The following is a 144,179-nucleotide window of genomic DNA, read 5'->3' on the forward strand; positions in this document are numbered from 1 at the left end:
AGGCCACATCCACTTCCTCGTTAATAGGACCACTGTCAAACAGGGGCACACACGGGTCAGATACACACACACACACACACACACACACACACACACACAAAAACAGCTCCATCGGATCTTATTACAGGAGAAGCCGAGTGCTTACTAGCTCAGTGGCAAATCAGGGTGTAGCACTCACACACACACACACTCACACACACACACACACACACACACACACACACACTCACGCACACACACACACACACACACACACACACACACTCACACACACACACACACACACACACACACACACACACACACACACACACACACACACACACACACACACACACTCACACACACACACACACACACACACACACACACACACTCACGCACACACACACACACACACACACACACACACTCACTCACACACACACACACACACACACACACACACACACACACACACACACACTCACACACACACACACACACACACACACACACACACACACACACACACACACACACACACACACACACACACACACACACACACACACACACACACACACACACACACACACTCATGTTTGTTTTGCTGTCTTGGTGAGGACATTGCATTGACTTCCACTGACTTTCTATCAGGTTAACAGTGTTTCCTCTCCCCTAACCCTAAACCTACCCATCACAGAAACATCTGCACAACACTAGATCTACAGCAAAACTACTTTTGGCTGATTTATAAGCCTTTGTGACGAGTGAGGACCACTAGTGAGGTCTTTTACTATACACACACACACACACACACACATGAATGAATGTATGGCTGGCTCAGAGGAAGTGGAAAAATATGGCGAGAGCTTAAGATTTTCCCACACATGTTGTGAACAGTAACAACACAACAGCTGTCACTCACTCACTCACTCACTCTCTCTCTCACACACACACACACACACACACACACACTTTCTCTGCACTCATCTTTTCTCTTTCTCTGTGAATAGCTCATTCTTTTGTCTTTCTCTGTGTCCGGCTGACAAAAGCAGTTGGTCAGTGTAAACACGTTTAACAAAGCGGCATGCTGAAACACGCACACACACTCTTTCGAGAGAGGTACTCGAGAAAACAAGAAACTGAAAACACCTGAACAGACACAGACAAAGGCATTCCTGCGTGCTGCTCCGTGCGCGTTTGTAAAAGCTCCAGCAGATCCACAAGCGTTTTCCACCAGATTTCAGGTAAAATGCATTGCAGCTAATGTTCAGGTGTTGCGGTTGCCAGGTCACCGCTGTGCGGTTGCTAAGGCATTCTGGCTCAATGTTCAAAGGTTACTTACTGGCTTAATTCAAAAAAGTGCCAAAATCTGGTGCGCAAATGGTGCGGAGCGAGTTACGCGTCAGAATTTAATTCTTAGCCTAAAAAGCTCGAGCGCTTTAGAAATAAGAGCAATTTTAATAATAATAGCCATTCTTGACTAAGCAAGAAGTGTGTGTGAGAAAGAGGTTCGAGCATGTGGGGTTCATTTGTGCAGCACAGAAAGAATTTGGGCTATACACTTCTGTCTTTGTGTCCAAGTGTGTGTGTGTGTGTGTGTGTGTGTGTGTGTGTGATGTAACATACATGTGTTTTCAATAAGTGGTATATGATATGCGTCTCTGAGTTTGTGTTTGTGTGTGTGTGTGTGTGTTTTAAAGTTAATGCACAGTGAATCCCGCACGGATGAGTGTGTGTTAAACAAGATTAGTCAAACAGAGAGAAGACTGGGATCAGCTGTAAAGCAGTGGGTCTTCACAAACCCGACTTTAAGAGAATAAACGAGGAATAAACGTGAACGTTACAGGCCTCCCTCGAGAGAACATCTCAGGAAAATATCCATTACAAACAAACACGACAATTATTCTGAAACTCTGGTTTATCTAGCATTGTGTGAAAAGCGAGTCGTTCTCGGCCGCCGGTTTGCCCAGGTGATGGACAGCTGTCCGATCTCAGTCCCAGCGGACACTTGAGCTCATTTCCTGACAAATTCCTCATATATTGTCCCATATCAGCATCATGGCCTAAATTCTTCAAATCCCCACAAAGGAAACTCTTTCCAACTCTTTAAAACGGAGGAATTTAGCAGCATCTGCAATGTATTTCAATTTGAAAACACTGCGTTCGGCACGAGGACACTGATTGGACAGGGAGGAGTCACATCAAACCAAGCCTCCGGTCGTATTCGGGAGGGATGCACCGAAATGAAAATTCTTGGCCGAAAGCGGAACAAAAAGAAACACTGCACCAAAGGCAGAATACCGAACACGGCTTTTCACATTTCTTTCCATGTATTTAGCTTTCTACCACCAATGAAATAATTAAATAGCCAAAACGTGCTTTTTATTGTTTTGTCTAGCTTTAAAAAATAAATAAATAAATAAATAAATAAATATAATTCCTGAAAATGAAGTCATTTTTGGAAAAATGTTTTATCAAATAATATTATTTAACCAAAAATATTTAGCTATTTTTAAAATATACCTATAACTATAACAACAAGTATGATTTAACTTAAAATAAATAAGTTAGAAGTTTTGAGACCTCCTTCTTAAATCAGGCATGTTTTTATTTTGAAATGCAAATAAATGCAGGCTTGCTGAGCATAGTTCTTTTGAAAACATTGAAAAATCTCTATCTGATTGTTATAATAAATGTATTAATAGAGGTGTTGTAATCCTATTTATTATTATTTTATTTTATAAATGCATGAAAATGTTATCGAGCAGCTGACGAGTAACACTGTTTCAGCCCAAATTTGAACTTTGACCCTGGCTAAATGCTGTTTGAATAGTCTACATGCACACGTTTAAAAGAATGTTGATGTTGCTTTTTTTAACAAAATCTGTCTCTGCATCAGTGTCTCAGCAATGGATGTGAATGGGTGCCGTCAGAACCAGAGTCTGATAAAAACCTAAATAAAATCCAGCCACGTATCTGTTTTTTCTAGCTTTTAAAAGGTGCTTGCTGTGCACATTTCTCTCCTGATTCAGATCAGACCACCGTTACACTGAAAGCAGCATTATTCTGTATTATGGATCACTGTGTTTTAGTTAAAAAAGCCTTGATGAAGGATTAGTTTCATCTTTGGTCTTCTCAGATGTTATCTGATGGCCCGGAGCGGTGTGTATTTTTGTGATGTTTTTATCAGCTGTTTGGACTCTCATTCTGGCGGGCACCCATTCACATCCATTGGCAGATATACTGATGCAGAGACGCATTTCTCAAAACCTGATGAAACCATGCTTTTTAATTCATGTTTTTCAGTCCCAGCATGCATCGAATTTCACGAGCCAAGCGCATTTCAGTTTTTTTATATATTATGTAAATTGGCGTGCACGATGCAGTTTATCGTGACAGTTTACGCAGAAATGTGTTCTGCTTGTGTTTCAAGAAAATGAGGAAAAACAGTCGTCATATTCTTTACGCAGCAGAAAGTCGTGCGGATTTGTGCTGACATTTGATTTCCAAAGTAAGACACGAAGTTTCACATCAGGACGACGCTGGTCTGTTTGTTCTTGCGTGATAGTGATCACACATTTCCACGTGTTCGTATATAGCTCCGTTTTCTCAGTCGGCGTTTTGAATCATATGCTAAAGTCGAAATGAATTCTCTCTTTTGTTTCTGAAAGGCCATTGTGAAGAGATTTAGCCTTTGACACGTCAATGTAAACGTTTATTTAGCGCGGGCCGAGCCCACTCTCCATGACTTCACACAGAAAGGCCTTTCACCGCCCGGCTCTTTCTTTCCTTAGCTTCTTTCTGCTTCTCTCTTCTCTCTTTCTTTCCATTCCCTCTCCCGGCAAAACTCTTCCTTCCTTCCTCATCTCTGCTTTATTGCTTCACTCCAGGCCTCTCATTCCCTCTATCTGTTTTTCTGCCCTCTCTATTTCTGGTGTGTGTGTGTGTGTGTGTGTGTGTGTGTGTTTTAAACAGTGGCGTCTTTCAGTGAGCTACAGCGTAACTGTGTCACACCCCAGAAAGCCCCTTCGCTCCACTCCTCTATTTCACTTCCTCTCCTCCTCTACTGAGTTCCCGCTGCTCACACACACACACACACACAAAATAAAGTACACATAACTACAGTTTATCATTCCTCCAAATAGAATGTTGTACACCCAATAACATTCCTGAGATATCTAACCCATAATAAAACACACGCTCTCTAGTTTAGACATCCAGAACAAGATATCACGCAGCATAGCGCTGATCACGGACAGCAAAAGCGCTCGCAGAATGAAAGAAATCGACATTTATGCACAAATAAATAGTAGCTCACTCTCTCCATGTTAATCTCAAGGTTTTCACCTTCTTTGTATTAGATGGAAAGATGGAGAAAGCACACGTTCATCAGGCGTTCAGAAGCTCCACTTCCAGTCAAAACATCGTCTTTCTGTGCCCAGTAATCTCACCTTCCCTTCAACACACACTCAAAGTACAGAGATAAACACACACACACACACACACACACACACACACTCTGCTATGTATAGCCAAACGGCTCTCAGAGTGGCCTCTTTTCCTGGGTTCCAGCTCTATCTGTGGCATTTTACAGCTCGGTTTCGAACCAAAAGCACTCGGTTATGTGTTGCTTAAAAACTCTTAGCAACCAATTCCCCATAAAAACGACGGATTTAACCTATAGGCCCCTCGGAATTAGTGGGAAGCTAAGGCAATGGCTGGACGTGTCACGAGAGCGAGGACTCGTGATTCACATATTGCTCGGAAAAGGGCTTATGCACAGCAATTATAATCTAGCTCCATCGTGTCGCGTCGCACATCTCACTTGCAGCGAACGCCGTGAGCGGGAGATGTTGTAACTACAGCAAAACATGCTGTGTTATGACGAAACTATTGCGAAATGTTTAGCATAAACGCTTAGGTAAGGATGATAGATAAGATGTTGTAATGCATCACAAGGAATCCCTTTGCCTCAGGGATTTCTGGCTCTCAGATACAACTGCTTCAATTCGAGTTCCCTTGTGTGTTGCCAGATATTTCATTGCGTGGTAATTGCAAATAAATGAAAATATATTCAAAATCAAAATAAGTGTAGCCTACTTCTTTAAAACATGACTAAAGTTTATTAAAACATAATGATTTAAAAGGTAGACTTTTATTTTAACATAGTCATAAAAGTCTCTTTACACTGCAAAAAAATATTTTCTAGCCTATATTTTTTTGTCTTGTTTCTAGCCAAAATATTAAAAAAACTTAAATAAAGAAGGATTTTCTAGTAAAAAATATTGTCGTTTTCATAAAAATTAGTCAAAATTAAGTGACTTTTTGTTTAGAAAAAAAATTTGCCAAAACATGATTAATTTGCTTGATTTTGACTTGATTTTTCAAGTCAAAGGCAATAATTGTCTCTTGTCTCGAAAATCTTTCTTGATTAAAGAATTTCTAGATATCTTAGCTAGATTTTTTTTTTTGCCAGCCTAAGTAAAGTTAAGTGGCCTTTTATTTCATTAACATTATTTTATCTGCAAGTATAGATTTTAAAAACTACGATTGCACATGCAATAAAATAAAGCACACTTATTTTTCCCAAAGGATCATTTGAAATGACAATTTTGTGTGTCTTTCTTTCCTCGGTGAAACACAGAATGTAGCTGTTGAACAGTATGTCACACATGCTCCTTTCCTATCTGGATGGGAACCAAAAAGCGTGCCCATATGTGAATAATAGTGGCTTGGAATGACACGAGGGTGGGTAAATTGACAAAGATGTCACACTGAGTCAATTATTCAAAGCCAGGACAATCACAGCCTGAGTAAAACCGCACCAGAGCCTTCGCTCAGATTTCAGCACTTGTTCTCGACCCGCAAGACCGGCACAAGCGCTGCAGCGTGTTTGGATGTGTCTGAAGTAATCCCTCTCGAAGAGAGTCGCTGTGTGTGTGTATCACGCAGGAAACGGCTTCACCACATCAACTTGACCGCCGTTCAAAAATGACTAACTCTGGTTTCGAGAGCTCGCATGCTGCCCTGAGCCGCTGGAACGACTCGGAGATGTATAATATAACTACCGCCCAGGCTGATCCTGGAAAGTTGGATTAAAGGGAACTGGGTGATTTATGATTCGCAAAGAATCTGGCTCTAGTCAGCGTTCGACAGGGGAGTGAGAACGAGGCTCAGCTCAAATGAACCAAGTCGATCTGGAAGGAGAGTTGAAGGAAAAGACTGTTGTGGAGTTTCTGAGAGACGGATGGAGAACCGGCTCCTGGAATAGGGGGAAATCCATCCCTTTGACATGAAGAACATGCTTTGGGATGAAAGTGTTTGATGAAATCTTTCATAAAATCAGCAGTAATTACTAGTGGCTGGGATGAAGCACTTTCACCGAACTGTGGTTGAATCTGGGAGCTCGGTGTTGAGTTAAAGAGCTTCTTGAGTGATGCAACATGGGACTTTCCGATGGGTTCATTTAGCCATAATCAAACATTGTCACTCGAGACCAACCAGCATATTTACATGGACGGTTCTCCCGAAAAAGACTCTCCATAAGGCCATCCAAGATGTAGGTGACTTTTTTCTTGGGCTCCTTGGTGATTCATAAACTACCATCAATGTAGCCAAAACAGCATATACAGGCGAGAAATATATCCCAGACGTGGCTCCTGATGATATATTGAGGTCTTACGGGCGAAACAATCAAGAAATTGAACATTATTTACAACATTATCCAGACCTCATTTGGAATGATTCGCGAATGAATGTTTCTTTTGAACTGATTCTTTAGATGAACGTCTGAAACAGATCACGACTCGAGCAGCAGACCAACAAGTTTCTCAGACAAAACTCACTTTCAGATGCATGACGGTCACTACGAATCGATATGTGTGGAAATAGCGGCGTGTCTGATCCTGTGATGAATGAACTGATTCAGCGCTCTGGTTCCTCCAGCAGTCACTGATCTCTGCAAACAGTTCGACTCGGACCCAAGAGCCGCTGATGTGCTTTCATCATGTAAAAGATCCACGTTTCACATCTTTATAACATAATGTATCAATATAATTGCTTATAAAAGACATGGTTATGTAAACTGCCGAGTGGGTTGCTCAAACCAGTTCATTTATAGAAATGGTCCAAAAGAACCAGCTCGTGGAAAGAATCGTGGGAAAGAGGATCTGTAGTACAGCTAATAATTTCATAAAAGCATCTAGTTTCTTGTACAGATTAATAGTTTTGTGTTGAAAAACCTGCATGTGCTGGTTAAGTAGGTTTTAAAGCTGGGATGCTGGCTTAAACTGGTCCTTGGCTGGTTTATGCTGGTCTTAAACTGGTCAGACCATCTGAGCACCAGCTTAATCCAGCATCCCTGCTTCAAAACCTACCGAACCAGCATATGCAGAGAAGAGAAGACTTCAATATACTGTCAGGATGAAAAAATCTTCAGGTGAAAAAAATCTTCTTTTCTGTTGAAGTAAACAGCCATCCATATCCTGAATGGCCTGAAGGTGGAAGTTTTCATTTCATGTGTGAACTATCCCTTTAAAGCTAAAGCATATAGTTTCAGCAAACAGAAATCATGAGATTTCCGAGTCCTCTCGTCATCCACCACTGTTCGGTTAGTCCTGCCCTGGCCGAGCGGATCGTCTGAGATCATTCCCAAACACATGCAAACTCCATTTTAGAAGTTGAGGTCATTATATGAATGGTAAATATTTGGTATTAGAAAGTCTAAAGCAGGCTGAATGAGATTAAACTCTGATTAGCCCATTTACAAAACCAGTTAAAGGGGCCACATTTCACATTCGTAGCATTTCATTTTCGCAAAAACAGTCACAATGCAGTTTTTTCATGAGAACTTTCCACCCCCTCTCTGACCCGTAAAATTAATCATGCTGTTTTTGTCGCATTTGACAAATGACCTCTGTTATAACTGGCTAACCTCCGTGTCCCGGCTCTCGGTCATTAGAGAGAGCAAAGTGAAAAATAATGAAAGAGACTGATATGTAAATATGACTATCATTTGTTAATCATTGCGTCACGACCATGATGATTTATGAACGTTTATGTAGTTTAGTTTCAACAAAGACTATGAGTATTGAAAATTATGATTTTCTACATCAAAATTATGAATTTCTACATCAAGCTGTTTTATTTGCCTTGTGAAAAGAAGTACACTTAATTGTACTGAATCTTGAAAGTATGTTTCCAATCAATGTACTTAAAGAATATATTACTTAAATAAAAGATCACTTAACGTGCACTTAAAGAGACATTTGTAATAAAGAAATAATTTAATAATACACTTTGTCATAACGTCTAATTAAAAGTTTTACACTTTAAAATATTATGTTTAAATAGTCTTCTCTTGTGCTTTAAAGACGTTCATGTATTTTCATTTGACTAACAAAAGCAAATCTAATATACTTCATTATAATTTCAACTGCAGTGTGTTACTTAAAATTACATTTAATATCAAAGTAGTTCTTTTTAATCGCAATTAATTGCACAGAAAATAAGTTTTAGTTTAGTATAGTATACGCATAGTTAATTGCAATTAACATGCAACTGAATGTCTACAAATATTATATTTAGTTCCGGACTTCAGTAAAGTTTTCTTTTAAAGTATATTATTTCTATAGTAAGTATTCTTTTTTAAAGTATGGTTTAAAAGAAAATATTTCTACCTGGACTCATGGCATAAGCGTACCCCGGTGCACATTTTAACGAGACAAAATACGTATCAATGCAGCTTTCAAAAGAAATGAAGTGAAGAAGTGAAACTCTGACTTTTGAAGATTATCACAGCTTTATATCTATGTGTTTTCATAGATGCTAGATGGCATAGTTGCATCATGGTTGCGTCAACAAATGTGTTTTTATGAATTTTGCATTTGTTAACACTATCTGTAGGTTTAGGGTTGCATTTGGTGTAGGGCATATTTCCAACATAAAAGCTTTAACTTTGCACGGATATTTCAATTCATAACCGACTCAATACATACCTGCATCAACATAATAAAAAGTGCCAGGGTGTACATATTGAAGCTGGTACATATTTTCATGAAACCAGGTTAGAACATTTTCCATGACTTTAGTCAAATCTAAAGCTTAATGTAAAAAAAGAAACCCCCCTAGCAGAAATCCGAAGCCCAGATCTTGTTCTTCTGTATTGGACTCACCTGTAGGCTGCACCTGCGGTACTCTCTGTCCTGTCCAGAGCATCTGTAGTTGTGTGCGGCCGCTGGATGCCTCCAGTCCCTCTCTGCTTGGTTTCTGGAGGGCTGCAGGACCCAGGGCTCGGGGTTGGGGTTGGCGGGCGTCTGGAGGCCGTGGGGAGGAGGCTCTCTGGGAGTGTGCGATCTCTGGATGGTGTGTGCGTAGGAGTGTGGGACTTGGCGAGAAGCTCGTCCGTCGAGGCGTCTGTCCCGGGCCCCGTGTCTCTGGGTCAGGGGCCGTGAATGTGGGATGCGCTCGTGTTCCCGCACTCTCTCCACGCGTCTGTGAGGCTCTCCATCACCTGTTTTCTTGGCTGCAGCGTCATTTTCCACGTCTGCTGCCTCCGTCTCCTTTTCCTTCTCCTTTGGTTCTCTGTTAACAGTGTCTGTGGTCATTTGTTCTTCTTCTCCTGGTGTTTCATCCACAGGAGAGCTGGAGTTCACGCTGAGAGCGTCGAGGCCGTCTGTGGCGGCGGTGGTGTTGTGGCGCCGTGTGTGTCGAGCGTGACGGTTTTGTCTGTGTAAGGGAAGAGAGAACGGCACCCTGCCATACCCAAACTGTCCCGGACGAATTGAAGAACTAGACCTGGTGTGGAAATAGTATATATGAGTATGCTAGAAAAGACAAACACGGTAAAAATCAGAATATCGAAGGTAAAAGCGTAACATAAAAATCCTGCAGATTGGCCTTGCATTCTCACTTCAAGTCTTTTAAAGAATTCACACTGATTTTCTTTAAAAGGTTCACCTTATTCAGTGATTCAGCATGCTCTTTGTAACTCAACTTATTTTTTCTGCAATACTGCAATAAATACCATGCAACTACACCGGAAGGTCTTTCTTCTCACCTTCTTATAGATGCTGGATCTCTATTGGAGGAAACTGATCTCCTGCTTCCAGTGTTTACCGCTCTGTCGTGATTGGGCGACCGTGCAGGACCTCTTCCAAAGGGAAGTGAAGCGGATGAGGAAGGTGCGCGGTACACTGAAACCGGCTCCTGATTGGGCGGGCCGAACTGCACTGGCCCGGCGCCACCGGCTTCGTTTCGGTAGAGAGGTAATCCAGGATTGGGATTGGCTGGGAGAGGCGGGGAAAAATAAGGAGGCCTCTCTGCGCCTTCTGCTCCGTAAGGAGGGGGTTCGTTGACGGGATACAAGGAGTTGTAGTACGGTCTGACCGCAGAGATCACGGGGGTGTTGTTCGGGACACCCGGTGGAAGGTAAACCGGTCGGTTCCACGTGAAGGGCGGAGTTTGGGGAGGCGGCATACAATGTCTCCGCCTCTCAGACACGCCCACTCCGCAGCTCTGAGAACACTCCACCCACTCGCTCCATGGACCCCAAACTCCTTCAGGAGGCTCCTCTTCTGTCTGACGAGACTTGCGTCCGGCCGCCTGTCGGAGGAAGACCTCAGGATTAGTAAGGATTGACACTGTATGTATACAGTGGGGTCCAAATGTGACCCCTCAAAACCAGGCATAAGGCTTCAATTTCTGAAATTGTGACTTATACATCATCAGAAAGCCGAATAAATTATATTTCCATTGATGCATGGTTTTTTATGATAGATCTGGAGTTTTTTATGATAGATCTGGAAACATCCAAATATTGAGAAAATTGTCTTTAAGACTGTTCAAATGAAGTTGTTAGCAATGCATATTACAAGTTTTTATATATTTTTACGGTAGGAAATTGACTAAATATCTTCATTGAACATGATCGTTACTGAATATCCTATTGATTTTTGGCATAAAAGAAAAAATTCTCATTTTGACCCATTAATTGCTATTGCTACAAATACACTCGCTACTTACATACTTACGAGTCACAAATATCTGAATCATCAGATTTAGTTCCTAAAGCTCCAGTGCTGTGGTCCTGCATGTGGTACAGCATGACATTCTCAAAGTAATGTTCAGTTTTGAATTTACCTTAAAATGATTTTTGCATTAAAAATCATAATAATTTAGAAAAGTTTCAGACTCAGACCTTGCCATCCACACGCACAGCTGTAAAAACAAACATCTGAGACAACTGCACAACCACAAAACCAGCCCGGGTGCATGAGCTGAAACCTAATAGAAGTCGTAATCAGAATTATGTAAAAAGAAGTCTGATCAATATCAAATTTCATAGTGCAAGTCGCAAGATTAAACAAGCAAAGCACGAACAATTGTTTTGAAAAAAGCACTGAATAATTCCCCAAACCACACCTGACAACATACAGGTCGAAACACGTGTCCTGTTCTATCGTGCTCGGTGATGAATGACATTATGACTAAGACAGAGGCATTATTAAACTAATGGTGTGTGCTGCGTTCAGGAAGAGGCCGGACTCTGGAGTTCAGCCCAGTGCAATGACATTCTTTACAGCGCTGGACGCAGATTTGATCTAATTCCAGTTACTTATATAACCTCGTTTCATCAATCAGGAGGGAAGAATTCGAGCGTCTGCAGGGCATGCAGAGGTGGAAGGGAAGAAAGCCACAAACAAAAGAATCCATTCAGTTCTGCAGAAATGAGAGAAAAAATGGACGAGAGAACAAGGCCTGTAATGCACCTCTGATCCTGTCTAAACTGCCATCAAGGTCACACAACGCCAGCCTGTGTGTGTGTGTGTGTGTGTGTGTGTGTGTGTGTGTGTTAGACAGACCTCAACCTATTTTGGGTTCATTTTCAACCAGCTTTGAAATCATTTTTAAGCAATAGCTGAGTTCAATAAAACTACCTGAAAGGATGGGCTTCATGTTTAACCCAGCTTTGGGTTGTTTTTAACCCAGTTTTTATAGATAGATAGTTTTTGGAGCCACACTGGCCGCAGAAGCCAGTATAATCTGTGCATGTGTGTGATTTCCTGCCTGTTATAACATCTAGCACGCAGCGCTGTTTGAAATGCAAGGAAAGACAACAAACTAATTCTATGGCGTTTGTCTCGGAGTATTTGCACGATAAAACGTTGTTGAAATAGAGCGTATCGGTGCGGGGTACAAACTACACAAGCACATCAAACTCTCAGCAAGAGTCTGCCACTGCAGCTCCTCCTGAAGCTCTGGTGGTCCTCACCCGTGTGTGTGTGTGTGTGTGTGTGTGTGTGTGAGCGTTTACTCTGAACATGTGCGTAACTGCTCACTTGCTTACATGTGAGTGTGATTGTTTCACACCAACGCCCAATCACAGCCACATCTCACACGCTCCCAAAGGACAGCCCCGCGTCAGAGGCCAAGCAGATGACCAAACAACGGAAAGATCAGCTCAGTTCCAGCAGTGCGTCTGCTCTCAGAGACGCAGGAGACATCTCTCTAACAGCAGAGCGTGCGAATGTAAAATGGTCGTCACTCACCGGCTTCTCTGCTTCCTCAGCTGTTGTTAGGGACAGGACGGCAGACGCACAACACCAAAACGCACACAATCTGCGAGGAAGAGGGGAAACACGAGTATTTAGAAGATCATCATTTGAGTTTAATCATGCTGTGATATTAAACAGCACTGAGATGATTAACACGTGGTGAGCGCTGTAAATTATAACATCCATGGCCTACAAGAGGCCGATTAGATTAATCTCTTGACAATTAGGAAAATGTGTTAATGTCCGATGAATGCAAATTATTTCCAATAGCTTTCCCAGAATTCCTCCTGAGTCCCCCACCCTGCCCGGCTCCTATTGGCAGCTGCTCTGGATATGACTTATCCTCCAAACATTCCCGTATCAACCACATTCATAATGCAACGCCTATAACCCACATTTTAAGGTTCTGGTTGGCGGCTTTTCATAGTAAAAATACTTCACGTTGTGTCGCGTTGTTATGTCTTTTTCCTAATTTAAGGAAAACGGCATTCCGAGTCGGTTCACGCTAACATGTTTCGGGTGATAAATGCTAGGTTTCTTCTGTGTGAAACACACCTGGGTTAGCAGTTCACATTTCCACATCCTTACGCCAAGGATGATAACTATAATGACATTTTTATTATCGAGAATTCTGAGAATAGAGAAGTCCACATCAAAAGTGTAGCAGGAGCTTATAATAAACTAGCACTAGCGTGAACGCTAATTATGGTTACAGCTAACTATATCTTTATCTTTCTTGGTATGAGAGTGCCTTTAACTTGGGGTAACCCCGGTTTATGAAGCCAAGGGATATAAAGCACAGTGTGACGCTGTTTAGCAGCAGACAACTCATTAATAAGTGTCTCAGCGGTTAACCCATTAAATCCCCATTAGTGGATCGGGTCGGTAGCGACAGCAAACGCATCAATCACGGCATTAAAGAGACAGCGTTTGTATTAGCAGATTAATATGATGCAGTTAATTGTGGCGCTCACAGGCACGTCGTTTTTGCATATTCAGAATATTTTACTGCGTTTTATTAACTACTACGATTGTAACGGTCTCGATAAACCATTTCAAAATGCTGCATTAACTAACGTGTGAACAATCTAAAGCACTGTATCTAATTATATCGACTTAGTTTTGAAGGAAAAAACTGCTTTAGAAATATCAAGTGTACTCATAATACTAAGGGCCGAATCAGCCCCGAACAGAAACGGCTTTAAGCCACTCTCTTGGACAACAGCCATCAAGTTTCTGAAAGTGCATGACCGCTTCCAGCAACATCTGTATGTTCTGTATTAATGAAGTTGTTGATATTTGCCTGCTCTACAGTACAGCGCCGGGGTCCCTGGGACCACAGACACTTAAGCAATCTGTCTCAAGAGAACGCGAGGCTTGTTTGTACCAATAATGTTTATCTGTCTGATAGGTTTCCACATCATCTGCGGTTCACTATTAGTATTTGAGAGCAGTGTAAAATGATGCATGACATTTTGAGTGCAGCCGCAGACCCGTAATCACAGGCGTGGGTTAAAGCGGCGCACCACGGAAACCAGAAGGACAGCATCAGGCCAGATCCAGAGCCCCAGCGCGCTCGGGACCCCCCGCCTCCGGCCACGTTTTTCACCAACTACCGGAGGAACCCGCCACACCGACCCCGCGTCCCCGAACAAGGGCTCAAACGCGCCGAAGAATCCGGAAGGGACGTTCGGAGCGCAATTCATTCAAATCAAATCGAAAACATTTCAAAGCGGCCTCAAACTCGGTGCAAAACAAGCCAGTCGCAACCTGCTGCGAAGTGCTTCTTCCTTGCACTGGTAATGACTTGGGCTGAAAGTATAAACCGTGCTTTCAAATCGTTTCGATGATTATATAGACATCTTCTAATCAAGACTTACTTCATACGTTTGGGAAGATATCAACTTTCGTAAACATACCCTAATTAAGAAATGCGCCGCAACCTTTGAGCCCATTAGGATCCATTCGATATTTTGATATATAGGCTACATAGCATTAGTGTTCCTTTAGGATCTTTGACTTCTAGCGCATATGAACCATGCATGCGCGACCGCATTTTTCTGTATTTATGAATCTGTATATGTATGTCCAGCGGTCTACTGTCCGAGCCGGACTCGGACCCGGGGCCAGCCGCAGGAGGCTCTCCATCCGCCGCAACGATGCGCTAAAGTCACAAACGTGCCCGAAGCCGCGCGTTACCTGCTCAGAGACGCGCGCGTCATCCTCCGCTCGCGGTGCGTTCTTCTGCGTCAGGCTCGTGAGAGAAACAGAAACAAACACCAGATCCGCGGAGCCCCAGGAGCAGCTTGGAGAACTTTTCCTCGTTTCTTCAGACTCGTTCTCTACTCTCTCTCTCTCTCTCTCTCTCTCTCTCTCTCTCTCACACACACACACACTGGAGTAAGAGAGGGAGGGGTGTAGGTTTTTTCCCTGTCGTTCAACCAACTTTTTTTGTCCTTGTGTAAATCTGGTGTGACGCTGGACACCACTCAGACTCTCTCTCTCTCTCTCTCTCTCTCTCTCTCTCTCTCTCTCTCTCTGTCTCTCTCTCTCTCTCTCTCTCTCTCTCTCTCTCTCTCTCTCTCTCTCTCTCTCTCTCTCTCTCTCTCTCTCTCTCTCTCTCTCTCTCTCTCTCTCTCTCTCTCTCTCTCTCTCTCTCTCTCTCTCTCTCTCTCTCTCTCTCTCTCTCTCTCTCTCTCTCTCTCTCTCTCTCTCTCTCTCTCTCTCTCTCTCTCTCTCTCTCTCTCTCTCTCTCTCTCTCTCTCTCTCTCTCTCTGTCTCTCTCTCTCTCTCTCTCTCTCTCTCTCTCTCTCTCTCTCTCTCTCTCTCTCTCTCTCTCTCTCTCTCTCTCTCTCTCTCTCTCTCTCTCTCTCTCTCTCTCTCTCTCTCTCTCTCTCTCTCTCTCTCTCTCTCTCTCTCTCTCTCTCTCTCTCTCTCTCTGTCTCTCTCTCTCTCTCTCTCTCTCTCTCTCTCTCTCTCTCTCTCTCTCTCTCTCTCTCTCTCTCTCTCTCTCTCTCTCTCTCTCTCTCTCTCTCTCTCTGTCTCTCTCTCTCTCTCTCTCTCTCTCTCTCTCTCTCTCTCTCTCTCTCTCTCTCTCTCTCTCTCTCTCTCTCTCTCTCTCTCTCTCTCTCTCTCTCTCTCTCTCTCTCTCTCTCTCTCTCTCTCTCTCTCTCTCTCTCTCTCTCTCTCTCTCTCTCTCTCTCTCTCTCTCTCTCTCTGTCTCTCTCTCTCTCTCTCTCTCTCTCTCTCTCTCTCTCTCTCTCTCTCTCTCTCTCTCTCTCTCTCTCTCTCTCTCTCTCTCTCTCTCTCTCTGTCTCTCTCTCTCTCTCTCTCTCTCTCTCTCTCTCTCTCTCTCTCTCTCTCTCTCTCTCTCTCTCTCTCTCTTCTCTCTCTCTCTCTCTCTCTCTCTCTCTCTCTCTCTCTCTGTCTCTCTGTCTCTCTCTCTCTCTCTCTCTCTCTCTCTCTCTCTCTCTCTCTCTGTCTAATAATGTAAGGGTTTGAGTTAATTGTTAATGTTAATGAAGGGGCTTTAAAACAAAACAAAACAAAAAACAAAACAATCCGTCTCTCAATTCAATTGATACATTATAAAAAAATATGTGATATATGGAGATATCATATATGCATGCAATAATGATCATGCAGGGGTCATGCAGCAACTACTGGAGCTTTATGTCTAACAGCACTGTTTGGCTTCTTTCGGTTGCACTACAAATGTTAAATTAGTAATGAGGAAATATTTGATAAATTGTAGTGTAAAGTTTTAATATTCTCTCTCTTTCCATCTGTTTTTCCTCTCTTTGTCTCCTTCTCGCAGACCTTCATTCCTCCCGCTGGTTTCTCTCCAGGTCTTCTGCTGGCTCTGACACACACCTGTACATCATGTGTCATCATCCTCGGCACAGACGCCACGTGAGTTCAGAATCACACCGATATCACACTATTAATAGTTCATAATATTTACCTTCGGTATCACCACACAGAGGACACGGCAGGGTTCGTTTCCGCTCCTTACGCCCCGATTGTCTCAGGATTATTAATTAAAAAACATATATGAAAACTTCCCGACTGCATTGAAGGTTATCGTTCAGGAAACGTGAGCACACACTGACCTTCTGAACAGTAATGGGGCATGTTGTCACAACATATATTGGAACAATGGAACCTGCAGCCAAATATAATCAGCAAAATAAATACAAAAATATAGATAAATATGAATATTTTCATCCATCTATCTTTGAGCGACACACACACAATATATATATATATATATATATATATATATATATATATATATATATATATATATATATATATATGTGAACAATACATCTGAAAGGGACATACACACACAGCTACAGAAAACACTTATTTGTGTGTGAGTCACAAATCACAGTGATTTGTTTCTTTTCTTTGCCACCAGCAGTGAAAGAGACAGTGGTGTGGAAACAATCCACAATTCTTCTTTTAATATTCGCTATATCTTTAAATCCAGATTTTGACTGGTTTATTACATTTGACCCCTGTTTATGGAAGTTAGGACTACAAAAATGCTCGAGAGAGAGCCGTATAATGACTGGGAATATTTTTAATCAGACCTTAGAATGAAAAGATATATATCAACGGGACTTCAACGGGAACAAATGACTCTGAGGGAGTTTTCCCGTCTGATCGGGTCGCTGAGACGTCTTTAAGCGAAGATAATAGTCTTGAAATTGCACTGAAAAACATGGTGGCGTGAAACTGGCTGTATTTGTTTACCGTGAAGGGAGGGGTGCTGAGAACGAGGCCTGTGAAGCATGTCCAGATACACGACTGAATATTTCTGGTCGACTGAATCTGTGATCTGTGAGAGGTGAAAGGAAACCAAGTTCAAAGCAATAGCGCTAATATAGATGACGTGCATCTAACAAACAAGATATCATATCGTGATCACATGGAGAGAAATGTTGTGTGACGGCTGCGCTTTAGTGCTTGCTCGCAGAGTTCATGCGTGTTTCTGTGATGTTTCCTGACCTAGTTTCAATATAATATAACCTCTGGATATAAAGGCAGTTCTGAGTAAAGTCGCCGGGGACAGAATGATTAACGAGATGCACAGAAGTTGAACGCTGGACAAAATGCAATGTTCAAATACTATGCCAAAGTCTATAAAAACAATAAATAAAATGCCAAAGAAAAAAAACCCCCAAAGTTTTGAACAGTGTTGTGCTTACAGTGAAATGAGTATTTATTGACAGGGATGTATCGATTGTTCTGGAACATGCATTATCAGTGTTTCAGTATCTGTAACTTAATCCTAAATTAGTTTGGTGTCTACTAGAGTTCAGTGACCCTAAGACTTCTGACCCACTTCATCTGTGACATGAAGCGCTCCTCGTGTTACAGCAACAAAACATCGGAGATATCTGCTTTCTAACCTTATTTCCCCTCTTACATCTTCACTAACTGCACATACACACCGGAGTCGTAGTACATCAGTATTCTACAAAGAGAAGTACTCTTTAGCATACTAGTTTTTATTAAATAGAACAAAACAATTGGTGCAAACTGTCTTATACTGAGCTTATATGCAATTTCATAACTCTTTTGTCTTTGATATATGCTTAAAGTGTTTCACCTGAATGTACTGACAAGCATTTACGAAACGCTAAAATACACTTTGTTGTCATTTCTGTTTAAACAATTTAATAGGTTTAATACATTTCAAGAGTTCGAATGCACTATTAAGGTGCATACTAGAGTTAACATGATAATCAAGTAGTGTGTTAGTTCATCATAACAAGTGTACTTCATGACAAAAGATGCACTTTGTAAGAAACCTTACATTTCCATTGCAATTAAGCTCACTTATTTTTGCTTCATCAAAGAACTGGCTCTTTTTATAAAGTGTCATATGCGAGATACATGCCAGGCTTTAGTTTTCTCACATCAGCATAAACAATATTAACAGTAAGAGAGAGAATAAAGTGTGTTAAGTTTAGGGCACTGGCAAAAAAGGGACTCAAGAAAGCAAATAAGGAAGAAAGAGAGAAGAGAAGAAACTCTTTTCTGGAAAGAAAAAAAAACAACAACTTGCAGTAAAACATCTACGTTCAGCAAACAGACGGCGAGCGAGAGAGAGACTGAGACAGAATGATTGGTCAGATGGAGTCAATATTTGCCTCATTCCAGTGATATTATGGCCGTGGAGATCAAAGAACAGACTGTGTGCTTTTGCATCTGTGTAAAACCAGAGAGAGAACGAAGGAAACACGCAGTCTACTAATTTCCATCCTAGATGCACAAGGGGCCTGTTTAGGGGACACCCGCCGGGGCCAGGGGCCTTCAGGGTCATCGAGGCCAGGACCAGCGCATGTTAAGCGGCGGACAAAGACGTCCAGTGATGTGATTTCAATTATCGGCACAGAAAGAGCGTCACCTTATGAACATGGGCACATGTCTGGTGACCCGTCTGACCACGCAGTGACCTAAAGAGCCCTAAAGCAGATCAAATCTACAGCAAAGACCTGATGCTGACATAATTGACTTTCCATCTGGGTGTCATTCTGCATCTGAGAGCTTCAGGCCTGGACCAGAGTCTGTGTGATGGGAGAGCTGTACTTAAAGACGAGTGAACGCTCTGAACAAGCAATATATATATATATATATATATATATATATATATATATATATATAGTTACACTTAAGTTGCCTAGTTTAGGTACCAATTCTCATTGTTAATTAGCACGCATATTAGAAGCATATATATATATATATATATATATATATATATATATATATATATATATATATATATATATATGTGTGTGTTATTCTGCATGACCATGTAATCCTTAATAATTAAACTCTGTTACAATATATCTTACATTTATCTTAAGAAGTACTAAATAACCATTTTTAATAAATTAAATAGACAATTACTGCTTGAAAATAGAGCAGTTTACGAACATTATTGTTATATAATTGATTTTTTTAGCTTGGTAAAATATTTGAAATGTGCTACATTACAGCTTTATCATTACAAATGTGTACTGTACTAAATATTTTCCTGCGTAGTTACAAATACATTTAAATACAGCAAATAAAAGTTTTTAGAAATTACATTAACGTAAATTCTAGTTTACTATAAGTCAATATCCATCTGTAACACTTTAACCATATTTCGAAGACAACTGCGTCCCCTGTGTTCTCAAATCTCTGGCCTCTAGATAATACCTAGAATATCAAAATCCACTGCAGGTGGCAGATCCTTTTCCTGTCTAGCACCTAAACTCTGGAAAAATCTCCCTAACACCGTTCGGGAGGCAGACACACTCTGTCAGTTTAAATCTAGAATAAAGATAAATCTTTTTAACCTACCCCACAAATAACACACTAATACACTTTTATTATTCAAATTTGTTAAAGGATTTTTAGGCTGCATTAATTAGATTTGCTGGAACCGGGAAAACAACACCTAAAACACAATGTACTTGTGACATTGTAAAAAGAACGGCATCTATGCTATTATTAGTCTGTGCCTTTCTTATTCTGTTTCAGATCAGATGGTGGATCAGCAGAGATGATGTTCATCAGAGACACCCAGAACACCTAGATCTCCTTACACTGTCTGACATAGCTGTGTTTAATATTGAACAGGAAATGAAGTGCTGGGCGTCCAGTCAGAGGAGAACTGGCCCCGACTGAGTCTGGTTTCTCCTAAAGTTTTTTTTCTCCATTCTGTATGGATGGGTTTTGGTTCCTTGCCGCTGTCGCCTCTGGCTTGCTTTGTTGGGGACACTTAACTTCTAGTGATTATCGTTAATTTGATTACGGAGACTGTCTCTGCATTTAATAACAAATTGTTCAATCTCGTCATTACACATCCCTATCATTGTATTCTCCTATCTGATACTGTTCAGTGCTTTGATACAATCTATGTTGTTAAAAGCGCTATATAAATAAAAGTGATTGATTGATTGATTGATTGATTGACTTATTTTGGTCAAAAATTCAATACACATTTAAGTGTCTTAACGTTAAATGAACACGAATGTATGCTGAAGTGAACTTCTTTGTTTCTCACCATTCTTCATCTTTTGGACTTGACAGAATTGAGGAGTTCTTGTCATATTTACAGATGATTTGGGAACAATGCTCTACAGCGTCTCCGCATCTATTTGACTGAAGCTCAAACATGACACTCACGGTGGCGGGTCACGTTAGTCAATGATAGATGGCTTAACACCGGCAGCCCAAATGCCTCATGCTGGTGTAATGTCTTCAACAGAGTCACTCATCCTGAAGAGGAAATGCTTAGCACACATCCATAATGCAGAATGTGGCTGGGAAAGTTTGAAAACGGAAACGAACAGCAATTGAAACAGCAATAAAGACCTCATAAGGGTTTTAGCTCATAATCATCACTCACGACAGCTTAATGCCATTGAAATGTTGATTTGTAGACGCTTACAGGGACGGTCGCACTGCTGGATTCCAGGCAATGTTGTTTTGTTGGAACCGGGGTCTAGAATGATTCAACACATTGACTCTTGGAGCACATGCAGTCCATGCAAGCTCAGATCTCGCTTGAGACATTTCCCCATCATTTCCTGTCCTCTCTCCACTAGACTGGGAATAAAAGCAAAGAACTGAAAACAGTCTACGTACTGAACAGTGTATATTAATTTTTTTTATTTTGTTATGTTCTAACCAAGTACACCTTTTATTATGTTGACTAACACACTACAGCACAACAACTATTTTTCAATGTTACATTTGAAATATTACAAGTTCACATATTTTAAATGTACAAAAAATGATACCTTCATTATTATATATAAACACATCATATACAAGTTTCAAGCAGTAACACTTCATAACCATATTCACATACATTTCACATGCAAGCCTACCCTTTCAAAATGAACAATACTTCTGTGATAAGGACTCTTTGAGTATACATTCAGCCATACCGTTGGGTAGTACGGTATTACTGAATCAGACGTGTCCTCTGCACAATCTGACTTTGCTGCAGCATTGAACAAACCTCTGGTTTAGAAGAACGGCCCCCGACCCATCCTGCTGTCTCCCAAGGATTTTTTTCTCCATTTCTTCACCAATTGAGTTTCGCTTCCTCTGGCTTGCCTGGCTGGGGACTCTTCATTTCCAGCGACACCGTCGACTCGATTACACAGATGTTATTCAAACTGAACTGCGCTGGAAGATGACATCACTGAATTTAATACCGTGAAGCTGCTTTGACGCAATCTGTACTGTTAAAAGCTCAGTATAAATAAAGGTAACTTGGCTTGACTATTTCAAACGTAAAGCTCGTGACGAGCTCCAGAGGGACTGTCCTGTCTTTGTAGTAAGTATACTGCACTTTGGACAAAAAGCATCTGCTGAATGACGAATATCTGTGTCACTTCACTGACACGGGCTGCATCACATATCAAACATTTTTGGCTTCAGAAAGAGCCAACTGTTAATCCCGCCGTCCTAATCCTCCAGCTGTTCCTCATCACCTCACAGCGTACGGCCCGAGACGCCGCTCACATCATCGGATCTCTTCTAACCGTCTTTGTATGAAACTGCGATCACAATCGATGCGCTTTTAACCGAAGCCCTCAGCGTAACCGTATCTAATTGTGATCTTACAGACCATAATACGACTGGTCAAGAGCGGTCATTTGCGGTGTCTGAGTATCGCTTCTGTAAAGAACTTTCTCACGGGTAAGAAACTGAACAGGGGGCTGTGTTTGAGAGCTCATGGCGCTCAAGCGCTCTGCTCTACTGATTATAATTGGGAGATGATTCCATGACTGCACACATCTTCGTCGAGCACACTGGGGTGAAGTGACCCGGCGCTGGAGACGTGTTTTTCTCGGGCAGTGCTGTGGAATCAGAGCATGTCACCATCATAAACACAGACCCTCGGGGAAGTTCCTCGTCCAAGCAACAGCAGGAGTTCTGTGAACATATTTAAACAGCAAGAAGCAACTTTTGAGGCGAGCGCTCACGCCGCCTCCTGCTTTTCTAAATAACCTAGAAATGATTTAAAGAGGGTCTTTAAAAATGAGCCTGAAGCAGTGGGCAAAAGAGACTCTTCCAGATCACCACAAAGGACTTTCAGAACTTTGTTTCGTTTTATTCTTTCTTACATAAACATTAATTCCTTATTTTACCAAGATACTGCTTCGGTTACAACGTTTTTCCTTTTCTGCGTCAGCACTGAACAGAAATGAAACATTGAGCATTTTTGTTATGACCTCTGTATCACTCGTTACATTTGTTGTAATGATACAATCCTCTGCTCCTCAAACTTGCTATCGATAGAGCACATACTTTTCCTTTTTTAAAAGATCTACTACGTTTTTGTGCCAATGCAAACCAGAATTTACTAAAGGCACGCAGTGAGGAATTAGCATTGTAAATGTGTGGACAGTTATTTGTGGGGTTAACCATATGGCATTTGCATTTGTAGGATTCTCTTTCAGAAGAAACATTACGGTAGGAGAATGTTTAAAGGTGCAAGGTGGTTCAATAAGCTAAGCGCTAATTAGTTTACTGGTATTTGCAACATAATTGAATTTAATGCCCCAAAAAGCATGTCTTAGCCCAAATTGTGCCTGAAATTGACGTAGTTGCTCATTTGAGCTGATCTTGTTGCATTAGTTTGCATTAAAATAAGCAGCATGTTTGTTCTTTAATTCGTGCATGTCAGTAGATGGACTTTACATTCCCATCTGTAATTTTATGAAATGCCGTTTGGGAAATAATGGCCCTTATACTAGTCCTGCATTGTTTGTTCAGCAGCAGTGCTGTTACTGTATTAAATTAGATGCTTGATTTTTACTAGGTCAACAATAAAGTACTGGGCATTAAGAAATAAAAAATCTTCTGGGTGCACATTTTAGGCCAAGTTCTGAAGGTTTTCAGAGCTCTGCAGGCATCTGTGCACTTGATTATGAAGTATTTATTTGCAAGCACAAGCACACTATAAATGCAAATATGTGCACTGGCAATATTAAATAGTGAATTATATATTAAAAACAAAAAGGTTTACTAGGACAACTAGTATAGTACTATATAAGGAATAGTGAGTGTTTCTGTTCTGGTAGTGTATATGCTAACTCTGTCTGTCAGGAGAGAACCGAATCTTTTAACTGTCTGTCTCAGCATCTTTTGATTGTCAAGAAACGAAACCTCAGTGTTTTCCCACTGTCTGACGGTCTGTGTTTGTACCTGTTCATGCGGAGTTAATATTTGTCTGGAAGTCTCTCTGTGATGAAACATAAACTATGCGGTGCCAGCTTCCACTGTGTAGAAATGAAAAGGGTTTGGATTGAGGTCATCTTATGTGCGTGGAGTTGCATGAATGGTTTACAGTGGACGGCCGCCAGGAGCTGAACTGAGCCGCTCTGTTAGGGACTGTTATGCATTACGGCCAACCGCGGGGTCAGAATCAGCGTCCGAGCAAGAGCTGTAATGGTCCTGCAAATATATATATATATATATATATATATATATATATATATATATATATATATATATATATATATATATATAAAATGATAGAGCCTGAGCTTGGTTCCGGAGCATAAGACGCTCTGAATTGGCTTCAGATGGATCGCTGGAACGTTCTGGGTATAAGCGAGGATGTTGAGCGGACTGGCACGCACATGCCGAGCGATTAAGCTGATGCCTGCCTGGTCTGTCATGGTTTCTCTCACCTCTACATCAACATGAATGAATTTATTTAAGCCCAAGACTGAGAAAACAGTCTACTGAGGTGGGCAGTTCATGGATGTTAGCCAAACGTGTTGAAGAGTACTCCAGAGAAACATACCGCCTTTTCACCCCTCTCTAAAAACACTATAGTTAAGCCAGTCTTAAAAGGCTTCAAAGTGGTATTGCGTTGCATAAAGTCCACAGTCTATTCCCCGGGTGTCCAAACTTGCTCCAATGCTCCTGCCTGGAAGTTTCCAGCGATTCTTGATTAGCTGAATGGTTCAGGTGTGTTTGACTTGGCTGGAAATAAACTCTACCCACCAGAAGCAGAATTGGACATCCCTGGCCTGTCCCAACAAAGAATGTCCCACTTTCAATGGGAACTGGACATCTGACAAATGCCAAGTCACCAATTACTGACCATCTGATGCATGCTGTAAACAATACTGGCAGGTGCTAGCAGTACTGTCTGGCTGGAGTCATTGGGTACACTGGTCCACTCTGCACTGACCAAGGTCTGTCCAGTTAGGGGCAATCAATCACTGAAAGCTATTTAGTTTTATTAAAAGCCAACGCATTCGCATTTCCGACTCGTCACATACTAATGCTTGGTCAGGACTCTCTGGCATCAGTTTTTGAAAATAAGAAACCCTTGCTGATGCAAAAATACTGGGAATTTTATAATTGTGATCAAATGATATGTTGGGCAACAATATTGTCATTATTGCGTATATGTTGGGGTGTGATTTTTTTCATGTAAACAGCATTTTTTACACATTTATCAACCCCTGACCCTAAACCTACTATCTGTCAATAAAACACAAGATATAACAGGCAGACACAACTATAGTCAATTTCTTCAAAAAAAAAATATTCTAAAGCAAATAAATTGATTGGTAGGAGGAATGATTGCTATTCTGTGCAGTCTGTGAACAAAAAAGAAGTAGTCCTGCATCAGTCTTGCTTGTTAAATACAATGGCTCTTGTGTGTCTTGTGACCGAGTGCATCTGAACGAGATGTGAGTGAGTTAATGGAGCAGGATCATTTTCTGTGATTAAAACCTTATGTTTACCCTTCTTTGCATAAAGTCATTGTACGGCTTCAGAAGACTTGGAATGCGACATGACTATTTGTTATGCTTTTACTTTTAATGCTTGTTTATGGTCAGCTTTTGCAATAAATACCCATGACTGTACAGTTTTTTGCCTACTACATGTTTCATATTGTTCAGATGTGGGTAGGTTTATGGTAATGTTAGGGGTGGGTTTAAGTGCTCTATTGGAAGTATAGGCAAACAACTGAAAATAATGGAGAACCCTGCACATTGAAAAGTGATGCTAAAGAGGTGCCTTGAGCAACACCAAAGGGTCCTGACCAAGCGTTGGCGTTTAACGAGTCGAGGATGACGTGTTTTTGTTTAGGTCTTCCTGTTAAAGTCAGTGGTGCAAAATAAGCTGCAATGTAGAGCAGTGGTTACAAACGCAGAAGAGAAGGATAACATTGTTTTCAGGAAAAATGCTAAACGCCTGTGCAGCCAAAACTGGAACTTTCAGTTGGTTCCTTTTGTGTACAAAATGCATAACATGCAAATGAAAAGAGTGTCTTCCGGGTGGAGAACGGCAGCAAGATAAACCTAACCTTAAGACCCTAAGCAGGGGTGTCCGGCCCTGTTCCTCGAGGGCCAGTGTCCTGCAGCGTTTAGCTCCAAGCACAATTAAATGCATGAAGAAACTTCATGTCTTCAGGAGCCCTGAAATGACGCTATATAAATAAAACATAGTATTATTATTATTATTATTATTACTTAAGACTTCCAGGCAGGTGTGTTGGGGTAATTTGAAACTTAACTCTACCGGACATTGACCCTTAAGGAGCAGGTTTGGACACCCAGCCCAGAAGATTTTAGCTCCAACCCTAATTAAGCACACCTGATCCAGCTAATCACGTCCTTCAGGCTTATTTGAAAACTACGTGGCTTAGCTAAACTGCAGGGCTGTGGCCCTCCAGGAACGGAGTTTGACACCCCTGCCCTAATCCCTAAAATTTTACTAGTTGATAGGAATGTTGTTCAAGTACCAACAAGGATGTTGATACAGGAACATGTACATATCCTAGGGTGGTGTAGTCCAGAGGTGAAAGCTCTGGGCTGCTAACCAAAGGGACGTAGGTCCAAACCAAGGTGATCCATGTGCTCTTAAAACAAGACGCTTATCGTGAGGTTACTTCAGGAGGATGGGAATACTGAACCAATGTACTGTAAGTCAAATTAGGAAAATACCTCCTGTTTTTGTTTGAGTGGCCGTGAACCAGACCGGAGTATTTTTATCAGGGAGAGGGAGCTCACGGCGGGTTATTTTAAGCATGTCCTTTAATCATTCCTGCTTGACATGCTCTCACTGATAGTCAGACCTTCTCAGAGCAACACAGGAAGGCCTGCCGTTTCCGTCCCTTCATGTCAACGTCGCCGCTCTTTCATGGAAGGGTTTTACACGTCTATATGCAGCCCTGACACCTCTAGCAGACCCGTGCCCGTACTTATATACTATCAAACCCGCCGCCTCATGCGCACGGAGCTGTAAACACTCCCAAACCGCTGCAGGTCTAAAATAACCCGCGGTGAACTTCTGCAACACTGAATGATGAATGACCTTGTGAAGGGGAGTGTTTATGTGTGTGTGGGACAACGGAGCAAGATATGCCATCCACAGCATTAAGGAGCTCTAGAGAACAACTTCAAGTTTCTGTTTTTGGCTCTTAGACTCCGAGAGAAAGTAAATTATTTAAAGGGGTCATGAACTGCCTCATGAACTGTTTTTTATTGTGTGCTGTTCCCTGAGGTCTCCTTATAACGTTGTCAAGATTTAAGTACTTCACTTTGTGTGTGTGTGTGTGTGTGTCACAGCCTTATTTCAAATTCACTATTGTCCTCAAATTTCTGTAAATACTTCATAAATGACAAAAAAATCGTTTTGAAATCTCATGTACTCACAGACTTTGGTATCTATTATAGCTGCAAATCTTCTTGGGTATGATACGACAAGCTTTGATCGTCTTCATTCATGATCATCATCATAGGATCAGTGGGCGGAGCTACGTAGAAGCAGGCGTTGATCATCTTCTGTGGAGGCGGTGCTTATCCACACACTATTACATCATAGAGTAACATTCTACTACAGTGTTGGGGAAAGTTACTTTTAAAAGCAATGCATTAAAATTACGTTCTAAAACTGGGCAGGTTTGCTTTTAATACAAAAAGTTAGTTTACGTATGTAAAAGACTTTTCACACCAAACGTGAATACACCCCATGCTGAAGGAACTGTAAAATCATGTCTGTACGGTAGAGAGTGCTGCTCAAACCAATCACAGGAAGAATATGACGCAGTAAAGAAAGTTAACAATAACTACTATCTTCTACAAACTACAATTTTTACTTTGCATGATTGAACTGGATCAAAGGTCAGTAGCAAAGACATTTATAATTAAAATGTGATTAATACATAACTTATTTATTCAAGGTTTGTATAATATTCTGAGTTTGCATTGTTTTTATTGTAAGATCATGTTACAATAAAACATCTCCTGATTTCTCTCAACATGAGAGCTGACATAAGAAACAAAATAACTGGTGCTACTTATTAGAAAAGTACATATAAAAAGCAATACTCTTCTTTACTAGTTACTAAGTAATCTGATTATGTAACTTGTAATGCATTTCCCTCAGATCTATTCTGTTAGCTGTTGCTTGGCAGACTGGCTTCAAGCTGTTTTTAGACTATCAATAAAGTTTTGAGTTCTGAAACTTTCACTGCGTTTTTATTTTTTAGCACAATGACCTCATCAAGAGAATTTAGTTCTCTCCGTTTGTGAAGAAATGAGACCTTCGTATGCAGTTAAGTTAAATACTTCTATTGCACATACGTACTGTGACCGAAACACTTAACGTTAAATACTAAACTCAAGCGTGCATTGTTTTGGTAGCATAGGTCTTCTCTCAGGTCCAGTGGAAGCTTAAACGCTGCAGTAAAGGACCCCTGAGCACTTCAGCGAGAACACGGCACGAACGTGCCTGCTCAGATCTCCATGTGTTTTTCTCTTTCTGGCTTGGTTTCGGTCTGCAGAGAGTGTCCCAGAGTCCCATAACCCCTTCACACACCCCAGCACGTCACCCGCTTTCATACGTGCATCAGATAAGTCTTTTTTGGTGCCCTTTATAGATCCGGTCTACATTTGTTGGGGTGTGAGCGTATTTCGGCCATGACCTTTCCGTTCTGACGCTTTCTTCTAATAAGGCAAAAAACATCAGCAGTCCCTGACCTGTGCCGCTTTATCCTGTTTCATCAACAGCACACACCCCTTCTATGAATTACTGCTATTTTAGTCAAACACTCAGCTCTGCTCTCCATTGAAGCATATCGGTTATTTTCATACGCCGATGATGCCGCTGCTATTTATGCTTCAACACAAATGGATAACTGTTTGTTTGGAGGCCTTGTAACGCATACGAGGTCAACGAACATGAATTAATAATAATACACACTATAAATGGAACTTGACTGATGGTCATAGCAACCGTGTGTTTCACAAAGCATCCGTGGCTAATTATTGCTTGCTTTTGGATAAAAACCCCCTGAGAATAACCTAGTAATGCCTTGGTGACCAACCTAAAGCATTTGAATATAATTCTAACAATACTGTGCTTAATTCATTTGATATGACTATATGATGCATGTTTACAGGGAAACAGAGACTGAATAGTAAAAGTTATTTATTATGTTATTATACACGAAATAACATCAGGCTGAGAGGAAATGAAGGAGTCAGTGTGTTTATCTCGTGGTGGTGGTCCTAAAACTCCTCCAAATTGCTGCGTGTCTGTCTGAGCTCGTTCAGCGAGCGCATCACTTCCTGCAGGGATTTCTGTCCGAGCTGCTTCCCCGTCCTCGTCCTCACGCTCACCGTGCCGCTCACGCACTCCTTCTCTCCCACCACTGCACGACAAACACAGGGAGGGCCTCGTTTATCTGACCTTTTCCTAACAGGCCCCAGAACGATGTGCACCGGCGGCAGGGAACGATTAAAGCATTAACGGCCGCCGCAAGAAAGCGTTTCTGTGAGAGAACGTACCGAACATGTAATTGTAGCGCTCTAGCTGCGCGGAGAGGATTTTCTTTTTTAAGGTGTTTCCGTCATCATTGTCGATATCAGCCACGAAGCCAGCTTCCCTCAGCCTGCAGACCACCTGAGAGCACAGAACGCATCTCGTGAGCGGTGTGTGAGGATGAGAAGTGTGTGCAGAGTGCTGTGTTTGCTCTGACCTCCCGCCCGTACGCCTCGCTGCTGACCCCCACAGGCAGCACCATCACCTGCGCCGGAGACAGCCAGAAAGGCCTGGGGGAGACAGAGGACCACATTTTACTGATTCAGCGCTCACTCACACACACACACACACACACACACACACACACACACACACACACACACACACACACACACACACACACACACACACACACACTCACACACACACACTCACACACACACTCACACTGAATGGTGGGAATGGTTTAATATTTTAAGTCATGATACAAAAAAAAAAAAAAAAATAGTAAATATCCTTATACATTTGTTCCTTAAAATGTAGCATAAAGAAATATACACACACCATTTCCCTCCAAAGTTTTCGGCCAGGATAGCGATCATCCTCTCCAGGGACCCCAGCACTGCCCGGTGGATCATGATCGGCCTGTGCATCTGTCCATCAGCCCTGTGAAACACACACACACACACACACACACACACACACACACAGAGGTTAATCACATGACACTGACTTACAGCTCACTTTCTCATATTATATTTGCTGTACTGCCTCTGATTTATGCATTTTCCCCAAAGTATTTTTTTTTATCATCTATAATATGCTGTGGCTTTTAAAATGCAATTTACCGGCATGTTGCTCAATGAGAGACGTTTATTTGCTGGTAGTTTTGCTTTAAACTCATTTGTTCAGACCATTTTAATAAACATTATTTATAAAACAAACACTAACTACAGTGGCATTTATTATATTTTATATTGTACTATAATAGGCATAATATATATTTTATATATATATATATATATATATATATATATATATATATATATATATATATATATATATATATATATAAAATAAAAATATCAAAATCTAATAAAAATGAAAAAAAATAAAAAATAGTTTTGTAGTAAAGTACCAAAAACGGATAAAAAAATGTTTTGTTGTAGAATAACTGAACTAAAATACATGTTCATGGTTCTAAAAGTTGTCTTTTTATTGCCTTCACATTGACACCGACGCAACTATCTGCGTTTTGGATTTCCTTGAACAATGAGATTTAATGTGGTGCGGCTCATTCTCTCAACTGTAATTTATTTCTCAGAAAATACAGTAAGCTGATTTAAATATTACCCATTTTAGTGGGTAGAAACACTTAGTGTTACTGTAATGTCTTGGTGAATAATATTAGCTTTGAGAACAAGACAAATTAGAAGAACCTCAAGTAAAATAAGATGCATTTAATCAGAACCGTGTGGAAATGCTTTCTTTTCACACCATTAAAACGCCAGTGAGGGTGATCTTACCCGACGTACTGCAGGTTGAACCTGATGGGCAGCTGGAAGTCCAGCTGGATCGTGGCACACTGGTGCTGTCGGCCGAGAGCGTCACGGATCTGGACGTCTATCTGAACAGATGGAGAAAGACCACAGTGAAACACCAGACGTCTCTTTAGACACCTAAGAATAAAAAAAAGCTCCTGAGATACCCGACCGAGTGCAAACTTTGGAGAAACTTGAAAAGTTCTTTCCCCGTTTCTGAATGGTCACCACTGGCACATAATTCAACCGAGATTATACTAACAGTCCTACTAATCTTCAACGTTATATGACGCTGCCGTCTTTCTTTGGCTCTGAATCACCTGACCACCCTCTACAAAAGAGTGGAATACTCTGTATATATTCATGCGTGACATTTAATATTTTGGAGTTCATCACTAAACACGTTCATCCTTTTTCAGAAAAATATTAACAAAATCCAAAATATTTTAATTGAGCCGGGGACCTTCAGTTGAGTTGAGACCGAACGACCCAGCAGACACCGTTTAGAGGAACAGAGAGAAGCCCAGAAATCATTTCAGTCTGACTGAAGGTCACCCATGAATCTCACACAGCTCATAGAATTAGTTTAAAAATAGAAATCAGTATTTTTATACACCAAGCATGCACTCATCAAAGTGATATTTATGTTACAAAAGATTTTTCGGTTTCAAATAAATGCCGTTCTTTTAAGCGTCCATGTTTACACAAACTTTTTTCCACATTGATAATCAGAGATGTTTCTGAAGGATCTGGAGCAGCTCTCACTGAACGGCGTCTATTACTCCAACTGGAGCTGATCCAAATGATCGAAATAATTACAGGCCTGTTTCTAATCTCCTTTTCATTTCAAAAACACACAGAACAGATCACAAAGTATTTATGAGCCCTTTTAGTCAGGCTTTAGACCCGAACCCAGTACAGAAGCAGCTCCCGTGAACGTTATAAATGATCTCCTAGCTGTTCTTATTCTTTTATATATTAGTGCTTCCTCTGATACTATTAGTCGTTCAGCGTCACAGGCACGGCTGGACTGCAGAGGAACAGCTGATAATGCTCTTCTCTGGTTTTCATCTTATTTAAGTGACAGTAAACAGTTCAGATCGGGTCTCAGATACTCAAGACGTTCCACAGGGCTCGGCGTTGGGACCGCTTTTATATTCCACCTCTCATATTTTTCATTGCTATGGGTTTATTTGACACTATTATGCCGACAACACACGTGTATTTTTCTCATGCCCTTGCTGAAAGCCGTACTAAATGTTTGCAGGACATTAATACTTTCTTAAAACCGAATACCAATCAAACAGAAGCCCTCTTTTAGGTTCTAGGCCTGTTTTATCTAAAACTCAGTCCTTTACCTTGTTTAGTGATAATCGCTCAAGGAAAAGTCAAGGAGTTGCACTGGACGGGTTGCTTTCTTTTGGTTCACATCTTAGTAATATATCAAATTTTACATTTTCTTTTAAATTACGTAACATTGCTAGACTTCGTTCTTCTCAACATAGCACTGAAACGCTTATTCATGCTTTGGTTACATCTTTTTCTCTTCATTCCTGAAAAACAACTTCTATTACACTTCATTCAGAATTCAGCAGCTAGTATTGTTTCCCGTACTTTAGATTTTGGCTAAAGTTTAGAATAAAATACATTTGTTTGGATAGCTTTTAATTATTTGTTTGTTTAAAGCGTGCTTGTAATGCTTGCTTTTTTTACTTTCTTCCTTGTCCTTCAGTGTCTTAAAAGGCGCTTATAAATAAAAGGTATTATTAAGATTAAATATTAACAGAAAGTGCATTTCACAAGTTTACTTTGAATAAACATGTAGAGTGAGAAATGAATTTTTCGCGCGGTGTCTGGCCTCACCTTGGGTCCGTAAAACGCTCCGTCTCCGGGATTCAGCTCCCAGTGCTCCTCAAACAGCTTGAGACTGCTCTCTAACTGCTGCTCCGGGACAAACACAAGAGAGAGACACGTTACAGGAAACCTGGATCGTGTCGCTGTATGTCTCTGGCCCTGGAAACACTAATAAAAGAATCTGCTGTAAACATCTAATTCGATAATCCCAAAACACGGGCAGCTGAAAGCAGCATTAGTTTGAAGGAGAGATATTACTGTATCCCTGTTTAACCCAAAGAGACCGGCCTGGAAACACATCCATCGTCGTAAAACAAAGACCTTGGGCATGTTATACATTTAAGAAATAGTTCACCCGAAAACTGACAGTAGCTACGGACTCCATACCAATATTTCCTTCAGGTTTATATTTGTTGGCCAAAGAGCTCGTGCCGCTTTATACAGAGCATACTGTTCATCTCCCCCTCTCCTCATTCCACAGCGTGACCCTGATCAACATTAATAAATCTCTGACACGCTACCTGTCTGTTCGGACCTGCCCTACGCTTACGCCGCGCGTCTCCTATATTGTCTCGCTGCATACTGTATATCATCACAAGTACAGACAAGACCTTACAATCCCCACAGCACCGCAGGAACACAAACATCCTCCGACACGGTTGTTGTTGAGTACGAGCAGCGGAAAATACTATTTATCTAAATAGAAATGTTGCAACCAAAAACAAAAATAAATAAAATGACTAAAGCAGAAATATATATATATATATATATATATATATATATATATATATATATATATACATACACACACACACACACACACATACACACTTACACACAAAAATAAAAAATAATTATAAATATTATATATAAAAAAAAAACGGAATAATTTTAAACTGGATTTTTAAAAAAATCTGAAATGAAAATAAATTACAACTGAAATAAAAAAACTGAAATGAAAATAAATTACAACTAAAATTAAAAAAATCTGAAATTAAAATAAATTACAACTGAAATAAAAAAAAATCTGAAATGAAATGAAAAATAAAAAAACAACTGAAATTAAAAAAAAAAAAAAAAAAAAAAAATGATTAAAGCACAACATGACAATAAAATGACACTAAACAGGGGAGATATAGAAGCTATCTGACAATATTGAGTAAAACGTTTATTGTTATATACTGCGCCGGTGGCTGTGATTGACAGGTGCACCTGCTCTGCAGCGTCCCAGAGGGCGGGCTCTCCCAGAAAGTGCTCGGGCCGCGTGGAGAGCAGACAGTGAAAGGAGAACCCGAAGACACGGTACACGCTCCTCAAGAAGTCCAAACACGCCGTGATCTCCTCCTCCAGCTGAAGACACAGAAAAAGAGGAGCAGCGGAGCATAAACAACTGAAGGGTGTGTATGAGACACAGTATAAACACTGACATTACCACAGATAAATCATACATCAGCCCAAACACAGAACCAGAGAGACGCATTCCTTCACACTGAAGACCGAAGCGAGAGCTTCGTGACGAACAAAGAGCTTTTGTGTGGCTCCTCGAGGGAGAGGACAACTGGAAACTAAAGGCAGACGGGGTCGGGAATGATGTTCCTGTTAACGGCATTAGAAAACACACGGCTGGCACTGAGCTTTAATTTAGTAGTTTGTGTGTGTTTAATTGGATTATGGCAGTGAGGGTCACACTGCTCATCTTATTTTGTGATTTGAAGCATTGGTTATGTTGAAACTCAACACTATCAGAGCACTCTGTCCTAATCAAGTTTAGCTAACTAGAACAACTCCGACCGTCAGGAGAATGATTACGACGAAACATCTGATGCTTACAAGACACAAGGAACTCAATCAGATCCAGTGCAAACATTACAGCAATTCTAAGACAAATCATGGATTTTGATTCATATTTAACATTTTTAATTCTTCATGTATTCACCTACAACTAACTGTATTGTACATTTAAAAAGATTTCTCTCATTTTTACTTTCATTCTACAATACGACGTCGGCCAGTAACTGAAAGTCAGCTCTAAAAAGCAGCCCGAGGCCGTACCTGTTCAGGCGCGCAGAAGATGTGTGCGTCGTCCTGGCAGAAGCGGCGGACTCGGGTCAGGCCGCCCAGCGCTCCCGAGTGTTCGTTGCGGTGCAGCGCGCCGAAGTCCGCCCAGCGGATGGGGAGCTCTCGCCACGAACGGGGCCGCTGCTCGAACATCACGCTGCACAGATTCATCACGTCACAACATTCATGTGCATTAAATAACACTTCATACCATACGCTGTCCAAGTATTTGGGGTGACTGACTTTTTTTCTAGGCTTGATTGTGTTTTTAAGAGTACGTCTAATGTTTCTCTGTTTTTAATGAAGCCCCGCCCTCAGAGATAGGAGATGGGCTCTGATTGGTCAGCAAGTCAAGTAGTGTGTTGTGATTGGCTAAACTGCCTGTAGCGTGTGTTCTAATATTCAGTTTCATCTGCTTTATCGAAGTAGAAAACTAAATTGCATTGTAGCATTTTTGTAACGGCGAGCCAGCGAGTGTTGGAACCTCATACATGTTTATGTTTAACGCTTCCTGTAGCTATGTGAAAAATATCTGCGTACAAACGAAGCGCCGCTTTAAAACTCGTTACAAGACAGAATCATGATTCATTTCTGAACAGATTTCTCCCTGCAGCCCTAGTTTTGATGCCATGGCATTAACTCTGATCAAGCCGCACATCATGGCCCCGCCCTCTTTGTGGCATGTTCCCGGGGGCGTGGTTTATGTAAATGCACGGCTTTGTGATGTCACTAACACTAAGACGTTTTTGTAGGCATTAAACTGCCTTCATTTTCTTCAAAACGACCTCCGTTTGCATTGAAACGTGCAGATATCGTTTGTGCTCAAACAGCAACATTAAACAATAACTAGCATGAAAAAAGTTTCATGTTTTTAATAATTTCTTGAGTGCACTTATCTTGGATCGTAAATACATTAAAAACACTAATATTGTAAAATATAATTACAGTTTAATATGACCGTATATGACTGTATAAATGTATTTCTGTGAAGCGCAGCGTCATTACTTCAGAAATCCTAATAATATACCAATTTACTGCTGGAGAAACATTTCTGATTATCATCAATGTTGATGCATAACCTCAAACCTTTGACCAGCGGTGTATGAATATATCATGTTTATATTACGCTCAAGCAAGCATTTTACTATGAAAGCGCTCACTCCTGCGATCTCCCTCAAGCCCACCGAGTTTTCCCGGTTTAGAGAGCGGGTCGAAGGTCGTTTCTCAGAGAGCGAGTGGTGTGTGTGGCTCTCACTGACCAGTGTGCGGGGCAGTTCATGGGCTTGAGAGCGAAGGTGTGCGGCTCACAGGTCACCGTGAACATGTTCTCGCTGTAGTGCTCCCAGTGACCCGAGCGCTTCCACAGAGACGTGCTGTACAGCGTCGGGGTCACAACCTCGCTGAAGCCCCGCCTCCTGTACTCACCCTGACAGGAAGAGGAAGTGGCTACGTTAGTTAAAGCAACGCTTCACAACAAGGATTCATCTTTGTTAATGTTAGCTCACAGGGCATTAACTACTAAATGTTAACAAACTTGGGGTTCTAATAATGCATTATTAATATAAATTAGCATCAACTAAGAATGATAAATGCTGCTGCAGAAGTATTGTTCAGTCTTCTGTTGAACCTTATTGTAAAGCGTTACCTAATATTAGTATGCATGTACGCATCTGCAGAAATGTGGCTTTAAAACAAGGTTTTTTAACAATGTAAAGCCTAAAATATGAATTAAGAGTAAATATTTTTTTGTGAATCCATTTATTAATACTTAAAGTATGTTTTAAAAGATTTCTGAGTATAATAAGTCTAATATTTGTGGCTCATATAGTGAAAATCTGGAGAAAAAACAGCTACTTTTTATTTGGAGATGCAAACTGAGCAAAAAAAGCAATTCGATGCTGATTTATATGACTACCAAGTAAGATGAAATCCTGTTTGTAACGTAGATCTTCATGACGGTGAAGTCTTAGTAAGATGAGATTTAATGATGAAGAAATAAACGCTCCTCAAAAGCCTGACAATCTGATTTTTCGAACACTACTAAAAAGCTATTCTTACGTTTACTTGATAAAAATCTGACGACATTTGATAACAGACAGACACACGAAGTTTGATGTTTTTACGACGATTACACTAAAAGAGCTTTTACTGGATTAAAAAAACTCTAAACCATCAACCAGATGACAAGACGTGTGTGACGTTTGATCATGTCCATCATTTAAAGGACTTAAAATCAAATAAACTAGTTTTATAGGGTTAAGATTATTAGAAACATGATGCAAAGTTTTAATTCTATAAAGTGTATCTGACACCCTACACCCTTCTGAGTGCTCACTTGACACGTTCACTCAATAGCACACAGTATGAGCGGCTTGTTCTCTTCCTCTGTTGAAGCACGCAGTGTTTGAGTTGAAAGCGCTGGCGTGGAGCGAGCGTGTACCTTTATGAAGTCGGTGAGCGTGTTGTATATATGAGCTCCTTTAGGCAAGAAGAAGCAGCTGCCGGGACTGACATCGTGAAAGAAGAAGAGCTCCTGCTCCTGAGACAAGAAGAGCATCATACAAACACTGTTGTGTGAAGCCGTCCTTCGAGGGGTCTGTAGGAGGATGTGGGTTACCTTCCCATTCTCCTGTGGTCTCTCTTTCTGGCCTCCTCCTGCTCTCTCTCCCATTCCTCTCGCTCCTTCTCTCCGGGAAACGCCGTGCCGATCATCCTGAGGATGCCTGACTCCTCTGTTGAACCGGATAGAGTGACAGAAGACACCTGAGAGAACGGTACAGACTTACAGTGAGATTACAGCAGAGATGAGAAGCACGGCTTTTGATTCTGATATGGACACAATTCAACAAGGATGCATAAAAAGGTAATATCACAGACATTTACTATGTCGTACTTCAAAAACAAAAAGTTTTTAAACATTGCTAATAAACAGAAATGTTTCTTGAGAAGAATTCAGCACATTAGAAAGATTTCTGAAGATCATGTGACGCTGAAGACTGGAGTTATGATGCTGAAAATACAGCTGCGCTTCACAGAAATAAATTACATTTTAAAATATATTCATGTAGAAAACAGCTCTTTTACATCGTAATAATATTTCACTGTTTTTACTGTATTTTTTTATTATATAAATGCAACCTCGAGGGGCAGACAAAGAATATTAACAACAACAATTATAATAATAATAATAATAATAATAATATGTAAAAAGTTCCAACGCAGAAGCTTTTAAAAGCCATCAGAAATGAGATAATTCTACTGAGTGAATATTCTCCACACCGACATTACATAAAAACCTCAAAAAGAAAAACGTCAGCTGTATTTAGACGCTTCTTCAACAGACATGTAATATAAGAATACATATATAAATCTTACAGAGTCTAAAAATATTACAATCTTTAATAGTATGTAAATGGAAGTAAAACAGCACTGGTCACAAGAAAATGTCTTCATGTAGAAAGAAGCAGCTTGAAGATTCTTCATTATAGTTTAGAAAGTATCACGGCATATAAACAAAGACATGAATCATTACAATACCACCAGAACACACACACACACACACACACACACACACACACAGAGCAGTCTGAACTCATTTCAACTGAAAATAAAATGTTCCATGAGAAAACTGAACTAAGTGTGGTGTCACGACCCTGAAGAGAGAACGACAGAGTGAGGAAAGAGAGGAAGAGCGAGAGATATTACTGCCATCAACGGGAAGCTGCTATGGAAACCACGCAACAACAACAACAACACAAACACTGTTATGACGACAGAACAACAGGACTTCACACACACACACACACACACTAACAGAGGAGAAGAGTGAGTTACCTGCAGCATGTTAAAGGCCTTCAGGAAACCTGTGTGTGGGAGAAGAACACCTGAACACACCCCCACAGTGTCTCCACACCTGACAGAGACACACACACACACACACTCCATCAGACACAGAACACACTCCACCTTCTCCAGCAGGACACTGAGAGACTTCAGACCTGTACACACTGAGTGTGTTCCCCGTCATCTGCTCTTCAGCCAGCTGCAGCCTGACAGCATCATCCTACACACACACACACACACACACTTAAATCTGACCCTCTCTGAGAAATCCAGGATAAAGTCTCAAAATACAGCATCACAGTTCAACCATTTAATTCACTATAACTTCAATCTCTGACATGACCTTACTTACATTTTCACAGAACCTTCTTTACCTTATGAAAGTTTTTTTTTTGTAGAAAATCGCAGTAAAAAATGCTTTAGCTGGGTGTTCAGAGAACTTTTTGCCCCCAAGATGCATTAAAATGATAAAATAATGACTAGTCACAGCATTGTTTTAAAGCCCTTTATGAATACATCACGTTTGGCTTCATCTCATTCTTTCAGGAGCACTTCTCTTCAGGCAATAACACAAATTCACCAAAGACCCAACTACAAGACCTGTATTCTAACATACATCATTACTGTCATTATTTACAGCTGACATTTGGACTATTTTTGATTCATTACATATTACAAAAATACAACCAATGTCATGAAATAGCTCAGAAACCAAATCAAAAAAAGTCATGACGGTTGTATTTGCAAAATAAAATAAAATATTAGCTATAATAATAATATTATTTGCCCTAAATGATTTAGTTACTTTTGCTATTGTCATGCATGTTTTTTTTATTGTAATAAGAACAATGTAATAAAAATACACTGCATAGCAATTAGATTTTTCCCCAAATCGTGCATCTCTAGATTTTAGTTCTTGTTTTTTACGCTCTACAAAAAGGAAAGCATGGGCACAAGAACACTGGCAGAGGAAAGGCTGACCTGGAAGATCTCTTTCAGGTCCTGTAGCGTGACCTCGAGCTTGACGATGGGAGTCTTCCCAGCTGCCATCTGCTTACAGCTCCGCTCCACGTCCGACAGAGACGGAGCGCTGCGACACACAGCACGGCGGCTCAGTTTCACTCACGGCTCGAACGCGTTTAAAAGAAACACCAGAAGCGTTTACTTGTTTTGGAGCCGATAATCACAGTAGAGGCCCGCGTCAGAGACCCCCTCTCGACACACACGAGCGCTGAAGAGATTCTCCATCACGCTCGCTAACACACACGCTCCGGTCCGCCACACCGCCTACAGCACACACACACACACACATCAATGCCCAGGCCACGTCTCAAATCAATAGAGTAAAAATTAAATCAAAGTAAACAATTCAAAATTAAATATATGGTCTTATTTGACGGGTTTTTTGTGGTGCTCGTACCTGCCTGCCCTCCAGCGAGTCAAAGCCCAGCAGATGCAGTTCACAGTCCTCCAGAAGAGGGCGCCCCAGGTCCCACAGACCTCCGTTCACTCTGCCCAGCAGCGCACCTTTAACACTGCCAACACACACAGGCACACACTTCACGGAGGAAATAACAATTAAGTAAACATAATAGTGACACACCATTTTCCTTTTTAAAAATAGGCTATTTTTCTAACTCCTCTAGAGTGAAAAGGTTGAGTTTTAATGCTTTCAGAAGCCCCTCTCTCTGTAACATCACTGCTGCAGCCACGGTACGAGACGACAGGTCCTGCTCCTATCAGCCTGGAAAAACTTATCTTCCATCGTTACAGTACAGAAAGTAACTAGAGAAAAGGCGAGTTTAAAACAGTAATTCTGAGAGTGATGCTAATATTATAACCAGATTCAATGATGAAAATGACATGATTTTCAAAAAAGTGGCACGTTCCTTCAACTATCTGTGAAACTTCTAAGTAAAAAAAGACAAAAACTCTCATCACAGAGCTTTATATATATATATATATATATATATATATATATATATATAGATATGTATATGTATGTGTGTGTATGCAGTGTACAATTATTATGCATATATAAACACAATTAAGATATTAAATGTATGAATACTAATATAGACGTAAATATATACTACATGTAATATATAAAATGAATAGATTTTCCTGAGGCTTGTATTTACCGTTCACTCCTGGCGATCTGTAGCGGTGAGGTCACACCGGCTGACCCTTTGACCGTTCGGCCGTCAGCCAATCGGATGGTGAGATCCTGTCCCGACGCCGCGAGGTCCTCATCAGCTCCAGTCACACGCCGGTCACAGAGAGACTGGAAGATCCGCAAGCGTTCGGTCTGACTGCCGGACGGATGAAGCTGGGAGAGAGAGAGAGAGAGATCCACAGACGAGCCTTCAGTCGCCGAGCAAACACCACTACAGGAAATATATGAGGACAAATAAAACTAGAAACCTATATTTAACTCAAATACACACAAAGGTGGGAGCACTGATGAAAATATCCCTTGTTTTTAATTTCAAATATTGATATAAAATATATATTTATATATACTGTAACGATTGAAAATAATAATAATAATATATATATATATATATATATATATATATATATATATATATATATATATATATATATATATAATTTATTTAAATTTATAAATATGACAATGCATCAATCTTTGGTGTGTCTTTTGCTCTAATGAAGCTACATGGAAAAATAAAAAACTGATGATCATGTTCTCTATCATGGTCTGAGATGATGCAGAAGAGCATCTTAAGCTTCAATATAAGATCAGTCACATTTCTTGTTTATTACACAAACATTACTTTGAATCCTAGATTTAAAACAAACATTTTGAACTTGAATTTTAATCCTCTTTACACTAGACCTTTTTGAACCTTCAGTAATGAGCAAATGCGAAGCATAATAAATGAAAATAAAATAATAACAATAGCACACACACACAAATGTAAAAGCATACAACCAAAACAGTGCATAAATAGTGCATGCATGCCCACATAATAAAAAACGTAAATAAATAAAATGATATTTAAACCTTCCTCTGTATACAAGAACACACATGAACACTCTCAAAGCTACACTAACACGAGTCAGAGAGATGCCCTGACACCGGTCCCAGAACACACACACACACATCCCTGCACACCTTCCCATAGCGTCTCCTTCCGCGCAACGCTGCTCTCACTGCCGCCTGACAGACGGGCCAGCTCCAGAACCCGACTACCACCATTTTACACCACACACACTTCAACTACGGCTCCATTATTTCTCCTCCAAACAGCAAACGTCGCCCTCTCTTAGCGGGCCGCCATTTTACCGGAACCGTTACATCGTCACAGAGACAGAAACCCGATTCGCCGAACAATTCGATGGAGGGCGGGCTCTGCGTGAGAAACAACCAATGAGAAGCGAAGCCAGGCGTGCGTCACCAGCGTCCACTCTGCGCGCAAGTAAACACATTCACTGACAGCTAAACGCACGCCACATTCAAACAAACGGATGCTACGGAGGACTGAAAGAAAGAATAGAGCGGATACTACATGCTTCGAACCAAAGCAACACGATATATTTAAGAGATACACTGCTCCATCACTTCTGCCTGCGTCTTTGTACGAGGTAAAAAAATAAAAAATAAATCAATAAAAACCTGCATGCACTCACAACACCACCCTACTTCCACAGGACCCTAGAGACGAAATGCAAAACGGATAATTTTATCATTAACAAACTAGCGCACAGAGTGCCATCTCCTTTATAAAAGGTAAACCATTTTTGATTTAAGCGAAAAATGTGTTACAACAACTTGTTAAATAGTCCGGAGCGTTAGAAATGCTTACTATGCAGATCAGAGCAAAAGGTGACATTTACATTTCAATCAGCTCCGAGTAAGCAAACGTGTAAATATGCTTTTAGTGTGTGTTTGCATTATATTAAACCACACTCCTCGGGCACCAGCTTTCAAGCGCTTGGGTTCAGTGCAGAGACGCTTTAAACCTGAATGTAAAGCGAGTGTTTTGTGTTTGCACGATCTACTCGTCACTGAAAAGGTTAACGCTGCAGAAATGAATGAGCCCTCACTGCCATAGAGAGTTTACAAGGCTGAGCCAAATTCAACAAGTGCACAATGTTTCAGATATGAACACACAATCAAATCAATCACCATCAGTGACATTAAATATTCTGCACAGTACTGTGACAATGTTTGGTTGCACACACAATATCAGTGATCATCAGGGACCTCACGAGGATCTCCTCCAAATGACACCACATCTAATCTGGTGATGTTTAGCTGGATGTGTGCAGACATCTGACACATTCCTATTAAATGAGTACGAATCCACTTTAACAACACAACATGCTGTTAAAGGCAGGGTGCGGGGATGATATTAGTCTGTTGTCCCAAATATTTGCAAGGACGAGAGTCGGGAAGATAGCCTAAATGCAAAATAATAAAAAGAGGTAGAACTTTACATTTTTAAATTTGCTTTTTGTTTAGTTTCTTACCCTCGGTTATTAATATCATTACTGTAGGCCCACGAAAATCAATACAGAACAAACTCTGTATTTGCAAAGAAAAAGTGATTGAATTCTGAGAGAAGTCATTATGGTGGCTGTTGTGAGGAACATCTGAAGGTTGCTGAAGAACAGTTATTAGTTTAACGTATCCACCCTGACAGCGATTTGTACCTTTAATATTCCTGAACGAGACAAGGTTTTAATCAAGATTGTGAAGTAAACCTGGGGTGCAGCTGGTGTATAGGAACACACAGAAGTACAGTTCTTTCGCGACATTTACAGATTCATCCTTCATTATTTGAGCGCAACATGCTGATGTGCATCAAGGCTGCCGTTACTAATATGGTCATGTATAAATGTGTAGGTTTTCCGATTAAGCTCCTTGCGTTAAATACAAAAGTTGTCCAAATGAAGACACCAAACCACACCGTTCGAATATTCAACGCCAGCACTTGGAAGATTTTTTTCTTCGTACACAATGAACCACAACAATGTACATGTTATATTCACATTTAAGTTGTCAGACATTTTGTTGAAAAGCAGTGCATCGACATTGCTGTGAAGAGATGTACTGTTTGCTTTCGTTTTACGAACAGTGCATGTGATATCACATTCTGTAAATGCAACTCATGAAAGTGTGGCTTGAGTAGCACACAAAAGACAGGAACTCGCACATTTCAATCGTGTGTACATGATAAAGGGTTAAACTAACTGTGATTATCTTACATCCCGGGGACGAAGAACTGACTTGAAAGATTAACAGACACAGTGGGACACTGAAAGTAATGAAAGCAAACTATTTCCTCAACTCGTAACATGTTGGACATCATGAAGTTAGAAGACTTGCAAGAAAGAACAGAATTGCTCTTAATTGAAAACAAAACGACAAAATAATCCTGGTACATTTGTTCTTGAACAAAGTATGAGACCACCTGTAAAGAAAAGTCCCCTTCCTTTCAATAATATTTCTTGTCACAATGCTTTTATTAATCAGAATACATGTAAGAACTCTATCAAGAAAAAAAAGCGCAAAGGAACTCTTGAAAAGCACTGCAAAACTACCAAGTAGTTGTGCCTTGAACACTTGGTTAGCTTATACTGTACGCAGCGTGAGCCTAAATCTTCACATCTTGGTGAAGGTTGATAAGTGGCTATTTTTTTTTTTAATCACTACAAGCCATTATGGTTGCCCAGCATTACATCTTTGTCAATAATTTAATCACTCAGGAATAAAAGTTGAAATCCACTGGCTTTGCACACAATTTGAAAGAGTAACAGGTTAACAGACAAAAAAACAAATCTGTCACTCCTCAACAGCATAAACAAGTATTTTACATCAAAAAAAGAAAAGAAAAAAGAAAAGCAAGTGTTATAAGGTGGAGAAGTGAAGGAACAGTTACTGGAAGGAAAGAGATCTACTCTCAACTTATCTACTTACAAGTCATCCATACACCACTCACACACACTCCACAACCACCCTCTCACATTACACCAAATGAACAGGATAACCACCTTTTGCCTTCCTTCATATTCCACGGATGTTTCTGGATCTCCATATTCTCCTCCTCCTAGTTCATCTTTAGGGTATCTGAAAACTTCTTTTACTGAGTAAAGTAGTGCTGTAACATGGGGCAAGGCGTGTCGGTGCATGTGTATTTACATGCAGTATAACTCTCACGCTGAGATTAGCAGGAGATGCATCTTGCTACATTTCTTATTTTAGGTCGTACAGAGAGCATTTAGCACTCATTTTGAGATGCTAATATCGAGGGGGCAGGAACGGTCTTTTGGGAGGGTTGAAAGGCCCGCTGCCGAAACCAGCAGCAGGACGCTTTGTCCCAGGTAGAAGGGGTTCACGGTTAAGGGGCAAGGAACCTCTGGGAAACTGTGGGGAACGACGTGTGTGATGCTGGTTTGGTAACTGGAGGAGGGGCAGAGGGGAGGAAGGGCGGTGGGGTCTCTGATTTGGGTTGTGGAGGGGTGGGCGGTTGGGGACTGACAAATGGGAATGGGGTTCCCCAGCAGGGGAGGAAGGAGTAGGTGTGGTTGGGGTAGAGGGTGATGGTGGTGTGGGACTGGGGCCCTCTCGAATTCTGCCCAGGAGGGGTGGAGGAACACCTGGGGTGCCAGGCCGGTGAAGAGGTGGGGTATGGCGCAAGACAAACTGCTCTTTCACCGTGCCTGTGCGAGGGGGGTCTCCTAACAAGGAAGGGAGTTGAGGTTTGCCGCTTCTCGGAGGGGCATTACCACCGCTACCTCCATGCCCCGCTCCATCAGGATGGAAGTTGGCAGGCGGGTAGGGTAGGACTCTGTCTATAGGTACAAGGACACCACCAACCATAACAGTGGAGTTTGAGGAAAGGGGAAAGTCTCTGGAAGGAGGTGGGGTTTGAGGAATGGGAGGAAGGGGTGGAGGGACTGGGGGAATGGAAGAGGGGAAAAACGGAGGGGGAGGATGGTGCGGAGGAATGGCATGAGAAGGTCGTATGGGGTCTTCGTTTGGATAAGGTGGAGGTGGATATTGCAAAGGGGGTGGAAGGTGAGCAGGAGGAGGAGGTGGAGGAAGTGGAAGAGGAGGGACCAATCCCAACTCCTCTGAACTCTCATGGCTGCGACTTGCAGGGTGATGTGGAGGCGGGGCTTCCATAAACTCCTCCTCTTCATACCAGGCACCACCCACTCTAGAACCCGCACTGCTCCCTCTTCTCAGGCCTCTTCCAACCACGCGGATGCTTTCCACAGTTTGGATGCGGTTGCCGTAATCAAGGGTTTCGATTGGTGCTCCCTCACTGGAGGATGAAGAAACAAGAGTCTCAATGCGATGGTAGTGGTCTCCATTGTCAGCTGAAGCTTTCCTTTCCTTGTCTTTCATCCCATTGTCGGATCCTCCACTTGCCTTGCGGGATGATAAATTTTTCTCTCCATCCATCTTTGCCTTTATTTTCGAATCCTGCACCATGGCAGCTGATGGAACAACTTTTCTCTTGAGTCCGTCTTCCTCTTTGGTTTTAGCCGTGGCCTTGACCGGTTTAGTCGCACTTGGGCTAAAGGCGGCAAGTCGTGAGGGTGGTGGTGTGCGATAATCCCGGTCTTTCCGCTCATTTTCTCCCAGAGCCTCTCGTGGAGTGATCACGGCATCCCAGGGGTCACTGTGATAGGCTGTAGGTGAAAGGTTATGACCTCCAGACAAACCTGCGCTCTGGGGCTCACTGAGTACATGGGGTGAGTCCATAATTTCATCTTGGGTGGGCGTGCTACCACTCTCATCTCGGACAGGGGTGCCATCCAGGTTATCCCCACCGACGAGGAGAGGGCTATTGCTGCCCACATCATCCAAGCCAAGTCCGAGAGCGCTGAAACCAGGATTGCCCTGGAGGAAACTGTTGATCTTAGACTCCAGGCTGGGCAATACCACAGCCTCTGTCTCACATTCTTTCTTTCTTTCTTTATCTCGTTCCCTTTCTTTTTCTCTTTCCCTCTCTTTTACTTTTTCCCACTCTCTCCCTTTCTCTCGCTCTGACTCTCGCTTGAAATTGTTGCCTGTGGGCTTTAGGGCCTTCGGAGTTGTCGGGGTTGTTGTGGTGGAGGTTGCTGCAGCTGTGGTGACAGCTGAAGATGAAGAGGAGACAGATGAAGATGGAACAGGGTCTGGAGTGGTGAGAGCGCCTGAACGAGCTGATGAAAGGAGAGAAGACAAACCTGCAAGATAGAGATTTAGTAAGTATCAAAATAAGCCACTGGTTCAAACAGGCTTCCCCCATCTTCCATTTTGACTACCAGATTATTAATGAATAGTGCACAAGTAACGTGTCCTACCCTGCAGGTTGGGGCTGTGAGTCTGTGTTTTTGTGAGAACATTCAGGATGTTTTCGGGGGAGAAATCCACTTTAGACAAGATGCTAGCCAGAGGGTTTGATGAGGCAATGTTGCCAGGGGTCAAAGGAGGGGCTTTGGAGGAGGAGGCAAGGCTGGAGGGTGTAGTAGGTGTGCCAGGGGAACGACGGGACACAGGACTGACACCTGGGTATCGAGATAGAAGAAAATGCTGTAATGAGCTACAGTGATCAAACTCCCCTCAAACTCTTTCAGTGACCTTGGGTTGTAGAATATGTCCACTAAACCACTAAATAAGCCTAAACATTTAAACCACATACGTTTGGAACTTGTCTGCTGTGGTCAACATATTGGAGAACTCACCGGTGGTCTTCATCGCATTGGAGAGCGAGCTCAAAATGGAGCTGATCTTGCCCAGATCCACATTGGCCAAGTTCACCTGTAGGGGGGAGGGGCTAACGACCGGGGCAGGTACAGGTGTGGTCGTAATGGGTGTGGTGTTTGCAGTAGGCGTTTGATTGGTCGATGACACAGACACCATCTTTGTTGGAGTTGCTAAAATCTGAGATGGTTTAGAAGCGGTGATCTGAGCGCTTTTTGTTGCTGTAGCATTTGTAATCTTGGACGCAGATGGAAGACTTGACTTCTCTTTCCTCTCGTCAACTGGAGGACAAGGAAAAACTGTTAACAGTTAAATGTTACATATTTGACTCATGTAAATTTCTGCTCGTCTCTGATTTCTCTTACCAACAATTCCAGCATTTGCAGGGGTTTCATCTTCCTCAGACATGTCCATGTCCTCTATATCTCTGTTGTCCTTCTGTTGCTCCAAACTTCTCCCTCCGTTTCCATCCCCACCACCCAAACCGCTCCTGGAGTTCAAGCCATGGAAGGGCGACTCTGAGCCGGTGGGGGATGGGGCGTCTTCAGAGGGGGAGGGGATGGGAGATTCATCCAGACTGGGCAATGTGGCCTTCAGAGCGTCCAGCTTTCGCTTCAAGCTACTGACACGATTGGCGAAAGCTTTATACGCCTATAAGAAAGTGATGCAGGGTTTGACAGAAGCAAAATATGAGGTTAAAAGGCCAGTAATTGGCTAGGACACTACCATTAAGCTACTAACCATGCCCACTTGGTTGACAAAAGCCTAACCTCAGAATTTTTATTTTATTATTATTAAGTCAGTGGTATTTACCAAAGCAAGCATGTTCACAATTTTTTTAGTCTAGCATCAAGATATCCACTCACATTGGCAACAATTTTGACCTCTTTGTACTGCATCTCGTAAAAGATGTCTGCATTTCCCAGTGCCTCCAGCAGCGGGGGTCCTGCTTTTTTCTGGCCCTCCAGGAACGTCACGAATTCTTGCAGCTTTGTGCTTCCCTCCTCAAAGTCCTTTGAGAACTTATTCCCACCTGCTTTATCTATGGAGGTAAGTTGAGAAACAGTTTGAAATGCCTCCAAGCAGTAATATAGTGCTGCTTTTGGTAAATTTTACATTACCTTTTAACCTTTTGAGGGCCTCTGTGCTGCAGACGTCCACTCTGAGAGCAGCTAACTGCTTCTCTCTTAAATCACTCTCATCCAGAGAGTTCTTGTAAGACATTAAACGCTCTACAAAATCATGCGGCTGAAAAAAAAAGACAATAATTATTAGTGTAATAATAATAATAATAATAATAATAATAATAATAATAGGGAAAAATCCAATTAGATCTAAAGGCAATAATGACTTACAACAAACTCTGCAACAATTTTAGACTTTAAAGCAGTTTTGGGGTTAACTGGGGCTGCAGAAATGGAAAAAAGAAAACATGGTCAAGTTATTTTTTGAAATATACATTACATTAGTAATCTTTTAGCACGTGCTCTGGCGTCCCCACACACACATTGAAAACCCCTGAAGTTATTAATACATTTATAAACACTTAAATTCTGATTTTCATTTTACAAGGTAACAATGACAAATACTGGAAGATTATAGATCACAAACTAACCAGGAGAAGGCTGATGCTCCTTCACTTTCTCTTTCTCTTTTTCTTTTTCCTTTTCTTTCTCTTTCTCCTTCTCCTTCTCTTTCTTCTGCAGACTGGTCTTCAGCTCAGAGATCAGCTCCTCAGGATAAACGTTCCTCTCCTGCCAAATACTGAAGATCCTCTCCACGGACTTACACACTTTTGGATCCCTAAAACACACACACACACACACACACACACACACACACACAGAGTCAGCCCGGCGTGCCACTGCTTGTGCACGGATCACACTCTTCCACAGACGTGTATGTGATTGACTGACTTGACCAGCAGGGCGGCGTCTGGCAGCACCTCGGCGAAGGTGGTTCGGTAAACGATAGCGTTCTTCCTTTTGCAGTTCTGAATAACATCATTAGCGAGGTAGAAGAGATTGAGCCTGTGGTTGGCATCAGCTGCACCAAGAACAAACGGAAAACAGGAAAGAGTTATTAGACTGCATCAATAACATAATGCACACGCTATTATATTCCAATATCATTATGCCTCAATTAGCTATATATAGATCAAGAATTTTTCCCAGATGCTCTCTGCTGATTAATATTTATTATAAACACATAACTTTTATTAATACCAATGTTCTGTAAATGCACTGTCTGTTAAGACTTTGAATATTAAGTGCAAATATCACCTGAGCAGGCTTGAAAGTTTACAAAAAAATTCAATAAAAAAAAAAAAATAAAAAAAATAAAAAAATAAATCACAGAAGAGTAAAAACATACAATTTCTACCATTGTTAGCCTGGTATGATGTAAGCAACATTACAACAAACACAGCCGATCACGGATGTGTTAGATTTGTGAAAAAGCTTTTGTCATATTAAAAGGACAAGGTTTGATACAACAGTAAGCGTATGAATACTAATGCTGCTGGTCGATTAAAAAAAAAAGAAAAAAAAAAATGCACTTTTTCTGTAATTAATCCCACCTTATATTAAAGTTTTTAAATATATATATATATATATATATATATATATATATTTTTTTAATATCTGTTTAATGGCATGTTATTAATGACTGAAAGCCAGCATCACATATCAAGTAATACTGATTTCCCTAATATTTAACCCCTGACTGTAGCCATTAAACAGAATTAAGAACCATCAATTTTAACATTTATTAGATTTATTAGCCAATGGTTGATATAATTATTTCATTTGAATTAAAAAACATTTGCACAAGGATTGAAAAAATAAACACACTTTACATAATGATGATGTATTTAACAAAATAATATTTAATAAAAATCTAATTAAAAAGAAACACTAAAAACAGAGCAGTCTGAGAAATATGTGCACTCTGGGAATCATATATAAGCTAAGGTAACACTTCTATCGAACGATCGATTCAAATATTTATCCTCTGGTTCTTTAAAACAGACATAAGCATCATCATCATCATCATCATCATCATCAAAAGCTAAACTTCACATTTTCTTAAACCTTTTGTCCAACAAAAGAGAACAGTATAACCTTTTTACTCCACAACACCAGTAAAATGCATCTTTTAGTGATCTGATGTAACTCTTTCTTACAGAACGACGCAGAAAATATGTTTCATGAGCTACTATAAAAAGAATACGGCGATTAACGGTGGATTAGAAATATACTTCATTATGAAAACACCAGATATGGCTTGAATAATACAGAAACTATACATCGTCTGTTTTCTCACTAAAAAGGTTTACTGGGTTTTAGAGATGGCGCCCTCTGACGTCCAGTCCATCCTTCTTTGGGGAATTTATTTATTTAGATACATAGTTGTTTTTTTAAATTTAAGTATAGGTTCAGACACTGTTTTAAAAGTATTGATTTGGCAACGGTATCTAAAAAGCCCCAAGCAATACCCTTCCCATACAGTGAAAATGACAAACATGGTGGAGGAAGAACGGATAAAGAACAGCGTCGTTTCAAATCTAAAGTTTGTCGTTTCCAGAGATAGATCAGGTCTCCAGAATATTTAGGATCCAGCCCCGGGCGCCAGATCCTGCCACAAAATATGAGTTAGTCCAGAACAGAACAACTAGTCAGCAGAGCAGAGGTTCTTCTTCACTAAAAACACGCCATCGATGTTTCTCATGACAGCAGGTGAAGCAAAAATATGAATATATAAAAAATATGAATGTGCAATGTATGTATTGTTATGTGGCGTTGTTTTTAAGTTTTCCAACATTAGAAATTTTGAGTGATTTCATTCAATTGTATTGATACCATTTGATGTCCATTAAAATGTTTATTTCAATGCAAAAAAATCAGATGCACATTTTTTAATTTAAACAATAAAAAGTGCATAAAAATTCAAACGATAAAACACATTACCAAGAGATCACAATCCTGTTATTATGTAAGTTATCTAGAAGCAAACCATCGAGTGACCTCTGCTAACGAATGATGCCAGAGCGCTTTTTATGATTTTTAGAGCTCGGTAAAACTTGACAATTCAAATAAAACGTTTAAAAACCGGATGACGTATATGTGGGATCATTGTGAGGAAACAGCAGTCAGGGGAAGCGTACAGAAGTACACAGAGAGAGAGAGAAAGCTGTCAGCGATAACCTCAAACACAAGTGATCTAGACAAGTGGGGAAAAGTTTTCAGTTTAAATGAATGCAAGAGGCCTTTCTTTTTTTCTTATTCACAAAAAGTAGGACTAGCAGGTCCACAGTTTTGCTTAATAAAGCCTAATTTTCGTATTATTACGTGAGCAATATTACGTTATGAATTTTTGGAGTTTACCTCCACGAAGAGCTCTGGTCGTGAAACTACGGTTCAACAAAACAGCTTCAATCTACGCAAGGAAGTGAAAACAGCACAAATCTGTTTTTAAATTATTTCTGTAGGTTTATGGGAATATTTCCAACATGACAGAGCATTGACTTTCTCAACAACCTCCATACGTGCCTATAAAGAGCTGTAATAAACTAGGGCTGCGCTATTAATTGAAATTAAATTGCAAAGATGCTAAAAATCACGATTAGGCTGAAGACGTGACCGTCGTGTTCATATCGAGTTAATAACTTCTACTTTTAAGATGACGGTACTCACACACAGATATTTCAACTATAAACCAAAAACACAGAAACTCCAACGTTGTTGAAGATGTAATGTTGTAAAGATGCATTTCCACTGAAGATTAATTAAATGGGAAAAAAAAAAAAAGTAGATCCAGAATGGTTTTGGAATGGGATGGTGACTCTCAGAATCTGATTGGATCGTTCACACGGTACTACAGATGATAAATGCCAGTCTAATTAACATCATTTAACATTTGCTGGTTAACAAACAGGAAGTTGTATGATATGTAATGGACATATTTTAATGCACAACGCATCAGTTTAATAAAATGCCGTTTAATTTTCCAACAGCGCTGATACATTTTTACATAACTTTTTTAATTCACTGCTACTTTTTTTTTTTACATAAAAACTCAGACGAGCTTGAGAGCCGTGTGACACGGGTGACTCTGAAGAGGTGCAGCCCATTTTATTTATGAGCGGTTAGTCTGAAAGTTCATGATAAAGTGCACACAGTCGGTGTGAAGGGTGCAGTCCTCTTAAAACAGAGCCATGTGCAGTAATACAGATTAAAATGCTCTGATGTACCTTAAAATATGAGTCATTGTTCTGTGTGAAGATGCGCACAAAGCTTTCTTCTAAAGCATTTCTGAAGTTGCTGAAATAGCTTAACTCCAAACTAGGCCTTCGTTAAATTAAGATAAGCCACGTTTGTGAAAGAGGGCCATTGAGTTGATAATGATAATCATAATTCGTGAAACCAAGAAGGGGTTGGGGTAGATTAAGAATCGTTTTGGAATGGGATCATGACTCCTAGAATTGGATTGAATCCTGAAGTGCCTGAAGATTCCCACCGTAATATCACTGTAGTCTAGGGCTGGGTGATGTTGACCAATCTGGCATCCTACGATGTCTAACGTGAACCACTGCGATGGACGATGGCATCAGGAAATGGGGGTTAATTAACTCTGTTGTATCTACGATCAGCTTGGTCTTTGTTTTAACCGTAATTAAACCAGTAAATGAAGTTAAGTCACACACAAATGACCACCCGTCAATCACTTTTCCCATGGGTATGAAACGGGCACTGATCTGCGTCATAACGACGCCAACAAACAATAACAATAAAAAGGTACCACTTTGTCTATCTGGCAATGCTTTGGCTCAAGACCTAATGAAAGACGAGAGCCACTTCTGAAATGGTGTCTTGTAATCAGAGCGAAAGATGTGCAGACAACAAATTTAAACGCTGCGTGTGCACCATCCCGCAGAACACAGTTCGTCACCAGTGTCCTCACGCAAAACAACAACCAACCACATCTGAGGTTTTTCGCTAAAAGTACGCGAGTGACAGCGAAAGATGGAAGCAGTGTACCGACGCTGTAACCGCTACCCATCAAGAGAGATGGTTTCATTTAATACGGTAGAGAAGAGCGCACTCAAGGCCATGCTGCACACGCTTGACTAGAGCTGCCAGGTCAGAAGTTCTTCTCCAAGATCACCGTCGTGCAACGACCTCAGACTGACACGTGGTCCAGCCGCAATACGAAGCCCTGCACGTCAGTGACCGCACATTATGTCAGCAAAGAGTAGACACTAAAACCGAAATGACTTCAAACAAGTTTCGTGCCAGAAAGCCGACAACCTGGAAGAGTTACAAAACTAAAAGTTGAAACAAATGACGACTTGACACTTATTTGATTCTATGCATGAATTAAAAATGGGGAATAAGAAATATTATCAAAAACATTCCGTAACCATTATTCTTTTTCCCAATTCTTAACTTGTGCATAGAAACGAAACGAAACTATGAACATCAAGACGTCATTTGTATTTCGTTTGGGCTTTGTAAAGAAGTGGCTTCTCTCTTCTCAGATCTGTGGATCCGTAATTGACGAACTAGCACTCTAGAGCAGGTGCAAGCCATCACACGGGTGTTTCCTCAGCTTTCACGGCAGGGCATGCGGTTCTGGAAGCCGTTGACAGTTTACAGATATTCTTTCTGTTACCGTTTCCTCACTTTTTGCAATGTTAGCTCCCTGGACGGTGTACTAGAGAACTCACAGACGGCCTGAAGCGTGAAGGCAAATAAGGCCATGATGCCACCCTCAGCATGACCCAACAAACAGAGAAGATCGCATGAGCCACAAAAACCGAACCACAACGAACGGCTCGTTTGTGCTGCACAGTTGCTTTCTGGTCTATTAATCAGTCTATTAAAATATTATTAACATAATTCCCGCCTGTTGGGAAATTCGAATGTTTGGGGGCGGAGAGAGGCGAGTCGATGATGATGATGATGATGATGAAGTGCTGCTAGGTTTCTGCACGTTATCGCATGTTCTAGACTCACAAAACAAAACCCAAGACTTTGTAAAAGAGCTTAACAGCCCTTTAACTAACATCTACACAAACAGACACCAGCGTACAAATGATCTTGAGCTTTGAATTTACTCTTTAAGTGAAACTCACTGACACTCAACGCTAACAAACTCTTGAAATAATGTTCCCAGTGTAATAGTACGTATACGGCACATCAGCACAGCGCTTCTTGCATTTAACTGTACTTCTATTATTAAACTGCTGATGCCTTTTGTTCTACACACTTAGAGTTGTTGCATCTATAAAGACTGTAGTGACGTCAAAATATAAGCTGCAGAATAAACTTGATTTTGAAATGTGCAGCGCTCATGTTTATTGAAAAACATATTTGTGGCGGTCAGTTTTGTGTTGTCAATATTGTGTTGGAAATAAATCAATGTAAAGGATTTTATTCCTTGCTCTGGCTACTGTGTACAGACCACCAGTGCCTTTTACAGATTCCCTAAAAACTGTTGCATTGGCGGCAAAATTATTATTTAAAACATTAAGATGAGGATGAGAGATACAGGACAAGCGTCACCAAAAACACGGACTACTGCTGCTAGCATATTTAACAAAGCTACTGGGAAAACAGCTCCTAATAACATCTTTAATTTCCATAAGCAAAGCACAGCCATCCATCCTCAACACAGAAAAGTGTCTCCATCCCCCCAGAAACTCACATTAATAATGTTAATGAACTAGAAGAGCTTTTCAAAGAGTAGTTTTTTTTGTAAAGACATCCCACAACAGTCCTTGTGTGAAGATGTCAGGAAAGCTTGATCGTAAAGTACAGAAACCGATACGTCCTCGCGTCGTTCATCTTTCCACTAATGGTGCTTATTAACATCAAAACGAATATATACTGAATAAATCTATTCACATGTCCAAACAAACTGAATATTCTGCCAGGGTTCTCATAAACATCATTAAAACATATATATAAGCGCAAATAACTATTTAGTCACCAAAACGTAAGTAGCACCGATTTATTACATTTACAGTAAGTGGCAAGTAATAGATTTAGCTAATAAATGTATTGACAGTTTAAGGCTCACACAGACTCTTTGAGGAGAAGTCAAAACACAGCTCTCAGCATAGAGGCAAAAAAAAGAGAAAAGATTGGCAAAAAAATCAATCACACTGCATTTTTACCATTACGACAACTCTTTAAACCGTTCAAAAGGACAATTTTACATTTTAGGTGGAACCAGATGACAACTAACAGTAGAGTCAGTGTTAAAGATTCATTAGCCTTTGAATAAACGACTCGACTCACTCGTTAAACAATCACTGCTGGGGTCCTAATTTATTTGAAAAAGTATTATTTCCATGATCACTTCTTGTGCATTTATAAAAAAAAAAAAAAAGACTTTTCAGACTAAATTATTAAATTTAATAATGTAGGCTAATTACATTATAATATTTGTATTTACAGATCAAATGTAATAATCTGAAATGCAATTACTGATCGGATAAGAAAATGGCTTCTATAAAAAGATAAAAATAATGCCCTTGGATTAAATATGAAAACATGCAGATTTATGTCACAGCTGATAGAAAGCTGATGAGAATATCCCTTTAGATTAAATCATATTTGCAAAAAAACAACAATATAATGTACACACACACACACAAAATGCACGCAATTTTGAGCAATGTAAACAAATTAGTAATAAAAAAATAAATAATAATTTTTAAAAAATCATGCCGTATGAGAGAGAGAGAGAGGTCTCATCTCCAGCACCACTTCCAGACCCTTTTGGTGGCCTTTTCTTCAAATACACAAACTGACTAACCTAGGCACTTTTCCTGGATGAAGCTCAGCTATGGTTGAGTTAGTCTCCGGTACGGTCCGGCGAGAGTGAGCTCTGACTCTGCTGTCTGTTCTGTGCAGTGAGAAAATTTGCCGTTTCCATAACAACAAGAAGAAGAAGAAGAAAAAAAAAAAATCTTCCGACAGAAAGTCATCGTACTAGTCTCGGAGCACAAGGATTCCTCTTATAATGCTGGACATCCCTGCAGCACATCACGCTAGAATACTGCTGCAGCTGTCGCTATAGCAACAAAAAGATGCTCTCTGATGCTTTTTTTGTAATGCTTTCATTTTTCGGAAAAAGCAATGGTCAACTTTTTCTTTTCAGAAAGACGCCAAGTGCGAACACGACCTAAATCTATCTACTGCAGTATCTCTCTCAGTCAGGAGATCATGTGGTTAACACCCGGTCATGCATTGGTTAAAAACAAACAAACAAACTGTTGTATAGCATGAAACGATTCATTTTGAAAAATACAGCGATACAATTTTTTTTATCATACCACCCAGCACTAACTCATCACATGTAATCATCTGTGTAACCATGGCAACAACTGATGCATTTGAATTGCTTTCCAAAGAGAAATCCAAAAACGTGACTTCACAACACATTTCAGCGCGAACACTTGTTTTCATGATCATACGTTTTAGGGCTTATTTAACGTTAGAGCGCTACCGCCGGTTGTCACGGCGACCGCCACAGGCCGAAGACCGACGCGTTACATTATCATAAGAGATGGACTGAATTAGTGAATCATTTCAGTCGTCACGGGCACCTTATAAAGTTTCAGGAGTGATAACGGCATTTAAAAACAAGAGTGCATCCCCAAACATTACAGCTTCGTGAGTGTGTGTGAAACAGCACCGTCCACAGAGCAGAGAGTCCACAGAGAGTCCACAGAGAGTGTTTATGTCTGGAAGGTCGCGGGGTTGCCACGTCCACTCAGAACCACCCCCTTTTAAGCATCTTTGAGCTTCTCGTTCAGGCTCGATCCTTTTGATGGATAAAGCAGGCAGGTACGGGTGCAGGTCGTGCGTCTTATTTCAAAGACATTATTTTAAGCGTGTTCAGTTTGTTTTAAACAGCACGTTCTGGCTATCTGGTTCTCTGACTCCTCGAAGAAGACACGCGTTTAAATACGCCGTTAACAAGTAGCCGTTTAATTCGATTATATGCACACGGTGCGGAATTAAACCAAAAATGTTAAATGTTTCATAAATACTGCCTGCGGTGTCATGAACAAACACGGCCTATTAAAGAAATCCAAAATAAACCAGATTTAATTCTATGTGCATAAACGAACCAATCAGTCTTTGAATGCTCTCGTCTCTGATGAATTATGATTCAAGTTCTTTTTGTAACGAAACGGTGTCCTTTTATTATTGCTTGGCAAAATGCTGCATATTTGTGAAATTTTGTGTCAAATAATAAATCTAAACTTAACTTTTATATGAAAAAATATCTTCGTATAGACCAAAATAGAGCCTGATGATATAGTTTTTCTTAAGTAACAGTTCTCTGTTTAATACCTTGCCTCCGTTACTCATGTGTTACATCGCTTTAAGAGCTTTTAACCCAAGTTAGATTTGATCATTTTGAACTGACTTGAGTTTTATGAAACACGGCACATTAAACATGAAACGATCGGCCGAATGAAAGACCATCAGCAGTACAACGTGTGGAAAACAACATTTATTGTAATGCATCTTAAGATTAAGTCACTAATAAGGAACCGATCTAGGGTGAGGGTCACTAAACTAGTTTCCTCTACGCTCGTCTTACTTAACATTTAAATACGAATATGCATTGATTTAAAACTTGTCCAAAAGAATTGTTCGTAAAACCCGAGAGGCAAACACTGATCCCACTTTAACACGACTCGGAGTTATTATAAAGCAAAACCGGCATGAAAGCACATGAAAACATAGGCTGATGTTAATGTTTAAAGGCCGAGGTTCAGGATGAGTCCGGCACACGGTGCTCTCCTGATGAACTAGATCTCACTCACTATTATATTAATAATTAATGCACGTTCTTCAAGAGACCAAGCACGCTCCGGAAATTAAAAAACGTGCTTATATAAAAACATAGTTCATCGGGTAAAAGGTCTTGTGGTACGATCTGCTGCACGCTTATAAAGATCTAGCTGCTTTACTTCACAGAATCTTAAGTGTTGGCCATATAAATATCAGCGTCTACAACAACTTACATATTTTTGTCTCTGAACGAAAGGGAACTGCTTTTTCCTCCACATCCTCACAGCATCACACCATCCATAAAACCATGTTTTTTTTTTTTAAACAATTTTTTGCATTAAAAAAAAAAAAACCATTTCCTGTCGTGCTTTATGGGGTTAAAGTTAGGCCTAACTATTCTTATATTACTGTTTGTTTTTTAGTTGAAGATCGCATGCTTCTCGGGTCACACACGCCTCTTAATCCAGTCAACAGTTGATGGGTCAAGCTCAATAAGAAAGTTGGACGTTTTCAGCGTCACCGGCCGGAGATGAAGCATCCCAGAACCTCGCTCTCAGCTCCAAACAACACACTCATCCAGATCCAGACCATCACCAGACAAAACAAGTCCTCAAACAGGACAGACAGAATTGTTAATGCACCCTAACAGCATCCCAGAACAGGAACACCACGCTTCCCTTCATGCACACTAGATGGGTCATTCTATATATTATCAATTATAAGCAACCAGGACGGAAAGAGTTACTTCTACGAGCTGGTTAGAGACACCCTGATGATCATCTGTCAGAGACACCCTGAAGCCCGGCGGAGTCGAGATGATCGTCGCGTCCTATCCGGTCACGAACAGCGCCGTTAAACGCTACAAGAACGTCACACTCTCCGTTTTAAACGCCGAGGCCTGCGGAACGAGCCCGTGAAACCAACACACACACACACACACACACACACACACACACACACACACACACACACACACACACACACCAGAGCCCGGCTTTTCTCACGACATTTCTCAGCATTCAGCACGACATGCGCCGTCACCCGAACAAAGTGCGTGTCCAGATCCGACCGTTTCTACGTGCGCGCGCGCGCGTGTATATGTGTGTGTTCGTTAGCAACGTTAGCAACTCACATTTCTTCAGCCACTTCATCCAGCAGCGCACGACGAGGCCGTGGTGTTTCTTGTTCTCGATGCACCACGAGGATAATCCCTGAATGGACTCCATCGTGTTGGTGACTCCTTGGAACCTGCGGTCCATCGACGACTCGAGCGCGGCCGCCGAGCCTCGGACTCCGCTGTGACCGCCGCTGGCCGCTCCGGGTCCGGCCGCCATCTTCCCTCAGTCCCGGCGGCGGCGCGGCGACGCCTTTAACCGGCAGGGGGCGACCGCGCCCGGGGAGACTCCACACCGGCCCGCCCGCCGTAGTGTACACTACCGAGCACACTAAGACACGGCATAGCGCGTAGGCCTGGCCAGGGGTGGGAATGCATGCGTTTCAAAAATGTCGTTTTCGCATTTAAATGCATTTCAGCTTAGCATGTCTGTATATACTAAGGTTACAAATATTTCAACAAAAATACTTTTAATTTTCCGAATGTAAATACATAATAGCATTCCACATAGGCTGCTTATTTGGTTTCAAAAACAGCATAATAACTATTAAACTATTTCTTGTTATGATTTTAAATCTGCGTTTAACCTCGAAGCCTGACTGAAGTCTGATTTTGTAACTCAGATGTTTATAACTCAAATTATGAAGGATTTTCAAAGTGTGACGTGAAACACTTCTGTTGGAAATTTGATGAAGTAAAAAAAAGGGAAGAATTAAATGTGATCGGTTACATAACTTTAATAAAGTAAGTAAAATAGTTACACTATCTATTTATTATTAGAGATTTATTATTAGAGATTTAGTGTGTGTTAAGGGCACTAAGTAAATGCAGAAAAAAAAGCTATTATCTTTTATGTTTTGTTAATGAAAAACTTGCTTGTTTAAAAGAATATTTATCTTGAATATTACATAATATTTTATAATATCTCATTAAATATTTGTATTGACTGTAACGGCCTTCCCCTCAGTTTAACACCAATGACAATTTATATAAATAATAAAATCAAATCAAATCAAATGAGAGATTGTATCAATCACATTATAATATATACAGGAAAAATACATTAAAAAGCATGCAATTAAACATTTGCATTTTTGTTTGATTTAAGAGGTCTAGTTAGTTGGGTTTCAGCATCAGATGTATGTAGTATTAAAGTCCTGGCGTGTTTCTGTGAGGACCAGGCGAGGGCAGCAGACGTCTGCCGTCTTCAGATCCTGTCCTGCTCACTCCATCACATGCTTTCTTAAACATGCATTTACAAACACACCGCCTTTTAAATGAAGTTTACGATTCTAATTTGCATACAGCTTAAAAAAAAGTATAAAATAAAAAAACATGGCTATTTACATTGAAATTCACTCTCAGTTGTTATTCTGATCACACCGGCATTTATGCTCTGTGAAACAAAAAACAATGCTTTTGGACACAATCCTTTATTTAAAGAGTATAATGATTTCTTAATGTAGCCTAATTATTCACGTAAACAGCCTGAGGAACAGAAGTAAATGAACGGCAGCGAGCGTGTTTCGGTGTTTGATTAATATTAATGTCACCTTCGGTCCTGAGCTGCTGGTGGAGAAGACGCTAAGAATCACACCTTGAACACGCAAAGGAAAAACGGCACGAATAAAACAAGGTTATTATAACCTCGACAGAGTATAAGGGGTGTGAAGGTCAGTTCGGGTGAACTAACCCTGACCCTAAACGCTCACTAACCCTAAAACCAGACAGAAGTGACAGCTTGATAAGAGCTTTGTTCGAGCTTCAACCTCAGCCTTCACCTTACAATCTAAATGATAGAAATGTTGTTCTAAGACCAACAAGGGATATTAATACCAAAGCGTGGGCAAATCAGACACTGAGTTAATGAGCCGTCGGAGACCCAGAGTTAGTTAATGACTAGAGACGGTCAATATGTGTCTGTCTGGTCAGCGCTGGGGGGAAAACGACATTACAACCAATCCAGAAGATGATATGTATTATACAGTAGGTTACAGAGCACAAGTTACCCTGTCTAAAATAAGTAGTGTAAATGTTTCAAATGCAGTATTCATTTAATTAGGTTTCTACATTTCTTATGAATGTTCAGACGTTTAAAGCAGGCGGTGTTAACCGTACAGTAGTCCAGCGATGGATTCAGGATCACGATCATTTAACTGGGAAGCAGAGTCACCAGAAAAACAGACGACTTTGAATGGTTTCAAGGTTGATTTAAAATCAGAAGCTTCGGTTTTAATTCTTCGCATGTCTGTGACAGGAACCACTGGCATCTAACAAAAGATTCAAAATAAAGCATGAACGCAAAAAAGAGTTATGTCTTAAACATCGGTGTCTCAATTGGTGCAATTTGGAAAAGAAGAATGTGGAAATATCGGGATGTGATATAACCCTCTGTAATCATCATTTTTTTTATCAAGTAACTGTACGTTTTTCTCAGTAACTGTAACAAATTAGTTCCATTTTTTTGGTAATTCAGTTACATAACTCTGTAACTAGTCCCTCCCCAACTCTGTCTGGAAGGAAAGCTCTTGTTTTAGTTCACATCCACTCCACACCGGACCGAACACAGATCACACTGACCAGCCGTCCATCAGTCTGTGACGACGAGCTCTTCACTTCTAGTCCTGAATCTGACCAGCAGTTCTCTGAGCTCATCTCTTCTCATCTCTTCTCTGAGCAAGTGCATATTATTTAACATTTTTTAGCTTCATGCATCAAAAGAACAAGAAATACTGAGACAAAATGAGAACGAAAGGCGACGAGGGTCACGTACGTTAATCCAAAGCATACTATGTTAGCTTATGAGAATCGTGAAAGAATCTTATATACACATCAAACTGTTTCATTAAGACAAAAAAAGAAATTTGGCGTAAAATTTGGCAATAGTAACAGATAATAATAATACATTTAAAGTGAGGAGGGTCTAGATTCAAGGAGTACTGTAACCAAAAAACAACCTGCTCTCATAAAAACATGCACTTTTTTTTATCATGTTGGAAACATGCCCTACATCAAATCAACCCTAAACCTAGCAGACAGTGTTAAAACACGCCGCGTTCTTCAGGAAACTGCAGCCATATGTACTTGTTGGTACGTATTTCGTGTCTCGCTAAAAGGTGCTATGTTTATGCCACGAGTCAAAAAAACACAATTTTGGGGGTTACACAGAAGTTTGGTTATTACCAAAATTGGAAAGGTCCACCCAGAACACTTTACGATCAGCACAACCCCAAAATCAATGACAAAAGCAGCGGTTGAGGGAAATACTGTTATTAAATTTACCAGGTAGCAATTATGGATCATATTACAAATTTATTAGATAAAAAGACAAAAAACAGACGAGAGCTGTGGTAAAACACTTTAAATCGAGCGGACTGGACAGAGAAATGCTTGAGTTTGCACGCTTCTTACCAGAAAAGTATTGTCTTCTGTTGTTATCGGAGCGTCTAAATAAGTGCATTTCATGACTGTGTGGTTTATGTCTGTATGCATGTGTGTAGAACAACAAGCCAACGATTTATATATAATCATTTGTTTATTGTACGGCGATAGCACTTTTAGCATAGCTTAGCATAGATCACTGAATCTGATTAGACCAGAAGCATCTAACATGTCCAGAGTTTCTAGAGTTTTCCTATTGAAAACCTGACTTTTCTGCACTAAGCCAGGCGGGCAATGAAAAGTTTGAAACCCTTTGGAAATGTTTTAACGGTCTAATCAGATTCAATGATCTATGCTAAGCTATGCTAAACCTTCTACGGTCAGACCCGGAGGTCGTCCGAATGGATTCAAAAACGGATTTTAGGGTGAGATTGAATATTTGTTTTCCTCTGGAGCTGATGGTTTGATCAGCACGGCCTCACAGCACCAACGAAGGCCGTCGTGTAATCATTCAGCGTAAGTATTAGATGGTTTTCATCTGGTTTATTGCTTGCGATGGCAGCAGTTGCTCCACGTTCAGAATCGCTTCAGTAACGTTCAGCACATTCATCTAAACTTTCAAAAGACTCTAACGAAACATGGTTTAAGTCTCACCGAATGCCACGAGACATTAATAACGTAAAGCGATGTATGTGTTTTCTGTTAAAGTCTTCACAGAGCCGTACGTTAGAAGCCGGTGAAAAGCTCACAAGTCATATTAATTCCTGAACGCGCTCCAGCGGCCTAGCCTGACTCCATCTGGAAACAATAGCGCGTGAAGAACAAGAAAAAGCTCTGACTCAGCGAAGCTGGATCACCGGCAATCTACGGCCAAGAGAGAAAGACTACGCTGTCGTGTGATGGCAACGTGACACGCGTCACTTTAATAAGAACCGCCGTCGATAACAAACCCTGCGTCCACTCTCGAGAATAACGCTGGTTGCGGACGAGCGATTACATTCATGGACACGCACACAAACTCTGTACATGATGGGAGACGCAGCTCTGTTCAAAACCCACATGTGCAGCATCTCTCGGTCAGACCAAAGACAGATTTACGGCTCTTGGCAGCCGCGCCGCTGCTAAAAACGTCCCGCGAAGAGAGCTGACTTCGTGAAACGTGACAGTTCATTAAGCTAGTTTAATTGGCATTCTGTTTTCCTCCGAAATAATGAAACCCAAACACGTAACAGTACTGCGGAGGCACGATTAAACATACAAAAAAAAAAAAAAAAATCGTGCAACTATACCCGAACAGCAACATTAAAGCCGTATGTTACAGCAGAAAAGCATTCTGGTATACTGCAGCATTGTTAATAAATAAGAGAATTAATATTAATCATACAAAAGCGCTGATTCGTTGTTGTGTTAATTTAAAACAGCTGCTCGGCTGCCGTTAATATCAACATATAGCACCAAAAATGACTGTAGCTCCACTACATGACACCGTATTCTCCGCTATGAGACGCATTAAGCCCGTTTATGTGATTCACGTGATATTATGAGGCGTGTTCGTGGAAAAACCACGCTTCTGGACACATGGATTCGGTCTGGCCTACATCCGGAGGCGGAGCCCATTCGATCCGCTTCAAGCTCTGTGAGTCCTCACGCCCCGCCTCCAGAGGGCTTCATCGATGATGTCATTTCCTGTAGAAAGCGACGCGCGGAATGGTCCGCGTCACGCTCCGGACCCGGAGTCTTTATCAATGTCTTTGTGTTCAGTCCGAGGAGGTCTCAGGGGCTCGTGTGCGAGCACGACCTGCAGCACTGCTTCCCGTAGAACTTGTGGTTGCAAACGCCGTGCTGCGGCACCAGATAACACCAGCTGAAATGATCCTTACAGACCGCATCTGCACAGAGAAACACGGATCTCACACACAGGCAGGGCATACGGTAGTCGTTGTTAGGTATAGGTACGGGGTTTGAGGATTAAAGCATTTAAAATGTTACCCTGGAGCACAAAACCAGTCATAGGGTCGTTTAAATACTCTTTCCAACATTGTGGGATTTGTAGGATAGGATAATATTTGGCTGAAAACTATTTGAAAATCTGAGGGTGCAAAAAATATTTTTAAATATTGAGAAAATCAGTTGTCCAAATGAAGCAATACATATTACTAAAATGATATATATATATATATATATATATATATATATATATATATATACATATTTACAAAATATCTTTAGAACATAATCTTTAGTTAATATCCTAATGATTTTTTCCATATATCGTTTCACTTTATAAATACAATAATTGAAAAAAAAATAAAAATGGCCAATCTACTAGTAATATGCATGCTAATTATTATTATTATTATTATTATTATTATTATTATTATTATTAACTAACAGCATTTTATTTGTTTTAACTAAAATGTCTAAAACTAAAAATGCCATTAAAATATATATATATATATATATATATATATATATATATATATATATATATATATATATATATATAAAAACGTACAGACACAAAACTTACTAGATACTGTCTAAACTAGTATATATACCTCAGTACTGAAAAACACTTCTCAAAAGTGCAGTATTGTGTGACGGACACCCGAGCTGGACTGACCTTTCTTCTGAGGCTGAGGGCAGAAGGCAGTGTTACAGGCCTGGGTCATCAGCGGCTTCATCTGCAGGACACAGGAGGAGGAGGGCCGGCCGTGAAGGAGACACTGGACGGAGCGCATCTGAACACCTCCTCCACACGACACCGTACACTGCACACCAACACAAAACACTGCATGTGACCTCATCCGCGATATCGTGACATCATCGCGGTCACATGACGATCCGGAACGATAGGTCTTCTGGGCAGAAAGTGCAGTTTTTAAAATATAAAAGCTCTTTAAAGCTGTGTTTCGGGGTGTTGCATCTGTCAAACGTGCTCAATAAGTCTGTTTTTGCCGTGTTTGAACACTTTGTCGTGATCCAGTGTTTTTTGCTTCAGAGTTTAGCATGTGTTAGGGAGATCAAACGGCTACCAGTTATATTCCAGCTTTACACTAGACTACTTTGTAGGGAGACTGTGAGACGAGGGAAGACCTGCCTGAGACCACGGGGAAGAGTACCAGTCCGGTCTGCCGCGAGGAGAGGGACAGTCTGACAGGACACAGCTTCTCTGGAGCTCCAGGAGGGTTTGGGCACATGCTGGCACTTTTTGGCTGACAGTTCTCTGTATTTACCTGCGACGTCCTTCTCTGCGCACTTCACCACACGCAGCTGCAGGCCCTTACCACAGGACGCTGAACACTGCAGAGAGACAGAGAGCATCAGCCCTCGGCTCAAACACGCGCCTGTGCATCAGAAAACATGCCTTTCATTTCCAGGAAATGCATGAGTCACGAACGCAGCTTCAGATAAGCATCTGCCGAATAAAATCTACGCGTTTATGCATTCAGAAGATGCTTTCATCTAAAATAACAGAAGTGTAAGCAATCCTATTTGATCACTAGGAAACAAGCTAGAGTGGAAGAGAAATGTAGAGAAAAGAAAGGATTAGGCAACGCACTATTAAATACGACTTTTTCCCATTATTACATTTGTAATTTGCTGCTTTTAAAGAGTGTGGTAGTTGTTAGGTTTAGTTATAGGGTAGGATTAGGGATGTAAAATAATTTCATGTATAATAAGGCATTAATATGTGCATAATTAGCAATAATAAATGACTAATATTTTAGTCATTTGCATGCTAATAAATAATAAGCAGAAATGTTTATTAAGGAAGAACTGATGCAACCGGGCAACTTTTTAAGCATTCTTCAGTTGAGAATGGGTAATAAGTACTTAAAAATGTTTCATTAACTGGAAAACGTATAGTTGCATCTTTTACAGTGTACAATCCCGAAAGCCTACGACAAAGCTGTCCTTAGCAGATGCTTTTATTTGAAGTCAATTGAGGGCAGTGTTGGGTTTCACGTGGGCTCAGTGGACACAGTGCCAGGGTTTTACCGGTTGCCAGGTTGAGACGAACCACTGGGCCTTGCGCTGTTTGTGGCAGCGCTTGACCACGCAGGTCTCCTGGCCGCTGGGTTTGGGCAGAGCGGCACAGGACGAGTCCGGCAGCGCTCCAGAGACAGCGCTCACACACACCACCGCTCTCTTCATCACTCCCTTCCCACATTTACGAGAACACTGGGGAAGAAATATCAGACGGTCGTGATCGGGGAAGCTTTAACCGAAGAATTAGTCGTGCATGTGGTCACTGTTTGTTTGCATTGTATACAGACGCTTCATTTTGTGAAAAGGTCAGGTCTGAAAGACGATGGAGCGAGCTCTAACCTGAGACCAGGGTCCGGCGCTCCAGGCCGGCGGGCAGCTGTGTGTGTTACAGGTCTGCGTTCGGGCCGGCGCTGGCTGTGAGCACCGGTCATCGCTCACCGTCTGCACCTGATCCAGGCCGCTTTTCTGGACACAGCGCACCTGTCTGATCTGCTCTCCGGATCCACAGCTGCGATTACACACGGCCCAGTCCTCCACACGCCAGCTGTGGTGTATAAAACACACACACACACACACACATGTAATGCCTGGCATCCGGAGACAGTTATTTGTGATAAAACAATCACTAATGTTTCTCATATGCGCAGAGTTCAACTCGAGCGTTCCCATGCAAACGCAGCATACTGTAAATTGCAGAAAGATTACTGCTTTTAAACATTACATAATTAATATGCAATACAAAGTGAGCTTACACTTTAGACTTTATACTAGAGGTAAGTAACTTTGCAACTAGTACCTCTCAGAGTAGACAGTTAGGGTAGGGTTAGGGTTAGTAGAATACGTTTCTGATAGTGTGTAGTATTTTATGGACTGTGTTAGAAGATATTAGACAGTCTACTAATACTCATGGCTGCTAGTTAACGTGTAGTTACAGAGTTATTAAAACATCTCAAGTGGACTTTCGCAATAAAGCACTATTCAAGGTGATTCTTTAGACTCCTTTCATATATACTGAACGTTTTTTTAAAGATGTACAGTAAATAATTTTACTCTGTTTATATGATAAAAACAATCATTTTAGACATTTTTACAGTCACATTCTTTCATTGTCATGTCATTAGGCATCATATACAATATAGCTTTAATTATTTTCAGAATTTTAACAGTCAGTGCAACATTTCATTTAGTTTTTCATAATTTTTTTCATTTTTATTTTCTTTTAGCTTTTTCAATCAACAAAAATCTGATTCTGATTCTGATTCTATGGGAGTATGCTATTTACAGTTACAGTGTCCTTTCCCACAAGCCTCAGCTCCGGTCAGGGAAGGGTTAACACAGACACCCTGATCATCAAGGGCAGATGGTTTGTTGACTCTCAGCAAAACCCACCGGTCAAAATATCAGCTCATAAAGGCCACCGATTGACTCTAAAGTGCCCAAACAAGCCGAGATCCCCGTCAGCACATTCAAACATCCTACGGGTTATTTCTCAGAGCCGAGCACATCACGGGCCTGGAGCGAACAACAGCTCTGACCAGCGGCATCCATCGCTGCTGCAGCACCAACATCCTCTTCAAAACACAGCCCACATCAAATCACTTCTGCTTTAAGAGGTGCCTTTGGCAATGAAAGGAGCTCAGTAACATGTGACTCTGGACAACAAACCCAGTCATATAAGTGTTTTGACCTTGCATCTGAGGGTGCAAAAAAATCACTTTTATTGTTTATCCAAATGAAGTCCTTAGCAAAGCATATTACCATTCAAACATTATTTCTTATATGCTTACAGTAGGACATTTATTAAATATGTTCATGGAATATCCTTAACATCCAAAAGAATTTTGGCATGAAAGAAGAATTGGTTTGACTTTATTTTGACGGTCCCTTTAATAGTGTTCTGTTGACTTCAGGTTACAGTGCAAATAAATATCCTCTAACTCAATAGAGTGTTAGTAGAGTATTAGTGAACGGGTCTGGTTAGAATAAGTTGATAAGTATAGTGTAGTCAGTATCTCTTAGGTACAAAAGATGTTTGTACCTAAAGGGTCCTTAAAGATACATTAAAGTGTACATAAAAGCTACAAAAACTTTGTACCTTTATTTCTGAGCGTGTACACAATGTCTGTTGGAATTCACGCCAATCACAATAAAGAGCTAGCAGATATTAATCAATAATACTGTAACGAGAGTTATTGGAACATATTGGAACATCAGAATAAAGTGTTCTTGAAGAATTTTGACCCATACGATGTATTGCTGGCTCTTTTTACAAATATAAGACTTCCTGGTGCTACTTCACAGGGAATATGCCGTCGCGTGTCTCGGTTGCCATGAACCCGTTTGTGTGAATTTATTAATTATGAACCGGATTAAACGTTCACACATCTATGATTTCACCAGGTCTCAGCTTTCCTCCTCCGTGATTTGAGCCGTAATGCATACGGCGCAGCTGGCACTCGTCTGGCCAATCAGACTTTAATTATTTGTCCCATAAATATGACTGAGCACGGACATTATACTCTATAATGGCCCTATCTATCAGTTTTACGCCAGTGCTGCTACATAAATTCAGACGTTTAACACAAACAACTTTATTTCAAAATAATCGCACACGTCCCGACGCGAACCTTTCACCCCGACCGCCGTGATGTCAGCCTCTAAATGTGAACCTACACCTATTTCCGTGATGTAATGGCTTCTCCATGCTCTTTACTGGCACTGAGGACTGAAGATCAAATAATGAGGTGCTCTAAAATACTCAAAGTGTGTCTGTGCATGCTGTCTGTATTCGGGAGATGACTGCTTATGTAAGAGATGTGTACACATGTGAGTGGATGTGGGTGAAGCAAACATTTACATCACCAGCGGCTGAGAAACACTGCTTGAGGATGATAATATCACAACGGTTTTTTGGAAACTTCAATGTGTGAATGTCATTCATTAGATACACAAAATAAAAGTAAATGTAAATGAAAGTATAAAAGTTTAATGAAAGCTAAGTATATTTTCCAAGCAGACTTCATATGCAGTGTGTGTGTGTGTGTGTGATTATGTGCTGAGTTTGGAGAGGTTTTAACCTTGGCCTCTCGGAAACCCAAAGAGCTCAAGCCAAGCGTACAGGACATCAGATAAACCCGATGCAATAAACGCTGTTTACAGAGGCGTGAGAGCGAGAGACCTCTCAGAGCACCTGCTACAGCCGTGACTTCACCAAGCCGTGGTCAGGACACTGGATGGACACCGGCACATGTTTGGCCGAGTGACTCATCACCCAAAAGTGTCTCGCAGCCACAGAACATAATCTACGAGCGTGAACGCAAATGTTTTTAGCTACACGCTTGACTTGCTGCCTTCCAAAATACTCTCAAGAACATGCTGCATTTTCAGCGGTGCCACGGGGGGGCCTTAAAGGAGCAGCTCACCCAAAAGTGAAAATTGCTCCATAGTTTACTCACCCCCGAGCCATCCTAGGTGTCGGTGACTTTCTTCTTTCAGACGAACACTGTCTGTAAAAAATTATCCTGGCTCTTCCAAGCTTGGTAATGCTGCTGGATAGCGGGCATTATTTTGAAGAGCCGCAAATATATATGTACACTGTGAAACTGTATGCCTCTGGGGTTTATCATGTCCTCTGAAGAAGATCGATGGGGTTTTGTAAGAAAAATATTTCTATTTTTAAAATTAAAACTCAAATCGCTGACTTCCTGCAACGGCTGCATGCGCGTTCGCATCAAGTCGAATCACCGTAACGATTAAAAGTCGAAACCGAGAAGTAAAAAGGATTTCGTATGAGGAGTCAGAGGTCAGAGGTCAAGAAGCCAGAACCCGACTCTCTCTCGTGAACGCTTGAATGTGTTTGAAAGCCTACGTCAAACCTTTTTTCATTTTCTTACAGGATGCGAGGTTATATAAATTGACCAAAGTTGATTAAATTCTACAACTAGATTGGTACCGTCTCGGCTGTGAGGAGACTTTCTGCCTAGTGGACCTTTATCACAGTGGAACTGATTACAGGAAGCTGAAGAGTGGTGTATTGATTCTTCCGGTTATGTATATTTTTTAATGTGTAATCACATAGTTGAATAAAAGCAGGATGCATGTGCAGGATGATTTTAAAATCCAGTCTTTTTCAGAGACAGGTGAAGAGATATGACACAAAGTCACCGTCTATCGTAAGATTACGTTGCAAGGAGTCATGTTATGTTTAATAGTTTTAATAATGCTATAGCCAGTAGTTCTACTCTGAAATGTGTGTTCCGGGGCGGAAAGCCTTTGTTTTTGCAGCACTTATTCAACCGCTAGCAGTCAATTCAGAGTTATTATTTCAGTGTATTTCATATAGTTATTGTCTGCGATGCCCCCTGAATCTCTTCCCTGTGTGATTCCTTCATGCTTTCTAGAGGATCGAGATATTTCACCGTATCCTGAGGGATACTCTTTCTCTCTCTCTCTCAGGGCAGGAAGCCCATGAAGACTCAATGCTGGGACGGATCACTTTTCAGCACCAAGTCAGCATTTTCTGGGAAGACTGACATAAGAGGACACAGGATCTCTGGCTGGAAGATCATCTGCGTGCCAGGGAAACCGGTTTAATCAGATTCATCCAGAGATAGAACTGTCTCACAAACACCCAACACTGCTCTCTCAAGCACATCTGAAGAAACGAGAGATGCTCGCTTGCGCTGAAGCTGATGAGAGGGTGTTGTGGGTGGTTGCCAGGGCGTTGCTATGCAGTTGTTACAGTTTTAGACTGGCCTTTAGAGAATTGCTATTGCAGTTTCAAGGGTGCTTGCCAACTGGATCTTTCACTTTATCATCCTTCTCTTTCAGGGATTTCACGAGAGGCTGATGTAACGGTCATGACAGGCGTGCTTTTGGTCCGTCTGTCCTCCTCTAAAGCCATCAACACTTTCCGATATGTTGAGCGGCTCATCTCTCACCAGCAGTGTGTTACAAAAAACACGGCAGAACCGATCGGAGACCAGTGCCTAATGTAATGTGCATTAACTTTACAAAACAACACATTCTTTTTGTTGTACTTTTAGCGATACTAAGTCATTTTTATAAGCATGCTTTGGAGAAAAACATCAAAAGAAAGTCATTGACATATTTAAAGATCAGCGTTTCTTTCAGCTTAAACAGCTCAGATTTACATTTAGTCTAGAACTAGGCTAGGTGTCATGGCTGCTTATGGTGGCCATTAGCACCGATGCTTTTATTAAAATGTCATTTTTCATTTCTGTCTATAAAACAAGCAATTATAGCATTCATCGTTTCAACATAAACTAAATATTAAAATGATATCAGTGATAAACAAACAAATCATGAAACACTAAAACTATACATAATATAAAACTATATATAATATTTGAGCTGCTTAAGACTGCTTTTGTGCTCAGGTGTCTAAATGGTTTATAACTGTTTAAAGCATTTTCTGAAATACCTTTCACTGACCACTGGCAGAAAGAAACATCTGTTGACGTGCTCGGGCTGACAGTCGTATTACAGTCGTGTTTTTATCGTGTCACTCTTCTCTCGTCTTAAAGCCGATCTCGCCTGGTTCTCCTCAGTCCCAGCAGAGCCAAAACCCTGTCGGTAATCCTGCAGGACATGCTCTCATCCCTCCAAAGCCCTCGTTTTTCAGCAGCAGGTTAAGCATGAACCTTCATCACCAGAGCGTTTCTCCAGCGTCTCCCGAAGAGCCATGAGCTCACTGCATATTCAATATCCTCCGCCATAAATCAACACATTAGAAACATTACTGTACGCGGATCGAGACGGATATTTCTCGTTCGCATTGTCTCAGCTCAGATTATTCTGTCAGAACAGGTTGTTGCACAACGGTGCGGAATAAATAATAACATTTCTGACATCTCAAATCAGAACGACGTGCATCCGATTGTCAAACATCATGGAAAAACCATAGAAGCAACAACAACAAACCTACAAAACAGCCTCTCTGTTTCTCTGATCTGCCTGTCATGAATTGTCGAATCCAATGAGCCCGTGCTGGTCTACAATTGTCCAGATTTGGTGCTGATCTGAGGTCACCTTTGTCACTGTCCCAGCGGTGGATGGACGGAGGTGCCAGCGTGTGAGTAATGTAGGGTACACCCAAGACATGCCAGTTAGCCAAGGTGACCTTTCACCCCGCCTCGCCCAGACCGAGCCGAGCCAATTCAACACGTTTACTGGGCAATGCCCTTCTCTGTCAGCCATCAAATCAGCTTTGAGTTCATGCAAGCATGATGGATGAAGCATGTTCTCACACCCATTGAGCGTTTCAATCACTGGACTCATGTGGAAGCAGGTTCTCGGTCCAGGTGAATGTGCAGCTTTAGAGGTTTAAAGAGCTTTATTACTCCAAAATCTGGAATATTTTACCAATGGAAATCAGACGAGCTCTTTTAAAAGGCATCTAGGCATCTAAAAGATGAAACTGAGCAATTCCAATAGGGTCCTGGCACCATCTGTACTTGGGCCCTAAATATATATTATTATGGTTATTATGATTATTATTGTCAAGGGATGCCCAGGTCTTTAAGTGGCAAACAGGAGAAGCTGCAGTGCAGTTTTTTTTCCCATCACTATGAGCAGCTGTGTGTTTAGAGTGATAATGACGGCACAGATGCAGACGCTTAGCAGGATTATAGTGCATGATCTGCCTCTTACGCTCAAGATATGTGAGAAACTTAGAAACTGAGCAAGAGTCGGAAACGGAGGAGAAAGAGCTGGATCTCACTGCCAAGGAAAACAGCGCTGCACTTGGGAAACAATCAGCTGAGCATCAGGCAGGTTTACAGGAGCTTCAGACACTTTAATGCCTTAAGAGCAGCTCTTAGAGACACGTGAGTCTCTCTGTCAGCTCTCGGGGAAGCACAAAACCTGCTCTGTGAACTGAGATCCTGGCAGAGCTCATGCGAGCGTCATTCCGCGTCTATCTTTCCAAGCCATTGGACATTGTTAGTAATTACTCGGCTCTAGGGTCTAGCTGGACTAGGCTTGATAATCGAGACAAAAACGTGCTCTGCATGACGCTGCCATGGAAACGCTCCTAAAACATCTGGTGATGGACACGAGAAAACATGAGCAGTGCGGTTTGAAACCACACACACACACACACACACACACACACACACACCCTGATATCTGCTACAGTAACAAGAGATTAGACAACATCTGCGTCTCGTGTCAAATACTTGCATCAAACATAATAAAAGTATGTAATTCAAACTTTAAATGATTGGTTTGTGGTTTTAACTGCATTTGTTGAGGAACATAACACAAGCATGCACAGTGTTTTGATCAATCAATCAATCAATCAATCAATCAATCTATCTATCTATCTATCTATCTATCTATCTATCTATCTATCTATCTATCTATCTATCTATCTATCTATCTATCTATCTATCTATCCATCCATCCATCCATCCATCCATCCATCTAATCATATTTTTAGATAATTTATCTAGGATACTTTGAAAAGTACATAATTCTAATTTTGAAAAAAACCCCACAAAATAAACCTAATGTTAATACTAATAAATACTACAAAACTATATAAATAGTATAAAATTAGCAGCGGTGTCTGACATGTGTCCGAGTGGGGCTCAGGAGGTCTGTGATGACGTTACCTTGCGGGACAGGGCTGTGTGTTGCAGGACGTGGCTCCGGTGGACGGCCGAGATCGTGAGTTACAGTAAGACGTGTTCACCTGGATCCTCAGATCCTTGTAGCAGACTGATTTACTGACCATCTGACCTGAGGAACGAACACACACACACAACAAGGACTTATATGAAGCTAAATGTAATGCCTCACAAAACCCTGTGACATGAACTCAAAGAAAGTTTGAGTTGAAGAAAGGTCCCAGGTTAAAGGACATCCTAACACAGGTATTGTTCTTTCAGCTGACCCGGCCTCAGGCTCTCTAGGCCATCACTGATGATAATGTCAGCTCTGGTGAGGGGGTACGACCCATGTCAGCTCAGACCTCACAGATTCAGCTATAGAGTTACACCTGCACAGCAATGCTATCGGGTTTCACTCAGATCATTTAGATTGATCTTGGAAGCTTCTCTCATAAACTCTCATGAACGAGCTTAGTGTATGTCTGGGTGTTCAGTGGGGTAGTGATGCACGAGGGTTTGATTTCCATGGAATGCACGCACTGCTGAAAGCGAAACGTTGAATAAGATGCAAGTTGCTTTGGATAAAAGCATCTTCCAAATGCATGAGTGTAAATATGTCACTAAAAATACAATTTTGATTCAGGTTTATTTACGGCACGTATGCATTTTTATTACAAACACCTGTAAATTTAACCAGCATGAGATTGCATGTGTATTGCAATCAACAGGGCATAATGAGCTCGAGCTGGACCAGAATCACTGACCCCTCAGAAGATCTGTAGCAGTTAAAGTGTTACTGTTTTAAGACGTGCACGTATCGGACTCAGTACCTCCTGCGCAGCTGGCTGAGCACTGCGAGCGAACGATGGCCCACGTGTAGCTGTGCTTGGGCTGGTTGCGTCGCTCTGTATGCTCTTTGCTCAGTGTGTATTCCCACTGAATGCCCGGATTCCAGCCCTGCATGAGAACCTGTGCAGAGACAAACACACACGGCCCATACGAACACCAGGACACACAGGAGATCACAAAAACAATCTTGAGAAAAACTCTATCAGAACCTGTCGCTTTAACCGTAATTCTATTTTGCTGTCATTTTAAATTTTTTTCATGATATAAAAATCAGTAGCAATCAGTAAATATATCGCTCGTAAAACTATATGCCTCTGAAGGGTTAACACATGCCTTCTGAAGCAGATCGAAGCAGGACTTTTTTTTGTTGAGTTCCTTAAAATCATGTTAATATATATAATTTGTATTTTTTTTTCATTACACAAAACAACCTGTTTTAAAGGGCGGGTTCTTTAGCTTGTCAGTAATCAGGCACTGTTATGATTGCCTTCAATTATTGCATATAGTCACGATCTCTAGCTGGAGTTCCCATGATCTCCTCTAGAGGGCACTCCATCCTATACCTCTGTCATTCATTCTGGACTCTGCCAATTACAAACTCCACCAATTTCCCTTCAAGAGGACTATTTAAGTCAGACAAAGCATTATGAAATAACTGACTTATGGTTTCTAATAGGGGTGTCAAAATTAATCGTGGCATCGAAGCGCCACAATGACCGAATAGTCCATAATTGATTATAGATATTATTATCAGGCATGTATTAAAGGAATTTACCCAAAAATTTAAATTACCCCATATTTTACCCACACCAAAGCCATCCTAGGTATATATGATAGTCTTATTTTAGAGTTTTTTTGTTTTTTTTCTTTCAAGCTTGGTAATGCTGTTGGATAGCGGCCATTTTTTTGAAGTAAACTGACATAAATCTAACCTATATGCCCTCAGGGGTTATCACAAGCCCTCTGAAGCAGATTGAGTCAGTATGTCAGTCATTTACCTTATAATTTTGAAATAGAAATATTATTACAAAAACCCTTCGATCTGCTTCAGCGCACATGTGATAACCCCCCGAAGGCCTAGTTTTACGTCTAATTGTGATCTAATTGTCAGGTGTGCTCTTAATGGTCTTATCCACTGCATTGTGACTGGTTGAATACCTCAACCATGTGACAGAAATGAGACATTTGTTGCATCCATTGAAGACATAGTTACTGATTATACTGACTGTGTTTTTACGTGTTGTGTTGCACTGCGCCTCATGAACATAATGCCATCGGTGCATTTGTGATCAGAGAAACTAACAGTACACTTCACTGCTCAAAATTCACATCTGAATAGTAAGCAGCAGATTCTTTAAATAGGAAAACATGTATCTGCAGGCTGTGAGTCAGAAGCACCAGACTGTTCTTGCAGAGTTAGAATCAGTCTCTTTATAGTCTCTGTTCACAGTCAGCATTGATTCAGGAATCAGTCCTCCGTAAATGTGCTGAACACACTCTAATATTTGTGTTCATCTGTTCTGGAACAGTGTTGTAAACACAACACTGATTTGTAGTCATGTCCTCTTTTGGAAACACGAACAAAGTAGTTTTAGTTTTACTTTGAAACATGGCGCCCGCAGCAACACTACTACAGACAGAAGAATAGCTCCGCCTTCTTTGTTTGTGTAAACAGTTGCAAGACCTCCCACACAGTGACGTAGACAAGTGGGGACGTGTTTAAGCTAGACATTTTAGGAAGACGTCATCGAGTATAAACATTTCTATCAATAAATATTGCAACTTTCTCTTTAGAGTGTTACAGCTGGAGAGATGTGGATTTTTGTGGTGTTTTCATTTTTTGGACTCTTTCTAATTTCTAAAACAGTAATGCAATACATTTCTCCAAAACTGATGGAGACACAAACTCATCCTAATCTTGGATGGCCTCAAGGTGAGTGCATTTCCAGCTAATTTTTATTTTCAGGTGAACTACTTATTTGATAAGATTTCCTTTTAATAAATGAATATGAATGTTTTTCTAAATTTATTTTAATAGTCATTCACTAATCGTTACCAGCACTTGATGCAAATAACTATAAATCTTTTTCATGCAGTTAAAAAGTTACAGGCCACTACTACCTCCACCACCAGCGTCTCATTGGTGGGTCCAGTGGAGCTGAGGCTTTCGGGACGATTGTACGGTCTCTTGTAGTTGAACACAGCCCCAGCGATGGCGTGTCGTCCGGGCCAGTCCACTGTCCAGCGTCCATTCAGATAATACTTCCTCTGCAGATTCCTCAGGGCCAGATAAGAGCTGGAGGAGTTGAGCTCCATCACACGAATGCTGCGTGCTCCAGCAGGTATGGTCACCACACGGTAGTACTCTACAGAAATCATACAAAATTACCTTTTTCAAAATAACAGCACTTTTAAATGGGTCCCACTTTATATTAGGTGGCCTTAGCTACTGTGTACTTACATCATTTGATACAATGCACTTTTTCTTACATCGTGCTTATATAAAATACCTATATGTAATTAATTTATGTTATTACATATTTATAATTACACTGTTGACCCATTCCTTACACCTTAATCCCTTAAACCTACCCATACCACCAATCCTGTCCCTACCTTTCCCACCTGCAATATGAATACAATAAGTACTCTGCACTTATGTTTTAATGCAAGTACATAGTAGTTAAAGCCACCTAATATAATGTACGCGGACAGATGAAGTATGTTTTGGCCTTAACTCTGCAACGACTGTGCATGTCAACTAATTCTCATTCATTTGCATCAATGTGTTAGTAGAATGCATGTGTGGCATAACTTTTTCCTCCCAAAATGGCATTTTCATTGTAGCGTTCTTTAAACATTGTAAACATTTTAATATAACGTGATTAAAAACCTTGATGCGTTTAAAAATAAGATGCTCTTTAAAATAGGCCACTGCTATTACTATAGACTATACCTATAGTTTGTTGGGTTTCACTCAAAGGTTTCACTCTAATTCTTAGTATAGTGTTAGTAGAGTAGTTCACTGGTAGGGTTAGGTTAGGAATAAGTTGACATGTATTTGCAAAGTTAGTTATAATCAATAGAATATCTATTGGGAGACCATCACAATAAAGACTTAGCAGATACTAATCAGACAGTCTACTTATTTATAATGAGAGTTAGATGACTTAGAGTTAGAAACAAACAAACAATAAAAAAAACTACTTGTTACGTATGCTGGTGTTAATTCTTGCCTAGTGTTTTAGATCACAATTTAGCTTTTTAGATCATTTATGGGGATGAGTCAAATCTCGTATAACTTACAAAATGAAGATGAAAACTGATTAAATTAATTTGATGATAAATGAAATGTAATCTAACTCTAGATGCTATTGGTTCCCCAGCTCTGACTAGAATGGTGTTTGTGTGTTTAGAGAGCGGACAGACACATACGGCTCAGGTAATGTTGTTTGGTGTATTGTCCTCTGTAGATCTTGCAGGTGGAGTTGTCTCCCTTGCAGACGCCACACAGATCCGGCACGGCGTTGGATCCCAGCACCCTGTCACAGCCCACTCTCTGAAAACACAAACCAGGAGCTCTCAGCAAGCACACTAGCAGAAACAAATAATAACAGAAACAATAAGAAAAGAGGAGGTGCCTCCATGGAGCTAGTAATGATGGAAAAAAATGGGCTAAATATAAAGAAAACAACTCACCCGCTAAAATTTGAGCACTTTCTGTCATGTTCAAATATAATAACACTTTAAATAATAAGCTAAGCTGTTTAGTGACTGTCCAGGCAGCACCATCTCTGAACATGAACATGAGTTTACCAAGGACTAAAACCTGATAGCAGACAGGGAATTTATATTTCTTATTTCAGAAGTCTACCACACACATGCTCATGTACTGTAAACAAAATTAATTTACAAACGTTGTTTTATGTCCATGGACAGTGTCTTACTTTCAAGGTTTCAGACAGGTTTTTGGAGAATAAAATGTCAAAATTTGGTTGGAATAATGTTGCATTGTCATTCAGTGTAATATCTGCGTAAGAATTTAAACAACATGATTATTCTGACTTGCACATATTAAAATATATGGACGAATAAGGGAACTTGTTAAATTTTATTGTGTTTTTAATTAGTAAAAAAATACTGACAAATGGGCAAAACCTAGGATAGTGGCAAATTAAAAAAAAATCAACTAATTAGTATTTGGGGTAAAAGTAATTATTTTTATATTGAAGTTGAAGTTGTTACACTGAATAAAATTTAGTAGGTGTTTTCTGTAAATCAGAGAAATAAGTATCATATTTATTCTTTTGCTCAGAAAACCAAAACATATATATATATATATATATATATATATATATATATATATATATATATATATATATATATATATATATATATATATATATATATATATATATGTATACTTTTTGCATGATTAAACATGCTTAAAGCCTTTTTCATCAATGGCCCATACACGTTAATAAAGAGGTACAAGATGCTCCGAACTACAAAGATTATCTCAGAGGAAGAAACACAAGAAGGTAATGATTTCAACATGCATGTCATGTTCGGTGTGTACATATTTTCTGTGTGTAATATTTTCAGTGCAAACTACTTATGTCATCGACTCGTGTATAATCTAAAACATGAAATGACAAATGATTCCGATGATTCATCATTACTGCTTATTTAAACTAAATCTGCTGAACTACAATTGTTCTGGTTCACTGCAATTTGTCACTATTTCATGCTAACATAATTTCTCTTTTAATTTAACAGCAGATTTGAAATGCTGTCAGTAAAACGCAGCGGCTGAACTCAAATGTAATGGAACTAAATAGTAGTTGGCTCTTTCGCCGCAAACATCCAAAGACGCAATATAAAACTGATGGAAAGTCTTCAGAAAGATGTTTCTCTGAACCAAACAGAGATGAAATACATTTGATCTCTTTGCCTCTCAAGAGGGATTTCCACAGCAGAAGAAAACATTAAAACAAACATTGGGAGAATTCAATACAGATGAATCTTCTTGAAAATCTCTGGTTTTGATGATAACACACACGGTGTCAGTAGTCCATTACCAGAGAGAAGCAAAGCAATGCTTTTATTATATGCAGCCATGTATTACAACTCAACAAACCACTGGATGGAGAAGAAATTTTTGCATCCGACGCATTTTCAGCTGAAAGTTACACACGTTACCCTTGAAAGAAACGAGACAGTATCTCATCTCACCTGCACAACAGATTCAGCAGTCCTCAAAATAAACTAAATCAGTAAAATAGTACGCAAAACTGCTAAAATTAAATGTTAACGCAAACATTCTTCATGCTTTTAATCCCATTTTATTAACCAGTATTCAATGTATTAAAATTCACTAGATAACATGTGCGTTTAATGAATTCGTTGTTTAATTGAATTGAATTGAATTCATGTTTTGTGTCCTTTTCTTTACGAAATCCTGAAAGGTTTGTTTCAGCTTTTTGACTTGACCTTTATCTCAGCTTGAGGCTTATTCCTTTGACTTTTGTGTAAGGGCTTTTTACATTAGCCAAAAAATAGACCATTTTATGTTAAAAAACAAGCCAGCCCAAGCCAGAGGAGGAAAGCTAACACAAAAGTTATGTTACGCATTAGGCAGCTTTCTATAAAAGTAATTAAATAATGCAATTAGTTACATTTTTAGGGACTAACGCAATATTGTGATGCGTTCGTTTTAAAGGGAACTTTCCCCAACACCGGTGTCTACATGTGTAACATCTACAGAGATAATGACTTAAGACCTCAGGTTACGCAGCATTTGCATGCTGTCAAAATAAAAACATTACCTCACAAATGCCATCAATACAGACATCAGAGCTGTCCTGTGAACAGAGCGTCCCGTCCTTGACTTTACTGGAGAGGGCGAAGAAGAAGTCATAACCTTCAGCGAAGCAGTAAAGCTTGCATACGTCCTGATCTGGAACAACACACACACACACACACACACACACACACACACACACACAAACAATGAATTTTAGGCATAGTTCCCTAAAAACACACATCCTATAATCAGTATCAAAAGTATTCACCCCCATGGATTTCTGCTCTGTGACATTTTGAAATTACAGCAAACTAGCAAAAGATATGTATCTTGATTGGTTTGAATGGCTAACTTTGTTATCCAGCTAAATTTGCTTTCAAATCCATCTGTATTCAATTGTCTGAAAGCACACCAAACTTCACTAACTCAGGGAGTCTTACAACTAATGAAGCCCGAGGAACTTTGAGATCAAGCTGCAAGGAGGAAAACAGCTGGAAACGGTTATAGAGAGACTGACAAAGCTCTGGATCTTCCTAGAAGCACTACAATCCCTTCATTAACTCGCCTTAAAGTCAGAGGGGAGAACTGCTGAGGAAGCCCCATCTCCATTCTAAACCATAATAGGTGATTTTTTTGGAAAAGTGTGCTAAAGTCCACCCAAAATCCTAAAATCTAAACTGTTGATATGAAATGTGCTTCCAGAAGAGACAAGGATATGGATCTAGCAACATTTCCTATTTAGAAAAGTCATCAAGAATGGATGAAATGGCCGAATCGTGCTTTGGGATTGCTTTTAAGGAGAAACGACTCTATTCCCTATTCCCCTTTAATTAATGTTTGTGTTTTGTTGTTTGTTTATGGATGCAATGCTAATTTGTGTTTTGTTTTCTGTTGTTGTGATTGTGTAATACACTGCGGGAGATGGTACACCTCAAGGGGTTAATCCTGATAAATGAATTCAAATAAAAGACCCGTTTCCATTATTGCCAATCAGGATGAAGCCAAACCCTTCATGAGATCTTGCTCAGGCATCCAGCGATCTGCATTAAGTGTCAAGATCCAACGACCGAATGAACGCGCATGAAATAGTTTAAGATACATCAGATTTGTGATAGAACCTGATCCAACTTTCTCCGTCTAATTCATCAGATCAGACGCTTGCTGAAGAATAGAGATTCCAGTCATACCTGCGTGAAGATGCATGACTGTAATCATTCCTGGAAACTAATGACTTTCTTGCTTCAGAGATATTAATGTTCTTTGGGTTGCATAAATGCGTAGAATTTATTATGCGGTGGAAGGAAGACACATTTTCCACTTTGAAGGAGTAGCAGAAACAAAAGCTGGTGAATACTACGATTATAGGAACAATACCGATTTTAGTCAAATGCACTGGCTCGTTCTCTCGACCGGTAGAAATGCACGATTATACTCACCATCCACGCGTGTGTAGGGTTTCCACTTGTAGTGCCATCCGCGGAAGGGTTTGCTGTTGAACTCGGCGCACTGGGCGGCTCTGAAGTCCACGGCGTTTTGAGGACAGTCTGCGGTGTTGCACAGTTTGTAAGAGCGAGACGAGCCCTCGCAAAACCTGCCGCCGTACATCGGCCTGAGAGAGAAGAAGAAAAACGCGTGATGCACAGCAACAGAAACTTCATTCAGTCCCTCTGGGTTGCCAAGCGGCTGTAATGTTTGTTGTAGTAATGAGATGCATTGCCAATGAAATTAAGATGTCATTCTATTTTGACAAGGAATCCATTTTCTTGACGCTTAAAATGAAATTTCTGCTGAGGAAAGTGTTTGTATATAAAGTGCAGCGGTGCGTAAAGCATCGTATGATGAACAAGATGAATGATTATCAGAGCATGAATCAAACTCTCTGAGTATGCCAGCAATTTTCCATACGGCAGCTTTTATTGTATCCCTGCTTGTGGGAAATGAAAAGTCCAGCAGAGCTACGGTATTTCACAGGATCGCACGTATCTCAGTGTCTCATTTTCTGTTAGCTCTCCTTCTTCTATAGAGTGCTTCATGGCACGAGGCTCAGGTGATTGGCTGAAAATGAGCGGAGATGAGAATTCAAACCAGTACTTCAGAAGAGTTTTGTTCTTGCCTTGAGATAAATAGCAATGCTATCTTGAAAAGGATTACAGAAGAAGTCTCTTTTGCTCACCAGCTCTGTACAAAAAAGAAGTAAAAATAGTAATATTGTGAAATATTTTTACTATTTAAAATTGTGATGCGCGGCTGAATTTTAAAGGATCTTGTACACTTTTTTCATTTGCTCTGTATCTAAGACAGGATGTAAAGCATCAAGTATGAAGTCTTGCTCTTTTTAATGTTCCCTCTCTGTGTACCTGGGGCTGCTGCAGTGTCTCTCTCTGTAGGTCACTCCACTCTCACAGCTTCTCGAGCAGCCGGACCAGACGGACCAGGATGACCACTGACCGTGAACCGGCTTCGGACCATCATCCCCCTGCTTCACACACTGACCCCGACGACACCACTGCAACAACACACACGTCAAACCGAGCCGAAAAGAAAGACTCTGTCATCACTCTCACCTTTTTAAAAACACTAAATCATTAAATGCGTCATAAAAGGCCTTTAGATTTGTCTAAATGAAGGTCATAGCGATGCATATTTAATCAAAAATTACGTTTTGATATCTTTAAGATAGATTTACTAAATATATTTGGAACGAGATCATGATTTAATCATTTTCGGCGTAGAAGAAAAATGGATCATTTTGACTCATACTGTCACGTATGAAGGGTCTGAGGCGTGCGGGATCCATGTGCAGGCTTTTATTAAATGAAGGCATGGTCAAAACAGGCAGGCGTCAAACAGGGCGAACAGGAATATCAGAGGCAAGACAATAGCAAAATCCAGAGACAGGCGGTGGTCAGGTCAGGCAGCAAACAATCACGGAATCAGAAGACAGGCAGGGTCAAAACCAGATAAACCAGAGACAATAATCCACGGGCGATCTAACAACAAAACAGGCGAAACAATGCAACCTGCAGTTGAGTGGCTTGCTGCAGTATTTATAGTCCTCTGACAGGAAGTAGCAGCAGAGGGAGTGATCGCAGATCACCCAGAGGTAAGAGCTCCCTCTGCTGGCTTGGTGACATAGCCCCCCTCCTAGGAGCGACTCCTGGCGCTCCACAAAACAAACAAAACAAAACATAACTGGGAGCTTGGGAGGGGGTTCGGGGAGGAGTCAGCAAGCTGAGACCAGGGAGGAAGAGACGGTGGGAGGAGCCAGGAGAAGACGGGAGGAGTAAGGAGCGGGAGGCGATGCAGGCCCAGCCATGATGGTCAGTGGTGGAGCCGACGGAGGAGGAGCCATAGAGAGGGAACGGTCATCAACCCCATGGAGCCGACCGACGGCGGTGGAGCAGGTGGTCGAGAGACTGAGGCGGCGCGGAGAGCAGAAGAGCCAGGGTGATGCAGAGGCGCTGGAGGTCCCAGGCGACACCGCAGGCTTTGGCGACTGATGCGAGAGACGGGGGACGAGGGCGACGCGGCGGAGCCAGAGCGACAGAGGACTGAGGTAGAGCCGGGAAGGGAGGAGCCTGACAGAGCCGGAGGGACGGAGGGACGAGGCGAAGCTGGAGAGAGGAATCCTGAGGCGGCGGATGGTCGACGACCGACCAGGGCGCGTAGCCGGAGAGACGATGGAGCCTGGTGAAGCTGGTGGATTGACGGAGCACGGTGGAGAGGAGGGAGCTAGGAGCCTAAGGGAAGCCGACGGGTCTACAAGCCGAGCTGGAGTCCGGGGCTCGGAGGCGGGACGATGAAGCGAGGATCCTTCACCCACGGCGGCAATGGAGACTGGCAGACCCGTGGCGAGCTCCAGGTGGAGGGCAGAGGATGAGTGCAGGGGCTTCTGGGATCCATCGTCGACGTGTGGTAAGGGTGGGAGGTGGGTTAACTTGAGGAGGCGCCGCGAGGCGCGGGCACTGGACGGGCGCACGAGGCGCGGGCACTGGGCGGCGCCTGAGGCGCGGCACTGGGCGGGGCGCCGCAGGCGCGGGCACTGGGCCAGGCGCGCGAGGCGCGGCACTGGGCGGGCGCGCGCAGGCGCGGGCACTGGAGGCTTGGCACGCAGGCGCGGGCACTGGAGGCTTAACACGAGGCGCGGGCACTGGAGGCTTGGCACGCAGGCGCGGGCACTGGAGGCTTGGCACGGCGCGCGGGCACTGGAGGCTTGGCACGAGGCGCCGGCACTGGAGGCTTGGCACGCGAGGCGCGGCACTGGAGGCTTGGCACGACGGCGGGCACTGGAGGCTTGGCGCGACGCGGGCACTGGAGGCTTGGCACGGCGCGCGGGCACTGGAGGCTTGGCACGAGGCGCGGGCACTGGAGGCTTGGCACGAGGCGCGGGCACTGGAGGCCTTTGCACGGCAGGCGGCCATGTTGGAAAGCGGCTCTGGGCAGGCGGCGACCATCTTGGGAAGCGGCTCTGGGCAGGCGGCGACCATCTTGGGAAGCGGCTCTGGGCAGGCGGCGACCATCTTGGGAAGCGGCTCTGGGCAGGCGGCGGCCATCTTGGGAAGCGGCTCTGGGCAGGCGGCGACCATCTTGGGAAGCGGCTCTGGGCAGGCGGCGACCATCTTGGGAAGCGGCTCTGGGCAGGCGGCGACCATCTTGGGAAGCGGCTCTGGGCAGGCGGCGACCATCTTGGGAAGCGGCTCTGGGCAGGCGGCGACCATCTTGGGAAGCGGCTCTGGGCAGGCGGCGACCATCTTGGGAAGCGGCTCTGGGCAGGCGGCGACCATCTTGGGAAGCGGCTCTGGGCAGGCGGCGACCATCTTGGGAAGCGGCTCTGGGCAGGCGGCGACCATCTTGGGAAGCGGCTCTGGGCAGGCGGCGACCATCTTGGGAAGCGGCTCTGGGCAGGCGGCGACCATCTTGGGAAGCGGCTCTGGGCAGGCGGCGACCATCTTGGGAAGCGGCTCTGGGCAGGCGCGACCATCTTGGGAAGCGGCTCTGGGCAGGCGGCGGCCATCTTGGGAAGCGGCTCTGGGCAGGCGGCGGCCATCTTGGGAAGCGGCTCTGGGCAGGCGGCGGCCATCTTGGGAAGCGGCTCTGGGCAGGCGGCGACCATCTTGGGAAGCGGCTCTGGGCAGGCGGCGACCATCTTGGGAAGCGGCTCTGGGCAGGCGGCGACCATCTTGGGAAGCGGCTCTGGGCAGGCGGCGACCATCTTGGGAAGCGGCTCTGGGCAGGCGGCGACCATCTTGGGAAGCGGCTCTGGGCAGGCGGCGACCATCTTGGGAAGCGGCTCTGGGCAGGCGGCGGCCATCTTGGGAAGCGGCTCTGGGCAGGCGGCGGCCATCTTGGGAAGCGGCTCTGGGCAGGCGGCGACCATCTTGGGAAGCGGCTCTGGGCAGGCGGCGCGACCATCTTGGGAAGCGGCTCTGGGCAGGCGGCGACCATCTTGGGAAGCGGCTCTGGGCAGGCGGCGACCATCTTGGGAAGCGGCTCTGGGCAGGCGGCGGCCATCTTGGGAAGCGGCTCTGGGCAGGCGGCGCCATCTTGGGAAGCGGCTCTGGGCAGGCGGCGGCCATCTTGGGAAGCGGCTCTGGGCAGGCGGCAGCCATCTTGGGAAGCGGCTCTGGGCAGGCGGCAGCCATCTTGGGAAGCGGCTCTGGGCAGGCGGCAGCCATCTTGGGAAGCGGCTCTGGGCAGGCGGCAGCCATCTTGGGAAGCGGCTCTGGGCAGGCGGCAGCCATCTTGGGAAGCGGCTCTGGGCAGGCGGCAGCCATCTTGGGAAGCGGCTCTGGGCAGGCGGCAGCCATCTTGGGAAGCGGCTCTGGGCAGGCGGCAGCCATCTTGGGAAGCGGCTCTGGGCAGGTGGCATCCATCTTGGGCAGCGGCTCGGGAAGGCGGCCATCTTGGGCAGCGGCTCAGGAAGGCGGCCATCTTGGGCAGCGGCTCGGGAAGGCGGCCATCTTGGGCAGCGGCTCGGGAAGGCGGCCATCTTGGGCAGCGGCTCGGGGAAGGCGGCCATCTTGGGAATAAATGCAGTGTCTTCTTCCTCCATAATACCCAACGTGAGAGCTGACCCCACAGTCACTAAACCAAACTCAATAAAGTGTGCCAGTGATTCACGTGGACCCTCTCGAACAAGTTGTGTTTTGAGTGGCTGATTTATTCCCTCGTGAAAAAATTCAATTAGCAAACAGTCCGGTAAATCAGAGAAGTAAGCCAGGTCCAGAAATTCCTGAGTATAATCCTCAAGTGATCGGTGCCCTGCTTGAGGGTTAGCAAAGACATTGCAAGGTGCATACCTGGCCATGGTTCGGGTGAAAAGCCGCTGGATCCTGGTGTGAGGTTGCATTCTGTCACGTATGAAGGGTCTGAGGCGTGCGGATCCATGTGCAGGCTTTTATTAAATGAAGGCATGGTCAAAACAGGCAGGCGTCAAACAGGGCGAACAGGAATATCAGAGGCAAGACAATAGCAAAATCCAGAGACAGGCGGTGGTCAGGTCAGGCAGCAAACAATCACGGAATCAGAAGACAGGCAGGGTCAAAACCAGATAAACCAGAGACAATAATCCACGGGCGATCTAACAACAAAACAGGCGAAACAATGCAACCTGCAGTTGAGTGGCTTGCTGCAGTATTTATAGTCCTCTGACAGGAAGTAGCAGCAGAGGAGTGATCGCAGATCACCCAGAGGTAAGAGCTCCTCTGCTGGCTTGGTGACACATACAATGTATTTTTGGCTATTGTTACAAATAAACCCGTGCTACTGATGACTGTGTGTCACATTTAATGTCTTCTGGAGTCAACAAAAGAGCAATGATACACAAGCGCTATGACAAGTTAGCTTTACTTAAGCGAGAGCCAACGTTTTTTAAATTATATAATAAATAAAAAGAAGAAGTATATTGATTTGCACAATATAATAATAATAATAAGAACAATACTAATAAGTATATTATTATTATTTTTAACAAAAACAACAAGTATATTATTATATTATTATTATATATTATATTTTTATAATTTTATTTGTTTATTAATTATTACTTTTATTATTAGTATTATTAATCTTTTTATTTTACTTTTTTAAATTAATTTGTACTTTTTGATACATAATCACAAAATATCTTGCCAAACACAGCAAAGCTGGATTTAATTTTTAATGAGAAAATCGCATTATGATGCTTTTGCATCGTCCCCGAGCTGAACAGATTCAGTCTTTTAATTGCAATGCATATTTTGTTTTTCGGGAAAGGTCTGGAAGAACACGGGAGCGTGAAAGTTACTGCTCGAGCGTCCCAGCTTCACGGATACGTTTCAGTTCCCATCAAGCAGCGATTCCATCTAATTCAGCTCTTTGCGAGAGGTTAAAGAGCGAATGAGCGATAGTCCCAGTCCAGCGCTCTTCACACCCTGTGTGTAACTGAATCTGAGTCTCTGGCTCTCGTGACCGAGCTGATATTTCCTAAACGCAGATGGGCAGGATTCCTAGAGGAGAGCGTCATCATTAGAGATGCATACCGTCACTGGCTCTCGCGCCGATTAAACTGTCGTGTCTAATATATCACAAACCAAACACCTCGAGGAACACGTGTCAAAGACATCCAGACCACCAGCGCCGGCCTCCGTGTCGCACCAGGAAGAGAAGAGCTGTTCAGAGCTCAGGACGGGCCTGTAATTAACCCACTTTGCTGAGGCGTGATAGTAAAGAGGTCAGCCGAGGCCCGCATGAGCTCATTAAACCCAATCTGCTGTGAAGGGCCAGAATCAGTGGAAAGGCATCCTACGGGACGACAGGAGAGGGAGGAGAGCAGTGACGAAAACTGTGTCTAACACGGACCGGTGGCGCAGGGTCTGATTCGGTGCGTTCAAACAACGAAGAATCCAGATCCACACACACACTTAAAATCTGATTCAAGACGATGAAAGACAGACAGACCTAGAATAGCTCCTAGAATCAGCACCAGCAGTGTTGGGGACTGCATGAGGTTTAACATACTACAAAAAGAAATGATACTCAATTCATATATATTATAGTTTAAACGCAAATCTAAGTGTTATAATGAATGCAATCTTGACCTGCTTTTTGGACCCGCTTTAGTAGGACTTGAGCACATCGTTTTCATAATTGCTTTAATTGTCTTTGAAATAAAGTACTGCTAAAATGCGCTCACGGGAATTTGCGATTAAGTCAAATATATTGAAAATTACATTTCTATTGGAACTTATAAGTCATGTATTTAAATCCATTTGTAATTACACATTTATAATGCCGGAGTTGCAATTTAGTACATGTAAAATATATCAAATTTAAATGCAATATCAAATTAATAAAATCAGTTGCGTGAGTTGAAAATGAAATGCTACGGATACAATTATAATTAAAGAAATTATAAAACATATTGAATTGAAATGTACTTTAAATGAAAGTTTTAATTTGACTTTATTTATTTAATGTAATATTATAAGCAGGTACTGTTATAGATGTTTTAAAGGCGCACATTCAGTGCATCCCAGTGGATCTGAACCTATTCTCACGTGAATCTGGCTTGTGTTTTCACGAATTGTTCACTCAGTCTCTGCCTCCCTGGAAACACTGGTTTAAGACACTAAACATCTGTAAAAGCCCATCTGAAAGAACAACAGAACCCCTGAAAGGCTTTCTCCCCGCGGGTTAATGTCACACGCTGAAAAAACCAGAAGACCATGTTAATGATTAAACTCCTTCGGTGACAAGAAGCAGAGATTTCTTTTTAAGACGAGATGCTTCTGAAGACATGGATGTGTGGCGTGAGCGTGACTCACCATTTCTGGACCGCAGGCCGAGCCCTCGGCGGCCGGCATGAACTTGGTCTCACATTTTCTTCCGACCCGTGGCACCAGAGGGCTTTACAGATGTCCTGCGGGGACGCACATCGATACGGACGCAGTAAAGAAGCTGTCACTGTGATAAAAGACTAACCAGAGATCTGCCAAGAACTGTGACAGAAGTCTGAGCGATAGCTATACTGAACAAATTAAGGATTACAGAGCACCATGTAACAGATAGATGTTCTTCATGTGCTGAGTGACTGTCCAAAAGCAGCTTTGCACAATAATGGCTCTCTGGATATAATAATGACATGTCTGCTTTGTTTTAGCTCATATAAAACTCTGTATGTGGTGATCCTGCCACCAAGGGTCTTATTTCATTTTGTTTTGTGCCCGCATTAAAACAGATCAGAATCTTTCGTTCATATTTGTAGATACATATGCAATTTATTAGTTTTATTTTATTATTTGATAAGTTCTGGATTTGAAAATGCCACATTACCATTCTTTTTTAAACCTACTTTATTACAATAATACAATTAAATAAACATATTAATGAGTGAACGCATGAATAAATGAATACAATGCGTTCATTGAGTGTAATAAAAAGTGTTTTTGTAACTAATTTTATTGCAGAGGATCGCTGTAATCTAGTTATTATCCTCGATACTGCCGTCTTCACCACTGGATCAAACTATTAGAGAACTGATTTATACTTGGACAGACCAGCACATCTCTGCCAGACACCGGTCTCTTCGAATGGAAATCCTTTTAAATTTAACGTCTTGACATTAGAGCAGTTTTATTAAAACCGGGGTGTATTGAGGTTAATCAGTCTTGTTTTGAAACAACTTGAAGGTTGATCAAGCTAAGACACACAATTGTTTTAATTCAAATAGTTTTTTCTTAAAAAGTCCCTTCATCAGACATCCTAAAAGTCCCGTAAGAGCTGCTTATGTCAACATCTTAATATATATATATATATATAGAGCATATCTACGTCTTCAACACAACGCTCACTCTGCGAGAAAAGCATGTTTTATGTGTCCGTATTACTCACATCTGGATTATTGTATCATATTTTGACAAAGGGAGCACAGATGGGAGGAAAAGGTGGATTTATGCCAGAGTGACCCCGGTCCAAATCCCAGCACAAGTTCTGCAGCTGTGTTAAAGCGAGACCTCCTCGAATGTGTTCCTGCCGAGCGCGAGGAGACCCGCTGCCAGACTACTTCAAGACCCTGACTCACGGTGAAAGCCGCCGCTCCTCTGAAATCAGGACGCTCTCCGCAGTCTGCCGTAAATTCATCTTCAGTTTCTGCTTGATGTTTACGGAATAACGATACGCTTCGATATCCAACACTGTTAGGTTGTTATTTGGACATGTACACGTTACATATACATATTAAAACCTAAAATGTTGTTACCGTATTTCTATTTACGGTAGAATTCCGGCAACCACTGCTGGCGTTTTTTTTACTGTAAATTTTACAGATTTTTTTTACAGTGTGTGGAGCACAAAAGCAGTCTTAAGTCACACATGTATATTTGTAGTAGACTATTTTCAAAAGCAATCGCAAATTGTATTTTTAATTGTGTTTTTCACACGATCCAAATGCAATTGCAGATCCTGCATTACCGTTTTGCAAACGCAGAGCGACTGCCACGTTTTAAACGAAGAAGCAAAGTCCATTTGCAATTGTATTTTCCATGTCGTACGAGCTATGAGCCGGTTATATTTCAATAGCAATATTAATCACCGCATTTTCTTTTTCACTTTCTCTGCTTCAGTCCTGCAACCTGCCAACGCTCAAATACAATCACGCTTCCTTTTGCATTTGAATGTCCCAAGTCTTCATGGAAAAGCTGTCAATCAAAGTAGGGGGCGGGGCTAGATTATGAGGTGTGTCTTGGGAAGTGACGTCACTGGAGGTCAATGGAGGTCATCGATAAAGACTCTAGCTGCTAATCAGTTATATCCTGCTAACAACTGTTTGGTTAATAGTGAATATTAACCTATAGCGCAAACGCTTTTTTGTGACGTGTTGTGTGACAGCTGCTTCTAGATGGTTGGTGTGAAGTGGAGGCTCTTCCAGGGCAGTAGGAGTAGCAGCACTGTGCACATCGGTCGGGCGCAAAAGCGGTAAGATCTTGAGGCAGGTGGAGCTCTCTCTATTACTACAGACGTTCTAAGCAGCAATATACTGTTTGTTTCTTGTTTTCTTGTGATCGCAACTTCATTTTGGTTGTGATCGGATTTTATTTTTCTTGTGATATCAAGATAACAAAAGTTACGTGCCAGCAGGTGGCAGTAAGGAACTACTGATGGGGAGCGTTCGAAATGCGAATCTCTTTAGACGCAAATCTGTGAATGAATGTTCCGAAGTCAAGTGAACGTCAATGGATTTCGCCTGCTTAGGGAGTAGGGAGCAAAGACACTGTGTAGGGACCATGTCGATCAGAACACAGGTCACGCACAGAGCTGATGATATGAATCTGGTGTGTTAACAAGGAGAGAGATGCAAAATATGCAGAGCCTGGGTATGTGAGGACTGGGATTGAGAAACGGTTTGGACAGAGGACCAATGATGCATGATGACAAATATTATGATATGATCATTATGATTATATCATAATGATCATGCATGATCATGCATGACATTTACAACAAAATATCTGTAACGCACATCTTTCGTATTAATCTTTGTTGTTAATAAATATACGTCAATGAGAAATATGATTCGTATGTGCAAGTGATTTTATACAGTGTTGTATCCTAATGGCTAAAAAAAAAGAAAAGTATTTTCTACAGTCCTTTGCAGGAAACCATACCTGTCGCTGTGTGTTCACGGAAACTAAAAAATTGCTAACGTAATGCAAGATTTGCAATTGCATTTGGATTACGATTTATGTGCCCACGTGTGGAAAACGCAAATGAAAAGACAATTTGCAATTTCTTTTGAAAAAGTCCTGAATATTCTACCATACAGCCCAAGTAGCTGTAAATATACTGTACGTATATAAAAAACTTAATTTTTGATTAGTTCACATCTAAGAACTTAATTTGGACAAATTTAAAGATGATTTTCTCAATATTTAGATTTTTTTGCACCCTCAGATTCCAGATTTTCAAATAGTTACCAGCTTTCATGATGTATAAATATCTATTTAAAAAAATGGAGCCTTATGACTGGTTTTGTGGTCCAGGCTGACATTTATTATCACAAAAGGAAAAATAATATAATAATACAGTAATTACAAAAGTATAATCATTCAATTTGTTACCGCTAACTGTTTCTGGGTCAAAGGCACTTATCTACTTTGTTAGGTTGGGGTTGCTGAGATTAGGGAGTCTCTTTCTTCTCACCAGGGCTCCAGTTACGTCATTAAAACTACAGTAAAAATGTGAAAAAGTAAAAATTCCTTTCTGAATACATTTATACGTTATAATTAACATTCATCTTGATTTATACCAGTCCTTTCTTTGTACAGTATCTAGGTGAGATCAGGACAATAGAACAGTGAACACACTTCCCACTGGCGTCTGTCCAGAGTATATTTAGCTCTGCGTCTGCTTCACAAGAGCGAGCAGGGTCTGAAGAGAGACCGGCCAGAGCCGCGCTCCATCACATTTCTCTACGGAGAGCTCCAATTTTAGATGTATAGACTAGACAGGCAAAAAATGACTTCAGTAACCCTCTACTCTCTACACACATTCATCGCAGAGACATCGGTGGAAAAAGTGCGGAAAGAGTTCTTTCCTAAAACTTCTCTTACTACTGATTTGACTTCCAAATGTTTGCTGGATGTTTATAATTCGGTGAAAATTTATAATATGCATAGCTTTGATTTAGAAGACTTCATATTTCTTTAAAGGGGTCATATGATGTGAAGTTTTCCTTTCTCTCTGCAATGTTACAAGCCGTTAGTCACAGATAAGATCCTAAAGAGGCCAAGACTAAAGTCTCAAAACCAAAGAGATATTCTTATAAAAGTTAAGACTCAACCACACCTTCTTAAAACGGCACACCCCCAATTTTTTACGTCACAGAGTAGGTTTATTTTCATAACTTCGCCCAAATGTTTACTCAAAGAAAGAAGGCGGAGCTATCTGCAACACTATCTGTCTGTAGTGTTGCTTCAGGCGCCATGTTCTGTTGTGGAAGTAAAACTACTTTATTTGTGTTTCCAAAAGACTAGAAATCAGTGTTAAGTTCCAGAACAGATGAACACAAATATTAGAGTGTGTTCAGCACGTTTACGGAGGACTGATTCCTGAATCCATGCTGACTGTGAACAGAGACTATAAAGAGACTGATTCTAACTCTGCAAGAACAGTCTGGTGCTTCTGACTCACAAATTACATTTTCTTATTAAAAGAACCTGATACTTACTATTCAAACGAGTTTTGAGCAGTGAAGGGTAACGTTAGTGCTTGTTGTTTGTGCGATGCAACAGCACATAAAAAGACAGCACTACGTCATTATAATCAGTAATTATGTTGTCACTGGATGCAACAAATGGCTCGTTTAAATTGATTTTGTATCATTCATTGTGCCTTGACACAGGATCACGTTATGGTAAGGGGTGGGTATTCAGTTAATCCCAATGCACCGGATAGCCGCCAATCAGAGCACACCTTACTTTTTAAAACAATGAGCTTTGTACAAATCGACCAGTTTCAGGAGGCGGGGCTTAGGAGAGAAACAATAATGCCCAGTGTATGGAAAATAATGTGTTTTTTGAAACTTAAATCACAAAAACATTTAATTAAACCAAATACAAAAAAGTTATTTTTATCAACATGAATTTTATCATATGAACCCTTTTAAAATATTTTATTTTAGAATATATTCACGCATCTAATCAGAAGAAACGTAAACCTTGATTTACTTTATTTCTTCATGATTTTTTTAGATATAGAAAGATATAGTTAGTTATTTTAATGCTGTCCAAATTAACATCTTTGTTAAAGTTCATTAATTTATTGTCATTTTATTTTATTTTTATTTACATTTAATTTGATGGACAGATCTGTTATATGGACAGAACAGATGTTTAAGTCATGAAGAGTGGAGCTCACTGAACAGGCATCTTGGCCATGCGTGTGATAAAGTCATATCCTGATAAACCATGCAAATGTGGCACATGTGCGTTGTGTTAAGTCCTCAGACATTACTCTCCATCACACTGTCAGTCTTGATCCTGCCCTACCGCTGAACATCTCCTCTCAAAAGATCTTAAACTCTCTGATAACAACCACACTTTAGCCGTAATACAGCTCAGACTGGATCAGAGATATCAGCCTAATGCTCCTGTTCAGCTGCATGGCTGCATTCAGTGGGGTCTATTTTCTTTTCTTTTACTTTTGTTTCTTCTTCTTCTTTTTTGTTGTTCAGCAAAGATGCATTAATGCAATAATGTACAAATGACACTGAAGATGCATGATAAATAAATGACCTTTGATCTTTCTCTTCGTCAAATAATAACATAAAAATAAAATGTATCATGGTTCCACAAATATATAATGCAGAACTGTTTTCAACACTGTTAATAATCAAGAAATGTTTCTTGAGCAGTAAAAAGTATATTATAATGGTTTCTGGAGTAATGACTGGAGTAACGTTGCTGAAAATCAAACATCATGTATAAGTAAGTAGATAAGTTCCTTTGACGCAGTAACAAATGAAAATGTGATTACTGTTTTTGCCTTTTTTCCTTTACAAATGGAAGCGTATAATTTGTGACTATATTTTTGTGGCTATATAAAAACATGAGAGTGTTGGGAAAAAAAGTGTTCTGCTTCAAAATGCAATACTATTTCACAAAGCTTTTACTGCATTTTATTTAATGTTTGAAAGCCAATGTGCAAGCTTCTTGACAAGTCTAAACCAAAAAAAAAATACTCGGGCTGAGCAGTTTGTTTTATTGGCGGGCAGGTATATCTATATAGACCAACACCAGTCTAGTTAAGTGTGCACCAGCCTGGAAACCCGCGCTGTCTAAAGCTGTGAGGAAGTTCCACTTTGTAAGTCTGGAAATCATAACTAAAACGTAGCTGAGGTGTGCGATCTTTTAATGACATGTTTTATCACTCTGGTCTAGTAGTGTTGCAGTGTAAACGTACGCCTCATTAACAGCCTAAACGAGCAGCGTTTCCTGCCAGGCCTAAACAGCTCAGCTTCTACAGTACACAGACCTCTCCGTCATGTGCGCTCAACTCTGACATGATCACTCTTTTCATATGTAAAGAAATATGCCATACTGATATTAACCTCTTAAGTGCCATCCCCCCGTTTGAGCGTAGACATGGAAGTGCACCATCCAAACCTAAATTATTATAAACACTTTAAATTCATAAACGCTTTGGAATACAAACCTACGCTTTGACTCCTTTTTAAGAAGACTATCTGCAGATTACTGCAAAAGTGCAATCCTTTATACATCAAAATTGATATTATATATGTATATTACATAATATTTAATCCAGACTTGATAGAAAATTACAGGTTTGTGGCTAAATAAGTTATGTCCCGAATTTGAAGTTGATATAAAAAAAGTATTAGGGTGTTATACAAGTAGCCACCGGTTGTCATCAAAACTCCACAGAATTTTTGTTAATATATTTTTCTGTCACACATTTCTACGTTTCTAAATAGAAATCAATTTTTAATAAATAAGAATAAGAAAACACGGAATCTTGAGACCATTCTGATAATATGCATTTTGTCAAGATTACAAAAACTCATTCTAAAAGACATTTTGTAATATGATACTTGACTCCACCCGCTAAGGGGAGGAGCCTGCTAGAAGATCTTAAAGTGCGTGGGAACGCAATCCCTGATTTAAAAATGGTTTGGGAGAAGTCTGAGCTTTTAAACGTTCAAATGAAATGATGATTACTAAAATATGTGATAAGGAAAACGCAAAAAGAGCCCCACTGGGCCCACCGGCGGGACTTGCCTTCTTGAAGTCCAGAGTGCAGAGTTTAGCTTTCTCTCCGAACTGCCACTTGCACTGTGTGTCGGCGTCATACAGCTCTCCGGGCAGTTTCTCAGGGTACTTGTACTCGTGGATGGCGCTGGGCTCGTCAGACAGACAGGTGGCCTGAGCAGAACTGAAACGCAAACACTACTGTAAAACCATACAGTAGAGCAGCAGCCATGACAACATAACAAGTGGAGTTCCCTCGGCTGCATTTAGACATCTCTCTTTTCAACACATCCTCTGACTTCAGCATTACGTATGTTATTGAGCGCTGCCGTTATTATACGGCCGACAGAGAGGCTCCGCGAGTAAGCGATATCGAGCGTCATGAGAAAGCGTTTAACATTGTTTAATAGCGAGTGTTGTAGCAGCGTGACACGCAGCGAAGCCCTGAATGAGCTCTGAGTAGTTTAGCAGGCGCTCCGGGCCGCTCGCCCGCTCCATGACGAGACCGGGTCAGTATGTGAGTCTGTGTGGGACGAGGGTCACGTCCACTGGTGTACGCGGTCTAAATATACGCAACTCGCACAAACATACTAATACAGGTGCTCAAACTACACTATTAAAGAATATTAACAATAGAACAACTGCTGTACTAATGCGATACTTGAGTTAAGACCAAGATGACTTAACTTGACTTAACTTAACTTAAAAATCTTAACTTGTTTGTAGGCTGGCAGCATTTGGTTAAAAAAAATAGCATATATAATAACATTTTTATTCTTATTCTTATTTATAACTAAATAAAAAGATTAAACAAAATAAGAAAAAATTCTCATGTTCATGGCTGTTTAAATTTCTGTCTAAATTTTACATAAGCCATCAATCTTTTATTTTACTCTTAATTTATATTTAATAAACAGAAACAAACCTTGCTACATGTTCTGCATTAGGCTAACTGAGACTTGAAAATAAAAACGAATTAAATGCAATTTATGATGACGATCATTGTTGGTTTTATTTTATATAATATAGCCTTTGGTTTATTTTCATCAGTTCCAGACAAGTGATGTTTTGAAGCTCTGCTTCAGATTAGTGTGTAAATGTATTCGTTCAGCCACTAGTTGGATCACTGGGTCTGTGTTGAATAGTAAAGGATGTCTTCACTTACACTTGTTCTTTATATTGTACTTCACGTTTCTGACTGACTAGTCTACTAGTAGAATTAAGCAGTCACTCGAACACATTGTATCTCTATATGCTCTTGTTTAAGAACAATCCATTGTAAAGTGAACTTCTACCGAGGATCCCTCAGTGATCCAGTGTTGAGGGAAGCCCTGTTCTTCTGCAGAGCATGTAAAGTTCTGCTTCCAATCATCTGGAGAAGGATCAATGCGGCAGCATCTGGGCAGCAGAGGCAGGAATGTCAGCGTCAGATGAATCTGATTCAGTTCCTCATCACCACTCAGCTCTCCCAGTGTCACCTCTTTAAGTTTCCGCCTCAGATTAAGGCGAGCGACAGCTATAAGACAGACCGGCTCAGGCCAGACTCCCTTTCAAGCCCTGTTTTATTAGTGATAAAAGCGAAGGGGTATGGGGAGGAAGGACAGAAGGTCTGCGAGCAGCTACTTGAAGGTCCTGCGTGTCGACAGGCCCGTGGTGACGTAGGTGAGGCTGCTGATGAGAATGGGAAACAGATGGAAGGACAGCTGACAGAGGCCGAGTGGCCCTATTTATCTGCAGCGTGCTGCTGTTTTTGGGGTGTCGTGGGTGTGGAAAGAGAAATGACGGATAAACATAATGCACTTGGTCACCTTCAGATGCACAGACAGCCCTGACAGACAGACTCTGGTGACACTAAAGCAGCTGCAGCTTGACCGTGAAGATTGATTGATTGATTGATTGATTGATTGATTGATTGATTGATTGATTGATTGATTGGTTCCTAGTTCACGCCTGTCATTAAAGCTCACTCTATGAGGCTGCTTTCTCATGAAATTCATAGCACCCTCAGTTAAAGATTTGCAAAGAGAGGCGTTTAAGCCGTTCTTTCTTCCATTTATACTTTGCCACCTAAATGTGTCTCCACAAAACGGATATAAATCTATTCTTGAGTTGAAATTTAAGAAGCGGTAGGACTTTCTTGTGATAATCCACTTTAGATATTCTAACAGTAAGTAACTACATGTCAATTAGCAGTCATTAGAGTATTAGTACACTGTCTGCTTAATATGAACACTTTATTTTGATAATCCATAACATACTACATACTATCAGAAACTAAGAAAAAAGTCTATTTTAGGTCAAGTAAAAGCCTTTCTTATCTACCAAGTACATCAATTTGAAAAACATTGTTTTACATTGTAGTGTGGACTGTGAAAAGTGAGGTATTCATTCATGCGATGAGTATTGTACCAATAAACATCTATGTTTATACGGTATGTGCCTTTTACGTGCTATTCACTTTTAATTCTACTTTGCTACTTAGTGTTACTTTGTACAATCTTTTTATTACACTCCTGCAAAGATTTGTCCTTTGGCAAAACATGACGGCATTTGTGATTTAGACCATCCATGCTAATTGCATGCATGCTATACATGCTAATTCTGCCATTTAAGGTTCACATTGCGTTCAGAGTATACATTTTGTTACTTGAAGCATTGCCTTGAAATCAAACCCACTGCCTTAGCGTTTTTTGCAAGGAATTAACCTGCAATCTTCAAGCACAATGCTGTTCACAGTATACTGTAATGACCAGGGCAAAAATCCCGCAGATTTCTACAAGCCCCATTTTCTTCTGCACATGAAGCACTGCTGGAAGAGGAGCTGTAGAAAACAGGTAAAGCAGTTCTAAGCGTCTAAACGCCTGCCAGGGAATCCCTTCTTCTGCTGTGGTCCAGAGCTACGGACCCTGGGCAGCAGAGAAGAAGATGAGCTCATCACGATAACGGAGCACAAGGACACTACATTTGACACGTCTGTTAATTTAAGGGCAACATGTCAAGCCGATCCATTTTCACGAGCACAGACATGGCTCTCAGACAGAAAGTGAAATTTAAAACCTGCCGGAGCTGCTCGCTTTCAGATATCAGAACCAAAAGAGCACTACAAATACTACTTTTAAAGATGAGGTTGGTGTCTAGACTCTCGCTGGACTCATGCTGGGTGATTCTGCATGGATGACTAATGGACAGGGGATGCTGGGTAAAGGGCACGGTTGTTAATATCTTTGCACTGTTTTTCTAATGCCGCTTTGGGCTGCCAACGGGTAGATCATGTGATTCTGGGATAGTGTTTCCAAGTGACTCAAAGTTCATTAAAAATATCAGCCACAACACTGGTACACTGCTTTAATGCATTGTAAAATGCATTGGGATTTGGGAAATGGATTTTAGATGTGAAAAGGAAACTCACTTCAGAAATCGGTTCAGATATTGCCGGCTACAGGATGACCAGGAGAATAGACCGTTGTGTCCCGCCAAAGTAGGAGACATGATATTTCCAACCGACTTCTTGCATACGTTTCCTTCGCCATCATGGACCATTCCAAAGCTGTGAAAAACAAGGCTCTCATTGGTCCAGTACAGGCAACCTTATTTGAGGAAAATCAGACAAAGGTTAATTATATAAATCAATCTCTTACTTGTGGCCAGATTCATGGGCGATGGTGAAGGCCAGACCGAGACCCGTGTCCTCATTGATCGTACAGCTGCGGTACTTACTACACATCCCACTGATTGGAGCAAAGCCTGAAATCAAAAGAATAAATGGATGAATGAACGATGAGGAGTCCAGTGCCGCTTTTTATGAACCACAAATGAGCCAAAGAGTCAGCAACAATAATTCTGCTCCAGATCACCTCTGACTCTACACACCGGTCAAACGTCTGGGGTTGGTAAGATTTCATGTCTTGTCTGCTGCATTTATTTAATCAATAAAGTAAAAATAACGATACTGTTAAAATAGCTGTTTTCTATTTGAACGTCTGTTAAAGTGTAGTTGAAAATCTGAATTCTCAGCATCATTACTCCAGTCTTCAGTGACTGTATGAATTTGCTGCTAAAGAATAATTTCTGATTACTATCAATGTTGAAATCAGCCGTGCTGCTGAATATTTTTGTGAAAATCGAAACATTTTCTTTTTCAGGAGTCTTTGATAAAATGTATTTGAAAAAGAAATCATTTGACATACCCTTTTTGTGGATAAGTGAATAAAAATCTTACTGACCTCAAACTTAAACTGTACCCCAACTGTACATAATCCATATTTCCTAGAAGAGAGAGCAATAAACACTATATACACTATAAACACTATATTTCTTTCTTTCTTCCTTTCTTTCCTGTGCAAGACTGCTGTAATCAGATCAAGATTTGGAGTGCATTTGTTTCACCACTGCTGGTTCAAGAGATCAAATCCAGTTGTTTCGAGTCCGTCGCAGGACATCTGAACAGATATACGAGTTACTTCTACCAGCATGGATCTGAAACGCATTATACGCAGGCCGACAGCTATAGGAGTGGAATATTAACTGTAGAAACCTCACAAAAAGCTTTGAACAATTCTGTAAGTGTCACTACATGGGTCTAAGATCTAAGAGAACTGTATTTTATGACAAATTATGACTTTCTAAGTCTTTAATACAAAACCTGTGGTGATGAAGTCCAGTGTATGTTGGCCCAAAGTCAAACCCCAAATGGACCAAAGGAGTCTGATTTATTATCCTTTGATTTAATCACTTAATATATGTGCTGTTTTTTGACACATACGCACAGAGTGATTAAATACTTGCATGTATTGCACAAATGTGTTGCTCCAGAGCATGCTGTGATTTATTTGTGTCTTCTGGCCTTACTGAAAATCTGAAGCGGGACAAAAATAATCATGCTAAAAATTTCATTACACTTGATAAATCGATTCTAATGCTGTAAAATAAATAAAAAAAACAATTTGTCACTATAAAACATGTTGCCATCTTATAAATAAGCTCTATAACACAAATATATGTTGTAATATCTCTCTGTCATAAGACACTGTCATGCGCTGAAACGATGCATGAGGGTAATAAAATGCATACGGTGGATTTCTCAGTCTAGTCTGATACTGCATGGAAACAGTGTACGCTAGTACTAAAGGTTCAGCAGAGCTCTTTAATCTTCCAGTCCGTGACCTCAGAGGGACTTGAAATCTCCCATAACCCTTGACCTCTTGACCTCTGAGCGTGAGTCTGCACTCAAGTGTTAATCATTGACACTCCACAAATGTTGTGTTCCCAGCAGCCTTTGAACAGTGGCCTTGCATTTGAGGGGCATGGCTAGCTTTGCTAATGGGGTTAGGGGTTAGCGGGGGCCAATTCTTTTATGTGGCACAGGGTGGAGACCACAGCTTGAGCTCTTAGAGGAAACACGTTATTAGAGGAAAAGCTTCTTACTGTACCTCTAATAATTGAACAGTTTAGCAGTAGATGAGTGGAGCAATTTAGTGCAGTACGATAGCCTATATCGTATAGGTCATTAATCTTAAATGTCACACTACACCTGTGATTTGTTAAACTTTAATGACTGCAAAATTACAGTAAAACCTGGTAACATCTTCAAACTTTGTTTTTGTCTCGTACCATCACATATTGTTGATAATTCACATTAGAGAACGATTTTATCCAAAACTACAAACATTGCATTTAGAGTGCACATGCACAGGTTTTATTTACCTTCAGCCATGATGAATTAAATGCAATAACAGGCTGGTTACCAAAATAAGGCAAGTAGTATTTGTGAGACGCTGCAAAGGATGCCTATCTAGTGCATGTTAGATGGACAGATGTTGTCCTTACCCAGGGTGTCACATGGTTCGTTCTTCCAGGAGCAGATATCCAGACCAGTTAGCAGGATGGCATGATCATGGCGGCGACCTTCTCTTCCAGCCAGCCCTGACTGCCACTGGCAGAAACTGTTCAGAGTGTGATCCGCATGATGGTTAATCACTAGTCCATCCTGAGAGCAGAGAGGTAACTAGAGTCAAGTGAACGAAACAATTACATGCCATCGGTGACTAGAGCTGGGAGACTAACTCAAACTGGGCCGTGTAATTACCAGCTACCTCTGCTGACCCGTCTTGATAAATGAGCCTATGGGTAATTAGCCCTTCATCACTGATCCTGGTGACTGTGGCTAATTATTCCAATCAAAAGGGGATAAGGGCAATTTTCTGCATTCCTCAGTCAGTGGCTAACCTGAACTTCATTAACATTAGCACAGGTGTATCAGTAACGGAGCCCTTCAGCTGTTTGCTGGCCCGCTTTCCCACAGACGCGTCCCTGATCTGGCTGGAATCCAATGGAATGCCGTGTATCCAATTAAACTGTCATCGTAAAAACAAGACCTGTTCAGATAGAACGTCTCAAAGAGAACGAAGGAGACAAGCCTCTCAAGGACAATAAAATCCACCTTCTGAAGCAATGCTTCATTTGGTTTCAAAGCTCTGTGTTATCTAAACCTCTCACGATCCATGACGTCAATCTCCTCCACAGGGCTTTAACTCTAATTCGTTTTACAAATACATGGTGTTGATGTAACGTATTGAACATGCATTATCAATGCAATAGAGTCAAAAACAAATATCTCCAGTGCATAAACTCACCTGGTCTTCATCCAGCAGTATTAGTCCAACAATTACAACATTGATATCACCTCCAATAGTGCCATCTTTGAAAAGTGTTGAGACCTTTGTGGATATAAGCAACAGCACAGAAAAATCAGCATTAGGATGGTGCGCGTTTATATGGGAGGCATCTGAACTCAAATGACACAAACAGAGCAATCAGAAGTGTCTCTTTGGAGAAATGAGAAACGTATGACTGAGATGTTTCTCTAAAGTTCTGCAAAGCCTCACCTGTCTGGAGGCATACCATATGTACTTAAGGGAATCACTAATCCTGCATTTCACCGGCCTTTGAAACAGAGTCCTTAAGATGGTTTAAAGTGCTCAGGTATCATAAATACAAATGCTTAGTCCCAATAGTCTTTCATTGCTGCCATTAGTCTTTGTTTTCACTGACACCAACACAAAAAGCGATTGGTTTGGTTTCAGGTGTCAGTATTTTACTAATCCTTTGTAAACTAGGACTCTTAAAACACCTTCACAATGTCTGTGTTTGATGGGTATGTTCATAACATGTAACACAATCTTATTTCCATTAGTCTTAAAGAGTGCTTTCATGTGTGCTTACATTTTTTCACTGGGCACACCCCAAAAAAGCTCAATTTGACTTTTAGCAATCATTAACTAGTCCATTTGGTCAACCAAATATTCCACAGTGAAGTGAAAACATATGCTCTGACCTCAGCTTGACATCATTTGCCATGCATTCAGAGCATACTCCAACACATGATACTGGGAAACAAATGGATGAATGAGAAGATGGACAAACAGATGCATCAATAGCTGGATAGATATATGGATGGATCGATGGATGATAGATTGAAAGATGGATGTAGGCATGGATGGATGCAAATGCATAATAGATGCATGGATGAATGGAGGTATGTATGGATGGGGACGTGAATGAATGAATAGATGGATGGATGGATGAATGTATGGATGGATAGATGGAAGAACAAATGGATGAATCAATATCCGTATGCATAATAGATGAATCCATGTGGATACATCGATGAATGGATGGATGCATGGGCACATAGATAGACGGATATCTCTGAAAGGATTAATTGACGGTTGCAAGGATGGATACATGGATGACAGATTAGAGGTATGTATGGTCAGATATATGGATGAAGGAAAACATAGATAGATGAGCAGAAGAACAAATGGATGAATTGATATCTGCATGCTTGCACAGATGGACCGAGATTGATGCATTGATAAATGGATTGATACATGGATGATAGATAGACAGATGAATGCATGTGGATACATGGATGAATGGATGGATGGATGCATGGATGGGTGGAGAGGTACATGGATGAATGAATAGTTGAATGGATCTATGAGTGCAGGGATACCTGAATGGGTGGATGAATGGATCTATCAATATCTGGATGGTTGCATGGATAACATATAGACAGATGAATGACTGAATGGATACATAGATGGATGCATGTATGTATGTATGCATAGACAGACAGATAGATAGATAGATAGATAGATAGATAGATAGATAGATGGAAAACTTACCATGTTAAGAACAGTAAGCACATATGTGGTTATATTCTCATGGCGTGATTGTCCATCATCTTGCGGTCGACCACCACCAGGGTCTCCACATTTAGCCTCTTCTGTGTCTGAGGTTTGAACATAATGGCTCGCTTCTCTCTGGGCATGAACTTATATTCATCCGGGAAAATATAGATATCATCCTCAGGAGGTTTAGGCATATCTGAAACACAGGACCAAGACAATATCAACGCTAGGTCACAAAGTCAGTGCTGGCTCCCCAAAGAAAATCCATTACTAGTTCAGCAAATAGCTGAGTCTGTGTCTGGAAAACTCCAGCCCATACAAGACATTAATGCACGCCATGTGTGTCAAATTGTATTAGCTGTTACCTCACATCCCACATAAGATTTAGTTACTCGGCTCGTGAAATATTACTCAAATGCAGTATGAGGATGTGGTGTTTGTTTAGAGGAGGTGAAGATAATTCATCCCTGACCAAACACAATACAGGTGTGATGATGTGTCATGAAAACACGTTCGAACTGACCCTTGAACAGCTGTGACCTCTTCACATGTGAACAATGTCTAAAATAAACCCCTGTCCTTCTAACGAACGTCTCTGGCAGGCCAGCACCATGTAATGGAAAGCAGCTCAGTGTTAGAGTTGGAAAGAGAATGTCCTTACATACATTTCTTCCGTCTTCCACAGAAGTGCTGTCTCTGCGGAGTATGCTGGTTCTCCTTTGCATCCGTCCAGAGATACGGGACTGCTGAATCTCTTCTGCTGACCGTCTTTGGCTCAATTGACCTCCTGTCTCTGCTGGTCTGCGCTGGTGTGGACCTCTTGTATAGGATGTGGGGGTGGTGGTCAGGTGAGGCTGAGAAGTTCTCCAGAAGTGCCTGATGTAGATGCAACGGCTTCAGAAAGTAATCTGCATCCTGAGTTCTGATCAAACCTGACTGGAGGGAAAACACACTAGTCAGTGCCTCGCCATCTGATTAAGAAACCCAGCACTCTTCATACTTCATACTTCGATATGTATGTGTGTGTTTCCTGCAGAGAACGAAAGAGGAACAGGAATGCATGCACATCCTGTATAGATTACATCCAGTATATTGAGATGTAGGTTAAGGATATCGAAGGCTATGATTTGACCAAATAAATATATTGCATTCCCCACAGTGTTATTTGAGCTGATCTGAGATGCTGAAACACATTATTATGAGCTAGACGCATGTAAATAAACAAAGCAGCACTTCACGCTGGAACTATCATTTGCCGACAAACCACCAAAATAAAAGCTACATTTTTTAAAATTTAAAAATGAAGAGATTCATATATATAGGTGCATCTCCAAAAATAATGTAATATGATGAAAAACGTATTCAACTTATTGTAAAATTATATAACTTATTTCAAAAAGTGAAAAAGTTTTTCTTGCTTTGTTTTAATTTTGATGATTAGAGCTTGCAGCTCATAGAAGTTAAAATACAGTATCTTAGAATATTTATATTTGAATTTTATTAAATGACTACTGTATAAATTCTAGGTATCTCTTGTTCTTTGATGCCATAATAATGGGGAAAACTGCTGACTTGGCAATAATCCAAAAGACAATCATTGACACACTCCACAAAGAGGGTAAGTCACAGAAGGTCATTACTGAAAGCATTGGCTGTTCACAGACTGCTTTTTCGGAGAAATTTAAAAGCAAAGTTTACTGAAAGGAAGAAATTGGGTAGGAAAAGGTGAATACCTTTAAGCAAAGCTGATTCAAACACTTGGGATTTTACTGCGCTTTATTGGCCAGCCAACACGCTTTACCAGAGGACCATGTGGAATTTCTGGTATATTTCTGTATATAGCTGTGGATCCAAAAGACACAGACGAGCTGAAGCTCAATAGAGTCTCAGCAGAGACGCAGACTGATCTCTTCATTCACTCTTCACTGATGCTGGAGTTTGTGCTGAAGGAGCCACAAACGAGTACTGAGTGCAGAAATTAACATTATTTAAAGAACATTTCTTCTTTGAAAAAAGTTTTAGGAAATATTGAAATATTTTGAGATACTGGGCTATTTTGCTTAGCAATTCAGTATGCAATCCGATGCAATACAGAATTGCAGTTCAAACAATTAATCTGAAATGAATGTAAAAAAATAAAACAGCACTGCTCAGCCTGCAGTGATCTGAATGGAGTGGTTCAGGCTGAATTACTGCCTGACGTTTAATACTTCATGTAAGAGAGCAGACTCCGGGCCGGATGATTGAGGAACACCAGCACAGGGTTTTGCGAACACTGTCACAATGCTAATGTGCTTCAGAACATAAAACAGACACTTTGTTAATGTTCTCAAGGCGCCTTTAGTTTCTCAAAAGCAAAACCCATCTGGATTAAAGATGCATTAGGATGATTTCCCAAGCGTGGTTCCTGTTCAAGAAGCAGCACAGATCACATTGGAGGTGCAGTACTTGCACTCTGAGCCGACTCTGAGCTCAGTTTATGACATAAACGCCCAAATTACACTGCTTTGGAGGGCTGCGCTGTCTTTAACACTAACAAGCTTCACGTCCCTCCCAATCTAGAGATCCCAAGGACTCTTCAAGCCCTCATCCAAATGTCACGGTAGGTCAGAGCGAGAACTCGTTTGCGCCGCTGCTTCAGCGCGGTCTGATAATTACCCTCAATTGGGCTCCGAGGATAAGCTCCTCTCCAAACAAACAGAAAAGCCCTTCTCAGAACCTGTTTGAACCCAATGTGCATCTGATTAGCTTTCGTCACTGCCAGCAACACTTAAGTTCATCGCAAGGCAATCATACACACAATAGGCTGTAAAACATATGCTGAACTCTGGGAAGAGAAGACAGAGGCAAAGCCGCTCGCTTTGTGCATGAAGGTGCATAAGAGACACGTTCAGAGTTGTCTGGAGGACACGAGTACAATCAAGGACTGAAGTCTTTAATGTGTGCTTGAGGTCGATTTTTAATGGTTTTTAATGTGAACTGAGCAGATGTTTATGTGTACACGCTTTCCACAATAATCGGCATCCCATAAACGCTTACACAAGTGTAACTTTGAAGAGTGTATGTCCTGTACACAGAGGTTAACGTTAATCTACCCTGCTTTTTTTGATGCCAGCACAGACGAGCAGAGATCTGGACTCACTCGCTCAAGGAACGCTGCCCTCACTCCACGCTTAAGTAATCAGCGAGCGAAGCCATACAGGTCTCGCCAGACTAAACATCCCTGATCCAAGATCACAGTGTGTGTAGAGGATACACATCTCGTCACGTAATTAACGCCTGTATGGGAGGTAACTGCTGACAGATTTCAACACTTTTCAAACAACACTCGCGTGATTCTGGAACCGCCCACGATGTGCACTGATAATTACACAATTTAATTAACACGGCACACATATACTGTACGTTTACAGGGAGGTATTGAAAAAGGGAAGCTTGCCAACTCTCAAGCATTTGCAGTGAGACTCTACAGAACATCTCGCAGCAAACAAGACGATGCAAAATAAAAGGACACAACTTCATTTGTCTTGAACTTCAAATAGACTTAGAGTTTAATTGGAGATGTTTACCGCATCAGACGGCAACAGAGGGCTAAACCATTTAATAGGTTAAGTTACAATTGCGCACATGTTTCTGTTTTGCAACAGTTTGACAAAACCAAGTATAACTGAACTCAACTACAGCAAAACACACATACATGCATGTCAGTGTAAATTAGATTATTATTTTAGATCCATCAATGGCATTTCATGCATAATAAAATTTCTAAAAGCAACTGAACCAGGATTACAACCTACAGGAACAATAAACGACTGCAGAATACTGACCTCTGACCTGCTCACACTTTCATCATTCCATTGTTATTATCTATAACACCCTGAATCAAATAAAGGCCAGATTTTAACGTTTGTCATTTAACTAACGAAGTACTGGCATTAAATAAAGGCATAAATTAACTTCTGAATTACATGTGAAAGTGGGCTGCGAACTGAGCAGTTTTAATCTGGCTCAGATGAATCATGAATCTGCTGATTAAGACATAATACAAGCCTTATTCTCCTTAGAAATGGTTGTCAAAAGCATCATTGCTGAGTGTAATATGCTTGTAGCAATCATCACTGCAAAATTATTTAGAAAGAAGCACTGGGTTTCATTTAGCAAATATGTAATTCTACATTTCTGCTACAGAAACATGCTTATAATGTGTACAGCACTATTCATATACCATATGTATCTGTAAACTACGTTTTTGCCACACACTGCAGGGCATACAAAAATAAATGCAATTTTTGTTTTTAATAATCCAATTTTAGGCCTAATTGCACACCTTTTCTAAAAAAAGTGTAACTAGTACAATATTAGGCTGAGATATTTAAGTAACTTACATTTCTGAGGTGAATCAAAATATGGATCCTTAATACCTCAAAATTCATCTCATTTCTTAAAAATCTCACTCGGGCCAGGCAACCCTGTGAAAGACGCAACTCAAAATAAAAACACCACAACCGTTCCGTTAATACATAGCTATGAGCATGGATGACTCTAATTTATGGCCTAATTTATGATCTTGAATGGGAACTGATGTCTTGATGACAGTATTTTATAGAGCTGAAGAAGACAGTAATAAAGTAGATCTGGGTGCCTAAAAATAGTAGACGAAATAGATTTCAGGCAAAAGAGAGTCGCAAGATAAGTTTGTTAGGCTAGCTGATATCATTAGCAACTGTAAGCTGATTAATCAGGCGTTTCCAGAGCAGCGATTCAAGACTCCATCAAGTGAACAACACCTGGGACTTAATCTCACCCCAAGACCAAAGGTCCTACAGTCAAGCATTTGATCCTTTATTGGACGCTGAGGACTTCAAAGAGCAAAATTACCCAGTTGTTTTGGTGTCAAGGCAGCAATCCTCATGAGATACACTCGTCTTCTGTCACCAGATCACAGGGTTTAGTCAACAGAAGCGACCTTTGCCAGAGCCGAGGCTTTCGGGCTAGACGTGGGATGAAGTTCAGGCATGACTGGTCACTCCGCATGACTCCGGCCTGCTGCTCTCGTGTTGGGAGTTTCAGTCGTTGTCAAGACTAATTCCCAAAGCCGGGTCGATTTATGGCGATTGCGCTTTCATGCTGTTTACACGCTCGCTGCACGTCTCCCAGTCAATCCTTCCTATCCGTCCAAAGTTTAGTCAATAGAATCCCGCAGGATTGCAATTATGGCATCCAGTTAGTTGAGGAAGACAGTACGAGATCTCAGTGACATAATTCAGACAGACACTGAGTGACCTTGCGGTGACCCCCCCGTCGTGTTTCCAATTCGATTAAATCCACATGCGGTCTTTCAGATATTACGCACTATGCTTAGTGTTCATCCTCTACAACATCACTTCCAGTTACCGAGCCCGATTTACCCCAGACTGTCGGAGAACTTTGATTTGCTGATGACTTTTGCTTTGGAGACCCGCTGGAAATTGTTTCCAGAGACACTACAACAGAGAACCTGCTGACCCATGTTCAGATTAATCACAGGCAATAGACATTTACATGTTCTTCACCTTTTCCCAGAGGTCTGCCATCTGACAAAGAAAACTGAACAGGCAAGTGACATTTCTTTGAAATGTAATGCCACTCCGTAGAGCAGGAATAATCACAACCAAGATCTCTTAAAACAGATAATACAGCCAAAAATGAAAATGTTTGCATCATTTACTCACCCTCAAGTTGCTCCAAACCTGTATCAATCGGCTTTTTTATTGTGTTAAACACAAAATAAGAGGTTTTGAAGATTTTTTGTTGCTGGTATAGGTATTTTATGGATGAACTATATATTACTAATCCAATGGCAAAATTTTGTAAACTTTCTTCTTCTCAATTTGATCTTCAGAGGAACAAATCCCAGTAGTCTCAACAATGTCTACTCAAGTTTGTCAAGATCTCTCTGTCTCTCTATACCACGAGTTTTCAACTCTGCCCCTTGAAGTCCACTAACCCGCAGAGTTTCGCTCCAGCCTTGATCAAACTCACCTGACTAGTAACCCTGAAGACCTAATTGGCTTGTTCAAGTGTGTTTGATTAGAGTTGGAGCTAAACTCTGCTGGAAAGCGGAAAGAGCTGAGAACCTAAAGCCAGTTTAACTATAACAAATGCAGCATAACATGACCTATAAAAGATCAACGTACTGTAATTGATTTTCAGAGAAAAAGAAGACCCAGTAGAGTTCAGAAGAGGTCTCTTCGGGATCTCTTTGGGACTGTTTTCAAGAGCTTGAATCATACCGCTCTAAAAGTGCTGGTTGATGCAATAGATAAGCACAACTCTTGCAAAGAGATTGGATTTAAAAGCCTCCTTCTTCTGAAACTGATCTTAAAAGAAACATATCCTAGAAATCTCATGCTGAGGTTTTAACAAAACATTGCTTAGGTTAATCTCTCTGTTCTCTCTCAGCATACAATATCAAATGCAACACAACTTGAGCTGTAAAGAGCAACACACAAGTGCTAACATTCTCTGCTGGGAGAAGAAATGAATTCTCCTGTTCTGAAAGATGCAAGATGGGTTGACACAGAAATTAAATTCACTGTTGTCATAGGCCTTGAATTATTCAGTTCGGGAATGATGCAATGGATAAATCAAATTTCAGTCAAATTTATATCAGGCACAATATAAATATCAAATTTGGTCTAAAGCAACTGCCAAAAGGGAAACGGGGAATTTTGAAGGAAACCATAAATTTGATTATCCATCCGGGGAAATCTGTACCTTTCCATTTCTGCCAGGAGGAAACGCGAAAATGTAAATCAATTTACACACATGGCACTTAGCGTACAGTTTAGTGTAAGTAAACAGCACAGATCCATGTTGTCAAGCGGGAGTGGTGCTGCTGACCGCATTCCTGCATAAGTAACACGTAAGAATCATCCGCCACAAATCTGCACCTCAGTCTCCCAGGTCCATGACAAGCTTAACTAAAAACAAATGTCTGCGCTGCCTCCTTAAATACCTCTCATGAAATTACACACTGAGAGCTACAAGGTGCAAATAGCAGTCATAAAGTGTCAGGAGATGGGCTGAGACACTACCTGGGAGAAAAATAACAGCTGGGAAAGGGGCAGATCCAGGCACGACCCTACAGGAACTCTAATCAAAGGAGCTGAGCGGATATGAAACTCTGAGCGATGCACCTGACGCTGTTCCTATTTCCATTAGAGAGAGGCCTGTGCTTGCTTCGCCGCTTTTAGCAGCTGAAACCGAACCTCTGCTGTCCTCAGAGCTGCTATAAGAGTTTATATGCCAGCTGAAACTATTTGAAAAGGGTGTCAGTGATTCGTTTTTTAAATCCTCTTACATCATCTCAGTGACTAACTGTTGCTGTTCTTGTCGTGAAGAGGCAGATTCAATCTTAACTCCTTCCTGGACATTGCATTGCATAAACACTGACTGAACACATCGACTCCAGCAGGACTGCATTTATCCTTGCACATTAACGACGACCTCCCGCCAACAATTAGTCATCGACGGCGCCTCTTTCTGCTCTGTTTTTATAGAGCAAATCGTGTTACGCTCCATTTCTGTTCATTATAAATAAATATGTTAGTCTTTAATTCGGTCAGTCCATCAAAGCCACATTTAAAGCCTGTAGAGTGAAACATGGAGTTGTTTTATGAGGAATAATAATGTATATATTTTGGACAAGAGATCTGAAGCGTTGCTGTGGGTTGCATGGCTTGGTTTTCAAAGCGTAATGATGAATGCTAAATCATAATTAGACTGGAAATTTGGTGAAAGATGAAGAAGCAATGCAACAGGTTCTGCTACGGAGCAGCTTGGGATCAGAAATCAAACATGATATCTTGGGGACTTAGAGTTTGTAAATAGATGCTACAAACTCTCAGTTTAGGACTGCCCTGCCTTATTGTCCAAGTGAACAACTCTCAGACCTCAAGTCTTTCCTTTCTAAATCCTAAAGTCAACTTGACTTTTCATTCAAATGCCATTAAGTAACTTAGCAGGAATGTAGGGTAGGATTGTTCTCATCAAAAACTGTTTGGACTTTGAAAACCGGCCATTTCATACCTGAATGGAGTTGTATAGACTATGTTTACGCTGTTTTTATTTGTTTTTGAGTGACTTTTAATTACATCAACATCTTACTTCGTGTTCTGCAGAATAAAAAAAAATTCTGGTGAGTAAATGACGATAGGATTTATGGGTTCCCTTAACAATAAGACCAGGAACATTTTGATTATAAGCTGCTTTTAAAAACCTTCCACTAAGTAAGTATTAATGTTTTGCTTATTTAAGCTGTGACACACATTGTTGTGTCAGATGTGTTGGAGGTTGGGACCAAATGTAGATTTATGGCTTCGGCTTATGGCTGACATCACTCACAATTAGCCTGTTATTGCAGACTGGCGTCACTTCAGAAAGACCTTCAGCGTGGAGTTTCCATGGCATGGCACCCGTCTCAACCCAGACTGCCATTTCCAATGACCCTCCTAATTGGCATCCCATGTGCCACCGCTAAAGACAGCTATTGTACCATTTTGTATAAAGCCGTCAGCTTGAAATCACTGGGGCCTCAATAGTCCAGTCCTCACGCCTTTAAACTCACATTTGGGACCTTTTATGACAAACTCTGACTGTCATCAAAGCCCTGCCAACCTCCAGTGGTGATCTGCCAAGCCGGGCTGCTCCATTCAAACTGAATTTATACGCAGGCTTTACTGGCCGCATAAGGAGAGACGGAGTTAACTAATGACTCTGCACCGCTGCTAATCACATCCAGCTGGGGACTGTGTGATAGTCTACAGCATTACACTTCCAACACATATTTCAGCTAGTTATAGACCCAGTACATTTACGGTGACAGTAAGATTTGAGCTGCCTCCGTTTAAAGGCTGACAATCACATAAAGGTTAAAAGTCACTTAGAAATTAACTGACACAGGATTAACTCTGAGTGAAAAATTCAGATACGGGCACTGTTCACTGCTTGCTAAGACTTTTTTCTTGATGATTATGCTACTGAGATTAAACACTAACACCAGGTGTGATGTAGTACTGTTAATACTGTGAATCTCTATATGACATACTGGGCCAGTATTAACCACGGGATCAACGTTTGGAGGGGGGTTTTAGCCATTAGTCTTTGCTCATAGATGTTGTAGCTGTACCATTATGATGGTACCGATGGCTCATGCATTTAGCTCAAAAACATGTGCCAGGATCAGGAGTGAAAATAGCCAATGCATAGCTTTGCCCATTTGTTAAAACGTTGTTGGGTTTAAAGCGCCAATGCTTAGTGGAAATCAATGAAAGCTATTAATGCAGATTTAAAAGCCAAAACAAACAGACATTCATATTCAGTTATAATGCAATGCATCTGACTGAAAATGGACCTTGTATCAGTAAAAAGGAAAACAGGTTCACATGCTTTGACTATGCCCTAAAAGAATGTACTCTTTTTGTGAAGCAAAACCATATATAACGGAAAAGTAGGGAAGCTTTGGGAAACAATACTTTTGTCAGTGCACTGTCAGTCATCCTGTCACATTACCTATTATTATTTAATTCCCTACTGTACTGGAGAGAAATGAAGAGGGGCAATGATCTGCCAGTCGCAGATCTTTCATGCTGAGAACTTCATAACGATACATTTAAAAGTTAATGTGCAAACATATCTTTATAAATGGTCACAATGTATAATAAATATAATGAGGTTAACAGTAATTAAACGTTCGATATTGATAATTAATCACCCTTTCTTTTATATGTGCTTGTAGCTCTTTCCTTGTCCAATGCGTAATAGGTTGTGGACAGTATGAGCCGTTAGAGTTTGCAGATGAAGATGTGAAATCAGTGTTTGGTGCTTGTACATCAGTGTCAATCATCTATCATTTCCTCTGATGTTAGAGATTACTCACTGGTAAGGTTAGGTTTAGGTGTAGGGATATGGTCAAGATTAAAATGTTATTCCAGGGTCAACAAAAAATGTTGACCTACAGTAGGAACACATCTCACTCAAAAACAGATCTTGCAAACTGGGACACAGCAACAGTGTATTTATAGATTCTTAAAAAGCTCATTGTAATCACTGAACTCCTTTTCAAAACAAACTGTTTACAAATAAAACATCATAAATTAAAGCTTATGTGAGTACAATATGTGTTTGTTTGCACTGAGTACAGATCTTCCAAATGTCGATCTGACTATTAAAAGAAGACTCTGTTCTCAAGTAAAACCTCCCCTGACCTAAATTTATGTGGGTTATTGAGTCACTGGTTTAAGGGGATTTGAATGCTGGGCTTTTAGACGGGCTCTATTGATGGGACGGGGCACTTTATGTCAGTCCAGTCAGGGTAAAGTCATGAGAACTGCGGCGGACTCACTTTGCTCCTGAAGCACCAACTGGGAGCTGAATCTCGTGCGGCCTGGGAGCCAAAAAAACAAAAGCACTCTGGAGGGTTGAGGTTTCTCTGCACGCTGAACATTAATCCACGGAGAAAACAAACAGATGGGATGATGAGTACACTAGACGGATGAATACAGCGGTTTGAAGGCCTACACAAGTGATTCAGTGCATTGATGATGGCACAACGATCGCTCTACGCTCCCTGCCAAAAATGCTTGAGGTTGTGGGTCTTTTTCTCTCTAAGGAGAAGATAAATTCTTTCTGGTCTATTTTTATCACCATCATTATCAACTATCTGAACGGCATAGCATAAACCAGTGGGGGTTAGCGCTGTATACATTTTCCACATTTCAGAGAAAGTACAACAGAGAAACCCTGATATAGTTTTTTAATGCAAGGACTCTTAAGACTTGTTTTGTTTTATAGTGTTATTGTTTTATTGAGACTGATATGCTGGTTAGGTATGTTTTTGTACATTTTACTACATTATAATGTAGAGTGCTTTGATGCAACTTGTGTTGTTAAAAGCGCTATATAAATAAAAATGATTGATTGATTGATTGAAGCATTTCTGCTGCTTTGAGTCGGTTTGAGTCGGTTTAAGCCGGTCCTTAGCCGGTCCTAAGCAATTAGCTTTTGCTCAGGACCAGTAAAGGACCAGCAAAGGCTTGAACTGGCTCATGATGAGCTTTAAACCAATTCATGACCAGCTTAAACTGGCTCATGAAAAGCTAAGGACCAACTTAAACCGGCACATAAAGACCAATTTAACCAGCTCATGACTAGCAAAAAACAGTTTAAACCGGCTCATGATGAGCTTTAAACCAGCTCATGACCAGCCAAGGATCAGTTTAAACCGGCTCATTTCTAACCAGCACGTGCTGGATTTTCCTCTTTCCCCAAATGACCACAATCAGCCGTGAAACAAAATGACCCATCAATCCACTCACCATCCCTGCACACGTCGACAGGGCCACGGATGAGTTGACCTCTGACCTCAGCACGCCGTGGTAGAAGCAGAGGTGGTCCTGAGGAAAAGGCAGCAGGCTCTTGGTGCCGCTCCTGCCCAGCGTCTGTACGGTGAAGCTGGGGGCGATCAGGTCATGTGACGGCCGCAGGTCCAGAAGGAAGTCCTGTCCTAGTCCACGCAGCCTGAAGTGCACGCGCGCCGCCATCTTGACCCTCCGTGGAGCGCTTCCTCTCGGTGATGGTGGGCTACGGCATGGGAAACGTAGTGCCCTTGATGGTCCACCTCGAACGGGGCCACGATTTCATATTCTACAGAGAAGAGGAAGTGAGAAACTGGAGTCAATTCTGTTCAGGGTCCGTTTTCATACATCACTTAATGATGATTTAAAAGATGACAGGGGCCAGTTTTACTAGCAGCTTTTTGTTAAAAATAGTCAGGTTTTCATTTAATTTTATCTTTGAAGCAGATTTGTTGCACGACAGCATTAATTAAAGTTTCAAGTCAAATCACGATCGAGTCGTCTGCATCTCCTGTGTTTTATCGAGCCACTTCCATGATATCTGTCACCACTCAAATGATTGCAGGGCTCGGATTAACCGTATAGCATGAGTTTGAGACTCTGATGCAGTTATGAAGCAATAGCTTCATCACTAAGAAAACTTGCATTGCGTAAAACTATCCGCGTCTATAGACATTGTTATATTATTTTAAAAAATCGATTTTAAAATGATTATTATTTGAAATGTTTGTCCCTGGATTATAAAGTAGCAGTGGCTGGGACAGATTTCCAGCTAAAAAAGAGTTTATTTACACAAAATAAACCTGCTCTTATTTAAGTTATGGACCGGTTGCTATGACAGCGACTCTGGGCGGAGCTCTGAAGAGCCAACCAATCCAAGATAAAGCCAAAAAGAACGGACTCCGGGTGTGCAACTAATCAATTAAATGTAACCTGCATAAAATCTTTACCCCATCACACTTTATATTAGACGGCCTTGACTCTACTAACATTAATGGATTATTAGATTTACATTTAATTCACGATTTATATTTGGAAAATCCCCAGATTTACTGTTAGTGAGTTAGTGAGATTAACACGTCTCTGCTTTTATGATATATTGTATTCATTTTGAAAGATTACAACGATCTAAATTTAAAATTGGATCACGTCAACCTGGTCAACAAATATGAACTAACATGCTGGAAACCCGCTAGTTGCATCGATGCTGGTTGAGTCCCGATGTCAGGAAGTGAAGGAAGTGTTTAATACTGAATAAATGCATACCGCCTTTACAAAGTCTTTTTACAACTGAAAGACTCTTCGATGCTGTATAGATTGTTGGAGCACATTAAAATACTATTTTAGTATTCCTACTTCAAACCTTCTCATTTAATTGGGTGTGTTACTTGCCGTAAACATTTGTGAAATTTAGTGGGAATTTCTGAGCGAAAAATGTTTCAACACCACGGTATAAATGTCTGGCTGCAGCTTCTACAGTCCAAACACAGACCTTACAGGGAATGAGCTGAGAGCATTAAAAAGTAATATATCATTTAATGATTCACACCAGGATAAAAAAAGGCCTTATCTAGCAAATGCACTGCTGCGTTGCATAAAATAAAATAAGTAAGTGTACCCAACCGAATGCAAGCTTTAGTGATTTACGAGAAGGGCCGTGGAGATGTGTTTTAATGTTGTGTGATTCTCCTCATACACTCGCGCTCTTCTCATCCTCGCGGTGGTCCGGTGGCTCAAGTTATAAATGCTTTTACAGACATGAGCGGACGGATTTATGATCTCTGACCGTGGGGTGAGACACACACTGATGACACACACTCTCCGTGACACATGCTCTCACTCTTTCTCATTGTCTTTCAGACAAACACACACACACACACACACACACACACACACACACACACACACACACACACACACACGCTGTTATATCTGGCTACTCCAGTCTCTAAGCTCATGCCAAACAGTGCAGAAACTCTTCACAGGATAAAGGCAGAAAGTGCACACAGAGACTGTTTGTAAAGATTGGCTGATTGATGGAGAGCTTCTTCGAGTGTCTGCCTTTGTTCATTGTTCACCAAGTCCCAGTGCATGCCAATCTTTATGCTACACACCCCCCTTCTGTTTGTGTGTGTGTGTGTGTGTAGAATATTGTCCACAGCATGACAAACAAAAACTCCTTTTGGGGACATCTGGGGACGCCCTCGGTTGGAACAAATATTTCCTATGAAATACACATGATTTATTATTTTTTTTAGGAGAAGGTTTTCATTAGCCTGTAACCAAACCACTGTGTTAGCATAATCAGCTTTATATGGAAACGCACCTTTCTTTCGCGCTTATTTTTATTTTCGTATCCTCCTTTACAAAGCTAAAGAAATGCGTGCGCGTGCATGTGCGTCAGGTTTGGCTAACACTGTAGGTATTAAAAGTCACCACAAGAAACAATAAGGTGTGCTGTTTTTAATTTCAATGCATTCATTATTATTATTGTTATTTTTTAAATGGCCTAATCGCTTCTATTTTAATCGCGTGTATTTTAAGGCGCATTTGTCAAAGTGCACGTATTAATTAGGATATCTAGCGCCCCCTGCCGACGGAACCCCGCGTAGACCGCGCAGCTGCAATAAACTCTCTCTTACGCCAAGATATGTTTGAGTTGCTTTCTTTTAAAGTTTGGGAAGCAAACCTAAATGAACGATGCGCTATCGATAAACCGCTGACGTAATGCAACTTTGACTGACAGCTGTCGATCACAGGCGACCGGTAACCGTAAAGCTCTCACCTGTGTTGTGAGGTAACCGCAGAGTCTCCAGCAGAGCTTTACGCTTCACTTGAGGACCAGCCTGAAGGGTTGCGGATGCGCGGAGAGATCTCTGCGAGCACAGACAGTGAACGTGCATCATTTGCATTCAAATGCAGAGCAATATTGACGAAACGGCCGCGTGTTTGCTCACCTGCTGGCATCCGAGTGTAAGAAACAGAACGAGCAGCACAGAGCAGATGGACGCGGTATGATTCCTCCTCGCCGGCACAGAACGCAGGCAAGCCATGTCTCTTAGAGACTCTTATCCAAAATCTGCCGCGAGCAGCCTCCGTGCCTCTCCTGACGAGTCTCACTGAATCTCTCCAAATCTATCGCGCAGCATCAGCGCCCCGCATCCCGCTCGCGCGCTTCTGGAGAGCTCCTCTCGGCGCTTTAACGCGGTGTGCTGGAGGATAGCTGTGCCATGACTCGTGCAGATGTTCTCAGAGTGTCCGCTCAGCGCGTCTGGAGCAGCGCTCCCCAGCAGCCAATCACAGCCCACACCTGTGCGTAAGAGCCCCGGGCCCTGGCGAGAGGAGGGTCCAGGCGTCCTCCCTGCGGTAACTGCTGCCCTACACTTTAAGGTGCATTATTACTCACAAAAGATGAGACTCGTACAGTTGAAAACATCGGTTGAAAACAGTTGAAAACACCTTTATCTCATAGCCATTAAAAAAATGACCAGCACCGTGCTTTTAAGAAAAACGCGCAAAAATGGCACTGTTCTCCACCGGCCATTAAAACAAATTAAACTTCTGATGAAAAGTGGCTAATTAATGCACACACGGAATACCTATTGCATTTTGTTTAATGCTTATAGGAAGTGTAAAATATTATATATTCGTATGCCATTTAATCTGTTAGAAGACGCTTTTAACCAAAGAGGAGAACAATAGGAGAAATCTGACCAATGAGAGAGCGACTGTATGCATAGACGTACACAGAGATCAAATAGAATAGGATAGAATTCTTTACAGTTAATAGTGACATTTTTTTACCTTAAAGGCAAAGCAGGTTGATTTTATTCAAAAACATTTTTGTTATTCTCGTTAAAAGTCTCTTTACGTACTGATAGCAATCAATAAAGTAACGTGTAGAAAGTGGTACATCGTCCAATCATGTCCCTCGGTCCGAGGATTATGATTGGCTGTTCTACCTGCCTGTCATGCATTTGCGTACCTCGTGAGACGTCATCAGCGGGTAATTAAGCTAGCGTTATTATTGAAAATAATTAACTATTATTATAAATGTTTTGACGTGATCTGATGCGTCTCCTGTCGTGTGGCTGGTTAGCCGCGGTCACGTGTTTCAGGGGAGGCGTGGCTTAGAGAGCGGTGACGCAGGGAGGGCGGGGTCTTATGCTTTCAGCGCTAGCTTGACGAAGATTTTAAATATCTGTCAGAACGCGTTAAACTCTTTGCTTTCACTTTCAATCACATCAGGGAAAGAAAATCAACAGCACCTCCAAGTGGTCGCGACTTAAACTACAAAAAAAATAAATAAAATAAAAAATTCATGAGGGTAAAAAAAGAGTGATTAGATCTCTTTGAAATCTAAACAACACCGTAAAGTTTTATTGAAAATCCATAAATGCATATTTAACCTGATTTTTTTTTTTGCATATATCTTTTATTGACAACCAGCTGAATGTATTCTTTTGGTTAAATTAACACTTGAATTCTTATCACTGTATGAGAGGGCAGTCATTATATTCCTATAAACCAAGGTGCTGCTTGTAAATAAAACTCTCAGAAGCAGAATACATTTTCCAGCAGCATGCAGTAATACAGAGCTCCCAGACGCAGACAGCCCTTTTTATTGCCGTCTTACCTTACTGTCTCACATAATAAAGAAAACAATGCATTTGTTTCTGAAACTGCTCCTCACCTTTCAAAAGTGTTTCCTCGAAGCTCTTCTAGAATAAGGGCCACTGCCGGCAGTAAACCATCTGTAGCTTGCTGTGAAATACAGGCTGGGCAATGAATGGCCATACGCTGTGTGTATATTATATATGCATGCATTTTCGACATCAGAAAAATGTCTGAGTTGTCATAAACACAATGTAATAAAACGTTTCCCTAAAATAAAGCAATGATATTCATTTTATTTCCCCCCTAGATTGTAAATGTATTTATATATTCATATGTAAATACTGAGTGTACCCTACAGGTAGTTTAACTCTTTTTTGAATTATCTGTCATTCGTGATTACTTAGGAAAACTATGAACGTGCATCTCCACAGGCCATGAAAAGAAAGCTTTCGAGGTACAGCTGATGTCTGAAACATAAGATTACTGAATTAAGCTTTTAAATTCTTATGTATTTTAGCTAAAAGCGAGAATTTTAAAGTTACAATGTTGCATCGATTTCTTAGAAACACGCTCCATTCGGACGTTAACCGCTGGACCGGAGCGCTGTGGTTTATTGTGATGATTTCATCAGCTCAGTCTGACGGCACCCATTCACCGCAGAGCATTTATTTCGGAGACGGTGACGCGGAGAACATCTAGGATTGGCCGAGGGTGAGCGACAGCAGTCATCAGCGATCGCTAGTTAGTCAAACTAAACGACTGGGAACAGAATGTCTTTCTAATTTGTGCAAGAGCTTTCTGTTTTAGTGCTTCAAGGTTTCTTCCACTGAACCAAACACACACACACACACACACACACACACACACACACACACACACACACACACACACACACACACACACACAGATGCATCCGTGGGGAGTTTAATTCACTGGCCCAACTTAAACTCAGCCTTATACTCAGCCGTGGCACGGGGCCATCTGAACCGCTCTGACCTCACCGGTAAATTTCCTCTAGGAATCTAGCAGCCGCTATCGGCGGCGACCGCTGGCTGCCGAGGAGAGGGAGACGCTTGGAGAGAAGCGTTTGCGCCAATGTGTTCGGGAGGAATTGCTCTAATTATTGCCTTTAACGTTCGCCTGCTCATCAGGGCAGAAAGAGCTCTCTAGCTGAGCGGATGCAGCGGAGAGCGTGATGTGTCCAGTCTCATGACGCACCGCGGGGATGCCGTTTCTGTGAAAAGGTCTTCACCCTCGTGTTTTGTCCACAGAGCGCTAGAATAACAGCCTTTGCGTCTCTCTGCAGAGGAGCGTGGCTGATTAAAACACCGATCTCAACACTCAATTACTTCACATCGGGCGGAGTGCTGCATTTAGACTAAAATGCCGGCGTGCGGTCGAACCCGATAGAGTCGATCACAGGCAGCCGGAGCAGCTAATCGGTCAAAGCCGTGACATTTGGAGCGTGTCTGGCCCACAGAAGAAAGGATAGCGGCCTCATAGTTTGTGGGCCAGGGCCTGGCGTGCAGCACCGAATGAAAGACCCTTTGACAGTCGTCCTGCAGTCCTTTTCCACAGGAAAAACCAGTGCATCTGCTCCCCAGCCGCAGTGAGGAGAGCCAGCCAGAGCAAACCAGACCGGCACATCTCCCGTTAGCTGAGAAAGACCTGCGTCTCGGACTCCTCGGGAGCAGAAGTGAGCTCGGAGAGACCACCCAGACTCGAGATCACCTTCAGAAGACACCGAGATGGGATGCAGAGGCCAGATAGGTCCATATTTCACAGCATCGAGTGTCAAATCGCATCCAAAAGAAGTGAAGTGTTTGTATTGTGTATATTTATTATGCATGTACTGTATAATACACACACAAGCATCCATATGTGTTAGGTTTATTTATTAATATATGAATATAAGGAAACACTTTACACGTTGGTGCAAATTAATCATATAAATATATAAATACATGTAAATATTTTCAAAATGTATGTTAATATAATGACAGCAGGAATTCTTCTTCAAGACTGGTCATGACTTTTTAATTTTGAAGAGATCGATTGGTCTTATTTGTATTGGAAAGTGATTCTGATTAACCCATGACAACTGCTAGTTGGTAAAACTAGTCTTTAAGACACACTATTAAGTTTATGCAACCGATGGATGTTGTAAAGCTTGCAGGAGTTTAAAAAGCTGGAGGCATCCTGCATACATCACCAGAATTTTTAGTTTCACTGGAAGGTTGTGACATGTTAATGAAACATTACGGCAAAAATTGCATGAAAGCAACAATGCTTATTAAATAACGCTGCGTGATTTATTTTAATGCCATAATTGTTGCATTTGAAAGGCAAACTTCTACAAAACGTAATGCAAATAAGGTTAACTGCAAAAATAACCTTTTCGTTGCTTATTTTATCTTTAATAAATCCTTGACAGTAGTTGTTAGAGGTAAAGGTTTTTACTTTGCATGTGTACGTCGCTAGTAATCTGGTTCTGTGGTAAAGAGCACGAGGCCTGCTGGGGTCACCAGCACACCATCTCAGCTCCACTCATCAGCACAAGAAACTACTACATCTAATATCAAACAATTGCTTTGTCAAACAGGAACTGTATCAGACAACGTGTGGCAAACTGTCCCGATTATTCACTCACTGTTTCTGTGCATACGTGTGATTTGTGGTTTGGTTTGTCCAGAGGGATCAGCGTGGCAGCAAAGAGATTCTTGACCTACTTTCTTCGTGTTCCCACAGTAAGATGGTGAGTGAAGGTTGAGGATGGCTGATATAGAGGCAGTGACATGCAGCATGTAATTTAACATTCAAGCTGACGGTAAACTGACCCGCCAGACGGCGATGAACACTAACTCATCCTCCGTCACGAGCTGCTTGTAAGGCTTTGAGATTATCGATGCTCAACAGGTGAAGGCCGCTGGATCCATGTTTGGGGTCCGATCTCTCGTTTCTGTCCTCGCACGCCGCGCGTGTCCTCACAAAACACGCGTTTTTAAGTTGCTTTTGTCCACAGGATCCTGCCAGAAAGGACAAGGCTCGAGCATAATTTACCCATACAATATTTTTCAAGTTAGAAGAGACTTTTTATGCTGATTAGAGCATAATCTGAGTGGTTCTTAACTCTCAGATCTAACGTAGGCTACACGATCTGGTAAGATTTATGCTTTTCAAAGTTGTTGAGACTCGGGCTGGATTTATTTGATGAAAATACGTTCCAAATTGTAATACTGTGAAATATCCCGATTTAAAATAGGCCTAACTGTTTTCTATGTGAATCTACGTTGAAGAGTCATTTATTTCTGTGAATCTTCAGCATCGTTCCTCCAGTCTTCAGCGTCACGTGATCTCCAGAAATCATAATAATACTGATTTACTGCTGGAGAAACATTTCTGATTAACATCAACGTTGAAAACAGCTGCTGCTTAGTATTTTACTGGAAGCCATAATACAAAAAATAAGTTAATAGTAAATAAAAACGACGCTGTCCCCTGTAGCTCTCTTTCCTCTTTTTGTTTTCATTTGCTTTCTAACTATTTCTTTCTCCCCGTCTATGCTCTGTTAGTCTCGGAGACGACTATGACTCATTTCCTGGTTTTATCGTGCACTTCCCCTCGTTTTCTGCTGCCTCGGACCCATGTCCATGTCCCATCTCTTATTTATCAGCACTTAAACGTCATACGTCGCAGACATGATGCTGATCAGCATTAAATCCACCGCTCTGGTCGACGCTCTGGTCTTTTCTCTTGGAGTTTGCAGCCAGTTTCTCAGGGAAAGATGAAAAGGGGACATGGAGAATGTGGGACTGGAAATCAAAGACAGCACTGATGTAATGCAGGGCATGACTGTCAGCTTCAGCATGTTCGGCAGGTGCTGCACGTTTCACGGTGGACACGTTTCTGTTGAGCGTTTGTCTCAAGCGGTCCCATCAGGACAGGCTTTCATCAGTGTTCTGGTGCTGTGCGTGACGTGAAAGGAGTCAGAGCACCTTTAACATGTTAGAAACATAGCATCCTTTTCCCTAACCCTAACCCTAACTTAACCAGAGCAACCGGGCTGACTGTACATACCCTATCCGAGAAATAAAAGTTAGATGAATAGTGCCGTAACCAAGAAACGTTGACATAAATATACATTCTGCAGCTTAATAAAAACGGATGAATTTGTCAGTAGCCTATGCATTCGTTTTTTGTCTTGCATTTTTATTTGAACTTGTCTGTAAGTTTTATTTCTTAATATCTCATGCTATGCCTTTTACTCCACTACATTTTACGAATGACGTATAATTCCTCGATATTTCGAACTTTAAGAAATCAAAATCTTTTTGACTGATTCCTTTCGATTCAATCGGTTCAGAAATCATTAGGAATGCTAGATGCTTTCTAGTTAGCGGCTCACTTAGTGGACTATTACTGACTCAAAATGAGACAAGAAGCGGGAAAGAATCATGGCGTGAGTTAAAGAAATAAAAATGTGTTTTTTTCCACATTTTTGAATCACCGGGATAACTTTGAACAATGTTAATATAGAGTAATTTCCTGCTATATTGGCGTTTTCCCATTTAATATAGGCTTTCTTGTTTTCGACACACATATTTAATCTTCCTGGCTAGTTGATGATAATAAAAATGAAACTGTTGATTTGTCGATCGGAGTACCCTTATACTACTCTCACTAGTATGTTCAAACAAATAGCCTGCGTCCCAATCTTCATACCATCCACCCTAAATAGTAAGGTTATGTGAGACTGAAGAATCAGTAAGTCCCAAAGCATAGTACTGTATGTTGAAAAGATGCCAAAAGTCCCCGGGTGGACTACTATTAGGTCGGTTTCTGAAGTGTGGATCCGTGCGTGAACACTTTAATTCAGGGGTCACCGAGGTCGCTCCAACCCTAACCAAACACACCTGAAGCAGCTAATCAAGGTACACTTGGTATACTCGAGACGTCCGGGCAGGTGTGTTGAAGCAAGTTGGAGCTAAACTCTGCGGGACACCGGCCCTCCAGGATTGCTTGATGACCCCTGCTCTAATGGCTAAAATTGCCCACAATCCATTGCGCTTTGGATTCAGTCCAGAACTACAAATATGAATAAAATGCGTTAGAAAAAACAACAAAAATGGAGGAGATGTTTACAACATGGGGTCTGAGTTAATAATAATCAATATTTTAACTGGTAAAAAATATATATATTTATTGTTAACTGTGCTATATTAACTGAACATTTATAAACATCAATTAGGTCATTAAGTAGTTATAAACGCATCAATATATAGAAAATATGACTTGTTCTTCACGTGAAACACCTGTGACTGGACAATCAGTGGACTACTTATTTTCTCTCCAATACGGTGGGAAGTTAAATTAAATTAAATGTGGATGATGTTAACAGGGTAAGTTAAAGTATTTTACCCTTCTACACACTCAAAAGTGTGTACGTTTTCTTCACCAAAAGAGTACATACTCTAAGAGCGTAGTATAAGTAGGCACTTTGGGAAGCAGCAAGTTAAAGGCCATATTGAATATTGAGTCTGACCGTCTGAACAATGGCACGCACTGTATAAAGCTGAACAATTGATATATTGTTATTAACCAACAGTATGATTGAAAGCACTGCACTTCAGTCTCTCACAGCCTCATCTCCATTCCCGTCACAGATATGGTTCTGCTCTGTCTAAGGTCTTTCAGAACATCCATGTTTATTCATTAAACACGCTGCTTATTGATGAACAAGGGAAGTGATTTCAAGAAGCCACACATCAGGCTCAGTCCACGCTGAGATGATGATCACTGAACAGAACGAGCCTGTTGATGCTGACGGGCTGTTGTGGGTTAATGTCAGACGTGGTCTTTAGTTTCCAGGCCGGTTCTCCTCTCCACTGTCCTGTAATCTCAGCCCGTCTCGCACGCCAGAAGGTGGCAAGCTAAACAAACAAGACCTTTTCCCAGTGTGACCAAAGAGAGCTTCCGCTTCCAGGTCAGCTCTCACATCACCGCCGGTCAGTGTCTGGCAGAAGGCTGTCGAGAGGAAGGTGTCGTGTGCGGAGCTAACCGTTCATTTACAGCGCAGCGGCGATCGGTTGAATTCAGCTAGTCAGGCTCTCATATCTTCAGCATCATCTTCCTCGTCACACAACACCTTTACCCAGGATTATACTGTAATCGTTTAGCAGATCGTGTAATATATTACGATATATAATAAAATATTTCCAGTTAAACAAAGATATAACATTAAAAGCTTAGGAATTACAGAAATTTGTACATACAGGGACTGTAATAAATATAAGCATAAATAAAATGCTAATTTCTAATATTTTGTCGAGAATCCTCATCAGCAGACACCAGGTTTCTTTTTTGTGATGTTTTACCAGGCCTTCACCGAAGCTGACTTTAGTTGTTGTTTGTTTGTGGCTCTTTCTGATTTTGTTTCTCAGAGGACGTTGTGTGCTTCAGACCGGTTTCTTCCTGTCGTTCCGATTCAGGCTGATCTTAACTTCATTCGTCCGCAGCATGTTTTTCCAGAAGCGCTCTGGAAGCTTTCGTGGATGTTTTAGTCTTGTTTGCAGCTTGTGGTGAAGTCTCTGTATTAGCTCTGCTGACGTCTTCTCTGGACTGTAGAGTTTGACAGAGACATGTTCTTCTCTTTCTCTTTACCATGTCGTCCTCCGTGGACGTATCTCAGCTCACCAGTGTCCGTCTTACTCTTCGTGTTCCTGCTATCTCTCTCTGATGGAGAACTATGGTCTGTCTCTTCTCTTGCGTGGAGAGATCTTTGACGGCATGACGTGGTTCACAGCAACCACTTAAAATCAACCCCAGACCTTTACCTGCTTAACTGAGGTAGAAATAAGGAAGGAAAAGCCCACATCTCTCCACGAAGCAGCATTTGAGTCGGCTGTTCGGTTACTTATAGTCCCTCGAAAAATTAGTTGGTACATTCTTCCAGTTGTGATGAGAATAACCTCAAATGAATCTGTGTGCACTTGAAGCGTGTTTTGTGTGATTACATCATACTATCTTCACCCCTCGTTGGTCAGGGCAGCCATTCAGCTTGTTTTCTGCTGGGTTACTCTGCACAAAACCTACACAAACCCGATACAGAACAGCAAGCACTGGACGCGCTGCTTGAGAATACTAATGAGGACGTTACTTACTAAATCCCAATCAGAAGCTTTTGTCGGATGAGTGTTGATCTCATAGTGATTCACTGTGAAGTGTTTAAGAGTGAGGCTCTGAATGGACCGTGAATGAACAAAGTAGAGGTTTTGTGCCTTTTGTAATTGTTTGAGTTGCATTGGTTTGCGTACAGTAAATGCAATGCTTACTACAATATTTTTCACGATCATCCGGCATCTTGTAGCGTTCTGCGGCTTGTTGCAGCCGGTCTAAGTGAAAGGCATTCTTGTGTGGGTAGTCCCATGCCACTTACACACTCTGGAAAAGGCGCGCAACTAAAACCCCATTATCTGGGATGGCAGAGAATTACTCAGTGGCATTAAAGCTCACTGGAGCTCTAAACAAAGGCCCCTGCAGACTCGAACGGGGGGAAAAATGAGACCTTTCACATTGGAAACAACAGTCAGTAGCAATCCCACCCAGTGAGGCTCTCGCTGACAATTTGGGAACGATGAATTTCTCGTTTGAAATGGAGTCTGCAACTCTGAGACACTGTCCTTAAAAATAGAGTCGGCCAGTCAGAAGGTTGCGCTGATTTATTTCTCCAGGGGAAAAAAAAATGGAACAATGAATGCAGTGTAAAGTAGACGATAAGCAAAGTATTCCATAAGATTTAATATTTCATATTTTAAGATATAATTTCAGGCATTTGATGGCAACTTTTAGTTCATTTATTTACCTTAATAATGAAGACAAGAAATATTTAGCTTGTGCATTTTAAAATTGCATTTTTCCCCATTTAAATAAGAAAAGTTAGCCTATTTATTGAGTGCATTGTCACGGGATTCATAAAATAAGCTTTTATTATTAATATCAACTACTTAAAAGAACAGCATCAATTTGAAATGGAACAGTCTAGCTCTTTGCTGTCACTTTTCATTATTTTAACGCATTCTTGATGAATGCAATTATAATTCAATCAAACTTTACTGACCCTAGACAGATTTAAAATATCAAAGCAAGAGATATATTAAATAAATATGGACAGCACAAGCAGAATACACTTTTTCTTGGTGTATTACTGTATGTGACATTCTTAAAGATCAGTGTGAACACCTGCGGGAGAAAAAGTGAGCTGTGAACACATTATAGAGGTGTGAAAATATCAGATCGTCTCTGTGTGCCGACACTCTTCATGTGCAGACTTGAGCATCTCTCCAGATCAAGCATCGTTGTTGTGCCGCCTCTGAAGATGAGCTGTGCGGGGTCAGAGGTCGTCTGTGTGGGTTCGAGACAGGAGCTTCCCGTGTTAATCCACGCAGAGCCGATGAGATCCCGGCGGCGGCAGCTGCTCGCCTCGCTCCGGTCTTTCTCACACTCACACACCCTGCTCCGCTCGGGCCAGCTTCGGTCCAACAAAACCATCACCGACTCCCTGATGTCTCCATGATTAGACAGCTCCGAAGAGAAAAGCACACGGTCCTTCCCGCTAGATATCTGTAGGGTAGGGCAGGAAAGCCAGGAGAAACTCCGTCATGACATCTTCAAACGAAGGGTGCCGCTCAAAGATCTCCTTAATTACACACAGCCTCCATGCTTTCCAGTTGAGGAAGCCGCTGGTTTATAAATTCTACATTAAAGAGTTGTCACACTGAACTTTACTCTGCTTGTGTCTTTTATACTGTGGGCCTTGTTAAGCAGGTTATGAAATCCTGCAGGTTATAAATACACACCGTTCATGCATTTCTTTTTCATTTTAACTTAAAATCTAACCAGTCGTGTCATAAACAGCTTGACTGCTTGCATTAATAAGCTTTACATCGGTTCAAAAGCCGTGTTTAGTTTCTGAGAGCATTAGTTAATTACCACGTCCTACAGTGATAGCAATTCTCATTTGTTTTCCTTTCTACTTTTTAATCTTTGTTTCTGTGGTACCGTAGGTTTCAGAAGACTTCGGACAGCCAGAGTGGATTTACAAGCAGTTATGAGAAGATATACTTGTTATTAACTTGTAAATATGCAAATAAGAGCTTTAAACCAGAGTTTATGAGTGTAGCGCGTGAAATCCTGACATCTGATAATGAAGCATGGTGGGACTCATAGATATTACTGCTGTATGGCTGAGGTTGATTGTGTTGCTTGTTTAACCAAAAGACACGTCCTGTTTAACGGTGAAAGACTGTGGATGGGACTGGAGTAGATATAGATACAGCATCTGTATTAGTAGAAAAAGTAAGAACAGAATACCATGGCATTGTACAATATTATGATGTAAGTTGAATCATTATATGCATATAAAATAGATAATGATCCAGAACATGTGCATCGCCGTCTCCCTCTGACCAGATCTCTCTCTGAACCTCCACGAGGAATTAAACACGCTTCTCGTTTTATGTTGCTCTGTCTGTCCTTTATTTCTTCAATGATGGAAAAAAAGTCAGAAATAGATTTGAGGCTGCGCGCAAAGGTGGTTTGCTGATATTTTTCTGCTCGGATTGAAATTGCATTACGTGCAATCATGAGTCTAATTTGGGCACGGTCTAAATCAGAGTGCATTGTGGGTATCGAATCGCGAACACGCCGTCTCTCACAAGGAAACTTTGTGCCTGGCTCGACGGCGTTTTGCGTGGGGAATACGGGCCGAGTTCGTGACAACAGGTAGATGGATAGATTTTAACCCAGAAGTCACTGCAGAACTCATAATAGGCGAAATCAACACCGGAGAGAAACCAGGTCAAGGTGGATCCTCTGCCAGCTGCAATTCCTCATAGTGCTCGGTTTCCACATATTCGAGCCGCGCAATAAATGTTCTCTTCACAATGCAAACAAGATTTCCCATACATCACTGCCACTGAGAGTGAGTTGTCCGGTATGAGAGTTTACAATGCTGAGTGAGCGTTTCCCTCTGCGAGTCCCGGAAAATCATTGGAGCCAGGGAAATCCCAGACGTTACCAGTGTGAGGGTCAGTCTCGGGGTCACGCAGTGAAAATCCTCCGGTGCATGCTTTCCATTTCTCCGCGCACCCCCTCAACAGCTGATTCTGGGTCTGTTTACACGCAGAGTCTCCCAGGATTCCCAGAAGACCCAGAAAGCCAGCCGGACGGCATCAGCAGAAACGAGACTCTTTGTGGAAAACAGATTCTGCTGGCCGAGGCCCAACACGGCTTTATATCGTACGTCCAGAGCTATAACGCTTCGGGATGAAGACAGAAGGTGTTATTTATGCACGGGAGCGGCTGTAAATGTTCCAGAGGGACGTATCTGAGTAAACGTGGAACATTTGTCACGACGCTGCGGCGTACGCTTGATGTTTCGAGGTTGTGAGAGCGTCCGGTGCACTCGCAGGTCGATCTGATAACCTCTCAGATTATCATGGTGATGGATTTCAGCTGAAGACAGGTGTTAGAGAGTGATACGCACAGATCAGTGATGGGAGAGGGAAGAGAGCTGCCAGAAGCACATGACTCACCTCCTCAGACTCGTACAAAAACACATGTAGAGTAGACATTTAAATCAATTGACCACGACGTAGCGTACGACGTATAGTATTAAAAAAGCGCGGTTTATAGTGGTATAGTAGTATGCATCACTGCACTACAGCGAGAACTATAGCGCTTTTGTTCTGAGAAAGGATCTTTGATCTACCATATGGAAAGAAGTGTAACGTCACGACGCCCTCGATGGTGAAAAGGAGAACTTCCGCTCGTGCATCTGATGAGGAACTAGAAGGAATTAATGCATTGTATTGAATTGAGCGAAAACGTTTATAATGTTAGAAACAGTGATGATCAGAAATGTTTCTCGAGCAGCAACATGGACACCGATGATGCTGAAAACACACATCTGATCTCAGAAGTGAATTACAGTTTATTATAGGCCCATTCGGATATAAAACAGCTATTTAAATTGTAATAATATTTCACATTTTTAGTTGTTTCTCGATTGATATAAATACAGACGGATACATTCGAAGAACCGTGTAGGCTCGCAAAAAATACACACAGGTTTGTTAAGAAGTTTGTTATCCTCTACAAGGTTATTAAGATATCTATAATACTTGAGATACAGGCAGGCAAGCTTCTGGGGAGAAACCAGTAAATGAAGCACTTGGAACCATCACCGCTGGCATATAACGCCACAAAGACTGCTAAAGTCAGCAGGTTTGACTAATAGCGCTACCAATCTCTGTGTAAAAATAACATAATGATGCTGCATTTTGCTTCCCTGTGATAAAAGCTCAGGTGAAAATGTGTCTATCCATCCGCCCTAGCTCTCTTCAGGGGTCAGATGAATATCTTGGGTTGGTTTATATGGAGTCTGACAGCAGTTTAGAGGCTCTGCTATGAAACAGGCCCGCATCAGACCCCCGAGGGCCCGTCACAGCGCTAGAGTTTCGCCATCAATCCATCCCGCGCTGATTGCCAGAGATCAATACGGACAGCGGCACTATGGGAAATATACAGTTACCGCGTCTGACGGTGTACAGTGACACGACTGAAGGAGAAACAGTCCTCCTTGTCTCTCCTTGGCTCGAAGGGCCGATGCCGAGATCAAACAAAAACGTCACACGTCTGTTAGCGGTCGGAGTTATTCGCGAGCGACAAAACGCGTGCATTCGTCTCATTGTCCTCTAACGAGACCGTCTCTCCCAATAACAGAGGCGCGGCGTTGACCCGACACACAGAGAGAGCCCCCAAAAACGGGAAATTAGGAAGGAGAAAAGAAGGAAGCGAGCGTGGCACAAAGCGCTTAAGCGCACTCATTACCGCCGTCCCGATAGCAGCAGGCCATCGTGGGATTTGATAATTTCTGCCGGCATTATGCACCAGCGATCCTTTCATGTTCCGTCAGGGATCGGGGCTTGCAATTCTAATACGAGCAGCGATGAGGAAAATATGCACATACATTTAGCATTTAAAATCTCCACGGGCCGAACAGAAGAGAGACAGGCACATGTCATACGACATATTGTGCGAGGGAAGAGGCAGAGAGCCCCTCCATAAATGATTCAAGCGTTTATTTATCAGCAGTTTATGTCTGCCCCGGGCGGCTGCCATGGCAATATTAATGACTTGGCCCCGCCACATTTGAAGTGAAAAGGTCACGGCTGTTAGACTCCCCAGTTAAATCTGAGGCCTACTGTTTATTTAACGCTCTAAAGTGCTTTGAGAGGCTGAGGAAGGAGGGGAGTTTATCTCGCTCGCTGGGAGAGAGAGAGAGAGAGAGAGAGAGAGAGAGATGTGACTGTGTTCATGCCGTATTGACAGAGCTCCTAAACAACGCTGTCTTCTGGGCCTGAGCTGAAGACGGCGCCTGACCCATCCAGTTACTGTTTCTTACCTCGCTCGGTTAAAACGGTTTCAAAGCTCTCCAGTGGCCTTGTACTGTGAAGTCAAGTCGGACGCATTTATATTTTTTGAAATGCGTAAAAATCTTGATGATGTCTATGTTTATCGTAATTTAATATCCGCGTGCCTTACAGCAGATTAGAGCCGAGCGGTAATACGGTTTTCATTTTGCAACACTTAAGAGGTGCTGTGTTACTTTTAATGGGGGTGCTATAAGAAAGTGGATAAAGGAATGTGGAAAAAATTAATAAAATAAAAAAATAAATAAATGCACACACACACAAACTAAAAAGCTGGGAAGTAATATAGTAACATTTTGCAGCAGCATAAAAATCAGACAGTGTTTTACTTTTTTTCGTTTTCGTTTTTTTTTCTTTAACAGTTATTACATAGTTATTACAGTATAATAATTTTATATTTTTGTCATATGAACTATTGTTACTCTGCATGCCATTTAAGTGGGTGCTCTGTAAATCAAGGAACAAATGTAGCAACATCATTTAAAATTAAATGATGCATTCTAATGCATGGGGGGAAAAAAAATACTATACTTTACTATAATATAGTATGACCGCAACAATATGTTATGTAAATATGTTAATTGAATTATTTGAATATAAAGTAATAAACAACTAACTAACTAAATAACATTACTCCCTTGAGTTATAGGAGTTATTATAATATATTTCTATATGCAATAGAAATAGAATAGCAATCGAAAGCCTTTAAACGTACCACTTTATGGGACTATGCAAACAAAACCGGATTTGCTTGTTGTGTACATTTTGTAACAATATATAAAGAATCAAACATTTGCTGTATATAGTCTCACGTGAGCGAACGCAGATAAAGCTGGACAGACTTTGACAATAATATAGGATACGTACACATGCGATCAAAGTGTAAACGGAGTGTCTGTTCTGAACGGGATGTCGATGGACTCGTGATCTGTGAGGCCAGCAGAGGGCAGAGCTGGACCGCGTGAAGCTGCAGCGTTATCTGAGATAATTAAGAGAACATCTCTGTTTGCTCATCCACACAGAACATCCAGGATCCCTTTGTGGCCTTATTAATTACTTTACAAACACAACTAGAGCCTCCCACTCCCTCAGTAATGACTACAGAGAGCGGCACAGCGTTCCTGCACAAACACACGCCTCAGTTCAACGCGCCCGGCCTAAATAAACAGCCAGCGAAACAAACACGTATTTTAAAGCTGCATTAGTGCGTTCACGACGCAATCAAAAGTTAAATGTAGCAACTGCAACGCTGCCGATTTCTAGAACGCGAACCCTGAAGACAGGACTGCTGTAAACACGTGTAGTTTCACGTCTGGATGAAACAAAGCGTCCGGATCCAAACACCTGAGCTTCCCTTCGCTCGCGCTCCTGTTCCAGCTGATTTTTCAGAGGAAACGTGAATATTTCATATCCCTGGCAGATTCCTCTGTCTCCGTCAGTCATGTTCCGCTGTGTTTATTCTTGCTGCACTCTTCATAATTAATTTTGTCAAGCATAATTACATTTTCATGACAAATTTTTAAGCGAGATGAGAAGGCAGATTATTTCCTTGATAACATTCCAATTAAAATGTTTGTGTCTCCGTTTGTTTACTTAATTAAATATTGACACGAGCGGCCCAAACTGATTAATGCGAAAAGCCTCGCTCCTTCCCGGCGCTCGAGATTCCGGTTCAGACAGAAAACAAACATGTCAACAGATCTAAGCGCGAGTCGCAGATTTACAAGCGGACGCGCCCGGTGTTTGTTCTGCACCTCCGTGTAGTTCTGCAGGAAATAAATATTGTTTAAACTCGTTTTGGACTCGGCAAAAACAATCTGTCCTGAACAGAGAGATATTGCGGTCCGGGAAGCGTTGTTTGGTTCCTGCGGCTCCCGGCTGGAGCAAAGCGTCTGTAATATTTCACAGCGCTCGGGGCTGTGCAATCCCGGCCTATTGATAAAGCACCCGTTCCCTCTGCTATGGGCTCAGACAAACTCCAAATAAAACCGAGCCAGCTTCACTACAAAGCATTTAGCGCAGAGTAACCGTATTGTGGGAGGAGAAGCCGATGTCAACATCCCTGTAAATTATTTTGGAGCTGTATGAAACACAGGCTGGAACAGCGGTCGGCCGAAGGTGGGCGAGAAACGGAGATCTAATGAGGAAGAGATCAGGCCTGGAGGACAAACAGATACCGAGAAAGAGAGAGAGAGAGAGATGAGGCTGGAAACACTTAGGATCTGCACAAAAACTCTGCTCTAGTCATTATTCTCAGGTGTTGTGTCTACTCGGAAGAAATTCGGTCTTGATTGCAGAGGCTATTGGGCATTTTCCTACTTTATTTGCTTTGGAGAAGCACGTGCGGTTGATTTAACGCAAGCGAGCTGGACTTGTGTAGCAACGGTGGGAGCGTTGTGACTCTGCGGGGCAAGTTGTCACACGGGAAGCCGCTACTAAACCGGCTCATTCAAAATAGCACGCGTCCCAGGAAGACAATAACACTGATAAGGGCCAGATTTGATAACGGCTTTTATGTAAATACGCTCTAAAGCTAAATCTGTCCGTATCGTCACTATATGGAATGCAGAGCCTTGGTTTAACGCATGAAGACGATATTCGAAAATAAATAATCATCGAAATGATTACGAATAAATCTCAACAAAAGACTGAAGTTAAAGGGTTAGATCGAGTCCCCTTCGAAGCGTCCCGGGTGAACGTGGGTTTTAAACCGGCGTTTCTCTACACGGTACAGCTTTCACAGACAGGGCTTAGCTTAAGCCAGGATTAGTCCGTAGTTCAATTAGTATAGTCATGTTTATAAACAGCATCACTGGCGAGCATCTTAAGACAAAACCAAGGCACGGACATGTTTTAAGATCAGTCGGTTTCTTTTAGTTGAAACAGCTCAGATTTCCATTTTAGTCTGGGACTAAGCTGGGATAAAAAAAGTGTGTGTGTTTATATAATATATATATATAAACTTGGCATAAGTAGAAAAATATAAAACGTTTTTATCAATTTGCATGACTTGTGAAGCTGGGCCGATGTATTGTTTCGTAAATTAGACTCCACTGCTTGCGTTGTTTGTTTATGCATGCAGCGCTGTATTATTTATGTAGTCTTTGTATTATTTTGCAGCATCTTTTCTGCAGAACGCTAGAAACGCTCTCGGAGGATTTTCTCGAGGTGTTACAGTTTGTCCAAGAACCAGTTACAACGATCAGCGTCACGGCAATCATTCTGCCGCGTTTACCTTAAACTCGTGTAGTTCAGAGACATTTGATCTTTCTTCCAGACTAATTTTGCTCTCCAGCCTCATCTGGACGGGAGGAGCTTCCTATTTTTACGACGACCCTGTGATATTTCTCTCTCAGTGCAGGTAGCTCATATTTATGTATATGAATAATTAAGAGGCTATTAAAAGGGCCCATATTCATGCACTGATGGAAGCGACATTAATATTTGAATGTTTCTCTACCTGGCTTTGCATGTTCTCTCCGCAGATCATTTAAAGTCCATTTTGGTGGCGGCCTCCCGCATATCAATTTTGAATATGGAGTCGGAGGGGAGGCCCGCGAAACTAATCCGTCTCTTGTTAGTGGTCACAGCGGATATCTCGCCGCGGTAACGACCAACGCGTGTCGGCGCCTCCGGGTCTGTGCTAACAAATGATTGAAAGACGCGCTCAAAACACATCATCGCTCTCAAAGCCGAGCACCTGCGCATCGGTTCTGCCTCGTTTAAACGGAGCCGGCGTCCGATGTTAATTAGCGGCGGTCATGTTGTGTCGTCTGGCTCGGGCGCTTGCTGCCAGAACGCCTGACAGTTGTTTAAGAACGGGAGCCCTTGCTGCTGTCAGTTCATTGAACAGTTTATTTCGCCCATGGCGCTCTAATGAGGTTTATTTACTCGTCAGCCCGCGCTTGCAAACACCCCGTCCACGGCAGTAACACAGAGAGAGAGAGAGAGAGCCTATCAACAGTGTCCCTTATTAAAAGCAGCGGCGGCATTATTAGGCCTTACAAGGGCAATCTGAGGTCCAACCTGAAAGCTGTCAGCTCGAGGAACAGACGCCATCCCTGATTGCTTGTAGTCGCAGCAGGTGAGCTGACCCTCCCAGACCAAGTTCAATTACCCTCCTCCTCCTCCCTCTTCCTCCTCCCTCCGTCCAGCGGCCTCCGCCCGATGAACACCCAGCATTCACCACCACTACCACCGGCAAATTAAACTAAATACATAAACAATTAGAATATTTTAGAAATGCATTTAGGCTAATTTTAAAAATATTTTTACAATGTGGTTAAAACATTTTCTTTTATAATTTTATAATTTCCCAAAAAATTTTTTTTTATACAAGTGTGCTGGATTTGATGTATAGATAGATAGAAGACATAATCGGTTGAACGCTAAATTTATTTTAGTATGAAGTAGAATCAAATAAAAATGACTGGAAATAAAATATGCACTGGTGGTGCATTACGTTACTTTTTGGCTTGATTTAAAAGAGAGTCTATTTCTGCTCTCAAGGCTATATTTATTTGATAAATGAATGAAAAAGACTATAAAAACAATATTATTATGAAATATTATTTCAGCGTAAACTAGCTGTTTTCTATGTGAATATCTGTTAAACTGTAATTTATTTCTGTGAAGCGCAGCTGATTTTTCCAGCATCGTTACTCCAGTCTTCAGCGTCACGTGACCTCCAGAAATCATTATAATTAATTAAATAAACATTATCATCGGTGTTGAAAACGGTTGTGCTGCTTGTACCGTCAATGTATAAAACTAAAAATTTATTAAACCTAAATAGTAATATTACAAAAACTAAAACTGATTATAAAAAAAGACTAGGCTAAAAATTAACTAATAAAAATACCAAAAAATCTGATGAAAAGCTATACAATAACAGTGTATAAATAATGCTGAAGTAACACTGCTGGTGAGGAGGTGCGACATAAATAAATGAGCAGAGCGCTGGCGAATGGAGATGAATAAATAAACAGGAAGACATAAGAAGGTGCCTTATTAGCATAGAGCTGCTTTAACCTGATTCTGGAGGTAATGCCGCGTAACCTCGGGCTGCTTGCTTTCCTCTGATCGCACCTGACCGATCCCAAAGTGTGCCTTCCCCAGCCGCGCACCTTCAACCAGACCCTGTTTCACTTCAGGCCGTCTCCAGCATTAATCTCACAAATCGCGAGTGATTTCCCACAGAGCGGCTCTCTACGCCTTAACCGCTTTGTGAGCATGCGATCTCTTTCAGATACTTTGAAATGAAATTTTCCCGCTGATGAATTATTTGGCAGGGCGTATTTACCCAGCGTCCGGTTCGAGCAGCGAGACCTGCATGCCGGAGCGACGGCTTCTACATTTAAATCAGCTTTACATCCATATTTAAGCGGCTGCTCGCGGCCTTATTAGAGCGGCGAGCGCTCGCGTAGCTGCTTTCTCTAAGCGGCTGGCTGAGGGGATGTAAATGTGGAATAATGTAGCAGGACCAAATTTGCATGGTCAAATGTCAAAAATGAGCCCTTCCCCTGAGCCTTGTCAAGAGGAATAACATAAGTGGCCTCCTCCACTGCCAGCATGCCATTATCGGTTAGTCTCAAGCTGTCATCAGTGACTGGGAAAAAGAAATGGCGGTCATTATCTCAAAAAAAAAAAAGAAAAAGAGAAGAGTGGAGGGAATATACGCTCCCTCCCTCTCGCTTTCTCCTCTCTTAACCTCTCTGACAAGATTTCACTGTGCACAGACGTGTTTTGTTGGGTGTGTGTGCGCCGCAGGTGTGTGTGTTTGTCGCAGGTCCGCTAATGCTAATAGCTGCAGTCGGTGTCGGTCTCACCTGCAGCGTCGCTCTGATGCTGGAAGTCGCGCTATATATTTGGACTAATCGCTTTATTTCAGGCCTATAATGCCTTTAACGCGCCGGGAGGGCCAATTTACGACACGCGCATACAAATAATTAAATATGCAACTGGTAGGAGCGCGGCGGCGCTGATTACGTGGGTCCTGGCCAGGGAAGCGAACACAGTCAAGCAATTAGATAATACGTTTAAAGAGCGGAAAATCTTCAGCTGCGGGGACAATTAGGCCCTAACATCAACCGAGCACATATTTACCTCTGTAGATAAAACCCGTCCTCCCCTCCTGTCTCGGATCGGTCTTCTGATTTACTTCCTTCAGGTACAGTTTGGTGACCACAGCGCCAGCACGCATCCGCTCAACCGCTGTCTGACCAATTAATATAAGCGTGATCCAGCTTTATTAGAGTCTCTCAGATAACGTGACTTTTCTGGCTGCATTTAAAACTTACATTTATATTGGCATGATTTCGGTTTAACATTCAGTTTATTTCTATAAAGCATAACTGAATTGTCACAAAACCTCAAAAACTAATGTTATGTTGTAATATACACACACCCATATAGGCTACAAAAGTTAGGAAAATTATGATTTTTATCATCGTATCTTACGTGAATTAAGGCTGCATTTATTTGATTAAAAATACAGGGAGAAAAGTAATATTACAACTTAAAATAACGGCTTTCCATTTTAAATTTATTTTATTTCCGTGATGCAAGCTGAATTTATTTTATTATTTAAATTTATTATTTATCAACTGAGTTATCAATGTTGGCAATTTTTTTCTTTGGAAAGTGCCATACTTTTTAGGATTCTTTGATGAATAAAAAAAACTGCATTTTTAAAAATATAATAAATCTTTGCCATCACTTCTTATCAATTTAACATCCTAGCTGAATAAAATGTACGTATGCATATCTATATATGTATCTTTGGCACTACAGAATAACATGCATTATTATTATTACTATATTTAAAAAGTAATAATAAGTATTCTAATATTTTCATCTAGAGATGGAGATCAGATTTCGATGTGGTTGTTCTTTTGCCCTTGAAACAATCCCTGGCTAATACACACAAAGAACAAACATATCGATGCACAAGAATAAGATTTTAACTTGAGGAGTTGGTAACAAACAAAGGCTTTTTATGGGCCATTGGTGGAGAAAACAAATCCATGAATTTTAAATGTGGATGTTTGGGAAAGAAAACAAACAATGAAAAGCAAACCGGCTCCATTGGGGAGACAAATAAATACCATGAATAATATTCTGTGAATAAACTGAAGCAATCAAGCTGGCATGTCTTCTCACGGGCGAGAGGAAATGAGTGTCCTTGACAGAGGGACGAAAGTGCGTGTGTGTGTGTGTGTGTGTGTGTGTGTATCGGAGAGATTAGCATGTTAGCATCACCTAACGCCCGAGAATCAGACTTTGACGCACTTAAAGCCATTATTGCATACGATCATCATTTTCAGTTCTACTAGAAGCGTTGATTTGTGCAAGAAATTTAGAAGATTTTCATGATATACATTGATGCATTTATAGATTTAGCCCGTTTTAATACGACGCTGAAGAACACTGATTAAGTACATTTACTAATATATATATATATACATACGGTGTGAACTTTATCTTAGATTGCTGCTTTCACACAGTTTGCATTGCAAAAAGCACTATATAAATCACAGTGGCCTGATTTGACTTTAAATTATAGTTTTATGCAGCAATATTTTCCTGACTAGCATTTATAAACGGTTTCTACTTCCCTGGCTGGAACAACAGCACACATGACGGTGTAGATAATCTCAGCCGATTGTGTGCTTTATTCAAAGTTTAACATGTTTAAATATCACACTGTGCGACCTTATGTTGTGTGAAAGCAGCAAAGGAGTTTTTCTACATCTTGAAAATAAAATAAAGTTAAAACTGTAAACTTACCGTGAAGCAACATGCGTGTATTACCTAACAGAGATGTTATCAGTCACTCAAAACCTACATTTAATCACACATTTAAAAAGCTTTTTAATATTCATGACTCAGATTATAAACGTATCCTTTTCGTTTGCGCCGCCACAGACGCTTCTGATTGGCTGTGATTCTGATCGAGTCTGTTAGCGGTGTTTAGCGGTATCAGGACTTTTATTATGACAGCTTTCATTTGGCGTTCATCAAATTACAGAATCAAGATTTTTAGTCAGTTATTTTGTCAGTTAAAAATGTTCAAATTTAATATAATCATTTAATCAATACAGTACAATCATTTAATATAAATATACAAATTTCAGAAATAGTTACACGCCTGGGACGTTGTTCTATGCCCTTATTTGGTTTCTTTCTGTTCCTGTCCTCGTTATTAGTTGATCCGCTCTCACCTGTCCGCCCCTCATCATCTTGTGTGTATTTAAGTCTTGTCTGCCTGATTGATCTGCTTATATTGTTGTGTACAAAATTATAGTATGTCTAAATGTGAAAGCTTTAATACCTGAGCTTTAAAATATCATTATGGAGATTATGCCTGCTTCCGGTCTCTAAGAAAGTTGGCACAGGGGAAGCAATAGGCTGAAAAAGCAAGATTTGTTTGTTGGGGGCATTAAAGTAATGATTTTTATACAGCATATCTTTTTTCTGTGGTATTAAACGTTTGCTATGAAACCGATATTAGTAATAGGTTAATGGCGAATGCCAGATATGACTTAATTATATTATAGTCATATATAGAAAAAGAGAAAGTTTGGGGAATATTTATTTTTACTTATTTTTATAATTTTCTCCGTGTTGGATTTGGTATGGAATCATGTTGATAGCCACAGATGAGCTTTTAAGCGCTTAACGTAGGCCTGTTACATTCCTCCTCTTTTGATGAAAATTCATCAGTCTGCTGTAACGCTGACTGAAAACAAGTAATATATTAATAAAACATAACACGTTTAGCTAGTTGGCAAAGCATTTCTCATTCGTGATGAAATATGCAAGGGGACTTAAAATAAAAAGAGAAAATGCAAAACATACAAAATCACAGAAACTAAAATGAAATGTGTAAAAATACTAAAAAGTCAATTATAATAATAATATGATGATGATGATGATAAAAATTTTATTTATGGGAAAAATAGTATTTCTGAAAGTGTTTTGTTGGCTAAAGGTATGTGAAACCAGACTGCAGCAGGTAAAGCCTGCGTGTGTGTGTGTGTGTGTGTGTGTGTGTGTATACGTATGACTCCCAGCCGCTTCTGTAAGTGAACCCTGTTCATCTAGACACCGGCTGCACATTACCTGACAAAATCAGCCTCTGTAAATTAGCTATAGTCTGCATTATTAAAATAACAAGGAATATTTCATTGACTTGGTAAAAATATTCCCCTAATTGTCCACTTTATTCAGACTTCATCTAGTCGGCTGTCGCTATTGGCTCTCAGATTTCGTGGTCCCATTAGAGGGGAAGTGGCACCGCAGTCCAAAGCGCTCTCATTTATTTTAATAACCTGTCGGGGAAGACATGAAATGTTAAAGTTAGAGACGACGTCGACGTGAAGTAGCTTCTGTCAGATCTACGCCGCAGTCTCTTTTACAGACCTCTCCGCTCATGTCTTTTGAATATGAGGATTTGATTGACTAAATTGGTCATATGACATTGTGTGCCGCTGTTAAGACTGATACGCTTTTCAGACTCTGCGCCTTGCAGCGCTTTTTTTTTTTTTTTTCACAAGATTAATGGCAAACTATCAATTAAACTTGCACTAAAAAAACATTTCATGTTCAACGGATACTCAAATCTTTCTACACAGCGCAAAAATATTTCTTTAGCATCTTTTCCATTAGAGAATCTTAAACATCCTCAAAAGCAAAATATCTTGTAATTAACTTCTTGTTTTCTGCAAAATGTACTGCAATTAATTTTTTTGGTTTTAGCTTGAAAAAGTATGAAATCTGGTTAAGAAAAAAGACTTGTTCTTGCTTCCATTTTATTTTAATGTGTGTGTGTGTGTGTTTTTATAAAATTATTAAATGTACAAATTAAAGTAAGTTACTTGAAATGAATGTTAACTAAAAAAAGTCTTTTTACAAATTTGAATGTAGTTTAACTTCTTTTATAAGCAAATAACTAAAAATATATAAGAAATATATAAAAACACATAACTATAACTACAGTGAAAATGAGTAATAAAATACAAAAGCAAACAAAACTATAACAGTATTTCAAATAACATTCAAGCAATGGAAACTTGATTTGCATTTCAATTTAGATGATTTTTTTTTTTTTTTCTTTCTATTCCAGTGGCAGATATTTTTCTAGTTTTAAGTAAAAATAATAATTTTTTTAGAGAACAGGAAATGCATGATTTTCCTACTAAAAAGCTTCTTGATTCAAGAATGTTTTAATATTTTATACTAAAAACAAGACAAAAATAATTTGACTTTTTCTTCTTCTGGGAATATTCCGTGATTCAACCAATTAGTGCCTATTACCGACTTCACAGTGAGTTAATTAGCGGGACAAAAAGAATAAGGCTAATACTTAGCACTTCCTCAACCCAGAGATCACTGTTTAAAATGGCTCTGAAAAAGCCTGATTTCATGCATCCCTGATATTCCCAAGGGTGACTCAAAGAGATTCTGTGGTATTTTTCCAGAGGAGATTCTCAAGCAAAGCGGGATGTGTGTGAAGAGAACTCTAGCGTGTCCTGACGCCGGACGCGGAGTCTGACTCGTCGCCGGTCGGCTGCGACGCCTAAACACGCCGTATGCGTAACTGTGTCATGGAGGACTTGGAAAACAAAGACGCTTTATCAGTCGAGAGCAACAAGGCCTAATCCCACTCGGATCTGAGTAAATAAACGCTGGCGCTAATTCATTTGCTAACCTCGCCTCCAGGTTAGCTTCCGTTTTCTTAACGCTGTCTGTCAGGAACTAATACCAT

The 144,179-nt window shown here is 41.2% G+C and overlaps 3 protein-coding genes and 1 pseudogene across 4 annotated transcripts; all 4 read right to left on the reverse strand.

Moving 5' to 3' along the window:
* Window positions 1-15,000, reverse strand: part of LOC122360790 — a 49,630-nt pseudogene extending 34,630 nt beyond the window's left edge.
* A 14,007-nt stretch (window positions 15,001-29,007) lies between these two features.
* Window positions 29,008-42,086, reverse strand: tars2 (threonyl-tRNA synthetase 2, mitochondrial). Its single transcript, XM_043260033.1, has 18 exons — window positions 41,793-42,086; window positions 40,795-40,982; window positions 40,074-40,188; window positions 39,819-39,940; window positions 39,635-39,743; window positions 38,809-38,873; window positions 38,645-38,723; window positions 37,429-37,573; window positions 37,251-37,351; window positions 36,070-36,236; window positions 34,805-34,967; window positions 33,965-34,102; window positions 32,762-32,839; window positions 30,884-30,984; window positions 29,922-30,023; window positions 29,575-29,647; window positions 29,384-29,498; window positions 29,008-29,247 (listed from the first exon to the last, which is right to left on the reverse strand). Exons 1-18 carry the CDS (start codon window positions 41,874-41,876, stop codon window positions 29,105-29,107), a joined length of 2,088 nt encoding a protein of 695 aa, XP_043115968.1. The 5' UTR covers window positions 41,877-42,086; the 3' UTR covers window positions 29,008-29,104.
* A 1,506-nt stretch (window positions 42,087-43,592) lies between these two features.
* Window positions 43,593-59,666, reverse strand: rprd2b (regulation of nuclear pre-mRNA domain containing 2b). Of its 2 annotated transcripts, none has more exons than XM_043260029.1 (10): window positions 59,328-59,666; window positions 49,295-49,424; window positions 48,994-49,181; window positions 48,734-48,786; window positions 48,500-48,626; window positions 48,245-48,411; window positions 47,744-48,029; window positions 47,360-47,659; window positions 46,979-47,182; window positions 43,593-46,861 (listed from the first exon to the last, which is right to left on the reverse strand). In XM_043260029.1, exons 1-10 carry the CDS (start codon window positions 59,527-59,529, stop codon window positions 44,922-44,924), a joined length of 3,597 nt encoding a protein of 1,198 aa, XP_043115964.1. In that variant the 5' UTR covers window positions 59,530-59,666; the 3' UTR covers window positions 43,593-44,921. The 2 variants fall into 2 exon arrangements, with proteins under 2 accessions (XP_043115964.1, XP_043115963.1); XM_043260028.1 differs by having other exon boundaries at window positions 48,245-48,420; window positions 59,328-59,664.
* A 131-nt stretch (window positions 59,667-59,797) lies between these two features.
* LOC122359836 (A disintegrin and metalloproteinase with thrombospondin motifs 16-like) lies at window positions 59,798-119,585 on the reverse strand. The gene is given in 27 exon segments (XM_043260027.1): window positions 59,798-64,579; window positions 65,314-65,461; window positions 65,791-65,873; window positions 65,876-65,993; window positions 66,693-66,875; window positions 67,023-67,227; window positions 74,321-74,447; window positions 75,148-75,286; window positions 77,288-77,532; window positions 78,602-78,725; window positions 80,995-81,125; window positions 82,409-82,581; window positions 83,330-83,478; window positions 89,777-89,844; window positions 89,847-89,871; window positions 96,746-96,899; window positions 100,125-100,262; window positions 100,354-100,459; window positions 102,542-102,701; window positions 103,348-103,431; window positions 104,902-104,945; window positions 104,948-105,103; window positions 105,573-105,843; window positions 116,265-116,501; window positions 116,504-116,592; window positions 119,089-119,179; window positions 119,261-119,585. Coding segments are annotated over 27 exon segments (3,660 nt in total). The 5' UTR covers window positions 119,357-119,585; the 3' UTR covers window positions 59,798-64,463.
* Window positions 119,586-144,179: the final 24,594 nt, after the last annotated feature.

Source organism: Puntigrus tetrazona, chromosome 16 (assembly GCF_018831695.1).
Source record: "Puntigrus tetrazona isolate hp1 chromosome 16, ASM1883169v1, whole genome shotgun sequence".
Lineage (NCBI taxonomy): Eukaryota > Metazoa > Chordata > Actinopteri > Cypriniformes > Cyprinidae > Puntigrus > Puntigrus tetrazona.

What these genes read in the sequence shown, in the direction of transcription:
- tars2 (XM_043260033.1), bottom strand. Translation starts at nt 41,876, where the DNA reads ATGGTGGTAGTCGGGTTCTGGAGCTGGCCCGTCTGTCAGGCGGCAGTG. An exon ending in ATGAACTGCCCCGCACACTG is followed by an intron (nt 34,968 to 36,069) that starts GTCAGTGAGAGC and finishes GAATCTGTGCAG; the next exon opens with CGTGATGTTCGAGCAGCGGC. An exon ending in TCTGGGACGCTGCAGAGCAG is followed by an intron (nt 32,840 to 33,964) that starts GTGCACCTGTCA and finishes GTCCCGGAGCAG; the next exon opens with CAGTTAGAGAGCAGTCTCAA.
- rprd2b (XM_043260028.1), bottom strand. Translation starts at nt 59,529, where the DNA reads ATGGCGGCCGGACCCGGAGCGGCCAGCGGCGGTCACAGCGGAGTCCGA. An exon ending in AGGTCAAAATTGTTGCCAAT is followed by an intron (nt 48,030 to 48,244) that starts GTGAGTGGATAT and finishes ACTTTCTTATAG; the next exon opens with GCGTATAAAGCTTTCGCCAA. An exon ending in TGCAAATGCTGGAATTGTTG is followed by an intron (nt 47,660 to 47,743) that starts GTAAGAGAAATC and finishes CTTGTCCTCCAG; the next exon opens with TTGACGAGAGGAAAGAGAAG.